General features: G+C 41.6%; 1 protein-coding gene, 2 long non-coding RNA genes and 1 pseudogene across 5 annotated transcripts; 2 read left to right on the top strand and 2 right to left on the bottom strand.

Moving 5' to 3' along the window:
• Positions 1-5,141: 5,141 nt before the first annotated feature.
• LOC121041931 (uncharacterized) lies at positions 5,142-9,357 on the bottom strand. The gene is made up of 2 exons (XR_005795930.1): positions 8,052-9,357; positions 5,142-7,616 (listed from the first exon to the last, which is right to left on the bottom strand). It is a non-coding gene; the product is annotated as an uncharacterized LOC121041931 (long non-coding RNA).
• A 12,469-nt stretch (positions 9,358-21,826) lies between these two features.
• Positions 21,827-28,751, bottom strand: LOC121041932 (uncharacterized). The gene is made up of 2 exons (XR_005795931.1): positions 28,715-28,751; positions 21,827-22,035 (listed from the first exon to the last, which is right to left on the bottom strand). It is a non-coding gene; the product is annotated as an uncharacterized LOC121041932 (long non-coding RNA).
• Positions 28,752-38,609: 9,858 nt separating this feature from the next.
• Positions 38,610-137,219, top strand: UACA (uveal autoantigen with coiled-coil domains and ankyrin repeats). Of its 3 annotated transcripts, none has more exons than XM_040493125.1 (19): positions 38,610-38,810; positions 90,869-91,002; positions 95,826-95,914; positions 98,843-98,907; positions 99,677-99,734; positions 103,925-103,995; positions 104,095-104,201; positions 107,445-107,626; positions 109,258-109,295; positions 112,099-112,167; positions 115,795-115,902; positions 116,433-116,465; positions 116,970-117,068; positions 122,690-122,726; positions 123,605-123,657; positions 125,445-128,183; positions 130,174-130,326; positions 132,444-132,509; positions 135,397-137,219. In XM_040493125.1, exons 1-19 carry the CDS (start codon positions 38,727-38,729, stop codon positions 135,466-135,468), a joined length of 4,257 nt encoding a protein of 1,418 aa, XP_040349059.1. In that variant the 5' UTR covers positions 38,610-38,726; the 3' UTR covers positions 135,469-137,219. The 3 variants fall into 3 exon arrangements, with proteins under 3 accessions (XP_040349059.1, XP_040349060.1, XP_040349061.1); XM_040493126.1 differs by lacking the exon at positions 38,610-38,810 and adding an exon at positions 88,211-88,693; XM_040493127.1 differs by lacking the exon at positions 38,610-38,810 and adding an exon at positions 89,386-89,471.
• LOC121041930 (cytochrome c oxidase subunit 1-like) lies at positions 72,552-73,826 on the top strand (annotated as a pseudogene).
• Positions 137,220-144,179: the final 6,960 nt, after the last annotated feature.

Genomic DNA, 144,179 nt, shown 5'->3' with positions numbered 1-144,179 from the left:
GCCTGGGTGGCTCAGTGGGTTAAGCCTCCGACTTCAGCTCAGGTCACGATCTCACGTTCCGCGAGTTCGAGCCCTGCGTCGGGCTCTGGGCTGATGGCTCAGAGCCTGGAGCCTGCTTCCGGTTCTGTGTCTCCCTCTCTCTCTGCCCCTCCCCCGTTCATGCTCTGTCTCTCTCTGTCTCAAAAATAAATAAACGTTTAAAAAAAAAAAAAACAATATTGTAAAAGCCTGTCGGTGGTTCTAATGGGCAGTCAGGGCGAGAACCACCGGCGTGTAGGGATGAGAGATTACCACAGCGGGAAGAGGTCACGTTTTGTGGCACCTGCAATGGATTCTGCAGCCTCAGGCAGCCTTGTTCCATCAGGCTCCTTCCAGCCTCCAAGATTTTGGGTAAAATCTCAAACAGTGGGGAGGGAGGGGGTTGGAGTCCTTTGATGCAGCTGCTATGGAAGGCGTGGAAGGGCAGTAAGCACCAATCCCGGGGGCAGGTTCCTACCGCTTAGTTTTAATGTCAAGGGATGACCGCAGGTACCACCCAGTGCCTGATACAGAGTGGACGCTCAACACATAGGGCGCTTGTGGAAACGAGGACCATGACCCCAGTGCGCAGATAGGCCGTTACCCTCTGCCGCCACCAGATGGCGACATAACAAACATCACCGTAGAACAGAGTCTGTGGGGCGCCGAAGAGAGAGGGAGGTATCCCCGAACTTGGAGATACAGACGTAGCACAGGAGGGGGTTTTGTTTCTTTGGTTTTGGACCTTTATCCTTTTATATAAGCAAACTGGCAGAATTTGAAGTGGTGTTAAAAAAAAAAAAAAAGTGAGGGGTGCCTGGGTGCCCGCGTCAGTTAAGCATCGGACTCTTGGTTTCCGCTCGGGTCATGATCGCAGGGTTTGTGAGTTTGAGCCCCGCACCGGGCTCTGCGCTGACCGTGCAAAGCTTGCTTGGGATTCTCTCTCCCTCTCTCTCTGCCTCTCCCCTGCTCGTACGTGCGCATGCACTCTCTGTCTCTCTCTCTCTGTGAAAATAAATTAATTTAAAGAGACAGAGAGAGAGAGAGAGAGATACATGGCTAATCTCTCTCCTAAAAGGCCAGGCCGCTTGGTTGACATCTGTGTGCTTGGGGCATCTAGGAAAGAGAGGCCAGGGCTGAGCACTCCACTAACTTTCATTGCTCTTTCTGGCTTTTTCCATGTGCAGGCTCCCTCATCATCGACAAGTGAAACAGGACAAAACAAAACACTCCCGTAAGACTGTGGGCACATCCTCAAGCCTGCCTCAGTTCCCTCGAAGCTAAGGTGCTCAGCTTCAGATGTGGGTCAGGTGTAGAGACACAGGGGGATGAGGAGGGGGTGGAAGCCCCCTCTCTGCCCCACCTGCAGTCTGTTACCACTCAGAAGCGGGACGGGAATTGTGAACACAGGGCCCCGGGCAATAGCGCTGCTGTGTGAATGTGGCAATGTCCCTGAGGTCCAGCGGCTGACACTGGAGCTGGCATCAGAGGCTTCCGCAGACTGCTGAGGCCGTTGGCAGTGAGAGCCTCTGTCCTAGGTTGCCGCGGACCTCACCTCCCGCCAAATCATGCCTCTGGTCTCCAAGACCAAGGCCAGAGTGGAAATGTGCCCGGCAAGAAGCCTGTCCTTTCTGAGGGTCAGATGGGGACAGGAATAGCAGCGGATAAGGCGCTCAAGGGTGAGAGGTAGACACGCTCCAGGCCAAGGTCAGAGTAGGCGGCTGATGGGCATGTGCAGCCTGTAGATGAAATGGGTGACCAGGAAGAACATTAGGGGTCAAACAAGAGTCCCCATGCTCAGAATCTAGTCTGGGAAATCTTCCAGGCTGGCCTCGGCCACCAAGGCCACACCCCTCCTGCAGGCCTCGTCTGTCCCTGTCTGAGTTGCTGTGGCAGGGCGCTGACTCAAAGGCCTCCTGGATGCCTACTCTTCAATTTTCCTAATCGTTACAACAGAAACAGCATTGTCTGCGCTCATCCCATGCGTCCAGCAGTCGGCTGACTATTCAACAAACATCATGTCACCATTGAATCATCACCAAGTCCGTGAAGTAAGTTTTATTGTCTCCATCTTCCTCACAGAAGAGGAAACCAAGACTAGGCAAGGTGAGGTCTTCGGTCGTCCAAGTTCATGCATGTAAACTAGCACGGGAGACAGAGCCAGGACTCGAGCCCCGGGCCTGACTGACCCCATGCCCTCTGGACTCTGCGGCCCAAACGTGTGTGACAAGTAAAACTTCGTTCCAACGCACCCAAGTGAGAAAAGTCACGTGGCTAACGTGGCCAGCCCTCACTTGCCACGGTCAGCAAGATGGCCAGTAACGAGCCATCGAGCCCTCTGCCTTCGCCCATTTTCCCTAAAAAGCAAGAGGCAAAGCTTATGTGCCAAGGCTCTACGGGGAGGGGTGGGTAATCCCAGGGCAGAGACACTGAAAGAAAGGGGACGTGAGGTGGAGAGAAAGCAAAAGCGAACACAAAATGGTCTCTTCTGTGGGGTTGCGGCCGCACGAGTAAGGAAGGATCGTGTGGCCATGCTGGGTGTTTCTGGGAACACCACATAAACGCCCTGCGCCTGGGAACCATCTTGGGGTGGAGACTCAGGGGTCTCTCTGTTGCTCCCTCTCTGTCTCAGGTCTCTCTCTGGTCAAAACCCACCCCGTGGGCACTAACTCCCTCACACGTCTGGGCTGTGAACCCGGGCCCTCTGGGCAGCTCTGGGGCCAGCCCCGGCGCATCCAGGTCAGGTTGGACGTGGGTGCTGGGGCTGTTTTAGCTCCTCCCATCAGAGTGGGGCACAGTAATGGTCACGCCCAAACTCAGTGCTCACCCCTGAGGTGGCCCAGGCAGCCTGCTGTGTTGGGAGATAGGTGACATTGAGCAGGGCCAGGAGAAGTACGAGGGGGAGGCGGGTGGGCTCCAGCAAATCTGGCTTTCTGTTTCTTTCACACTGAAGTCCAAGTTCCTAAGCACGGCATGGGACACCCTCCCCGGTGAGCAGGGGGAGTCGGGGCTCAGCAGATTTTCCCAGCCTAGCACACTGCACCCAGGGCCCCCATTAGGTCCTGAAGTCCCCGGAGAAGAGAAAAAAGGTGACCTAAGCGGTTCCAGTCCTGTGGCCTCTGGTTTGGCCGGCGGAACAATCCTTTGGCGTAAATTTAGAGAAATAAAACGCTCTGTCTTCGCGTTCACCGCTCACGCCAGAGTGCACAGCTGGATTTCAATGTGTCCCTTGGCCACCCATGCACAGAGGCCTGGCCAACCACACGACATCCCGGAAGTGGAAACAGGCCCAGGAAGGTAGAGGCCCTTTGCCCAAAGTCACATAGGCCCGCACCCAGGACTCGGTTTCTGACTTGAATTTAGCGGCTGCCTCCTATTTCGCCCCCGGGGCCCCCTTGGGCAGCCTGGAAGCTACTCCTCCCCCATCCCATCCAGAAACGGTTTTTGAACTTTTCCAGGTGTGTCTGGCATTGACCCCATGCACGTCCTGGACGGTTCTAGTGCCCAAGGCTACGGGGAAAGGCCTGCACGCCAGGCCAGCGTTCTCTTCCCCAGCCCCACGCCCTGCAGAGAATCTGCCCCTGGGGCCTTCCTGTTTTTATACTCCTTCCTCCCCTGCTGGTTTTTTCTGCTTTGTTGTGCTTCGGTCATTTTTGGTTCTCCTCCCCTAGCCCACCCTGCAAAACCAAACTTCATTTTTGGTGATTATTTTCCACCCATGTGTAGACAGGAAGGGCGTCACCCTTCCTTTTTTCCACTTGAGGAATTGGAGTTGAGTGTTATTTCTCCCTCCTCTTTCTCTCCCTCCGCGTTCCCTGCGGTTTATTTCCTAGATGAGAGGCTTCGGGGAGAAGAAACAGACTCAAAAGCTGTGGCTGCAAGTACCCTGTGGATCCACGAGCCTGGCTGTGCTGGAGATTTCTCTTCCACTGGATGCCTGTGGCGGGTGGAAGGGAAGGAGTCGGCCCGCCTCCCCGGCGTGGGATCCCCAGCTCCCTAAAGCAAAAGATGCGGCTCCCACTTAGAAACCGCAGGGACTCTCCGTTTCCGCTGAGATTGGCTCTAAAATCCTTAGCATGCGAGGAAGAACCTCCAAGACCCTAGCTTTTCAAGCTACTTCACTCTTATTCTATCTGCCTCTCCCTCCCTCCAGCCCTACTTCCTCTCTTCCAGCCAAGCTTCCTAGGCTTCCTGGAAACACCCTGCTCCTTTGTGCCTCCCCCCACCCACCCCCTGCTCTTATACTCGCTTTTCCTCTGCCTTCAGATCCCTTTCCCTTTCTCTGCCTTGGGAGTTCTTACTGGGGAAGGACTCCGTGCTACCTCCTTGGGGATGCCTTCACCAGCTTCTTCTCCGAGTAGAATTTGTTAGTCCTTCGTCTGTGTTCCTTTTGCACTTGGGGGCATTTGAAGGAAAAGGAGCCCGGTAGGGAGTATGGAAATGAATGATTAAAAAGTTAGGCTGTACTCCCTTAGAGTAAATATCATGCACTTGACCGTTAAGAACCTCTTTTACAGGCTCTCTTTGGTGGTATTTGACTCACTTGAGCAAATCTGCCTCCTTTTTTTTTTTTTTTTTAATATATGAAATTTATTGTCAAATTGGTTTCCATACAACACCCAGTGCTAATCTGCCTCCTTTTGCATTATTCTAGGCTCCTCCTCTGTCTCGATTGGATCAGTCACTTGTATTTATATCTATCTGCTTCTAAGTGTTCATCTCTGGGATAAATGCTTTCTCTCCTATTTTGCATATGCACAGAATGTGCACGTGTGTCTGTGGTACGATGAACGCTTTGCTAACTGTAGTCCTGAGACGTAATCCCACCACTAGGGCCCGGGAAGCAAGGCCTCCGTGGGAAGGCATGAACCGGGAAGGCTGGCCACTCACAGCGTTGACCTCCCGCAGGGAGCCTGTGGATCATTTAACAGGAAACCGGAACCTGGGGCAGGTGGGGAAAGGATGCTTATGTCTTCAGGGCAGTGCTTATCAAAGTATAGTTTTGGAAACAACCGCATCAGAATCACCTTGCAGGGACCGGGGTGGGGGTGGGGGTTGGTGTTTAAAAATTTAGGCTCCTGGACCCTGACCCAAGCCTTATGAATCCAAATCTCCGGAGCTAGTCCCAGGAATCTGAATTTTAATAAACTGCCACCAGGAATCTGAATTTTAATAAACTGCCAGGAAAGTCTTCTGCACCAGAATCTGAGAACCACTGATCCAGACGTGTTGGGAGATGGTGTGTATGCCTCTAAAACTGTGATTCTCGACGTCACTAGCTGTCAAACTGCCTGAATGTCTAACTCAGTGGCTGCTTCTCATACACGTTTGTGTGCTCTCTCTCGGGTGGGATTGAAGTCGCTGGAACATTGCCTCCTTTTTGAAACCTTTGGCTCGCTCTGCTGCTTTGACACCTCCTGTTCTGGTGCGTATCCTAACTTTTAAAAAAAAGTTTTGGGGGTGTTGTGGTTTTATTAACACAAATGCAGTGGGTGCATGAGCTGTCTCTCTATTCGTCTCCTTTGCTGCGCAGCCTGGCATTGGGACTGGTGACTCCAGCGGCCGGCTGGGCTGCTCATGGCTCCTTGGAGGAGACATCGTGAACAACCTGTGCACGGTGAGATTTGTAGCACACCTGCAGCACTTCGAGCTCCTTGACGTTGTGGACTAGAAACTTCCAGAAGCCACCGGCCAGCCCGTGCTTGGTTTTCTTACTGCTCCCGTAACCAGTGTTGGACATCAAGATCAGGCTGGGCCCTCTGATTTGTGCCGTTTGCCCTCAACTTGGACATATTGGTCTGACCGGTGCTGGGTGAGCTTCCCGGTTCTGTTTTTACTGATCTTGTGATTCACCAGAGATCTGAGGGCAGACATGATGCCCAGTAAGACATGGCTGCCACCTCCACGGGCAGCACCAAGGTAGAGAGATAGCCTAACTGTTTAATCATTCATTTCCATACTCAAGGCCCCCTAGTGAGGAGCCTTGGGTCTTCTCCTGGGTCCTGACCTTGTCCCTGTCCTCAACCTGCCATACCAGACCTGTGGCTCCTACCACCACGTGTAGGCGCAGATGGTGTCTCAGTTGATGTTTCTAGCACAGATGCTCTCATTGGCCTCCCGCCATTACACTCCCTGCTGGAGCTCTCCATTGGGACGGTCCCAGGCATGCCAAATGACACATTTCTAGAACTGTTCTGTGGATCTTCCTCCTATAGTTCCTCATCTGAAATCTGGACATAATGATGGTAACTACCTTACTTGGTGTTGAGGATTACGTGAATTTGTCCATATAAAGGGCTCAGAATAGTCCCTGGCATGGTGAAAGTTCTCAATAAATGCCAGCTATTAATGGTCATAATGATGATACTAATGAATACTTAGTGGTTTACAACCATTTTTATTGCTCTGGTCTCTTCCCTCTTTCTCACTGCCTGCCCACTGGGCAATCACTGTTCATTTTCTCTCCGTAACACTGGTATCTGCCCCTTCTTCCCTATCACCGCTGCTCAGTCTTAGTTACAGTATCCTCCTGTCTTTCCTGGGCTTATCTAGGACGAGTCTTCACCTCAACTCCCATCTCCTTTCTCACCTTTGAGGCTCCTCAAAGGCAGGGTCCATGTTTATTCCTCTTTGTGGCCCCCCAGACCAACTGAGTGCATGTGATTTATAGAATAAGTAGATGAAATGATGCATGGACGGATGGATGGGTAGATGGGACAAAATCCATGCGTTATGTAGAAATCTTGGAAGGGGAAAGATGCCTTATAAATCAAGTTGATAATGGATAGTCAGGAGCTTGGGCAGGCAAACTCTAAAGAAGGTGGGATCTTCAGATGGTGCTGCTGAACCAAAAAAATGGCAATGGCTTAATCAATTATGTTAATGTGTCCGAGGAAAGCATATCTTCCAGAAGGAATGGGGTCTGCAGAGATGTCAGAAGATAAGTCAATGTCTACAACTGGTCAGTGTGCTTCCAATTATTCTCAAGGGAGAGAGACACTGGACCTGAGGTTCATGGTTTCCCACTGCTACAGAGAGGGTACTCTCGTCAGACAGAGATATTTTATCCGCCTTTACTGACTCGTGTGAAATATTCCCTCCGAACCTTCCCACTTCCTTTCTTCTCATTCCATCTTCTTTGTGGGACGGAGCTTTTCTGATGACTAACTGAGTCTGGGGAGCCAATAAGAGTTGTTGTATCTTTGGAAAGTCCTTGCATTTTATTTTGCTGACGGAATCGCATGAACATGATTCTTGTAGGGCTGTTCCCAAGAGCCGGACCACCTCTGGATGTACCGAAAACACTGAGTTTCTGTACCTATGAAGCTGATGATCAGATCTGTGGGCAGAGTAAAGCCACTTGGACACTGCCCGCTAGCAAACCTGGGAAATCAACCAGAGCTCCAAATTGTGGGTTTCTGCAGTCACGGAATTGTGTTCTCCAGTGACATAAATAACGTCTGCTTGAGTTCACTCAAGGAGTTCTACCTTCATAATCACTGTCCCTGGGAGCTGTGCCCTAACTCAGTGGAAAATCTCCTTACCAAATGGCCCACTTAGCATTTCACTTTGATAATTCTTTCCTTGTTCGCTGGTCCCTGATTGATAAAAAGGAACAAAGATGGCAAAAATAAGGCACGCATATTGCCACTATTCCCATCCGCGTTCTTTGCACCCATTACTAATGAATCATGGCTTTCTCTTCTAGTAACTGGGACTTCAAGTTCCCCTCCACATGGCCCTCCAGGAAGACAGTACCAATCCATTAAATGTGTTAGATGAGATGTTACATATTTGTCATTTCTGGTCCAAAGGTATCTATCTATGCACTTTTTAAAAAAAGTACCGTCTCAATTGTCTTTGTATGACACGCCAACCCAAAATTCACAGGCTTAAAACTACAATATATTTTCTCATGATTTTATGGGTCAGCACTTGAACTGAGCTCAACTGGGCCGTTCTGCTGATTTTGTCTGGTTGCAGTCATCTGGCAGCTTGATGGGGACTGGAGGGTCTAAAACAGCCTTACTCACATGGCTAGCAGTAGTGAAGCTGGCTGTTGACTTGGCCACGTGTCCCCTGCAGGCTGGCCCAGGCTTCTTCACAAGTGTGATGTTCCAATGTGCCGTTCACGTGCCTGTTTGTATCGCATTTACTAAAATCTCTCCAGGCAAGCAAATTAAGCCCAGAGTCAGTGTGGAGAGGGCTCCACATGGATTCAGAGACGTGTGGTTCACCGGAGGCCATGTTGGTAAGAGTATACTCCAGATCACGCGGTATGTCATTGATCAGAAACTTACTGAGTGCCTACTATGAGCCAGGAACTGTGCTGGGCACTGAGTATAAAATGACAAAGGATTGAGAAGAACTTTGAAGACTGGAAAGGTTCTAACCCGATTGAAAGGGGCAAGAATTAAAACCACACTCTGAATCAATGTGGGTGAAATAATCCATGTGTATGTGTGTGTGTGTGTGTGTGTGTGCGCGTGTGTGTGTGTGCACCTGCATGCTAGATTGAAGACGGGACTGAATTATTTAGCTAATTTCTTCCATTCTCCATTTCACGTGGATTTGTTCCCGCGAAGTTGAATGAGTAACTCTACTGTTGTCCATTGCGATGGGTTCCTTAAAGCTTTTTTTCAGAGTCTAAAATACTTAAAAACAATCACATAAGTGTATTCTTCATGACCACAAAGAGCTACTTGAGATATTTTTTCCCCTGTAGAAGCCTGGCCAACTCTGAGACTGAGGCCCATGCTGGCTAACTCTGATATTTCCTCCCTCCCTGCATTCCTGCCACCCACAGCTGCTCCAGTCTGAGCAAAGCTCAGAGGTCAAATACTTACAGCCCGAACAGCCTCTCCAGTGGCAATGGCAAAGAGACAACTCCACTTGTGAAAACAAACAGTCACTCCTTCCATTTACACAGCTCTTGAGCCTTCTTTTCAAAGCCCGTTCACATCCTTTCTCTCATCACCTCTTCCCCCAAACCCTTTGAGGTGGGCAGGGTGGGTAACGGATCAGGAAACTGAGGCCCAGAGAGGGGGAAGTGACTTTCCCCGTGAGGGACAAGGCTGGAGGCGGAGCTCCGGTTTCCCATTCCAGATCTCGGCTTGTCCAGAAGGTCACACCGTCATGAATAGAGCTGTATGCTCTCCTCAGCTCTAGGAAGCCTGTTTTAAAAACCCTTCTGGGGTTTTCCACTTGATACCTTACTTACTCATCGCCACTGTAAACTCGCTGTACTTTGCGTCCACGAAGAAAGAATGAGGGGAAAACATCAAACATGTCCTCCAGGTCCTGGCTCCTACATCTTCTGTTGCCGGGAGAAGATGGTGAATTCTTTTTGAAGTTCCAACTCCCAGCCCACAGAGAATCCAGCCAGCGTCCTCCTGCTGGAAAACAGAGGCCCAGAGCCAATTTCACTGTGACTGCCCCCCCCTCACCTCCTCAAAACAAAATGTGATTCAAGAGAAATTCAAAATGAACGTCGAAGAAGGCTTGGAGGAGGAGCCATTGGAAGCCATTGGAGGAATGGTAGAGGTAGGAGACGACATGCTGCTAGAAGGCTTGGGATGAGATATTGCTTGGACAACACGTGTCACCTCCTCTCCAAGCTCATCTTCCTTGAGAGAGCGGCTTTTCTTTACCACGAACCCTGGAGCATAGGAACCTTTTGGAAAGCTGGGACACCTCATGGTGTATGTAGGTCAGGGAGAGTGAGAAATGGTGACGTCACGGCCTGCCCCCATTCCTCTGTGTGGCAGACATGGCAGTCTTTCTGGTTGACGATGGAAGGTTAGAGTCCTGTGTAGTAAAACCCTCGAGGAAGGCACTACCGCTTGATCAGGCTGGCGTGACAGACTCTACCAACTCTGGTGACCCAAAAGCTTTGTAGGAAGGAGGCAGAAAGAAAGCATTGAGGTACATGTGAGGTGGACATTCTAGCTCCCGGAGCCCTTGTGCTAGGCTTCGAATACAAAGGGTGTGGTCAATTATTTTTTTTTTTAATTTTTTTTTAACGTTTATTTATTTTTGAGACAGAGAGAGACAGAGCATGAACGGGGGAGGGTCAGAGAGAGGGAGACACAGAATCTGAAACAGGCTCCAGGCTCTGAGCGGTCAGCACAGAGCCCGACGCGGGGCTCGAACTCACGGACCGCGAGATCATGACCTGAGCCGAAGTCAGCCGCTTAACCAACTGAGCCACCCAGGCGCCCTGGGTGTGGTCAATTATTAAAAAAGATCTTGTTGCTATGGGAAGGATACCTCCAGGGCTTTGACACTGGCGTTAGAACACCACTGGCATTAGACTTTTTTCCACGGCATCAGCATAGGATCAATGACTGGTGATTCATCTATAAGATTCAGAAAACACAAAAAGACTGTCAAAAGTCGCAAAAAGGAATGCTCTGAAGTATGCTGCTGAACCAATGTCCCAAAGGAGTGAGGAAAACGGCAGAGCAGCTAAAGCAGAAAGGAACAGTAAGGCTGAACTGGTCTGGTGCCCTGGTTAACTGATGAATAAACGAGACCAGGGTAGAAAGCAACTTCCTTGAAGCCACACAGCACATGGGAAGCACTGGATCCCAGTAGCCTCACTCAAAGGCCAACGTTCTTTTGACTTCACTGCATAACCTCTCCTTTCCTCTACACCCCCATTTGCAGTCCTCTAGAGAGCTGTTGCCTGCCCCAGGACCTCTTCTCCACCCAGCCATCTTCTTCCTTGGAGGAAGATTGCTACTTTACAGATTCAGCCGCTGGGTGGTTCAGTTTATGTTGTATTACTAACGTGTGGTGGGGGAGCCATGGGTGGCAGGAACTTTGCCCTACTTTCTAATAAACAGGACGATCTGTGTTTCTGTTCTGAGGCCTTAGGATTGTTCTCCAAATACTGTCAGGCCAGAGATGTTAAGTGAGAAGTTGGTATTGCATAATAATGGGCCAGGAAATTCCTGTAGAATTGAAAGACACATGTCCCAATTCACCTGTGGCCAGCTGGAAAGAAAGAAGGTAGAGAGTGGAGTGTCAAAGCTGAAGGTAGGTAAATACTGCCAAGGTCTGATGCACACCACACACATGTCAAGAGTAGCCGGACCTGAGGCTCTAGAAAGTGAGTGACTCCCATAAGTGACTTTGAATTAAGAGCCCCTGGTTTTACAAGACATCGTATCACCATTGTGGCCTCCATTCTCCCAGCTGATGTTGCCAACTGTCCGAGGAATCTGGAGAGTTCCTTCCTCATCTTGTATAGCGCGAAGAGTGCTGCATCTGGAACCAGCAGGCCTGGGCTCTGGTTCGTGGGCCGTCCATTCCCCTGTCCTACCGCCTTTTATTATTCTTCTAGTTCCTTAGGCCAATCTCTGGGTTTCATTTTCCTAGCCTATGAAAATCGAGAAGCTGTGAGCAATTTGATGTCTGGGAATGTATTCCCCCCCCCCAAAAAAAAAGCATTGAGAATTAATGCAAATATTTAGCGGCATGAATGTTCATTACAGCACTGCTATTAATAGAGAAAAAGTTGGAATAACCTAAGTGTCCAGCAGCAGGGGACTGGTTAAATAAGGTTAGTAGTTTAGGTAGTAGGATTATACAAAGGCATTAAAATGATGTTAAGAAACATATCTACAGAGCAGAAAATATTAGGTAAAAGGGGAAAATATCACCAAAAATTGGTTTATATAGGATGAATTCATTTCTATTTAAAAAAGGTACATCTGTATGTGTATATGAAATATATATTACATATAACTTATTATACATAGTATAACATTTATTATACATCTTATATGAAGCATATATTCTATTCTGCATTATACTATATATAATAACACCAATATATATTTTTACCTAGGAGGGTCTTCTAATGATCTAATATGGTGCTAATAGTGTAAAGTATTATCCAGATTGTAGAATCCAAATTTGACTTCTGGGAATGTATCCAGAAAAAGCCTTAAGAATTTATGCGCTTTACCTAGAGGGCTATTTTAATGATCTATCATGCTTTTGCCAGTGGTTGTTTGAAGTAAGTGAGATTACGGGTATTTGACCATACTGTTTTCCTCTTGCTTGTCTGTATTGTCTAATTTTCTATAATGAGCAAAGGTGCTTTTTAGAAAGACAAAGCAATGAAAGAAACTTTTTTTTTTTTTTTTGGCAAAGAGAGGGGCTTGACTGTGATTATTGAGGTTCAGCCCCACCCCCAGAATTCTGTAGGACCAGGAACAGCAGTGGGATGGGGAGGGAGCAGAGGCCACGCCCTGGGTCCAGAGCTGGAGAGCATCTCGAAGCCGCTCTGGACTGTGTGCTCCTCGTAAATATCCTCTCCACCCAGCTCAGGCTCCGGCCTGGAGTTACTCATCCCTAGCTTTCGGCCTTGTTTTGACTCACTCTTCAGACATCATTTCAAAGGAATTTCTGTTTAACCACAGAGCCCACAGGAAGAATCCTACTAAAACTTCATTTTAACTAAGTTTCAGCAGACAGATGACTTAAATTAGCTGCACTGGCCTCGCAGGAAGCCCCCTAATCCCCAACTGCCGGGGCAGTTGCTGCTGGTGGGCCTGATCTGCTGGCGGGCAAGCTCCCTTTTACACACGCATGCACACACGCACACACACGCACACACACGCACACACACGGGCACGCCAGCCCCTGCATCCACAAAGCCCAGCCAGGCATTAAGCCAACTACATGTGCCCTCCTCTGCTTGAATTCCCAGTGTGGCCCAGTGTGGCCCAGTCACTGCAGCTGGCTCTTCATGTGGCCCGACCTCTACTTTAGTGGTTGAAAGGGAACCACTATGTTACCACAGACTGTGTGGGTTTGGAGGACATGGAGAGATTCAGTATGACTGAGAGGTCTCAGTGAACGGTCCCATCCTGCAGGCCACTCAGACGTTCTTGCCACATTTGGGGGTGGCGTCTCCTCTCTCCTCCTCTCCTCTGAATGCTGCTTTTCCTTTCTGTTTATCTTTCCCCTCAGGCCCCCTCAGGGGAAGCTCTCCCACCCCACTCTACCCTTGGAGAAGTCTGCGTGGGCTTCGGCATCTCTTGGCTGGCCCCTTGGGAACGCCTTGATCAGTCTGTTATTTTTCCTTTAATGGTTAAGGTCCCCTGGGGCCCCCTGCATCTTTGTGGGCCGGTTATACTTGGCTTAAGCCTCGACCCCGCAGTGTGTGACCAGAGGCAGTAAAGTAGGGTAGGGGTGGTGGGAAACGGGGGTGGGGGGCTTTTCCACATTTTTACGGATAATATAATAACCTCATGGTTGAGACTAAGATGGAACAATGCTAAAGGAAATGGAGATTGTGAGACCAATGGAGAAAAGCAGTTCCCACCGCCCCACCAACCCAAACCCGCCACCGCGCATGCTCCCCGCCAGTCAAGCTCTTGACCACCTCTTTGCCTGAGCCAACAAAACTCTCCCTGCGAATTCTTGAGTCCTGGGCTTCTTCCCCAGAGATGCCCTCTGCTCCCTGCACCTAAGATCTCTCTCGCGGCATGTCTCTGTTTAATCCTGTGACAGCTCCGAGGCCAACCTCAGCCCTGTCTTGATTTACAAGCAACATCTGTGCACCGTGAGCTCCGAAACTCCCATACTGGCCTCCTGGGCAGGTGCTCCAGCCCCTCTTCCCCCTGTCGCACACACTCTCCTGCCCGCATTTAGTGACTCCTGTCTGTCTCTGCCCCTGCGTCTCTTTACTCTGTCCCCAGAGCAGACAGATCCTCCCTTTCTCAGAAGGAGCAGCTCCCCCAGTCCTCTGCAGAGGGACCCCCATTCCTCTCCCTTTAGCTCTCATGCGATCATCAGGCTAGCTGTTACTCCTGTAGCATCAGTGCATAGGTGAAGACTTGCCTCATCCATCCCGACAGCCTCCCCAACCCCAGACCTGGGGCCCCCAGGGAGCCCTGGATTCAGGCTTCCCCTTTACACGTAGCATGTTGAGCCACAGTTAGCCCCCTCGCCCCTGGTTGAACCAGGAGCTTTGGTGAGGATGAGGACTGGGTCTTTTCTATGTTTCCAGCTCCACTTCGTCCCTATTTCTTTAACAAGCGTTTGAACAGATCCTGGATGAAACTGAGCTGGCGACACTGGAGACGAGACTGAGTGATCCCTAACTGTGGACCGGATTGTCAATTTGGGCCTGCCCACCAAGAGGAAAGCCAGAAAACTGCCTACACGGGCAGAAGGGAATTTACCTGTCATAAGTGGGGTATGAGTGTAGTAAGGCAGGCCATACTATATGTCTCTTTCCAAAGGGGAGAAGCCCCGGGGCCCCTGGGTGGCTCAGTTGGTTGGGCATCCGACTTCAACTCAGGTCATGATCTCTCAGTTCATGAGTTCGAGCCTCGTGTCGGGCTCTGTGCTGATGGCTCAGAGGCTGCTTCGGATTGTGTGTCTCCTTCTGTCTCTGTCCCTCCACTGCTCTCTCTCTCTCTCTCTCTCTCTCTCTCTCAGAAATAAAAATTAAAAATACAAACAAAGGGGAGAAGACCCTGTGACCCTTCCCCGGGCCTGCTTGGTGAGGCCGACCCTATCTTACTCCTTGTCATTCAGTCAATACCTTTTACCAAGCATTGACTATATACCAGGTCCTATGCTCAAAGCTAATGGGGAAACTGAGGCACAGATCAAGCAAGCTTGTCCACGGTCCCCCAGCCAGTTGGTGGAAGAGCTGGAAGACAAATGGAGCTCAATCCACAGCCCTCACTCTTCACCTCAATGCCAGATGTTTGAACTGGAGGGAAGAACTCATAGGTGTTTCCCGGGGTTTTGTCCAGCCTGGAATCTACTGGAATCTGACCTCCCAGTAGGTAGAGTCAGCCAGCTTTTGGAGCAGCCCAGGGAAGTGTCAGAGACGTTCCTAAGTCTCTAGTGGGGTCACCTGTCCAGTTGTCTCCTTCTCTCGACTGATTTTTGCTGGTGATGCTTGTGGGGACAAGTGAGCCCGCCTGCACACCTCAGGAGGAAGTGTGGCAGTGACTGGCTGTGATGTTTGAATGTGGTGTTTCCACTCACCAGCGCAACCCGGATTTAGGTTCCTGAGAATTGCTAACCAGCCACCCCCTTGGATCTTTATCCTTCCTCCTGTGTCCTTCCTGCCACCTGTAGTCTAAATTTAGTGACGAGCAGGGGACAGCTCTTTCCACCCCCGGGGCTCAGGCCACTGAGCTGCTGAGCGTGGGGCTACCGTGGGGGTGGTGAATTGGTGTGGGAGCTCCACCGTAGTCTTCCTGCTGGGGTCTCCTGCACTGTGGGCTTTCTTAAGTTTCTTTTTTCCTTAGCTTATAGAAGTAATACGTAATTTAGAAAATACAGAAAAATATGAAAAAGAAAATAAATAACATTTCTATTTCCATCACTAAGCGGTTTCCTTGTTAATATTTTGTCCAGTCTTGTTTCTTGATGTTTGAGTCATTTTTTTAATTCTGATAAGCACACAAGTTTTTCAGTATTTTTCAATTCTTTTTTTTTTTTTTTTTTTTTTTTTTTGGTCTACAGAGTTGAAATCCTACGACGCCATCGGTTTCGTGCCTCATTTCTTCACCTTCCATTCTGCAAAATAAGCAGTCTTCAGGTTTTTGCTTCAAACTTTTAAAGACCATTTGCTAACACAGGATTTTATGGTTTCAATGAACTATGGCTTACTTTACTATTCCCCTATTTGGAGGTTGCTTCTGATTTTTTGCAATTGTGAATTATACTACTTGATGATGAACATCGCTATGCCTGAATCTTTAATGACATTTAGAATTGCTTCCTTAAGATCAATTTCTAGAAGTGGGATGATAAGATAAAAAGCTACGAATATTTTTAAGCCTTGTGATCTTTCATGCCAAAATACTTTCCAAAAGAGCTGGGTCATCTTACATGATCTCCCAGCAGTGCGGAGGGGTGAAGAGGCAGCACTTCGAAGTGAGTGAACCAAGTTCAAAGAAAGAAATCAGATTCACTGGCAAATTTTAGCCTAAAGGGAAAGGTCAGGAAGGGAAAGAATGAAGTGTCACCTCTTGCAGAGAAACAACTTTTACAAAACGACTATAGGAATGAGAACCAATGGGGACTTTTTCCAGATTAACTTGGGAACCCACCATCTGCTTTTCCTCTGCTCATCTCCCTGGGAGACTCCCTTGTCCATCTCTCCTAGAACGGAGGGCTGAGTAGTGGCAGCAGCCAGCTTCCCTGGAGACAGGTGGCTGTGCCCTGCCCACCATAACCTCTATCTAAAAGGCTGAAACATGCCCGAAAGGAAGAGATCTTAAAGATTCTCTGGTCTTTCGCTGTATTTCTCCGATTCACTCTACTTCAGCACAATCCTTGTTTACATGATTCCTTGTATACGTATGCTTTCCTCCTAAGTTTTGGGGGTGGCTGATGTTGCACAGTTGTCTACAGTGCTTAGAAGGTGCACTTTAAAAAATTCTAATAACGTAAGTTTCAGGCTTTTTTGACTGGTATTCATTACGAGGGTGAATGGTTTCTCAGGTCTTTGCTAATTTTCTGGATGCTCTTAAAGTAAGTTAACTAATGGGAGGTGTGGATCTACCTGTGTTCCAGTTCATCTGTGCACCTGCTCTTGAAGAATAATGCCCTATCGCAGGGAGAATTAAAGCATGTAGGTAGGAGTCTTGTGGCCTTTCCCTTTCCACATACATTGGGACATTGATATCTAAGACTTAACCTTAGATATGATCTTGCTGTTATTAACTTAATCATCATTGGGGCCCCTGGGTGGCTCCATTGGTTAAGCGTCGAACTTCGGTTCAGGTCATGATCTCGCAGTCTGTTCTGTGAGTTTGAGCCCTGCGACGGGTTCTGTGCTGACAGCTCAGAGCCTGGAGCCTGCTTCAGATTCTGTGTCTCCTTCTCTCTCTGCCACCCCTCCCTCATGCTCTGTCTCTCTCAAAAATAAATAAACATTAAAAAATTAAAAAAAAAACCACCCTTAATCATTATTCAAGGCTAGATTCAAATCCCATCTCTTTCAGGGAAAAAAAAAAAATCTTTTGACACCCCCTCTCCCTGCCTCCAACCACCACGCTAAAGAATTCAGGTTGTCTTCTAAATTTTGGCTGTCTATGCCAGTGGTTTAAACAATCCTATTTGGGTATGACAATCTCCTTTTAATTTCAAAAAATGTTTACACACTCACATGACAATAAGTGTTCTTTGAACACCTATTTTAAAAATTCATGAAGACCAAAGGACAGACAGCATGAAATTGTTTTTAAGTGGCTATGCATTTGGTAGTCACAATATATATTTATAAAATAAGTATATGTACCTTCTGAGTTGTGTCTGAGTCATCTTACAGATATAAGGATTTGTGATGCTTAATATAACCCATAGATTACAAGGAAACCAAGATCCACAGTTTGGGAGCCGTTGGCCTATTTCATTTATATACAAAGAATCACACGCCAAGGGACACTGCTTGCCTGGTCACTCAACTCTTTAGGCTGGACTATATCCCACAGTTAGACTGAATCCTTCCCGAGGACAAGAACTTCCCCTTACATGCTTTTGTACATCCACAGTGCTAATAGACCCTTCAATTAAAGATCATCAACTGAGCACTAACCACACGCAGGACACTGAACTTGACTCTGGGAGATACAAAGTATAAGATCCACTTCTTAGTCTTGAGATCTGACAGTACAGTTATAAAGACATGGCAAATGTCTCCACGAATGCATTAATGAATTAGTGAATTAAGGCTGTGAGAGCAAGTGACTCTTTAATGGCTGAACTCCACAGGTTATAGGATTAATCATGCAGTGAGTTTCAGTGCGAACTGAAAGATGATTAGGACCTGGCTGCCTCCTTCAGCCCTGGAAGGTGCTCAGAGAAGAACTGAATGAATTAATGCATACAAAAAGTACTTTGGGTTATTTCTTCCTAGACAGGTACAAAGTGAAACTCATTTTTCAAAAGAATAACTCTTCCTCGGAAACACACAGGAGTCAATTTCTTGCAAGGAGCAGTGGATGAAGAGGAGAGGCATTTTCCTATTTCCTTCCAGGAACCCCTGAATCCTATAATCTCTTAGAATGTTATTGCTGGGATCCAGAAATCATGTAGGTCAACCTTCCATGGGTGAGACTATTAAGGCTCCAATGGAAAAGTGACTTGCCCAGGTTCATAAAACCAATTCCTAGCATAGCTGGGACTTGACCTCTAGGAGCTGGACTTCAAAGCTAGTGTTCTTTCCACTTTATCTTCCTACCTTGAAAATCCCTTTCCTTTCACTGAACTTATCAGAACTACTTGTCTAAAACAAGTCTGCCTGAGGCTAACCCACCCACCTTCTTATTCTAATCACAATGCTAGACTGGCCTTTCTTCTCTTGCTATCTAAACATGCCCTAATTAGAAATCAGAAGCAACTCCTGGGCCCAGGCCAATGCTTCAAAGAGTCTGTGTATTGGCACCCACAATGCCAAAACCATCCTTGGAAAAGACAGACTGTTAATTACAGAACCCAAACCATTGCTTTGTGGATTGTGGGGATTTCGTGAGCACGGGTGGGAGATGGGGGAAGTTCTGGAGGGGCTTTCTTCACTGTCATTAGTTTTCACCCACAACAGAGAGCTGTCTTCCCTAGGATACCAGAAAGCAATTAGGTTGGGACCCGGCCAGGGAAGCTCCCACCATCTGGTGAATATTTAGGCGTCCTGGGTGATCTGGAAAGTCAGTGGGTGGGCACTGAGATACACAGATAGGCCTTCTGGCCAAGGATGTTTGAGGCTCAGGAATCTGGAGGGGCAAATGCCCTCAAGAAATCACCCCAAATTCCCTGACCATCTGTGGACTGAAGTCAAGCTATTGGTCAAGTTTCCCTAACAAAGCATTGCTCTGGGAACCTTAATCCATTAATCCATTCACTCAACGCCCATCTATTGTGCCAGGTTAGTATGGTGAAGTCACTTGACTTACATTGACCATCATGTGACCTCCACCTCTGATGCTACTGCTCCTTAGCTGTGTGACTTGGGCGAGGCGTTTATTTTTCTGGTCCACCTCCTTGTACTTCTGGCTCAATCTCATCACCTATAAAGTGAAGGGATTGTACAAAATGATTCCCTTTCCTTCTACCTGTGTGAGTTGGGATCCAGTTAGGAGACAGAAACCACACAGTACTTGGAACAGGGGAAGTTCAATACACGGAATCATTCACTAATAACAGAGAACTAGTTACTGGGGGGTGAAGTGAACTCTGCAGAGTATTAGAATAGCACCTAGAGGGCGCGGCCTCAGGCTTGCCCTCCGGCTGAGACAGAGTATCCAAGGAAGGAACGAGTTGGAGAGTCCCTATCCCCAAGGCTGATGTGAGGACCATGTAGCTGTAATCCAGTGAATGGCACAGAAATTCTTTGAGGTGTTACCGGGCTGGGCATGCAGGCAAGGAGTCATCCACTGAGGCACTGGAGAAATTTGTTGAGAAACTGCCCTTGGGAGTGCTGTGGGTCTTGCTGGGAAGCCCACTAAGGAGCTTGTGGAAGCCCACAGAAGCTGCCATTGAGGGTTGCACGGAAACTTGCTTGAGGTGCGTGTGCCCCATCCCCTGGTCCCCTGCCGCAGGAAAGGCACACGAGAAAGAAGAAAGCATGTCAGAACCAGGAAGAGAAGTCCCTTTCTACCACTCTCCTGCGGTGTCCTTCCAGAACCCTCTACTGACAAAGCGTAACATCATGCCATCATCGGGTAAAGAGAAATATTTTCAGGCTCCCACCCCAGTACCACATGCTGGGCAATGAAGGGTAGATTTGCAGATGAGATGTGACAAATCGATGACTGGCACATTATCATTCTATAATACATGATTCTTTGATTCAGTCCTTTTTTTTAACGTTCAAATGTATGAAAGAAGTAAATCATTTGTATGGTACCTAGCCTAGACATGGTCTTAGCCTATTCTATGATCTCCTCACCTCTATTCCTCAATAATTAATGAATTGCTTCAGAAACAACACAACACAACACAACACAACACAACACAACACAACACAAAACAAAACAAAACAGTCCTGGGTAGGAAGACCTTTGACTTTAAAACTCTGAGCATGCCATAATTATGCTTATATATGATTATAAATATCTCTGTTTTAATTACAATTATGTAAGTAGTGACAAGTTATTAGTAACAACTATGCCAAGGATGTAGGTACATCTGAGCTTCCAGGGGAATGAATAAAAGTTGTCAAGGCCTTTGCTAGCCTTCCAAATGACAACAAATAACTCAGAGAAGTAAGATCAAGAATAAAGGGAATCTCAAATCAAATGCTATGAAGAACCAGGTGAATGACAAAATGTGATAGAAGGTTGTAGGAAGGAGAAACATCCACAGGCTGAAATGGTCAAGGAAAGATGTGTGTTGGAATCCCAATTTGAGAAAAATGTTGAACAATGGGCAAATATTGAGGGAATAGGCCAAGATGTGGCCACAAGTCCTGTGACCCCAAATTTGCTAGCCTAATGTCCGAACTCAGTCAGTTGCCAATACATGTGCAATGCACACAGACTGTTGATAGGGAGATCAGCACACAGGACCTCTGAGTCACTGGATCCTGGGCAGCCTCATTTGGAGGAAATGTCATTATATAGACCTTCCGCCATCATTTAGGCAAACCCGTGGTTCTCGTATCAATGGGTTGACCATTTGCTAGTGTGGAGGATTCACTGTTGTAATCATCACTTTTGCTCTGCACATTAACTGAAACTTTGAAATACCAAAAAAGAAGAACAAATAAATGTCCCAAATAATTGCGATCAACGGTGCAAACACAGCCTTGCTGTGTCGGGTGCGTCGGGTTTATTTGCTCTCTCATGAGTGAAAATTGGGCAGAGGTGTGGCTCAGAAGTGTTCTGAGTGTTTTGACAAGCTGTGCCCTGTGTGGGGATGACAGAAGGCAAGTGGCTATTGACCTTGGTCAATATTGCTTGTATTTAATATTTACTGATATTTGGCCTCTGTGACCCGAGAGTTTGCTGACTTTCCTTCTACCTCTCTTGGTTGGCCTCTGTTTCTCCATGCATCCTCTAAAAGCTGTACTTCCTGGCCCTTCCTATCCATTCCTGTGGCTCAGATTACCATTTATATCTGCTGACAACATCTGTCTGAGTTTTTATCTTCAGCTCCAAGCCGGAATAGGCAATTCTAGCTCAACGTGTCCTGAGCTGAACGAACTTTCTTACCCCACAAAGCTGCTTCCACTCCTGCTTGCCCTCTTAGCATAAGACAACATTCTTTCACCCAGGGGTGCAAGTTAAAAACCAGGAAGTCATTCTTATGCTTTCATTCTCACCGCCGCCCCCCCCCCCCCAAACATTCGTATCAGTCCTCAAAGGCTACTGAGATCCTCTAAAATCCTTCAATCCACCTCCTAGTTTCCACCCCACTTCCACCCATGTGCCAGAACCTCTAACCTGGACTCCCACAACTCAACTAGTTTTTAACCAGGCAACTACTTTACTCATGAAAAAAAACTGTATTGAAAAGAATCATATCCAACCTAGGTTGAGGTTGTGTCCCTCCGAGTTGGTTTTACTTTGCTTTAGTTTGCTTCTGCCATGAGTGTAGAGTAGATTACAAATATTTTTTTAAAAATATTCTTTTAATGTTTGTTTTTGAGAGAGAGACACAGAGGGCAAGCAGGGGAGGCGCAGAGAGAGAGGGAGACGCAGAATCCGCAGCAGGCTGCAGGCTCCGAGCTGTCAGCACAGAGCCCGACGCGGGTGCCAACCCAAGAACCGTGAGATCATGACCCGAGCCGAAGTCAGACGCCCAACCGACTGAACCACGCAAGCACCCTTAAAAACAATTTTAATGCCAGTTTCTTGGCTTCAAGGTGCCTGGTCATGCAATTAATATAGTTTGAAAACCCCAGATGGTGTGGGGCCAAGCATGAAGTTAAAGATCCTTTTTGGAGACTACCTGTTTCCCACTTGACGCCTGTGCCCATGCATCTCTTTGCCAGCGGGTGGATATTTTCCAGTGCATGCTTCCACAGAAGACCTAGGAATAGAATTCGGTGATTCATCACTTCTGTATAACACCCAGTGCTCATCCCAACAAGCGCCCTCCTTAACACCCATCGCCCATTTAGTCCATCCCCTCCATGCAACACCTAGCTTTACGATGGTTTTCTAGTTGCGGCTCCCAGACGTTCATTTTCTTCCCCAACGATATTTGCTAGGCAGCATGCTACTTACTAGTCATCACAGGACAGAAAAGGTGAGCAGAATTGGAAAATCTTTAATTTTGTACAATAAAGTAGAACCTCGTCTTTCGATTGCATTTTAGAGTAATTCCCTGGTCGTGCTTTATCTCAGTACCAAGCATTGTAAAGATTCTGCCGTATAAACGTGTTGTTTTTATAAAAGTGGTCACCTGGATGTTATCCTGACTCACGTAAATTGCAACATGCAAGGATACGCTGAACTCACACAAGACGCAGGGGTCCTTCCATCAACCCCTTCTTTACTTGGGAGTGTCTGCTATTCCCTCTGCTATGCCCCCAGGACTCATAGGGCAGGACATGGGACGCTGACAAATAGAACATGGGGGAAATCACCAGTATCGGTAACCCAGTAAACATTAAGAAGGCCTATTGCCTTTTAAAAAAATAAATTAAATAGAATTTTAATATTTTCTTCTCTTTCCTCAAAGGATTATCTTGTGCATTCTGAGGGGGTCTCTGTAGACCGTGGTTTTCGAGGAGGATGTTCTAAGTTGAACTGCATCCCCACTGTAGGATGCAGTAGATCCTACTCCTGAACCAGGGGGTGCACATGCTTGTGAACGTGACCGTGTTTGGAAATAAGGTCACTGCAAATATAGTTAGTTTAATTAAGATGCGGTCAAGCTGGAGCAGGTGGGCCCTTTATCTGATATGACTGGTCTCCTGACAAGAGGAGGAGACGCTCAGAAAAAAAGACAAGGTAGAGGCCCACAGGGAGATAGCCGTGTGATAAGGAAAGCAGAGATCCGAGTGACGTAGCCATGAGCCAAGGACTGCCAACAAACACCAGAAGCTGGAAGAGACAAGGAAGGAGTCCCCCTTACAGGTTTCAGAAGGAGCATGGCTCTGCGGACCCCTTGCTTTTGAACTTCTAGCCTCCAGAACCGTGAGACCGTACATCTCGGTTGTGTTCAGCCACAAAGCTTGTGGTACTTGTTACAGCAATCCTGGGAAACTAATACGAACGTGGATCCAGAGAATGACTGAAGGAAGTTCAGAGACGTGGCAGGAATACCAGTCGGGCGAGGGGAACCCGGAAACCTGGGTAGGTGACAGCCCAGGCAGGAGGGTGTGCTCCATGGTTTCCGATGCATCCCGGGAAGCAGGAGGATGTGAGCAGAGGAATGTGCTCGCTCGCCCAGGGGTGGGGGTGCGGAGAGGACCCGCATCTGCTCCAAGGGGTGGAGACACTTAGGGGGCAGAGGAAGATGCACCTGGTTGAGGGTGGCGATGGGTTGTGAAGAGCCCTCAGTGCCCATTCTTTCGGCTCCCTTGGCCTTCCCTCTCCTTGCATCCAGGTTTCTTTGGCTGCCTTCTGGTTGTTGCAGCCTTCTCTATGTTAACATTCTTTAAGATCTGCCTGCGACCCACATCTGGGCTTCCGGCTGCACCCTGTCCCCACCCCCCACTCCGGTTCTTTCTGTGTCCTTTCCACACAGGACGGGTCACATTCTCTCTGCCTCCGATGCCTGAAATCCTACCACATTCGAGCTACCACCTTAGCGCCCTATTTATAAAGGTGTCCTAAGTTCTTGCATTTCTGTTTAATAATGGCATCCTAAGCAGCTGTCGGAAAGATTGCCCTCATCAAAATGAAAAAGCAAGGTGTAGAAAAGTCTGTCTTGGGACACTTCCATCTTATGTAGAGAAGTTGTCTATGCCGAGCTAGACCACGCATAGCCTGTTAGATCAGACGTAAGAGAGGACAAGGAAGGTAAAAACCTGTTCCTAAAGAAGGAGCCCTATTTCTCTTGAAAGGTTCAGACATTATCTGCTAAACTCAGAGAAGAGATTTCCCCTCTAGCAGCTGACGGGAAAGAATAGGTTTGCTCACTTACTCATTCATTCGACAAATATTAATTAAGCACCTATTTCTTGACCTGTGTTAAGTGTTGGGAATACAGTAAAGAACGAAGGTGTAATATATCCGCTCTTGGAGGGAGTGCAGTCTTTTGAGGAATTTAGGCCTTTGATGCAGTGTGATAAATGTCAAAAGGAAAACTGTAGAAGCTTTGTATTCCAAATGCCTGCTTATCTATGTGTCAGTCACTTGGTATGATAGGCAGAGTAATGACCTCCAGGGATGGCCCTGTCTTAATCCTCAGAAGCCTGTGAATATTTTATCTTACGAAGCAAAAGGGTCTTTGCAGACGTGATTCAATTCAGAACCTTGAGATGGAGATGTTACCCTAGATAATTGGGGGGTGGAGAAATGTAATTATATGCCTCCTTAAAATCAGAGAGTGTCTCCTAGTTGATTTCAGAGTGAGAGGGAGATGTGGCTTTGAAGATGGAGGAAGGGGCCACCAACCATGGAATAAGGGCAGCTTCTAGAAGCTAGAAAAAACAGAAATGAACACTCCATGGACACCTTGATTTTAGCCCAGTGAGACCTGTGTCTGGCCTCTAATTTACAGAACTGTGACTTTTTTTTTTAAGTTTATTTATTTATTTTGGAAGAGAGAGACAGACAGACAGACAGAGACAGAAAGCATGTGATTGGGGTAGGGAGATAGAGAGAGGGAGAGAGAGAGAGAGAGAACCCCAAGCAGGCCCCGTACTGACAGTGTGGAGCCTGATGAGGGACTCAAACCCACGAACCGTGGGTTGAGAACCCATGACCTGAGCTGAGATCAAGAGTTGGACACTTAATCAACTGAGGTGCCCCAGAGCTGCGTTGTTTTAAGCCATTAAATTTGTGGTCAGCAACAGTAAACTGATACATTGGATTAGGCTAAGGCATACAAAGTTGAATAAGACAAAGTCCCTATCTTCAAGAAACTCACAAAATTGTTTCTTGAACAAGAAACATGTGGAGAGAAACATGTGAACAGCATAATAAAAGTGCCAAGTTTGGAGTGTGTGCATGGAGCTGTGTACATCAAAATTTATTTGGAAACTTCCTGTTAGTCTCTCCAGTTTTCAGATTACCCAGTGGTAATTTTCAGTCTCTAATGGTGCAACTGGTTAACGACATTGACACAGCTGATCATGCCCTCCTCCTAGACACACTTCCTTCTTTTGGTTTGCAGGACCCCACACTCTTTTGGTTTTTCTCCTTCTTCACCGGATGTCACTTTTCCATATCTATCTCCTTTGTTCCTTATCTTCTCCCAACCCGTTCATATTGGAATGTCCTAGAGTGTCCTTGGCCCTCTTTTCTGTAGCTGTATTTCTTCCTTTGGTGACCTCATATAGCCTCATGCCAACTATATGCTGACCACAGCCAAGTTTATCTCTCCATCCCAGACCTCTGTCCTGGGCTCCAGATTTATGCATCCAGCCTCCCACTTGCCATTTCCACTTGGATATGTAATGGACATCTCATAGGGAACATGTCTAACACCGAACCCCTGGTCTGCCCTATCCCACCCTGCCTCCGACAACCTACTCCGTCCACAGCTTTCCCCATCTCAGTAGATAACTTCCAAGTGCTCAGATTCATAACTGACTGCGTTTCATATCAATCTATCAGGAATTTTAAGTGGCTCAACCTTCAAATATATCCAGAATCTGACCACTTCTCTACTGCTACTACCCTGGTCTGCTCACCATTGCCTCTTGCCTGGATTACTGCAAAACCATGATATGGTTTCCCATGTCCCTCCCAGAAAAGCCTTAAGCCCTCACAATATCCTACCAGGCACTACAGGATCTGGATCCCCGGCCCACCTTCCGTCCCTCAGGCTATCTCTATCTGTTGCCTTTTTTTCCATTCTGTTGCAGCCACCCTAGTGCTTTTCACATCTGGATCTTTGTTCTTTAGGAAGAACGATCAGTCTCAGGGAGTCTGAACTATGCCTGGCACTTAAGAAGCACCCAGTAAATATTCAATGAGTGAACAAATGAATGTTCTTAATCACTAGCTCTCCTGTTGCTTGATTCTCCTTGTTGTTTTTTTTTTAATTTTTTTTTTAACGTTTATTTATTTTTGAGACAGAGAGAGACAGAACATGAACGGGGGAGGGTCAGAGAGAGGGAGACACAGAATCTGAAACAGGCTCCAGGCTCTGAGCTGTCAGCACAGAGCCCAACGCGGGGCTTGAACTCACGGACCTCGAGATCATGACCTGAGCTGAAGTCGGACGCTTAACCGACTGAGCCACCCAGGCGCCCCTGATTCTCCTTGTTTTTAATGATGCTGTTTACACCACTAGTTGCTTGAGATATTTATCTAGAATCTCAGTTTTGGACAGCATTGACTGGGCTCTTGAATGTTTTGATTTTTTATTTAGAATGCAGTGCTTTTATGATGTCAGGGGCATTAATATTAAAAACAAAGAGCAAACAATTGAAAAAACAACCCTTAGGGAACATGTCTGAAAGCTTGAGTCTACCTCAGAGTGGTTTTTCAACCTGGCACTCTCCACCAAACTTGTTCCGACTTGACTCAGAGATGAAACTGCAAATACGTAATTCTGAAAGTTCACACGACAATCACCCATGACTTTATAAACGCACTGATTTTGTGAGTATTCATATTCTTTTTTAAAAATTTTTTTTAACGTTTATTCATTTTTGAGAGACAGAGAGAGACAGCATGAATGGGGAAGGGGCAGAGAGAGAGGGAGACACAGAATCTGAAGCAGGCTCTGAGCTGTCAGCACAGAGCCCGATGCGGGGCGTGAGCCCATGAACTGTGAGATCGTGACCTGAGCAGAAGTCGGAAGCTCAACCGATTGAGCCACCCAGGTGCCCCATGAGTATTCATATTCTTAAACCTGAAACCAGAAGGTCAACGAATCCTTTGTTTAAAATGGCATTAAGCTAAATCTGTGTCTGAATTGTTTTCATTCAGAAAACTCAGTCACTTACATTATCCAATAAATCAACACTGACTTCCTGGGCACTTGCTGGAAGAAGCCATGACTCCTGCTTGAGGACATAGACCCGGAGTTACCCAGGAAATGACTACTCTGAATCTCTAGATGTGATTATATCTTCTTCACTTCATCTTTTCCATATTTTGGAAAAAAGAGGAAGTACCAGCAAAATGCAAAGACTAAAGCAAGCTGGTCTGTTATACTTTTCCTAACCCTAGTATCAAAAATACATTAGACTCAGCATAATTCGGGGCTGGAGTTCTCTTTTTATTTCATTGACTTGGCTCCTGGGGTGGGGGGGCTATAATCTCGGACAGCTGACAGTCTGAGATCTTGCTAGACCTGCCTGAGGGAACATGAGTTCTGGTGGTTCCAGAAGGATTCATTCTAACTGCCTCCCGTGGTGTGCTGGGGTGACTTCACAAGAGCCGACTGGTAAATTTCAAAGGAGTTGTGTTTTTTTTTGAGCCGGTCGATGTCACATTGCTGTCTCTCCATGGTGAGAGTTGGAAGTTGACAGTTACTACAAACCTCCCCCCACCCCCACCAGCTGACCACCACCAAAAAAGTCAGCTATCAGACATTTTACCAGTATAGCAGGGGTTGAATTTCTTTTTCAACAGACCTAGTTTTGTCAACAGGGGTTTCTAAATTCCCATTTTCCAGTTTTGGTCTTTTTCTCTGAAGTATTTTAATTTTCTATAGCAAATCACTTACAGGTCATTTTATTTAAGTTTTGACTTTATCATTTGTTGTGTGTTTTTTGTCTTGTTGTTTTTGTTTTTTCTCTATGAGCAAATTCTTTACAAGTGGGAATCCCTGATTAGGCTTCGGTTTTACGTTTGTTTACACAACTCCATTTGTAACTACATAGCATGATTAATAATTGCTGACTCTCTGTCCCGCCCCTTCTCTAATATTGATGTAATTTAGCCTATGTCAGCTTCCGCATCATCATTCTTAAAACTGGAGTAATGGTACATACTGCTCATTTACTTGCGGGGAGTATTAAAAAAATAACATGTAGACTCGGCACGGTGCTGGGCACATGGCAATATCTCACAAACTTTTACTTACTGTGTAGTAATAGTGGCAGGTATTGAGCTGTAAGAAGCGCACACACAAAAGGGTGAGATGGAATGCGTTGGTGAACAAATACTTTGACCTTTATACCTTTATAGCTTAGGAACACGAATAAACCAAGGTTTGCCGCCTGGTAGTTGAGATATTGGGTGTCCCTATCTAAGCGGATTGCTTTGCAGGTAGAAAGAGATCAGTGGAGAAATTATCTTTAGACACTCAGAGTAACAAGGCGGATTTCGTAGATCAGTCAGATCAGGTTGATATTTCAGAGTTGTAGGACTGAGAAATGTTGGCTACTTCGTACCTTCTTGTTCTCCTGAAACATCCAAACGCCCTGTGTCCTCATTGCCCATCTTCCTTTTAACTGATGGTCATGATTCACAGGAAAACAGAAGCAATGACAACAGTAAAGACCTTCTTTTCCTTCCACAAATATAGCGACCTTTGTGCGTCTATACCTGTATTTTTTGTCTTCACTCGTGTTATTGCAGATGGCATGTCCAAGCTCCTATCTAAAGGATCACACCCCCCCCCTTTTTTGTTTTACCTTCTCTAGAGCTTAACTCCCATCTGTGTCCCCCTTCAGTCTTTCTCCTTGACTGGTTCATTCTCCCAGCCTACAAAAAAGTGTTAGTAGTGCTTAAAAAAACAAAGCCTTCTGTGGTTCCCTTGCCACTTTCCAGCTACTATCCCCTTCTCTGCTCTCCTTCACACCGCACTGGTCATAGCCTCTACCTCATTACCTTCCATTCTCTCTTGAACCCAGTTTACTCAGGCTTCTCTTTCCCGCCGGGAGCTGTTTTGTCATTAGCGGCATCCATAATGCCAAACCCAATGGTCACTCAACTGTCTTCATGCTCGTCCATCTCTCTGCAGTATTCTGCCTTTGAAAAACCACCCTCCCTTGATTGCTGGAGCACCACACTCTGGTTTTTTGCCTGCCCTCTGGCCATCCCTGTCTGTCTCCTATGCGGGACCTTCTCCTCTTGGCCCTTGGCCTTTTTCTCCCATGATAGATCTCATCTGGTCCCATGGCCTTAAGCTCTATGCATTTGCCCAGGTTTCCCAAGGCTGTGTCTCTAGCCCCCTCCCCAAGGAGTTTCGCTCTAGCTATTTAAGCCGCCTACTTAATATCTCCACCCTTGGCTCCCCAGTGGGCAGCTCCGACCAGCATGACCAAAATAGAACCCCTGGCTTTCCCTTCAAAACATAGTTCCCAATGTCATCCCCACTCAGTAAGTGGTATCTCCATCCACCTCGTTGCCTCAGGTTTCCCTCTCCAGATCCAGTCTACTAGGAAGTCACTTCTATTTCTAGACTGTATCCCAATCCTGTTCATGCCCTCCTGCTTTCCCTCCTAGTCACTTATGATCACTTCTTTCCCTAGAAGCAGGAAGACTTTTTTCAGGATATAAATAAGACCCCATCATCCCCTGCGTAATTAGCTTCCTATCAGGAAATCTTCATTCTCTTTCCATTAGAAAACCATCCCAAATCCTCACTTTGGCCTACAATCCCTACTTGTGTTGGCCCCAGGCTGCCTCTCCAAACTCATCTGGCTCATATTTTTCTCCCATTGTGCTTCGGCCACACTGGCCTTCCATATGCTCCTGCAACATTGCCAAGCTGGACCGCCCCTTTGTACTTTGGCATTTGCTCTTTCCTCTGCCTGGAGTGTTCTACTTTCACATCTAAACGTGGCAGCCTCCTTTCCGTCATTCAGACCTTAGTTCAGGCACTTCTCCCCAAAGCACTTCCCTGAGCACCCAATCTACGGGAGCTTACTCTCCAGCATGTTACTTTTTGTATTTTCCTCATATCTACCGTCTGCGTTTATCTTGTCCACTCATCTGTTTTGTCTCCTTCCCACCAGCCTTGCTAGAATCCAGCTCATGACAACCAGTGGATCCTTTGACTATTTTGGCCCCTGCTGTTTCCCTAGTGTTGCCTCACACATCACCTGTGACTAACCAACAACTGCTGTGTGAATGAATAAACGTTCTGGACGCCCAACAAAGGTATTTCTAAATACAATAGTTAGTATCGTTGAGGAGACCGGAGACCGGCTGCCATACTGTTCCCTGCCCCACATAGAAAGCCACACCCACACGAGAAATTTCTTTTGGAAGGCAGCATCAGGAAAACTTTACCTCCATTGAGAACTTGCTTCACCTTTTCCTTTTCCACTGTTAAAGCTGTCACTGACTGTTCCCAGTTTTGTTTTGCCCTGGCTCTTAGGAAGCTGAAAACCACATTTCAGACTCAAGGACAGCAGTAATCTTTGTTCCAACAGCGAACACAAATTCTCCCTTCCTCAGGCTCATTTCCTACTTTTGTTATGGGAAGCATGGCAATGACATTTGTTGTCAGTCACTTCAACTCCTTTCTGGAGAGAAGTGTCGTTTAGACAAAAGCATGCAGACGTGTTGACATTCTGCCATAGGCTGGATAGTGTTTGTTGCCTTGGATAGTGTGCTCGTGAACGGGGGCTTTCTGGCTATATGTGTTCATGTCGGAGTGGGAGCAACCTTTATCGTTGCTGGGTGATTTGCTGTGATTCATATTTGGGAATTCCCCAAGGTTGCTCAGTTAGGGTTTACTTGCTTAGTGGGAGCCCAGCCCTCTGGGTGGTAAGGTTTTCAGGCTTATTGGTATTTGTTGACTTGATGAGTGTCACTGCAGAGTTATGACCTAAGACGTTGGATCGTGAGAGTTTATTATTCTTTCAGAGGTCTGCGTCTCAGTAGTGGAAGAAACATGCCTTTTAGCTTAGCTTTACAATGCTGTGCCTTGATCTTCGGGAGATTCACGGGCCACACCCCTCGAAGGTTCAAAGGAGCTGTTCTTAATTGTTGTTTGGGTTAGGGACGGTTTTGAAGTTTACAGAGCATAATACATACATGCTTCTACTTAGCATGGCAAAATTAAAACGTAACTCTTTTGAAGTCCAGGATGTATTGGTATTTTAATTTATTAGTTATTTTGAATATTTGCTTGTGGCAACAGCATTCATAAAATAGCCATAGGAAAAGCATACACTGATCAATTATTATTGAATATCTCTTGATGCTTGTACTAAACTGATACAGATGATATAAAGAATATATATGTGGCTTATCTATGAGGGTGGAATAATGGAGAAATGTCTCTGAATAATGTATGCTTTTAAAACAGCCCTAATGGCTTATATGCAAAGTGGAATAAAGTTGCAGTATTTAAGAATCATATTTTAATTAAAAAATTTCTCTCAAGTCAGCATTGTAATTAAATATCACCAATTTGGTATAAATTATATTTTAATTTTTATGCTAATTTAAACATTGATGCAAGTCGTTTTGAAGAAGGGGCATGCAGGAAAAATTTTTAATCAACTATTCTTTTCCAAAAAGCAGAAGTCTGAGACTTTTGGTAACCAAATTCATCCATCCATTCATCCATCCATCCATCTATAAATCCTGTATAATATTGTGCAAGGAACTCATTTTTAAAAGTTCTATTTATTTATTTAAGAGAGAGAGAGAGCCAGCAGGAACAGGGGAGGGGCAGAAAGAGAGGGAGAGAGAGAATCCCAAGCAGGCTCTTTGCTGTCAGCCCAGAGCCTGACTAGGGGCTCAATCTCAGCAACTGTGAGATCATGACCTCAGCCTAAACCAGGAGTCAGATGCTAAACTGCCTGGGCCACCCAGGTGCCCTAGGAACTCATTTTTAAGATTAACTTTTTAAAAATACATGTTTTATCTACACTTATATCGATATAATTTTTATATAAAAATCAGGACTTACATAAAGATATATGAAATTGTAAAGATATTTTATGAAAATTCCAAATAGTACATTAAAAATATATAAAATAGGGGCACCTGGGTGGCTCAGTTGGTTAAGCCTCCGACTTCAGCTCAGGTCATGATCTCACGGTTTGTGGGTTCGAGCCCCACATCAGGCTTTGTGCTGACCGCTTGCTCAGAGCCTGGAGCCTGCTTCGGATTCTGTGTCTCCTTCTCTCTCTGCCCCTCCCCCGCTCAGGCTTTGTCTCACTCTGTTCCTCAAAAATAAATAAATGTAAAAAAAAAAAACTAAAAAAAAAATAATATGCAATCTTATGTAATATGAAATATAATATATGTAATAAGCTGTGTTTACATACAACTTTGTTAGAACATCTACCTATCCAGTATGGTGCCTATAGCCTTTCTTTTGGGATAATTTAAATCACTATAGTCCTTTTTTTTTTTCTTTTTTTTTTTTTGAGAGAGAGAACGAGAGGGCACATAGGACACAAGTGGGGGAGGGGCAGAGGGAGAGATAGACTCTTAAGCAGGCTCCCCACAACCCTGGGATCATGACCTAAGCCGAAGTCAAGGGTTCAATGCTCAACCAACTAACCACCCAGGTGCCTCAGGTCAATAGTAATTTTAATTTAAGTAATTGTAAGATCATTGTTAAACGTGCATCATAAAGCTTGGGCCACTTACCAAGTGCATTTGAATATGAGATTTACCTTGAGTTATTTTATCTGCAATGTTTTTTCATTAGCAAAGATTGGCATGGAGTGTACCAGTCACATAATTTATCAGTAATTTAGTTATTCAATCCAGAGTATTTACTGATACCTTGCCAGAATTTAAAAATTCCCCTGAAGATCCGGAAGGCAAAAATTATAAGCAGAAAAAGTAAAAATTTCATTTAAATTCTAGGGAGATAGTCTTTATCGGCCATATTTTCAACTCAAAAGCAAGAAGCTTTCTTTATCTACTTATTCAGGAGTGCTGGAATCTTGGGAGTCTTTGGCTCACTGTTTGTGCATATCCTGGTATCCTAGCCAAGATAAGAAAACCCCAAGGTCCAGGAAAGTTTACTGTGGAGTCAGACAGTTACTGATCCCTGAACCAAATGCTTTATGTTTATCTGGGCTCCAGGACAAGGAAGACTGTTTTTAAAAGAGACAATCAAGAGCTTCTGCCTTTGAACCATGTGTACCTAGGGCCATTGATCTCATTAAAGTGAAGCCATTGGTATTTCTAGAGCTTTGTATAATCAAGACTTGATAACAGAAGTTATTTTTCACCAAATGAAACGTGTTGTTCTTTCTTTCTTTTCTTTCTTTCTTTCTTTCTTTCTTTCTTTCTTTCTTTCTTTCTTTCTTTCTTTCTTTCTTTTTCTTTCTTTCTTTTTTTCTTTCTTTCTACATTAAACCTGGATTCAAAGAAATAACTGAGTATCTCAACTGCTTTTTTTAGGTGTAAGCTCAATTATGCCAAGGAAGTTGCTGACCATGCCCCTCCCTGCTCTTTTGCTCCCTTTTTCAATATTGAAACCCATGGCACATTTGGTGTGTTGTAGGTGAAAGGCAGTCTATAAATGCCACGGAGGACAGAGAGACAGACGGAAAGCAGGCCTCTTTGGGAGATAGCTAGCAGACTTAACGATCGCTATAGCAGAGTGATAATTTCGCCATGGGAGAAATTAGAGAAGGTTCTGTAAGAGGGAACTGACATCCCTACGAGTTTTTGAGCTGAGTAACTAAGAAAACTCACACAAGTGCCTATGGTTCTAGGGAGCAGAAGCCACCCTTTCTTCCCACTTTTCTTCTTCTTGCTCTAGATTTTCCAGAATGGGGTCATCGGAGAGCTTACTAGAGATGCAGATGGTTTTTGAATCAGTGCCAAAGATGACCTATTATTTATTTTTTAAAAGCTCTCTCATGCAACGTGTTTTAGTTTTGAATGTGGCAAGAGAAGAGGGTGTGAGAACTGCCTCAGGTCTCACATTCCTGGGGCTGCTGTAGGAGTCGTGGCTGGGGGTGCCCTTCTTCGTGACCCCGTGGCCACACGTGGCTCTGGCAGCTATGCCCTGGCATCTGAGCCGGGAGACCATGGTTCCCTCCAAGGAATTTTGACGGGGCTTTGTTGGCTGGGTTCCCTGGGCTACCCGGAGTGGCAGGAAGCTCTAAAAGTGAGGAGGGAAGTCATTGGACACGAAGTTCATAACCGGAGTTTGTCTGGAAGATTTTCCTGTTTCAAAAGGGATCTTTTTATGTGTACACTTGATTTTGTGTGTCAGTTCTTTATGTTCCTAAGGAATGGTCTTCGTCGGCTTGTTGCCACTGTCATCAGATTGTTATCAGTAGGCATCTCCCAACTGTGCTCTCTGTACCTGCTCTGGCTGGTCCCCTCGGCATCCTCTTCCTCCCTGGTGTTCCTTGTCACCTGTGGGCACTCACTGAAGCTCCGTCCACTCTTGGATACCATCCCTTCATCCACACTTATCTCCTGCTTTTTGCCTTCCCTGAATACCACCCACATCCACGATCCTACTCTGCAGTTCAGTGAGTAGTCGTTTGCCAGCTGAGCTATACATGTTAGCTTTGTTCCCCGGTCTAGAACACAAGCTCCTTGACAACAGGGGTCAAGCGATAGAGGTGGTAAGGAGACTAACTTTGCCCGTTGGTATTATTTGAGAGCCTTTACATTAAAATGCTTTTCTAAACATCATTTCCCTTCCTGGCTTCATAAATTGTAACACATAAGCAAAACAAAAGCTTTCATACAGGTTCGGTATGGTAACAAATAAAAATCCATCCACGTTTGACAAGTGCCTTTTGCTCTGAAGGGAAGATAAAAATAAACCATAGTGATGATAGTGAACAAAACCAAACCTGTCTGGCCGAGTGCTAATAATAGTGACTTTACTTCATGTAGGGGGCCTCCAGATCAATATAAAAAGCCTCACTCCATATTCAAGCCACTGCTATTTACTTAGCTGTTCTCAAATGGGAATAAGCAGACATCAGCTATCAAGTTTCTAGCCTGGAAAAATCCATAAAGGCCACTGGACACAGACACTGTGGGGACATCATACAGACAGTTCATAAAAATAACTTGCCCAACATTTTTGGAAACTGATGCAGGCTGGGCTTGTGGCTCTGTCTGTTTCCTTTGCTTTATCCAGTAACAACAGAGAAGAAGCCAGTTACCAGGGCTATGAGAACTTGGATGCTACAGGAGATAGCCACTACTCCTACTCATAAACAGGGGGTTGCCAATCCTGTCCATGAATACTTGGAACAAACAACCGTTATGCACTCTAAAAGAATGCATCAATCCATTCAGAGATATTTATTGAGCACTTACCACTATGTGCTAAGTGTCAAAAGAGATTGAAACATATATCAGTTATCCCCTAGTTTTAAGGAATTTGGAGTCTAGTAGCGAAATGCTTGTTCAGAACATATCTGTTAGTATCCTAGGAGACCCAATTTAACCCGTTGGAGGATGGAGATCACTTTCAGTGGAGTGATCAGAGAAGGCTCTATGATAGAGGAGGGCACTTAGAACAGATGTATGATTTAAAAAACCTTTTTATTAAAGTATAGCACACACACTTAAAAGCGTACATCTCGTAAAGACTACAGGCTAACTGAATTTTCACAAATGGAACACACTAGTTACATACCCAGCGCTCTGGTTAGGTAACCAGATGGAATAGTACAGTACTCCAGAAGCCACCTCGTGCCTTTTTCCAATCATTCCTGGAGGGAGTAGGATTTTGTTAGCTGAATGTAGATAGCAAATGACTGGAGGAGGGAATAGCCTCATAAAGACGTGGAAATGGAAAGGCATGACCCATGTTTGAGGAATGAACTGAAAGAGTAATTTGCTTGGAGCGTCAGATGGAGAACGGGGTTGAGCTCATGTTGTAGAGCTTTAAATGCCAAGTAAAGGAGTTAGATTTCCTTCATTAGCTGCTGAAGGTTTTCGAGCAAGGGAGGAATATTTTGTTAAGACTTTTGAGGATGGCTGGTAATTTACTAATGCTGGGAAAGGTGAGACTGGAGGTTGGATGACTGGTTGGGAAACTTCTAGAATCCCGATATGGGAGAATTTTGGCTTTGTAGTGGCAGGTGAAGACAGAGACACAACTGTCCACAGGCACCCTTATTAAGAGCCACCAAAAGGGGCGCCTGGGTGGCTCAGTCGGTTGAGCGTCCGACTTCGGCTCAGGTCATGATCTCGCGGTCCGTGAGTTCGAGCCCCGCGTCAGGCTCTGTGCTGACCGCTCAGAGCCTGGAGCCTGTTTCAGATTCTGTGTCTCCCTCTCTCTCTGACCCTCCCCCGTTCATGCTCTGCCTCTCTCTGTCTCAAAAATAAATAAACGTTAACAAAAATTAAAAAAAAAAAAAAAAGAGCCACCAAAAATTGTATGGTTGTGGATCTGAGGAAAGAGGAAGAGTCAAAGAAATTTCCTTTCATAGAACTAATCAAGACAAAATTCACTGTTAATTACTTTTTTTGTTAAGGGCTAATGCGATCTTTGAACGCTGCCTCTCCAAGAGAGCTCTAAAAAAAATTTTTTTTAACAGTATTTAAATAAAACCTTGAGTTACTTCTAAGGAAATTCTAAAGGAAGCCACTGACCTTTCAGACAAAAAGAATCCATTGTTAGTCAGAAACATGGACTGTTTGTCTTTTCAAATGGGTGCCTGCTAGAATAAATATTTTGCTGGGAAAAATGGACCCTAATGATGATTGAAGATGTCGTATTAAAAGCAAATTACTGGGTGTTGCTCACCTGTCTGTTTCTTCACCTTTCCTTTAAGAAAATTTTTTCCTTTAAAAAAATGTTTATTTATTTGAGAGAGAGAGAGAGAGAGAGAGAGCGAGCAGGGGAGGGGCAAAGAGAGAGGGAGACACAGAACCCAAAGCAGGCTCCAGGCTTTGAGTGGTCAGCACAGAGCCTCATATGGGGGGCTTCAACTCACGAACCGTGAGATCATGACCTGAGCTGAAGTCAGATGCTCAACCGACTGAGCCACCCAGGCGCCCCTCTTCGTCCTTCCTTTAAATGATTCTCATTAATCCGAATTTCTGGACAGGACGAATTAATTCATTAGCTTTAGTGTATTTTTGCAGAAAATGAAAAATATTTTGAAGAAAAGGCCATGATATGTTCTCCTTTGGCAACTTCTTGTATCACTTTGGCTATGTGGGTCATTTTTTTTTTTTTTTTTTTAAATAAGTTAAAGTATCAAATCAGGCTTTGCTTCTTCCATCAGATCTTCCTTGAACTTAGACTGTAGAACTGGGCTATCTATGTTGTCTCCTAGCAGCTGAGGCAAACTCTACATACTTTAGTGAGATTACCTGTTTTATTGTCTTACTCACTAGATTGTAAACTTCCTGGATGCAAAGCAACATATCATGTTTATTATTTTCCCTCTGGTAACTAGCTGCGTATAGTACTCCTTAAACATACGTGTGGGTTGAATGAATAAATGAATGGATTGGATTCAGAGAATTGTGATGTCTTAACAAAATCTGTGCAGACTGATCTAATAGATATTAGTTAAATACTTTTTGTTGGGGGGGGGGGGGAGGAAGGAGGACAATTACAGCTGAGAACCAAGAAATGTATTACTATCCATATTAATTTATGAGTTTTTACCTGAAATAGTATTACTGAAAGCCTGGATTCTCATTGGAAGATCCAGGCTTTTTTTCGTTTTCTTTTTTGGAGGAGTACCAACTAATTCAGTAGGCTAAGTAGGGAATACTAGAGCAGAGAGGAAAGATGAAGTGAGAAAGCAAAAAGTGTAGCAAAATGCGACTATATGGAAAGCACTAGACCTTGTTTCCTCTTTTTTTCCTTGGCACAGCACAAAGGGTTAGAGGTATGCTTATTTCTTTTTCTCAAAAATTTCGTCTCTCCTTTTTTCACCACCGTCTTTACCACTATATTGTATTGACGCTCTCCCACTCTCTCTCCCCCGCCATTCCATCTTTCTCTCTAAAGCAGCAGCTTCTTCCCCAACAAATAATCACTGACCGTCTAACATGTACTGTAACGTCTTTCAAAGTCTGCTCTTAACTGTATGTTTTTCTGTAGCGCCCGCACCTTATTCCTTAGAGGCTGTGGTATGTTTCCGGAGTTTAGATGCGTGTGGTTGTTTCCAGGCACTGGGATTTGTGTAGTAAAACACCGGCCGACGGCAGGGAAGTTGAAAGCTGTGTGTTCTTCCTGGGACCAGACGAAAGAAAGGGAACTTAACTTGGGAAAAAGCACATGGGTAGGAGATTGGGGGGGGGGGGGGGGGATCCGGCCAATACGCGAGCTGGCTTAGGTTGGACCCTCTGCTCTCTTTAGACCTGAGACCACTAAAGTAGGCAGGCACCGGTGGCCTGGAGACTGGTTCCCACGTCCTTCCAAGTAGCCACCGCTCACCTCCGCCAGTCCCGCGGCTGAAGTTCTAAACTTTTCTTCCAGCAGGGAGAGGAAGGGTGTTAAGAAGTTTGAAAGGGAAGTCCCGCCCCCTTCCCGGATTCCGATTGGCCGGATCCGGCCCCACCCCCGCCAGGGCCGCGGGAGGATTGGCTGCGGAAGGGGAGCCCCACCGCAGGCCCGGAGCCGGGGGCAGCCGGGGGGCCCCCCAGGTGGCAGGTGGGGCCGGGACCGCCGGCGCCGCCTCCGTCGCCTCGCCGCGCGCTCGCAGCCCGCACACTTGAAGGTTCGCGCGCGGCTCGGGCGCGCCGCGCCGCCAGGAGCCGGACTGCCAAGACTTGGCCATGAAGAGTCTCAAGTCCCGCCTGAGGAGGCAGGAGGCGTCCGGCCCCGCGTCGTCCGGCGCCGCCGTCGCCACCGCCAGCGCGGTGAGTCCCATGGCCCGTGCGTGTCCTGGGCTGCCAGGGCTGCCGGCGCTGCCCTCCCGCGAGCCGCGGGGTCCTTTGCTCGGAAGCGCGCGCCGCCCTGCTCAGCCTCCTCTCAGCTCGTCCCTCTCCGTCGTCCCGGGGACTCCTCCTCCCTTGGGCCGGGGCTCGGCGTCGGCGCGGAGACCCTGGAGACCCTCCCCGTCGCCGCCACGGCACAGCGCCCGCCGCTCACCCCCAGGTCCCCGAAACTCCTGGATGAAACCCCGGCGCTCCGGGATTCAATTGGCCCTACTCCTCCCTCCATCCCGGGTTTCTGGCTCCCCTCTTCCCCGGCGACCCCGGCCCCTCCCCTCGCCCGGGGCTGGCCCGGTTCCCCACGCGCGTCCTGTCGGGCCGGGCCCGCGGGGGGCCGGGACGGGGCGGGGGACTAGCGCCCCACGATCCGGGCGGGCAGAGCAGCGGCCCGGGTGCCGGCCCGTCGCACTCCGCACCCTCCTCGGGTCCGAGACTCCGAGGCCCAGGGGACGTCGGGTGCTGGCCGCCGTCGCTGTATCACTGGGGAAGCTGGATTTCTGAGTGAGGCGGACGGACTAGGGCGCAGATGCAGACAAAGCATCGTAGGGAGCGGTCCTGGAAGTGGTGGTGACGCTGGGAAGGTGGTGGTCCTGCGGGGCCGAGCTTCACCTGTGGGACAGACGTGCGGGGGGACAGGAGGGCGACGCTCGGCAGCCCGGCCTCAGCGTGCACGCTCACGAGTACTCAGGGCCTCTCTCTAGTTGGCAGCAGATCAGAAATCTTGAGAAACAGCCTGACTGCAGATGTTGGGATTTGGATAATTTGGCAAGTCAGAAGAATGGCAGTGTCATCAAAATTCTGCGTTATTAAATGAAAGGTTGCTTTAAAAAGTCGCGAAGAGTCAGAAACGTACACGAGATGGGATGCCCAAACTGCCCTGTTTGCCCACTTGGAGTTACTAAAAGGGGCCTTTATAATGTGGCACAAATTGTACTAAATGATTCTATGTGCTTTTTGTGAGAATACTATTTAATCTGCTTCTGGTTAGGAGTTAATTCAGAATTGTGGCTTTCTCTTCGCCTACTTCTGCGATGATTTTACTCGGTCTTAACAGGACATGGTGGCAAAACTAGGCTCTTTAATTTCCAGTTAAAAAAAAAAAAGGAAAGTTATAGATGGCACGATACTTGATGATTTGAAGTTTAATAAAGCATGGACTTGTTTTATAAGCACATAAGAGATTTCTTTGCTTCACGTTGTTTTTTAAAATAATAGTTGACAAATATTTAGTGATATCAGAGGTCACCGTAGTTAAAGATTAAACTTTTTTGTAGTGCAGGTTGCCTTTCAGCTTTGTAAAAGATAAGCTTTTCTATATTTATTTGCTATATTTTCCCATTTTGTTTGGCTACAGATCCACATCCCACTGGGAGGTTTCTATACCTTAATTTTATCCTGTTTTCTCCTCTAGAAATGCAGAGTATTTAATTGTTATTGCTGTTAGCCTGCCAGTTTGCATTTTATACATTTGGAACATGAAGTGCATCTCTCCAACCTTAAATCTTTAGTATTTACTAAACTGAGCATTCTTTTTCTTAAAATAGCATAAAAATAAAGAGAAATACATAGTATAAAAAAGACAGAATCTGGCTGCTTAGAAAACGTGAACATTTTGGGGCGCCTAGGTGGCTCAGTCGGTTAAGCATGCAGCTCTTGGTTTCAACTCAGGTCCCGATATCATGGTTCGCAAGTTTGAGCCCTGCTTCATGCTCCATGCTGACAGCGCAGAGCCTGCTTGGGATTCTCTCCCTTTCTTTGCCCCTTCCCTGCTTATGCGCGCGTGCTCTCTCTCTCTCTCTCACTCTCTCTCAAAATAAATAAATAATAAAAAAGAAGAAGTGAGCATTTCTGTTTAAGTTAGACATTAGAATAAATTTTGTAAAATATTTCATTTTGTAAAATGAAAATAAATGAGTGTGATGATGAATAACACCAAACCAAGATAGAATGAAATGAATGTACAGGAGAAATAGATTCCTTTTGCTTTCAATCTATACCATAATCCCAAATGTCAGTCAGATTTGGTCACACGTGTATATATTGTTGGTGTTACCAGTTAATTGCATATTCCTTCAGAGTGTAGCACATACAAACAAATATGAATATAAATATTCACCCTTTATGGGAATGATAGCATACTGTACTATTCTATATCATTTTTTTAATTGTAAATAATTAGGCCCAATCAGAGCTTCTCCATTCAGATCCTTGCTGTAATATGCAATGATGAATAAACCTGTGTATATTTCAAGTTTGTGTGTGTATGTGCGTGTGTGTGTGCGTGTACACTTGTAGGATCAGTTTCTAAAAGAATTGCTGGGTTAAAGGATATGCGCATTTGTAATGGTGAAGAATGTTAAATTTCCTTCCTTACATCATGTACCCAATGTGTGAGAAATTATTTTTTCCATGCTTTTAAGAGCCTGCTGCATGTTTTCTTTGTTTCTTTCTTTCTTTCTTTCTTTCTTTCTTTCTTTCTTTCCTTCTTTCATCACAAAATTTTATTGAAAATCACTAAAGACCTAAATAAGGAGATAAATAACCATGTTTTGGATTGGAACACTCATTATCTTAAGAACATCAACTTTCAATTGGCCCATACATTCAATGCTATTCCAATCCAACTCCCAATAGATCTTTTCTCTTTTTCATGAACAGTTTATCCTTTGCATTTTTCTATTGGGTTCTGATTTTTTAAATTCATTTGTACATACTTTATGTCACGGAAATTAGCCATTTTAGTAGGAGTAATATTTTTTCTTAGTTGGTTATTCATCTTAGGACTTTGTTTATGGTGGCTTTTGCTATGCAGAAAGTGGTTATTTTTATGCAATTCAGTTTATCAACCTTTTGTGACTTTTAGGTTTACATTATATTTTCATCTTTTTACTCTGTAATATTAAGCAAAAAAAAATCTACCTAATTTCTTTTAGTTTTTAAATATATATATATCTTGCTTCCCCCCCTCCCTTTTACCCCCATGATTACCTAATTTGAATCTTAAAGCAGTCATTTAATTATCATGGTAATCATCATAATGTTCTCTGCACAACTTTGATTTGAGGAAGAAAAATCTTAACATGTGTATTTCATAAATCTTTTTCTTCTTGTATTTATTTAAGATTATTTATTTGAAAGAGATGCATTAACAATAGACTGAGGTATGTAAATATTTTATAGTATGTGAAATACAGATTATTAGCTTAACATGCTAAGTTATATGTAGAAAAAGTCATTTAAAATATTTTGAATAGTACCATGGTTATAAATATGCCAATGAGTTTAGAGTTCACTCAACAGTGGTTATGTTTATATATATATAAATGTAGTTCATAATTATAAATTGTGGGTAAAATACATTTGAGAGTTTGTCCTATACTAGATGAATCTGGAGATAGCTGCATCTTTTAATCATAAAATAAAACTATTTTTGTTGTTGACATTTATCTTAATCACTAAATTGGAGCTTCAGATTTCTGAAAGGGATAATTGAATGACTGTAAATGCTATTTCAAATCTAGTCAATTACATATGCAATTATATGTACAATTATGTATACAATTATGTGTACAGTGAGAATAGACTATTCCGTTTTCACCTAGTTCAGACTAGGAAAATTGAGTAATTAAAATTAAGAGACTGTATTTCCAGAACAGTCACAGTAACAAATACTGTTAACAGACATTTTGGAAGGGGGTTCCACTTAAACTGTACTTATGCTTATCATTTGTAGTGGAGTAAATGCAGATTGTTAGTTATCTCTGAGATGGGAGGTTCTGCAGTTAGTTTTCTGCTGTTTCTCTAGGCTACTCTGATTTGGGGGCAATGAATTTTATGAATGAGCAACCAAATACGTTCTAAAGCATCTTGTTAATATCTCAGTAACCTGAAAAAATATTGGTGTTTCCAAACACATTTAGAGTTACAGATACAGCAACTGAAAAATATCTTCAAAAAAATTCCTTTGATTCCCACTAAGAACACAAGTATGAGATGTTTAGAAAGTATAAAAGATTAAATTTTGTCTCAGTTATGATTTTGAGAAGCGTTTTCTGTTTTGGAGTACATTTGAAAAGATGTTAACATTATTATTATAACAATGATTTTTGGGTAATGTGAATAGTAAGAATTAAGATCACAAATTGTTACATTTAAACTCATGATACTTAATTGAGCATTGTTTACTCACTTTCATTTAGGATACCAACCTTTATTTTTGTTGTTTTCTTTTAAAGATTTTATTTTATTTTTTAAAGTAATCTCCACACCCAACTGGAGATCAAACTCACGACCCTGAGATCAAGAGTTGCATGCTTCATGACTGAGCCAGTCAGGCGCCCCCAGGATGCCAACCTTTAATTAAAAACGCTTAACTTAATTAAAATTTTGTTCAGACAATTTCCTAGAGTTATCCCTGCATTGCATTTCTTGTGGTTCTTGAAGGAAGATCACAATAAAGAAGCCCTGTTTTTATACTTTTGATTTTAACTGCAGGTGATCATGCTTATTTGAATTGCTGAATTTTATTATAATACTAGAGCAGGCAGTTGAGTTGGTACACAGGGAATTCAAGAACTTAAATGATGAGTAGTTAAGGATTTCTTTTTTAAGTTTATTTATTTATTTTGAGACAGAGAGAGGACAAGTGGGGGAGGATAAGAGAGGGAGAGAGAGAATCCCAAGCAGGCTCTGCACTGTCCTTGCTGAGCCCAATGTGGGGCTCGAACTCACAAACTGTGAGCTCATGACCTGAGCCAGAATCAAGAGTCAGATGCCTAACTGATTGAGCCACTCAGGGACCTGAGTAGTTAAGGATTTTAATTACTTCTTTTTTTTAAAAGTTTATTTATTTGTTTTGCGAGAGGGTGGGGAGGGGCAGACAGCAAGGGAGAGAGAGAGAATCCCAAGTAGGCTCTGCACTGTCAGCTCAGAGCCTGATGGGGTGGGGGTCGGGGGGGCAGGGGTTGATCCCATGAACTGTGAGATCATGACTTGAGCGGAAACTAAGAGGCGCTTGCTTAACTGAGCCACCCAGGCGCCCCTTAATTGCTTATTAATAAGAGTGAAATAATGATTGTAAATCTTTGTTTATTGTGCACGATCCACATTTTTCAAATTTAAAATTATTAGTTCAGGAATTGGACCCTATTTAGTTTGGAAAACGTTGATGGAACACATAAGTTAGGCTCAAGAGTGAATTATAATTAAGTCCTCTGTGAAGAAATAGGTAATTCCAAGTTGGAAGCAGAAAATGCGTAAGTGGAGCCTGGAATCCTCTGTCACACTAGAAAGCAAGGGGGCTATCAAAGGTTCGGACTCAGGAGCCAACTTGAAGAGGTTCCCACGTGGCCAGTGCTGGGACAGTTCCATCATCAATAAGGATAATGTGGCAGTGTACTAGTCTTTAAATCTGTGCATTCATAATAATGATTACAAAACAAAGAGAAACTTGTCACTTTTGGAGGATGTTAGGGAGCCGATGTATTCTTTTAAGAACCAGAAAATAAAGACAAAGAATGAAGTATGATACTTTTCCTTAAGCCAACCAAGTATTTGATGAGGGAGGTTTCTTTTTTATACAAGGTGTTTTCATCCCAGCTGATAGATGAAGTTGGGATGATGGAATTGGTATATGTCACAGTTTCCCAGCTCCTATTGAATTGATGGATCTAGAGCACAGACAGTGATTATCAGTGGCTACTAAGGTCTCAAAGGGAAAGACAACCAGATGGGTTGTTGTCTATTTCTCCCGATAGAAATATTCATTACTACCTATGGATAGTCTTGCCCAAAGAGCCTCCATTTAACAGAAAATACAGGTATAGAGCAACATGGGGATGCAGTGAATGTAATTGTGATCATGGGAAACTCTTAGAACAAATGGCTTAGTTTCTTCAAAAGTAAATTATAATAAGAAAAAAAAATGGAGAGATCTGGAGATTAAAAGAGATTTAAGAGACATATTAACCAATTGCAATGATAGACTTCATTTGGACCCTGATTAATCATAAAAATAAAATGAGGCAATGTAAACACTACCGGGATAAGTGATGGCATTGTGGAACCATTACCTAAAAAGATTTAAATGTGATAATGGTAGCGATGTGGTTATGTTTGCAAAGAGTTTTTATCTTTCAGAGAAACATTTAGAAGTATATTGTTTACAGATGAAACGATGTGAAGTCTGGGATTTGTTTCCAAATAATCTGTGAGTGGGCAGATGGGGGAAGTGAGTAGTAGGGGGTAGAGTTGAAACAGGGTTGGTCATGAATTCATTGTTGTAGTTGGCTGGTTCATGATACTGTTGTATTTACTTTTGTGATACTGTTGTATTTTGTGTATGTCCTAAAAATTCCGTAATGAGAAAGATCTAGCCACAGCCTTCAAAAGTTTTAAGAACCAGACATATAATGCAGTATGTTAAAAGCCAGGGAGTGATAGAGGTGTATATAAATTGCTGTGGGTGCACAGATGTGTAGGGTGGAGGAGGAGGAGGTGAAAAGGTGAAGCTTGAGCCTGGGCCACATAGACAGTTTGAAGGTTGTCCAGGCCAAAGAACAGCAAACGCAGTGGTGTAGAGCTGTGAAATTCCTTAGTGCATTGAGGGAGCATCAGATGTGGAAAGGAACCTTGGTGTTACCATAGAGGGTGGCACAGATGAGGTGCGGATGAAAATTTCAGAGTGAGGAGCTGGAGGGTGGCAGCTAGAGGGGAATAAAGGAAAGCTTTTCTTTTTTGTTAACTTGAACTAAGAATTTGAATTCCTGGGCGCCTGGGTGGCTCAATCCTTTGAGAGTCTGACATCGGCTCCGGCCCTGGTCTCACAGCTTGTGAGTTCGAGCCCCGCGTCGGGCTCTGTGTTGACAGCTCAGAGCCTGGAGCTTGCTTCGGATTTTGTGTCCCTCTCTTGCTCTGCTCCTCCCCTGTTCATGCTGTCTCTCTCTCTCTCTCTCTCTCTCTCTCTCTCTCTCTCTCTCTCAAGAATAAAGAATAAAGAATAAAGTTTAAGTCCTTGTTCAGACAGATTTCTCAATTGGTAAAATTTCATGTGAAGAAATTATTGTATGGGTAGGAGTTAACAAGTTTATCCTTCTTTTCTTTCCTGCTTAGAATGAGCTAATAGCCAGCAACATACTTGGTAAAGAAATCTACATCCAAGAATATTAAACTTAAACATTACAACTCCTGTGTTTCATCTCTATCCTATTAGAAGACTTAAGCATCCTGTTAGCAATCATGCAAACATTTGCCTTGACACCTAAGGCATATAATAAATTGTCGAACATTTCCACCTGCTTGAGCATAGTTATGTAAGAGCGATCAAATTGATTTCTGTAGGAAATTTGCCAAAAAATGATGGTTGAAATGCATTTCCTGAAATTATAAACAGAATGGCAGGATAATATACACTTGATGCCTCCTTATTCTGAATCGTAAAATAATTAAAAGCTTTATATAGCTTTTCTCTTCTAGGCTTAACTATATAACACAAAAAGACAAGAAAAGAATTACCCTTTTGTGGTCACAAAAACGGTTTTGTCTGTTGGATTTTTGTTAGCCTCGGAAGTCTTGACTATTAACGAACATTGATGAATTTATTTCAGAATGGTATAGTCTCCAAAGTGATGTGCAAAAGATGAGCCATGACAGTTACTAAAGCTGTGGTGAAGGATGAGATGGGATGAACTGTATAATCGAATCAGACCTGGCAAGTGCCCTGGAGGGAGAACAAGTGTATGACTGAAGCAGTCAAGATAAGTGACTGCCTATTGTTTTAAAAACCTTCCCCTCCCCGTGCCCTAAGAGTCATACATGTTCAGTATAGAAAACAAAATACAGTTGAAGATAAAGAATAAAATAAGTCACCCGCAATGCTTTTTACTATGCCATAAGCCACTGGTCATGCTCTTTTTAAAGATTGCATATTGCCTCTTTATTATTCAATCAGAATTTAATTATCTTGATAACAGTGATGATACATGTATCATTTTTTGGATCATCTTTGATTCTGATAAGCTTTGTACTTAAAATTATAAGTAATTTGAAATGATTTGAGCAGATACAAATGTCCCACCAGGAATACTTAGCAAATACTAGTCAATTACGTAAAAAGAAATTATTGATAAGAAATCCAAGTGCCAATAGGCAGTATGTACTGAGCGTGTATGTCCCGGCATCGTTTAAAGTGTTTTGCATTGGCTTACTTAATCCTGACAGCAACCCTAAGGAGTGGGTACTATTGCTGTCATTTTACAGACAAAATTAAGTAATTTGCGTGCCTAAGGTGTCATAGCTAATAAGTGGACATCAGGTAACCTGACTCTGGAACTCACGTTTTTAACCATGTGAACTGATAGGATTTCCAAGAGATGGCATTTGAATCTTAAACCATGTATGTACCGACGAAAATGAGAGAGAGGAAGGTTTAGAGGGAAGGAAGGCCTTTTATGCTAAGTCTCAAAACCAATTTGTGTTCCTTCCAGCAGTGTAGAAATTGTTGCATTCACTACACCCTTCCAAAATGGGCAGTATCATTTAAACCCATTTGTCGACCTGATCGGAAAAAAATTACAGCTTTAATCTGGGTTTTTGATTGCTAGGGAGTGTGAACATATTTCTAGGCTTATTGCCACTTTTAGTTTTTGTACTTAATTTTGTGATAATTGATACATTAAGAATCTTGGATTTTTTACATTCACTGTGGAGTGTAACTAGTGGTATAAAAGTCTTTAATTTGTCCTATTCAACTTTTGTCTTGAATTCTGCTTTGTCATATTTTGTGATACTATCCCTTTTTGCTTTTGCGTGTATGTGTGTGTGTGTGTGTGTGTGTGTGTGTGTGTGTCTTTGCCCAACATATTATCCTAGCATTCTTGGTTTTAAATATTTTGGAGGACAAATTGGTGAAGCAAGATCTGAGAATCCAGTAGAACTAAAAATTGTGGGTTTACTAGCTGGAGGTGTGTGCACACAAGTGTGTACCATAGGGTATATAGTTTCTTGGCGGGGGAGGATGATACATTTTTAATACTGACCTTATTGATATGTTGTCAAGGTTTGACAAATTAACATTTTATATTTAAAAAAGCACTTTATGAAATATCGACATTCATGGCAATGGCTAAGTAGATACATGTGGAAAAGGGAGTGTTTTCTTAGCTTCAGAAAAGCCAAATTGTGGGCCAAAGAATGTCCACTCATACCTCTTGAAACCTTGTCTGAGGCAATATGGAGGCAGGGCAGTGTGTCCGCCCACTTGGGTTTGAATCTTGCTGCCCCTTTGTGACCTTGGACAAGTTACTTAAATATATTTGTTTCCTCATTTGGAAAGTGGAATTATTAATTAAAGTTAAGAACTGAATAAATGTTAGTTCTTATTATTATGAACTGAAAAATCTCACCAAAGGTCTTTCCATTTTTCCCCTTATAACCAGCTGAAAGGCAGTCTTTCCTGATCTTTTCCTTTCCAATTAATACATGCCCTTGTGGCCTTTTAGATCTGGATCTTCAAAGGACCATCTGCTCCAGTCTCTTGCCCCTAAGGATATAAGTGGTGTCTCTATGTTTTACTTATTAAAAAACCAAACAAACAATGTTTCTGAGGGATGAGAAGATGAGGAAGATAGGAGGCTGGAAGTCGGGTGGGGGAATTCTTTAAACACATGCTACAAAGTACTAACTGCTGTGACAGGGGAATGGGTCTCTGCCGTCTCCGTGCGGATCCCGTCTGGGGCTGAGGAGTCGGTGCAGGTGTTTTCCAGCAGGATGAGCCTGCTGCTGCTGCTTTTTGAAACTTGGAGGTGAGAGTCACACAACACAAAGTTAATCAGTCACAAAGTGAACAACTCGGTGTCATATAGGGTGTTCCCAGTGTTGTGTAACTGCCATCTCTGTCTAGTTCCAGAACGTTTTCGTCACCCCAGAAGGAAACCCTGTACCCATTAAGCAGTTGCTTATGCGATCCAGGAAAGGAAGAAACTGCTGTCCGAGGCAACAGCAAGAGAGCAAAGGCACGGGGCAGAAAAGTGTCAAGAGTGGGGGAAGAGGGCAGTTGGTTTGTCAGTTTAGCTTTGGTGGCTCCTAGAATGAGTAATAAATAGGTGGGGGATTGAGTAGGAGATAGGCAGGAGGGGAAGTTGGGACTAAATCTCAGAATGGCTTAAAATACGCCATATTTTAAGAGTGTTGGACTTTGTCCCGTGTATTCAGAATTTGGGAATCACACGATCAACTGTGCTTCGGATGGATTACTTGATAGGCCTGTTTAAGAGGGATTGTAGGGGCTCAAGCTTGGCGGGCCGGTGGATGGTTCATGAGGCTGCCGGTGGATAGTGTAGGCAGGAATCCCCGAGGGCCCAAATCCTTACAGTGCTGTAAGGGAGAGAGATCCTTACAGTGCTGTAAGGGAGAGAGAGGAGGGCACTGTTAGAGACATGCTATCTGAGACCCAGAGAAGTTGTGACTTGTTAAAGTCACAGTCAACAGACAAGAGCCCTTGCTTGCTGGCCCTCAGCGAGCCCCAGTGAGTCCCCCAGGGCATGATGCGGTGTGCGGGAGGCATAGTCCCTGACCAGAGGTAATTGTGTGCTAGAACACCGCCTGTGTCTTCTTGAAGGCCGGCAAGTTGGCATTGTTTTAAAGTGAGCTTGATTTATAACCAGTTTGGATGAATAGCTCAATATTCTGATGATGCTGTTTGCAAAATACTTTTGAAAGTTTAATTTGCTATTCTAATAATCTTTATAAGCACAGATTTTGAGCACATATCTAATTTGTGCTAATAAAAGTTTTCTCCAACTTTTATTATGAAAATTTGAAATATAAAATAGTACAGTGGATTAGGACCTACTTGCTCACTACTTAGATTCAAGAGTCAAAATTCTGCTGTATTTGCTCTATCTATCTATATGTAATATATACACACATTTTTCATTAAGTCTCTTGAGAGTTGCAGACATTATATTTTACCTTTAAATACTGTAGCATCCATCACTTAAGGATAAGATATCTTCTTATCTATGATATAATACTGATATTTTATTTATTTATTAAAAAAATTTTTTTTCAACGTTTTATTTATTTTTTTTGGGACAGAGAGAGACAGAGCATGAACGGGGGAGGGGCAGAGAGAGAGGGAGACACAGAATCGGAAGCAGGCTCCAGGCCCTGAGCCATCAGCCCAGAGCCCGACGCGGGGCTCGAACTCACGGACCGCGAGATCGTGACCTGGCTGAAGTCGGACGCTTAACTGACTGCCCCACCCAGGCGCCCCTAATACTGATATTTTAAAGGAGTTTGTGACCACTAAACCAGCCCTGCAAGAAATATTAAGGGAGACTCTCTGAGGGGGCAAAAGATGAAAAAAAAAAAAAATATATATATATATATATAAATAAATACCAAAAGCAACAAAAGATTAGAAAGGATCAGAGAACACCACCAGAAACTCCAACTCTACAAGCATCATAATGGCGATAAGTTCATCTTTCAGTACTCACTCTAAACGTCAATGGACTCAATGCTCCAGTGAAAAGACGTAGGGTAACAGAATGGATAAGAAAACAAGACCCATCTCTATGCTGTTTACAAGAGACCCACTTTAGACCTAAAGACACCTACAGATTAAAAATAAGGGGATGGAGAACCACCTATCATGCTAATGTTCAACAAAAGAAAGCCGGAATAGCCATACTTATATCAGACAATCTAGACTTTAAAGACTGTATCAAGAGACGCAGAAGGGCGTTATATCTTTTTTTTTTTTTTATTTCTTGTATTGTTGCTTTTGGTTTCTTATATTGGTCTATTTCATAAGAATTTTTATCAAAATCAATGCTTTTGTTTGACAAATTATTCTATGATTTTCCTTTTCCTTGTGTAAATAGAAGGAAAATGTGATGCAGTTTTAGAAGCATCTTTCATTTTAGTGTCATACCATATAAGTAGAGATATTCTATAGGCAAAAGATCAGGATTAAGAAGATGCCCGAAAATCTTGGTTTGAGTCCAGGCGCTGCGATTGAAAAGCTCTGTGACCTTGGGCAAGTTACTTCGGAAGTTCCAATTCTTTCTCTTGTAAGGTGGGGATGATTTTACTTGCCTTTCTACCCTATCAGAGATTATAGGTAACTAAAAAGAATGCCAACATTTTGGAAGCTGTACAACAATGTAAATAGAAATTTCAGCAGTGGTTGTTATCTGTCAGTTAAAACAATTACATTAGTTTTTGTTAGGTGTACCTAAAATTGTATTGATCCTATTCTGAAAATATAGAAAGCGTTGCTCACATCGTGATGGGGTGAAGAGTAAAGTTTATTGTTTATATGTGGAATGAAAAGACCTTCTGAATTCTAATTTGAATTGCTTTTTTCTAATGTTTGCATGAATAGAGAATAAGACTAAGAAAAGTACAACTTTTGTTTTTGTACAAGGGGATTTTGAGTTGGTTAGCTGAATTTAAAAATACACTTGCAAGGGAGAAGTCTTTGTCAGGTTATTACAAAATGCATATTTTTCCCCACTGAACTTTGCTGGGGTAACACAATGAATGACTACTTTGGAGGCTGTGGAGAAAAGGGCAGAGTTGAAACTATGGCTAGTATTTTGTATTTCTGACCGTCACAGGCTTCTCATTCCAGGGGTATCTCTCACAGCTATCAACATGTTCTTTCTGCTGTTAGTACCAATAGGCAGGATCCTGGCTCTTTTTTTTTTTTTTTTTTTTTTTTTGCTGGAGACAAGACTTTGGAATTCTATTGAGGGACACGCTACTTATATATTTGCCACTGTATAGGTTATAATTACTTTGAGACTAAAAATTTCAGCACAGTTCAGTTCCTCCACTATTTAACAGATTTGGTCTTCACAGTTTTATTGCCTGCCCTCAATTTTTTTGTGTCACTTCTAGGAGCTGTTATCCAGCTCCCTTGCAGACTGCCCCAGAATTTTTAGCTCAAGGGTAGCTGAGATTTAGAAAGACTTTCTTCTCTGCCTAGGGGGAAGAATTTCCTGAAGGCCACAAACGTATTTATGATCTGTTACATTGTATTTTCATTCAAAAATGTTTATTTAGCACTGACTATACGTCAGGTTCTTTTCCTCCCTCCCTTCCTCCCTTCCTTCCTCCCCTCTTCTTTTCTCCTTTCTTTTTCTCCTCTCTTTCCCCTTGCCCGCCTTCTTTTTCCTCCTCTTCCTTCCCTTCCTCCTTTCTCTTTCCTGCTCCCTCTTCCTCCTTTCTCTTTCTTCCTCCTCTTTTCTCTTTTCTCTTTCCTCCTCCTCCTCCTCCTCCTCCTCCTCCTCCACCACCACCACCACCACCACCACCACCACCACCACCTGATTTGTGTGGTGCCGATGGGAACTATCTTAAACCAAAGTCAGTCAGCTGAATCCTTCCTGAGAGGCCCTGCCAGCCTGATCCCAGGGTCATATCCTTAGTCCTAGTTTTTCTTAAATGAACTTTGGATGGAATAATCTATATATGAGCTAGTTTTTTATTTGGCCTATTTACCTCTCCTCCAATCTGCGTATTTGGAATCAAACTGGAGTTTTGTGTTATGGAAATCGTCACTGGTTTCAGAGTTCTTTGCTTCTGTTTTCCCCAGGCATTATGATTTAGCACTAAAGTGGCACTAACCTTTATTTCCACTTTAATGGTTCATTATTTCCTAAAGGTTCAACCTTTTGTTGTGACTAGAACACTGGCCCCCAAAGAGGTGACAGTTTTGCAAAAACATGTTTCTTTTTTTGAACTTCAGCTCACTTTTTTATTTAACTAATTTTAGAATTCATGTAATTTTCCCCCGAGTTGTAAAATAACTTTACACTTTATTTCTTTAATACATTTAAATATTTGATTTTTAGAGTTAGAAAGGACCTTTCAGGTTTTCTGATCCAGTGGCAAGATAACCTTCAAGCTTTTCAGCCACGACCCACAGTTAAGTGTACATTTTCTCTTGTGACGCAGAGGTGTGGTAGACAGAATTCTGAAAACGATCCTCCACGATCTCCCCCATCCCCAGGACTTTGAATATGATGAGAAAATATGCCCACCATTATGTTGCTATGTGGCAGATGAGATTTTGCAGATGTCATTTAAGGTTGTAATCACTTGACTTTGGGTCGGCCAAAAAGGAGATTATCCAGGTGGACCTGTTCTAATCACTTGAACTTTTGAAAACCAGATTTTTCTCTGGCTCACAGCAGAACTGGAAGTCAGAGAGTTTTGAAGGACAAGAGAGACTGGTCATGTTGTTGCTGGCCTTGAGGGGGTACGGGGTTGTGGGAGAAGGAATGCCAGTGGCCTTCAAGAGCTGTGGGAGAGAGGCTCCGACGGCCAGCAGGGAGACAGGTGCCACAGAACTACAGCTGGAGGGAACTGAGTTCTGCCAACAACCTGAACGAGCCTGGAAGCATTTGTCCCCAGGTAAGAGCCAAGCCTGGCTGGTGACTTTGGCTTTGGGAGACCCTAAGCAAAGAAGCCAGTTGGTCCCACCTGGGCTTCTAACCTACACAACTGTGAAGTAATAAGTAAGTGTGTTTTCAAGCCTCTAAGCTTGTAGGGATTTTTTTACACAGCAGTAGAAAACTAATACGCAAGACTATTTTGCAACCATATGAAGAAGTTCTGTGGAAGAGATAGAGTTCTTACAAGTGAAAAAGTCAGAATAAAAAACAGAGGTGCAACCTGATAGTAGTCATATAAAACATTCACTCGGGAAGAGATCAGCAGGGAATATACAAAGATGATCATCATTACGAATTATGAGATTTTTATTTTCTGGTTTTTTTTTTTGTCATGATGTGACTTGTTGTAACTAAAATAGACTTATATTTTTTTAACGTTTGTTTATTTTTGAGAGAACAGAGCATGAGCGGAGTAGGGGCAGAGACGGACGGAGACACAGAATCTGAAGCAGGTCCAGGCTCTGAGCTGTCAGCACAGACCCACGAACCGTGAGATCATGACCTGAGCCGAAGTCGGACGCTTAGCCAACTGAGCCACCCAGGCGCCCCTAAAACAGACTTATATTAATAGCATTTATAATGAACTGATTTATATAAAACTAGGAACCTAATTTGGGAATTTATTACTGGGAACATACAAATCATTGGCCTTGAAAGATTCTTGCTGGCAAGTGTCACATGTGAAAAACTTCTGAACGTTCCTCCTAATATTGTTTAACGACTGAATATATCATGAAGCTCATGGGTAGCAAGAACCTGTGGGTAATTAGGTAAAAGCCCTGTATTTCCTAACATTTGCCACCTCATTCATTTGCTGGGGAAACAGCTCTTGCTGGCCCATGTTATATTGACAGGGAGAACGCACAGGCCTGCATGTTGTTTTTGAAAAAGAGAGTCCACAGAGAGGTCTAAGAGTGGCTTGGAAAGATAGACTTAAAGTCGCTTGTGTGTGGCCTTTAAAATAAAGATGTGCAAGGACTTCTTATTGCTTGCCTTCAAGCCACTTTGAGTCCTTCATCCCTCTTAGAGTGAAGGCTTTATTTACTGTAAGGGCCCTGTAAGTTCAGCTTTTATTAGAGCGTTTTCTGTACACACAACTGAGGAAGTAGAATAGCAGTTTTCCTAATTGCTTAGATCTAATTACATTCCTGCTGCTAAACTGATGGCGTGGGAAAGGATGCGTCACAGAGGAGGAAGGCACTACACTTAGGGTCCATTAGAGAGGCTTTTGGGTGTGGTGGGTTGGGCTGTACCCCTAAGACAAAGGAAGTGTCTCATTTAACGCAATGAGCCTGTCTTGTTGGGTTTTTGTTGTTATTATTGGTTCTGACCTGTAAGATCAACTTTCCTGTGTCTGCTCCTGACTGCACAGCGTGGTAGATACTCCTCAAAGAGGGCTAGAGAAGGAATGTTGTTGTCGTGGAGATGAGACCGTATCCTCCGAGTTATCCTGGAGTTGGACTGATTTATTAAAACCAACATTGCCAGCCACCTAGGGTACTATTGCTTTTCATCGTCCCTGGGCGATAACACTGATTCAGTTAAATAGCAGTAATTGGAAATAAATGCCTAAAATGGCAACATTTCCATTTCAAGTGTGAACGCACGTGCTTGAAAATTACAAACCACTTTTATTTTTATTATTTTATTTTATTTTATTTTTTTAACGTTTTATTTATTTTTGAGACAGAGAGAGACAGAGCATGAACGGGGGAGGGGTAGAGAGAGAGGGAGACACAGAATTGGAAGCAGGCTCCAGGCCCTGAGCCATCAGCCCAGAGCCCGACGCGGGGCTCGAACTCATGGACCGCGAGATCGTGACCTGAGCCGAAGTCGGCCGCCCAACCGACTGAGCCACCCAGGCGCCCCTACAAACCACTTTTAAACACCAGGCCAACTTTATAAAGGACAGTTTCGGGAGCTTTCTGGAATGCCTGACTTCTCCTCCTTCACAATTTCAAAACTTTTAAGTGTTCTGAGTGTGTGCTTATCGGTGACTCTTTCTGCTGAGTTCCCCTGTCCCTGTTTGGTACCATCCCTCCTAACGGGCTAAGCAGACCCTGTTGGTTCTTTGAGGGGACGCAGATGATGAGTGGGGTGGCAAGTGCCATCATGGCTTAGAACAGGACAGACCTTGGGCATGTGGAAATCAGTGTGCTGTTTTCTGCTTGGTGCAATTCCTGCTGAATGGGAGGTGAGATTAAAACAACAGGCTCTTGCCTCCTATTTTGGCTCATTTCCTGATCCTGAATGAGTCCCTCCTTAAATTTGGTACCCTAAGCAAATCTCTCCCTTAATCCTGGTCCTGGCTTTGCTCATTGGTGCCTCATTTGATTCGCAAGTTACCCCATCTTCTTTTCTCTGAAGGAGAAACTATTCTTTTTTGCCCAGAGAATCTACAGCGAGGGTCTTTAAATTGGTTCTTGTGTATATGACTTGACTTGGCCACTGCGATCACAGATTTATACATGAATGTAAGAATATTCAGTTTATAAAGATTCATAAAGTTTCTTAGGCAGTTGAAGTAGTTTGATTTGTGTATAGCATCTTAGTAATGTAAGTATTGTGAAAATAGTTTAGATCAGCAAATATCACATGACTGTGATTGCTACCTTTTCTAAAGTGTTATCTGTTGTTTTTTTTTTTTTTTTAATTGTCCAGGGAATATTCTGATTCTGATTGGTTGTGCTTACTTTTTTTTTTTTTTTAACATCACCCTTATCTATTTTTTAAAAATGTTTATTGGTTTATTTTGAGAAAGAGAAAGAGAGTTTATGAAAGGGCGAGGCAGAGGGAGGGAGAGAATCCCTGGGGCTTAGATACATATCTCAAACCGAATTCTAGAGCCAATAGTATCAATTTAGTTGAACTTCTAACACAGTTATCTTTCCTATTGATTTCAAAAATATGGCAGAATTTTTGGTTAAATTATATAAATTAGCAGGACTCTATCATCAGTGGAATTTTGAAGTTTTTTGTTTTATTGTTTTTTGAATTTTGAGTTTTAAAAAAAAATTTTTTTTTCCCAACGTTTATTTATTTTTGGGACAGAGAGAGACAGAGCATGAACGGGGGAGGGGCCGAGAGAGAGGGAGACACAGAATCGGAAACAGGCTCTAGGCTCTGAGCCATCAGCCCGAGATCGTGACCTGGCTGAAGTCGGACGCTTAACCGACTGCGCCACCCAGGCGCCCCTGAATTTTGAGTTTTTAATATGTAGCCACTTGAGAATTTGGTATATATCTTACACATCTATAAAGTTTGCATTTTAGAATCATTTGAACAAACTTTTAAAGCAACATTAGTTTATATTGCAAATGATAAGACCAAATTATTTTTGCTTTAATTCATCTCTTTATGGCAGCGGTTCTCAACTTGCAGGCACCTTTGTTCCCATGGGGACATTTGGCAATGTCTGGAGACATTTTTGGTTGTCACAACTTGGGGGGTACTATGATGTCTAGTGGGAAGACGCCAGGCATGCTGCTAACCCTCTTATAATGCGTAGGACAGTCCCTCTGCAACAAAAACTTAACATGGTTCAAAATGTCAATAATGCCAAGGTTGAGAAACCCTGCCTTATATGTCATCATAGCAAAGTATAGTTTCTGTAGTCCTTTGCATTTTCCATTTTTCCACCACTTAGGTGAACCAGAATTTTTAAAAAAGTGCTTTTGTCACGATAGTTAGTAGATTGATTACAAAAATGGCCCTATTCTGTACCTTTCCTTGTATCCACAGGCTGCAATGTGACTATCTGTTTCCCTGCTTCTTGAGTCTAGGTTGTGCTTTGGACACTAGAAGGTGTTGGAAATGACGTTGAGTCTGGGTATCAAAGATTTTTCATGCTTCTGTTCTCTCTTATGAGCGAGCCCATGCCACACTGCTAGTTAGCAGTTGCTGCTTTTGCCCTGTCGGCAAGCCACTCACCAGACATGGGAAAGAGACCATCCTAGACCAGCCAGGCCCCAACCCCCTTGGGCAGGTGGTAGTAGAGGCCTGTGTGGGCCTGAGATTACTCAGTCTGGCCCGGCACAGCAGAACTGCCCAGTTGACCTGCAGACTTGTGAGCAATAGTAAATGGTCGCTGTTTTAAATCACTGTTTGGTTTTGCAGCAATAGAAAACTGATACGTGATGAAATAATAACACTTTTGTGGGAGAATGGACATTTTTGCCTTTTCCTCTGATTATTAATAATGCCAGGCAGAGGGCTTGTTAAAAAAGCCTTGATATGGGATTGCATTTGTTGTCTTCATGTTTTACAGACAGGAAAGCCATAAAGAATTTTTTTTAATATGAGATTTATTGTCAAACTGGTTTCCATACAACACCCAGTGCTCATCCCAACAGGTGCCCTCCTCAATGCCCATCACCCACCCTCCCCTCCCTCCCACCTCCCATCAGCCCTCAGTGTATTCTCACTTGTTAAGAATCTCTTATGGTTTGGCTCCCTCCCTAACTTTTTTTTTTCTTTCCCCTCCCCCACGGTCTTCTGTTAAGTTTCTCAGGATCCACGTAAGAGTGAAAACATATGCTCTCTGTCTTTCTCTGTATGACTTATTTCACTTAGCATAACACTCTCCAGTTCCATCCACGTTGCTACAAAAGGCCATATTTCAATCTTTCTCATTGCCAAGTAGTATTCCATTGTGTACATAAACCACAATTTCTTTATCCATTCATTAGTTGATGGACATTTAGGCTCTTTCCATAATTTGGTTATTGTTGAAATAAAGATTGAAGTCAAGTGAACAAAGGGGAGAAGGTGGAAGGAGATTAAATCCGTGATGTCTTGGGGTCTGGATCATGTTTGGGTAATGGTTTTGGATTATATTTGGATCCCAGGCTAAAGAGTTTAGCAGATCAGTTTTTTGTTTTGTTTTGTTTTGTTTTGTTTTTGTTTATAGAACATCCCATGTATTGGGTTTGTTTGATTGCTTCCTGATTATTACTTCTAGGTTCAATATTTGTGGCAAGAATACAACTACTAGAGGGTTTTAAGGAAAGGAGTGACATAATCTGACTTGTTTTAAAACATATTCTGACTGCTGTGTGGAGAATAACTGTAGGGAGTGGGGGACAAGGGTGGAAGCAAGGAGACCATTAGTAGGTTATCATAATCCAGACGAGGATGCTGAAACCAGAAAAAAATGTAAAGTATAATAAATCTTATTGCTTTGGAGTAAATTCGTTTATGCTAGGCTATTTTTAAAACTTTCTTTTGTATTTTCCATATGCTCTCACTTGAGAAGTAATGAGACTTTAAAAATTGGCTTATAGAATCCTAGGTCTATTTTTTAAAATTTATTTGGATTTTATTTTATTTATTTTTTATTTTAGAGAGAGAGAGCATGAGTAAGGGTGAGGGGCAGAGGGAGAGAGAGAGAAAATCTTAAGCAGGTTCCACGCTCAGTGTGGAGCTCGATCCCATGACCCTGGGATCATGACCCAAGCTGAAATCAAGAGTTGGACGTTCAACAGACTAAGCCACCCAGGTACACCCAAATTTTATTTTTAAGTAATCTCTGCACCTAGCGTGGGGCTCGAATTCACAACCTCGAGATCAAGAGTTGCATGTTCCACTGACTGAACCAGCCAGGCACTCTTGTACTCCTAAGCCTATTTAAAAACTCATCTTGGGGCATCTGGGTGGCTCAGTCAGTTAAGTGTCTGACCCTTGATTTTGGCTCAGGTCGTGATCTCATGTTTTGTGAGACTGAGCCCCAGGTGGAGCAGCGTGGAGCCTGCTTGGGCTTCTCTCTCTCTGCCTCTCTCTCTCTCTCTCTCTCTCTCAAAATAAAGAAACAAACATTAAAAACACAAACAAACTCATCTTTCCCTAACACATTAATGATAAGTTCAGGAAGAGTTGCGAGAAGAGAAAAACACATTACATGTGTGAGGCTGTGGTATATCGGTGTTATTGGAAAAGCCCAAGCAAATTACATATTTGTAGGAATTGGCCTCTGGGTGTGGCTTGGTTCTGTTTATGGACTGTGGCCAATTTTTTTTTTTTTAAGTACACGGCTGTGATTGATGTATAAAAGATATTCCTTTAAAAAACCCAAATATCCTGTATATAACAAAGTATATTTTATAAACACATCTAAGCAAATAGACTAACAAATGTTTTTAAATATGGGAAAAATACTGTGCAAATTAAAAACTGAATTAGACGGAGTCTAATATAAAATTTGAGATTTTGACCTCAAGAAAAATGCCATTTTTTTCCTTTAAAGGTAGATGTTTATAAGACTCCGTATGAAAACCTCACTCTTCTTAATCTGTTCACAATATAGGCGTGGTTCTCAAGTAGGGTCCTGCCACACTCAAAAGAGACAATCTTCAAGACAATCTGCCTCAGACACTTAGCCCTGAGAGCCACCCATTCAAATTCGTCTCCCAGCTCCGACCGGGAATGATTTCAAAGCACCGCAACTCTTCTGGATCTCAGAGCTGCCCACTGTAAAACATTTTCCGCATCCTTGAAAGCCAGAGAAACAGTATAATGTCTATGGGTCACCCCTATACCCCTCACAATACTTAAGGGGTCACTCATCAGTGACGGGGGGAGAGCCAGGGAGCTGAGACTCATGTGATGCACAGCTCCCAGCCCTGCCTTTAGCAAAGGTCGTGCCTCGTGTCACCGTCAGCCAAAAAGTTACCAGCGTCAGCGTTTATTAAGTAGGATTAGAATAATCACCTCAATATAAATAAAAAGTACAGTCCTTCGTTCAGATGATAATAAAGATACTGGACTTGAAGCTCCATTTCTCAAGTAGAGAAAGTATTATTCAAAAAGCCTGTTGACTATGTCAGCATTCCATTAAAATCAGTACAAAATGTTTTAATTCCATTTGCATAATAAAATACAACATTTAGAATAGTTTATGATAAATAAGAATTTGACTGTAAAAGCAAAATACTTAAAGCATCCTAATTAATATGGAGACTACTTATTATTCCATGCCAAATTTAAATTAGTCTTTGTCTGCAGCTATTTGACTGATGTAAAATAGAATGTGAAACATTCAAAATTGCTTTTAATAGTTATTAAATATTTCTAAAACATGAAAACATTTAGAAATTTGGCAATTTCTTCCAAACCCCAAACCAGAGGTGTTTCCCATTAAGGTATCTGCCGGTACAAATTTAATGTCATAATCTGGCCAACATTAAATTCTAAAATCAATGTAGGGTACCTGAAATAATAAAAACAGAAAAACTAAAGCATTTGTTTTTTACTCCTTTTAAGAAGTCTTCGTTTTCTCTGATCATAGACAATTGTAAATCTTTAGAAATTATCATTTAGAATGTGAAAATTCTCCATACTTACGTATATGTGACTTGTCAAGATGTTCAAGACGTGTTTATTATGTGAAACAAGCAAGTTGTAGGACAGTCCATTAGTATAATCCTTTTTTGATTAGTGGAGACTTTTTTAATTGGAGAAATACACACCAAATTCTTCACCAAACTCTTAAAAATAGATTCCTGTGTTTAAGGAATTCAGGAATATGACATGAGGTTCTCAACCATTCCTGGATCACACTTTAAGAGATGAACTTGGGGGCGCCTGGGTGGCTCAGTCGGTTAAGCGTCCGACTTCGGCTCAGGTCATGATCTCACAGTTCGTGGGTTCGAGCCCCGCGTCGGGCTCTGTGCTGACAGCTCAGAGCCTGGAGCCTGCTTCGGATTCTGTGTCTCCCTCTCTCTCTGCCCCTCTCCTACTTGTGCTCTGTCTCTCTCTCTCTCAAAAATAAGTAAATATTAAAAGAAAAAAAAGGAGGTGAATTTGGAAGGTTTAGTTAAGAGTGGTGACTATCGACGTTTTGAATAAACACACACATTTGACGTAGACCGTTTGCCTGCTATACTCGGAGCTGCCCTATGAAGGATCTTAGGTGGTGCAGGGACAAAGGAAGAAATACAGGCTGTAAAGGGACCCTATCTTCAAACAGAGCAATTCCGTTTTGTTCATTTCAGAGCTTCCTTGAAGAACATTTCTGAAATGAAAAAGGCTTGAAAACTACATCTGAGATAACTGCCCGTATCGAGTAGAAGTTCTAGGACAATTTGAGGATATTCAATAATTTTAAAATCTTAAAATCTTAAACATCACTACCTAATGTTTATTTGATGTTTTTAGTTTTTGAGGAGACTTTGAACAATTATTTTTATTTTAGCCAATTAAACCTGAGTGGAACAGATGGAAAGTACAATGGGACTTGAAATATTCCTACAGTGATGAAGTATCTCAAATAATTTATAAATAGGTTGTCAATGGAAGTTTATCTGCTCTGTGGACAGTAGAGTTCAGAAAAGTATTTGAAATAGAAGCAATCAGTTTTAGAGTGCTTTATATTATTTCTATGTGATATGTTATAAAATAATTTTGAAGTAACCTATTTGTTTTGCTTATGTGCTCTTTCTAGTTGTTCTACCATACCTGTTTCTATAGTAAAATGAGAACACACTTTATACTGTGCTTTGTTAAATAATATTTTTGTGATATTTAGAAACATAAATGTAAAATTTCTTTTATAGATTACAGTGCCCCCCACCCCCCAAAATGCCAGGGACCAGGAAGGAGACTTTAACTGGGTAAAGACTTTACATGGGTAAAGACTGGGTCTAAAAATATACCCAGTTCTGTCTCTTCTATTGGATCTTCCTAAAAGACATGTGTATGTATAATTCTTCCTCTAAAATCCACTTGCTTAATCCTTAAGCAAAAGCTGCCTGTTTCCCTAACCTTCTTGTACGTCAACCACAGCCTACACATACAGTGAAAGAAATTTGGAGTTTCGGAGCTTAAGATGGAAGCAAAGAAAGAATGTCCCTGGCTGAGGGCGAGCTTGTTAAGATCACCCAGATCCGCGCTGGGCCGTGTCAGCCGCAGAGCTTTGGAGGTGGCTCTGGGTACTCTCTTCAAGGAGGTTCCTAGGACTCAGGTGACCCCGGGGGCCTCCCTCTAGCTCCAGACCTGGGGACCCGTTCAATTGTTGTTCCCATCATTTGTTTTCTGTGCGATTTTCCCCTGTGGCTCTTTATGTGTGTCTTTATGGTAAATCTTGTTATTGCTTAAGGCAACTGAATGGGTCTTTCTTATATAAAGGCTGAACGGAATAATACTCATTATAGAATTTAGAAAATACAGGAAATATTAAAAAAAAATCTTCTCTAATTCCACTTTCCATCGCTGTTAACTCTGGTTATTTCCTTTTTTTTTTTTTTTTGAGTGTTTATTTCTTAAAATTGTGATTTTACAAACTTAATTCACGTTTGTATGCCTTTTCAATATTCTGAGCTCTGTGATCTTATTTGTAGTTCACAAGAAAATTAAAGCAAAGCTGAATGAAATGAGAATAGTTGGAAGAAACTATGTAGGGAATATGTATTTTTGAAACCTGGAGTTTAGGGGCACCTGGGAGGCTCAGGCAGTTAGGCATCCGACTTCAGCTCTGGTCACGATCTTGCCGTTTGTGAATTCAAGCCCTGCATCGGGCTGTCTGCTGTCAGGACGGAGCCCGCTTAAGATCCTCTGTCCCCCCCTTCTCTACCTCTGCCCCCACTCGCAAAAATAGATAGACATTAAAAAAACCCCTAAATTTTAGAGACATTTAGTTTCGTTACCGAAAGAACAGCAAAGAAGCTTCTAAACTAATGAGAAAGTAAATATCGTTTATAGTTTTTACAATTTCCTCTGTGCTGCTAATATATTCCGTGTCTTGTAAAAGTTTGAATTGGAAGTTTTGTCAGGGGAGACTCAGTTTCCCATTGCAAGGTGAAGGCCTTTTGTCACCCTGATAAATTCACCTTAGCCTTGTTTAAGCAGAAGCTCAATCTTGATTGGATTAGAAGCTGCAGAGTTAAACCAAAAGTTCACTGTGGTGTTAAGTAATGTATAAGGAGAATGAGATCGCTGGCCAGTGGGCTGGTTCCTTCCATCCAGTCTCTCCATAAACGGGAAGCAAGTTTAGCAGAAGCTTGCTTGTTGAAAGTAGAAGAACAATGGAATAAATGAAGGGATGCGAATGTTGAAAGCCATGGTGCTTTGATGACTAGATGTCTCCATCCTTTTGTATCGTTCGTGCACGGTCAGTGCCAGGATTCCTGGAAACCTTCGGTATCAGCGTACCTCTGCTCTCATTCAGGCACGTTCGTAGCTACTTCTGCTGTGTCCCTGCTCGCTGTTCCTGTTTCTTGGTTAAATGATAACGAAGGAAATATATTGTTGAGTCCGTTCACAGTCTGTCCACCTCCATCGGGACTGTGGAGGATTAAGAGCTGTATCTTTTTTTTTTTTTTTAATTTTTTTTTTCAACGTTTATTTATTTTTGCAGCAGAGAGAGACAGAGCATGAATGGGGGAGGGGCAGAGAGAGAGAGACAGGGAGACACAGCATCGGAAACAGGCTCCAGGCTCCGAGCCGTCAGCCCAGAGCCCGACACGGGGGCTCGAACTCCCGGACCGCGAGATCGTGACCTGGCTGAAGTCGGCCGCTCAACCGACTGCGCCACCCAGGCGCCCCAAAGATTTCCTTTTCAAACAGGAAGGAGGGTTTACCTGAAGCAGCGGTCTGCCTCCTCTCACAACCATTAGCAGCAAATGTTCCCCGTGACAATTAAAATTAAAATGACTCTGCTTTTCTTACGTTACCGACCACTGCTTTGTCCTCAGGGACCAGGGAGGCCTGTGGACATTCTGGTCAAAAGGAAGGAGCGCTAAGATGGAGTTATCCATATTCGCCATGGGAGTGAGTGGTCACATATACGCCAGATTTTTACCATTCCTGGACTTGATGATTCTTCGAAGTCTTGATTCTTTTATAAATCTGAGATCTGTTTTAAAATGTAACTTCCTTCAACATAACAAGGAAAGACATTGAGTTTTAGATTTTCCATACATACTGCAGCTTGTGGGAAAGAAAATAACTATTGCTATTTTGGAGTTACAGGATGTGCGAACAATCTATCATAATGTTAACCTTAAAAATAAAACTGCCGGTTATTTTACCAGCAAAAATGAGTTTGAGAATAACAGAGAATTGCAATTCAGCACAAGCAAACTACTGCAAAACCATAGGCAAGTCCTGAGAACAAAGAAGAGGACTGCTCTTTTATAGAGGAAAGGGGTGGGGGCAGCTGGAAGGGCTGTTAATAAACAAAAAGTCTGGGGCGCCTGGGTGGCTCAGTCGGTTGAGCGTCTGACTTCGGCTCAGGTCACGATCTCGCGGTCTGTGAGTTCAAGCCCCGTGTTGGGCTCTGTGCTGACAGCTCAGAGCCTGGAGCCTGTTTCAGATTCCGTGTCTCCCTCTCTCTCTGACCCACCCCCATTCATGCTCTGTCTCTCTCTGTCTCAGAAATAAATAAATGTTAAAAAAAAATTAAAAAAAAAAAAAAGTCCATCGGAGGTTAAAGTGGAGTTTGAAGTATAGTGGCTTGTCATTGGCTAGGTTGTGACAGTCTCTCATTGGCTGGGCTGTTGCTGGGGCCAGAGGAAAGCCTTTCTTCCTCCTGTTGGGGTAATAAAGTAGTAGCTAATAGTACCAAGTGCACGACGTGTCTTTTCCTGTTGGGTCTGCAACTGAGGACCCCTTGAGCCCGACAGCTCCCCTTCTGGCTGGCTTCCTGACTGCATTTTAGTGAGGTTTCCCTTTACTAATTGTCACTAAATAAATCTATCAAATATTCTATCAAATAGAGATTTTAATCTAAAAGATGTATTGCAAACCTTGCTGCTTTCTTTGGTTGGGCTTTCCAGATCTTATTTTCTGGCTTGGTGTAAATGAATAGAGGAAAAAGCCATTCTGGGCCAAAATTTAGCATATATACTTGGGAATGCTTACCATATAATGAAAGAATTTAATCTATAAAAAGGTCACACTCTCTAAGGCAATTGTAGGGACGCCTTGGCTTAAAATAGCTCAGTATACACACTTCCCAAAGAAACCATGAAGCACCTTTCAGCTGGTTATTATTAGCTTCACTAATTCATTTACCACAGGTTTCCTTCAAAAGTGAAACTCCCTAGTACAGTCAGTTTCAGAAAACTTTTCAGTAGAGTATTTGTTATAAAAGCAAACCAGCCACATTCAAATTTTTAAAAATTTTAAATCAGAAGTGTTGGGGCGCCTGGGTGGCGCAGTCGGTTGAGCCTCCGACTTCAGCCAGGTCACGATCTCGCGGTCCGTGAGTTCGAGCCCCGCGTCAGGCTCTGGGCTGATGGCTCAGAGCCTGGAGCCTGTTTCCGATTCTGTGTCTCCCTCTCTCTCTGCCCCTCCCCCGTTCATGCTCTGTCTCTCTCTGTCGCAAAAATAAATAAACGTTGAAAAAAAAAAAAAAAAGAAGTGTTAAAGGATTGTTGGGCGCTTGCACAGAGTCAGTTGTGCATCTGATTTCATCTCGGTCACGAACTCATGGTTCGTTAGTTGGAGTCCCACATCCGGTGAGCTCGAGCACCGCTTTGGGTGAACATGAGCCCTGCTTCGGGTAAAACGTGAGTCCTGCCTTGGGTGAGACCTGCTTCTCTGTCTCTCCCCACCTTTCCCCCCCACTCTCTCTGCCCCACACTCACTTGTGCTTACTCTCTCTCTCTCTAAAGAAAAAAAAGTGTCAAAGGATTGTCATGTAGGTTTCTGTGTTCTTAAAGATTCTTCTCTTTGAAGGGCACAACTTTTTCTGAGTGTTAAAAACATTTCTATGTATTATTTTCTATCAGACTTTATGAATACCAGCTAGCCTGAGATGCAATACAAAGCCAAATATTTGTAAATGTTACTTGTGTGATCACTTTCTATCTGAAGTGATCAGGTTTAGAATGAATTCTTTAATTTCGATATTTGTTAATTTCAGTTTCTTTAGTCCCTGTGCAGATACTTAATTCCCTATTCCATGTAGTCAAGTGGCTAGGTTGGTAAGGATGCAGCTTACTCCTTGCTCTTGAGGAACTTGTAGACAGACGAATGGGGGAGACCTTATTACAGCGCTAACACATTTAAATAGAAAGCTACAGCTCTATGTATAAGCTCTGTGAAGGAGAGGTATTCCAGAATATATGACAGGGAAGGCTTGACTTGGCCTGGGAAGTCAGAGGAAGTTTCTCTGAAAAAGCTGAGCTGCTGCGATAAAAAAACCCAGGTCACGTAGCATAGAGGAAAGGAAGGGTGTTCTCAGGTACCCTGTGAGGGCACTCGGTGCTTCTTAAGAACTTTCCTATGAAAAGAGATTGGAGGGCAGGAGAGAGAATATCCAACTATAGAGACCAGTAGGGGCCAGACCACGAAGAATCTTTGAGATCATGTTAAGGATTTTGATCTTGAGGGCAATAGGAAGTTTTTTAAAAAGTGTAAGTATGCTAAGTTTCTATTGTAAAAATAGATCTATTTGAATAACTTAGTAGCGATGCTCTCTAATCACATTTTAGCACCTTGGCGGTAGCAGTAGTTAGTAGTAGCAGTAATAATACTTAACTGCCATTTATTTTGCACTTACTCTGTGTCAGTCCTTTGGAGCATACCCAAGGCATAAATATATTAACTCTCATTCTTATTACTAGTGAGGCGGTTGATATTTTACAGATAAGCAAACTGACGTGCAGAAGGTGTTAAGTAATTTGACCAAGCTCATTAGCAAATGAGTGATTGAGCTGGAAACTCAGCCCAGGGTTTTCTGATGCTAAATCCCTGTGGGATAATAGGACTTCACCCAAAAATTGTCCAGTGTGCACTTTCTGACCAAACTGTACCTTCAGACAGGCTATTAAGGATGTTTTTAATAATGATAAATTAATGCTTTTTTGAGTTTGATTTTTCAAACTTCATTGAATAAAAAAAAGAGCTTCTCTTTGTTGCCAGCAGAGGGAGCCAGAAAGATTGATATTGTAATAAGTTTTGGAATTCTCCAAGTTAGGAGTATTCATGAGCAATTCTATTGAACTCATATTAAGAATAATTGTTTAGATTAAATATGTATACGGTGTGGTCTCATTTTGATTTAAAGGTAAATGTGTATCTAGGTATTGAGAAGAAGTCCGGAAAGACATAAAATATAACATTATTGTTATCTCTCAGCAGTGGTTTTGCTAGGTTTTTTTCTTTTCCACCTTTTTTTTGAGAACATATTAGTCTTATAGAAATTTTCTGCCATGAACATGTATTATGCAGTGAAACGTAACTCTTATTTGTAGTTTATGTGAGCAGCAGAAGGGCTATCAATGGTTTATAAAGCGTTTAAAATGTTTTTTGAGACTAAAATGCATCACCCATCATTTTAATGCATTATTAGTTTACTTGGGGTATCTTTTTTGTATTGACAAGGTAAATTTAGGCCATCACCTATCTGAGTCTTCAAAATTCTGAACTACTACAGCCTAAATTTAAGAAAGTGTATCAAGTAGAAATAAAAAATGTTTTAGATTCTTGGTTGTCCCATTAATAAGAATATTGTAGAATATAAAAGAAAAAATTCATTATGAATAATATATTTAATAGGATTCAGACTCAGAACTGAGTTCATGGTATTCATGGTATCAGCTTTCTCCTCCATCTATCTTATAGAATTGGTAAATAGTATAAAATCAAGTTATCACTTCAGTGAAATGATTTTTAATAACCTGTACCTTTAACTGAAGTTTAGAATTAGATAGTCTAGGAATTTGACTTTAATTTTTAATATTTTAAAAGGTTTATTTATTGTGTGTGTGTGGGGAGGTCGTTAGTACATGCACACATGTGAGCAGGGGAGGGTAGGGAGAGAGAGAGAGAATCCCAAGCAGGCTCTATGCTACCATCACGGAACCCAGTGCAGGGCCTGATCCCGTGAACCGTGAGATGATGATCTGAGCCAAAGCCAAGAGTCAGACACTTAACCGACTGAGCCACCCAGGGTCCCCTGGAATTTGACTTTTAACTCTGCCACTTAGTAGTTATCACATGTTGGCAAGTTACTGAACCTCTCTAAGTTTCTTTTGCTTTATATGGGGAACGAAGATGGTAATAAGTCTTCTTTGGTCATAGTTGAGGACTATCAGAAGCATTTGCAAAGTGTTTATTATTACAGTAAACGTTAATTTATCAGGTTTGCAACCTTAGTTTTGTTTTTGCCACAAGCTCGCTTCCAACAACTGAACTGATTTGTCCTTTATCGAATCCGTATTTGCCCATACGAATAGCCGCTGTAGGCACACAGATCCATCATGAACTACACTTACCTACAATCATAGGCATCTCACATTATATTTAGCTACCAAAATATAGCTATGCATCACACAATTCTTTCCCCTTTAACCCTTTGTTTCGTTCATGTTCTGTATTAAGCAACTTTGCGGCAGAAACAACCCACAAGTCTTGGTGGTTTCTAACAACATTACATTACATGTAGCCTTTGAGCTGCCTGTGGAGAATGGTTCTGCTCCACATGCTTTCATTCTAAGACCCAGACTGAAGGAGCAGCCTCTCTCTGGACCTGCCATTTGCTGCGTGGTAGCCAGAACTCAGAGGGCTGGCTGAAACTTGTGATACCCCTTAAAGCTTCTGCTCAGCTGTGCCGTGTGTCATGACCGCCACAGCGTGCCGCATGGCTGCGCTCCGAGTAGTGAGGCACAAGGACAGATACTCTTCATGATGTAGGTATAGGCGAGTTATAAACCGGGCAGGGATGTATAAGCCTCTTCCAAGGATGGGGATGATAAATGGTGAACAGTGATGTAATCTACCACAATGTGTCCTCTTCATCACAAATGCCAACTGTGTTCCCTTCTGCTTACAAAATACATTTATCCCTTCATCAAGGAAAATACCTCAAGAACTTCTTTCAATTGCATTAGGTTTATAGTTTAGAACCTCTTAGAATTTGTACGTCTTTTATGTGTGTAGATTTTCTTGATCCGGAGACCAGTTCTCTTCAACCCTCCACCCCCTCCCCACCGCCCACCCCCCACCATACAGTGATGGAACAGGGATAGGATATCCACAGTGAACATTCCTGTTAAGACGTAGGAATAATGGAGGCACCCAGCAGTCTCTGGTCCCTGGCAGTTAATTGTATTGTATTGTATCAATTGGATTTTTGGGTGAATGTAACGAGGGCTCCTTTTCTTGGCACTGGAGGATGTTCCTTGATTTGGCCCTGGTTATGTTCCTGTGGGTAGCTCCCTAGTCCATTGTTTTCCATGGCTCTGGGTTGTGCCCTTTGTGAGGTGTTTCTTTTAATATATCATCTGTGTCCATATTTGAACAGAGTATTGGAGGGGATGCCCTTGTTGGCGAGGGAATGAGGTAAGGGTTAAACAGCTTTACTGGTCTGCCTGTAGAAACCTGGGGCCCATTAAATATGATCTAGGAGTCACAGACCCTAAACCCAGGCTGGGGGCTGTTTTGGAAGTTGTTTTTTTGTCTTTTTATCTATTTGAGTCAGATCCAGGTGCCGACAATCATATCCTCGATCCTTTGGCAGACGCATTTTTCTCTAAACTTCAGTTCAGTTACCTTGAGCTTATTGGGCTTCAATGGGACCACATCCTCAGGCTCTTCCTGTGGGGAGTCCCCCTCCGAGCCATTTTGTTTCATTGAAAGGATTTGCTGGGTGAAAGGAAAACACTTGTTTCCTTTACTCACTGTCCGCTGAATGCTTCTTTTGTACTCCCAAGTGCGTGTGTGTGTGTGTGTGCGCGCGCGCGCGTGTGTGTGTGTGTGTTTCCATACCAGGCTGTTCCCTGATTCTCTGTGAGAACCAACTGGGTGTCCTACAGTTTAACTTAATCCTGACGCTGACTACCTAGACTTAGCTCAGACCCCACAGGTTAAGGGCTCAGTCCCACTAGACTGTCCCCCCTCTCACTTTGGACATCAGTAGCAAGTCCAGTCCTTTCAACCAAGTTATCTCATTTTTCACATGTCAACAATTTTATTTACTGCTACATTATGTGGTTGGCTGTCTTTCCAACCTCCACTAACCATTTCCTGGCTCTCCATCACCCAGCTTTAAAGCCTACATCACATACTTTTATTATTGTTTGTGACAGTGGTTGTTAAGGTGTAGCACCTGCCTCTGGTACCAGTTTCTGCAGTGTTCAGCTTTATGGTAGTAATTACCTTCAAATTGCAGTGGCTTCTCAAAATAACAAACTTATATTTCCTAACCTATGTTATAGACTATGGGTCAGCTCTGTCGAAACAGCCTGTGGCTCCCCTCCAGACCCAAGGCTAAAGGAAAAGCCCTTATATGAGATGTGATAGTCTCTTGACTGAAGCCAAGACTGGCGCAAACTTGGACGGCTGCTTCAAGGTTTTACTTAGATGCGATGTATATCCCGTCTGTTCATGTTCTGTTGGCCAAATCATATCTCATGGGTGATCCCCAAATCAGTGACCTAGGGATGGCTATTCTTTCCCTATGAGATGATATACAGGTCACACATCTACATACAGAGAGATACCTAAACATACGTGTGTGTGTATAATAATCTTGCAAGGAAGCAGGGGAATGGATAGTCTCAAATAATACAGTCTACCATAACTTTCCCATGTAGTTTTGGATGATGCATGAAAAATCAGAATTGTGTGTGTGTGTGTGTGTGTGTGTGTGTGTGTGTATTTTAAACTTAATGGCATATTACCTTACTGTAGTATACTGTATGGACTCTCCAGAGAACTAGAGCTAATAGGAAATATATAGATATCTATAACTATGAGAGAGATAAATTAATTTACTTTAAGGAATTGGCTTATATAATTGTGGGGGCTAGAAAATCTGAAATTTATAAGGCAGGCTCACAGGCTAGGAGCTCAGGCAGGATTTCTGTGTTATAGTCATGAGACAGAATTGTTTCTTGTCAGGGAATCTTCAGTTTTTGCTCTTAGGGTCTTAAAATGATTAGATGAGGCCTATCCACAATATTAAGGGCAATCTTTTTACCTCAAGTCAACATATTTTAGATGTCAGTCACATCTACAGAGTCCTTCCTGGTAACATCTGGATTCATGTTTGTCAAAACGACTGGGCACCATAGCTGAGCCAAGGTGATAAAGAATTGCCCTTCATATACACATAGTGCTATTTTGCAGATAGGAGAATATGAACACAGAGAGTATTCTCTCATAGGTCTCATGGTAGAGCACCAACAAATTACCTTGATCATAGCTAATAAACACCGTATATTTTGGCCGAAGATAACTGAGCACCTAAAACGTGGTTTGGCAAACTGTGGCCTACTGCCTGTTTTTATAAATAAAGTTTTATTGGAACATGGCTATGGTTATTCTTTATATATTGTCTATGGCTATTTTCATTCCATAAGGGCAAAGTTGAATAGTTACAACAGAGAATGCATGGCCTGCAAACCCTAAAGTGTTTACCGTCTGGTTTACACAGAAAATGTTTGCCAACCAACCCTTAAAGAATACATGGAAAAGAAGCTTGTGATTTTTGCTTTGTCATGGTTTACTCCTACTGCAGCGTCTTCATCTGAGGATGAATGCATGCTCATTAAACACTACAGTAGCAATATTATTAAAATATTATTTAAATTTTATTAGATTTATAAAAATTAACGCCTTACTGATTTTTATTGCATAGCCATTCAGATTTTCTTTTAGATCGCTTAATAGAGTTCAGGTTTTGCTGATAAAATGCATATGAATGCTGGTTGTTTAAAATGAATACTTGTGCATCTTTGGGAATAGAAAGTACTTCTTCCACAAAATTTTATCATTTTCATACTATTATAATTACAGATTTCAGTGTACCTATTTTCTTTTAAGATGGTAAAAAGGTAATATTAGTGTGCCTAACTCATCCCCTTTTTTATTTTCAACTAATCATAAAGCTATTGGCACTCTTTACCTTCTATTCGGTGCCTGAGCCGGTATGGTAGGGACTGCCCTCTGTCCCCTAATCCGAGCCGAGCTTGGCCAACCTGGTACATTATTAGGAGATGACCAGATTTATAATGTGGTTGTCACTGCCCATGCCTTTGTAAATAATTCTCTTTATGGTGATACCCATTATGATTGGAGGATACGGAAACTGATTGGTACCATTAATAATTGGGGCACCCGACATGGCATTCCCTCGGATAAATAATATAAATTTCTGACTTCTGCCTCCATCCTTCCTACTTTTACTCACTTCCTCTATGGTAGAAGCTGGGGCGGGGACTGGATGGACCATATACCCCCCTCTAGCTGGTAATTTAGCCCACGCGGGAGCATCCGTAGATCTAACTATCTTTTCCCTACATCTTGTAGGTGTCTCTTCAATCTTGGGCGCCGTTAATTTCATCACCAGTATAATTAATATAAAACCTCCTGCCCTATCTCAATATCAAACACCCCTATTTGTCTGATCAGTTCTAATTACTGCTGTCCTACTGCTCCTATCACTACCAGTTCTAGCAGCAGGGATTACTATGCTACTGACAGATCAAAATCTAAATACTACATTTTTCGATCCTGCCGGAGGAGGAGATCCTCTTTTATATCAACACTTACTCTGATTCTTTGGCCACCCAGAAGTTTATATTCTAATTTTACCGGGATTCGGAATAATCTCACATATCGTCACTTACTATTCGGGTAAAAAGGAGCCCTTTGGCTATATGGGAATAGTCTGGGCAATAATATCTATTGGCTTTCTGGGCTTTATTGTATGAGCCCACCATATGTTTACTGTGGGAAGGGACGTCGACACACGAGCATATTTTACATCAGCCACTATAATTCTCGCCATTCCTACTGGGGTAAAAGTATTTAGTTGACTTGCTACCCTTCATGGAGGAAATATTAAGTGATCCCCTGCCATACTATGAGCCTTGGGCTTTATTTTCTTATTTACCGTAGGGGGTCTAATGGGCATTGTACTAGCAAACTCTTCATTAGACATTGTCCTTCACGATACGTACTACGTGGTAGCCCACTTCCACTATGTCTTGTCAATAGGGGCAGTATTCACTATTATAGGAGGCTTCGTCCATTGATTCCCCCTATTCTCAGGGCATACTCTCGATAATACTTGGGCAACAATTCACTTCACAATTATGTTCGTGGGCGTCAACATAACATTTGTCCCTCAGCACTTCCTAGGTTTATCTGGAATGAATGCCTCGACGTTATTCTGATTACCCAGATGCACATACAACTTGAAACACAATTTCCTCAATAGGCTGTTTCATCTCATTAACAGCAGTTATGTTAATGGGCTTCATAGTCTGAGAAGCCTTTGCATCCAAACGAGAAGTAGCTATAGTCGAGTGAACTACAACTGATCTCGAGTGACTACATGAATGCCCTCCTCCATACCATACATTTGAGGAGCCAACTTACGTATCCCTAAAATAAGAAAGGAAGGAATCGAACCCTCTTAACAACTCGTTTCAAGCCAATACCATAACCACTATGTCTTTCTCAATAAAGAAGTATTAGTAAAAAATTACATAACTTTGTCAAAGTTAAATTATAGGTTTAAACGCTTTATACTTGTATGGCATATCCTTTCCAGCTAGGTTTTCAAGATGCTACGTCTCCTATTATAGAGCAGCTCCTACACTTCCGTGACCGCACACTAATAATTGTATTTCTGATCAGTTCCCTAGTTCTTTACATTATTTCACTAATATTAACAACTAAACTCACACATACAAGCACAATAGATGCCCAAGAGGTAGAGGCCATTTGAACCCATTCTGCCAGCTATTATTTTAATTCTCATTTGATTGCTCTTGTAGAATATCCATAAAATTGAATTCGACTATAAGGTGTATTTTTTTTACAAACCAAAGAGTAGATGGCAGCTTTAGTTAGTGAAGAGAGTCTAGGCCCTGGGTCCAGACAGTCCTGGGTTTAAATTTAGTGGCTTAAAACAACAGCTATTTTATTTGCTGCTGACTTCATGGGTCAACAGTTTGAGCTGGGCTCTGTTGCATGGTTGTTCCGCTGGTCTTAGTCATGTGGCTGCTGTCATCTAGAAGCTCCTCTAGGGATTGGTTGGTTGGAGATGGCCACACTGATAATGTCTGGCATATTATGCTAGCCAGCACGGCTACCTGGCATGATTGGGCAATCGGGATCTTTCTGTCCCGAGATCTCTGGGGCGCCAGGAGGCTAGCTTGTTCATTCTGCCCGCAGTATGGCAGGACCAGGTCTCTTGAGACCTAGATTCAGAAGTCTCACAAGCCACATTCTGTTTGTCAAAATAAGTTACAAGTCCAGCTCAGATTCAAGGGATGAAGAAATAAATGCCATCTCTTGATGGGAAGCGTGGCAAAGTCACATGGCAAACGGATGGGCTTATAGGAATGAAAGAAATTAATAGTGACTGCACAATCTACCACGACTATAAATTGCTTAGTTTCTGTATGCCCCATTTGGAAAGTAGAAATAGCAATATTGACCTGAAGAGTTCCTTAAAGTTTAACAATTACCTATATAGAGAGCACTTGGAAGATTTTCTGAAACCGTTTTGAAATTGAATCTTTAGGGGCGCCTGGGTGGCTCAGTCGGTTAAGCGGCCGACTTCGGCTCAGGTCATGATCTCGCGGTCTGTGAGTTTGAGCCCCACGTCGGGCTCTGTGCTGACAACTCAGAGCCTGGAGCCTGTTTCCGATTCTGTGTCTCCCTCTCTCTGACCCTCCCCCGTTCATGCTCTGTCTCTCTCTGTCTTAAAAATAAATAAACGTTAAAAATTTTTTTTAAAATTAAAAAAAAAAAAAGAAATTGAATCTTTATGTTAAATATTGTGCTTTTTATTATAGACCTAAATATCATGAGAGTATTTATTCTTTCTCATTATTACTTTGGCTATGTATTTTTTTTTTTTAATATGGGAGACATATATTAAGACTCGAAGGATATCCTATGTAAAATACCAGCACAGGAAGAGTTATACTTTTGTGTAGAACTATGGGATTCATTCAATAAATAAAAAGAAAAGCAATTATCTTCTGATGTGTTTACAAAAACATACATATTCCTGTAACCCTCTGTGTGTTTATATTTCCCATTTAAAATTTAAACAATACTGGCCAGTAGTATAAGGTTTGTATCAGTTTAATTCTAGAAAAGTCTTTTGTGCTCTAGCAAACATATTTTTGTTTGGCTGATGTTTCCTTGCAAAGCCAAGAAAAAATAGAAAACCAAAGGAACAAAAATATCTTATTTTTCATTGTGGTCAAACCACATCAGAGGCTTTTCTGTAAGTATATCTGTTTTGCTCTTTACTTTGTTAGGAATAAACATAGAATGCTTCCTAAATCTGTCCCATTTTGAGATATAAATATATATCAGACTGGCAAAAATGTTTGTTAAAACTTATCAGAAGTACTTCTGTGGTCATTGGTGTGTGTAGGGTGGGGTAGGAGGCATATAGACCTTCCTCAGTTTTTAACCTTCATATATAAACAATTTCACTCGTGGCTTGTAGGCATTCAAAGAACTCATTTGAATACATTTTTCTTTTCTTTTTTTTCAACGTTTATTTATTTTTGGGACAGAGAGAGACAGAGCATGAACGGGCGAGGGGCAGAGAGAGAGGGAGACACAGAATCGGAAACAGGCTCCAGGCTCCGAGCCATCAGCCCAGAGCCCGACGCGGGGCTCGAACTCCCGGACCGCGAGATCGTGACCTGGCTGAAGTCGGACGCTCAACCGACTGCGCCACCCAGGCGCCCCTGAATACATTTTTCTATAAAATTTTCTAGGGACAAAGTTTATTCTTCCCGAATAACCAGTTGCTTACTATCTTAAATCTTCCTTCTATAGCCTGGGAGCTCTATTCTTGTATGATAAACATTGTAATATCATAATGTAATGTTTATAGTTACATTTAACTATAAATGTGTTAAAGATCCATTTATGTAGTTACTTTGGAATTTAAAGCTTCTTCTAGTGAGGAAAGGTGAAATAAGTGATACTACAAAACAAATAATGCCTATTAAAATTGGAGAGGTGAGGGGCACCTGGGTGGCTCAGTCGGTTAAGCGTCCGACTTCAGCCAGGTCACGATCTCGCGGTCCGTGAGTTCGAGCCCTGCGTCCGGCTCTGGGCTGATGGCTCGGAGCCTGGAGCCTGTTTCTGATTCTGTGTCTCCCTCTCTCTCTGCCCCTCCCCCGTTCATGCTCTGTCTCTGTCCCAAAAATAAATAAACGTTGAAAAAAAAAATTAAAAAAAAAATTGGAGAGGTGATTTCCTATCTGCATTTTTCATAAACTCTTTTGGGTGCCTAGCCAGTTTTAATAAAGGAACATTTGTTACAGGAACTAGTTACAGGAATTTGTTAAGGAACACCTGTGATAGGGAGGGGTATTTATACAACTGACTACAATAGACTCAAAGCAGGTAGTTAGGAAATCTTATCTGTAAAGCAGTGCTTTCAGAGTCTTTCTGACTCCACTTCTTTTATTCTTTTTCTTTTTCTTTCTTTTTTTTTTCAGATTTCATAGCCACTGTCAGTCCTGAAGATGCTAGATTTATTATTGAAATAGTAATAATAATAATTATTCTTGTTATCTTTTTTGTCCATGTTATTTTTATGGAGTGAAATTCCATTAAAGAAGGATTTAGCTTGTTATTGTCTTGGTCAGGAAAATAATCGATGGCATATAACTTTCCCTTTCCTCTATTTGTTTCATTGAGCCATAACTACATACTTTCAGATCGTACAGTGGAAGGGTCGAGAGGTAAAGGGAAGTGGACGGGGCATAATTAAATAAGGGTAAGGCAAAATGAAAAAGGGAAGAGAGTCGGGGGTCAGGGAGAAAGAAACAGGATGTACAGCTCTTGTTTTTCTGGTTTATTTTAGCATTCTTCTTTGCCTTTTCGATTATGTAAGCTCTAATTTGCTGTTATGTAAGAGGGGGGAATAAATAACCTTTTGACTACATGGAACGGGGGAAATATTTCTAATTATCATCAATCCAATGAACTGTAGAACAGTTCTTAATTGTGCAGCCTAATCTGCAAGGAATGTTTATGCTCCATGAGCCTTGCTTTCTGCCACTCGCTCAGTTTTCAGTTGTGTCGGAGCTTGTCTTGGATTTAGTTATTGGGGAATGTGGGCAACTGTAGAGTCTTATCAGTACCTGTGCTTTGTTTCAGTCAGACATTCAGGGCGTTTTGCCCAAATGTACATGTTGTTTAGTTTTTATTTAGGATTTTCACCCCCTTGGAGAAGGCTTTATTTAGTTGCCTCTGTGTTCTTTTTATTTGAAGAGTCTTATCTTATGAATATGATTATGAAATCCTATTTTGGGGGGTGCTGTCTTTCTTCTTTGGTGGATTTTTTTTTTAGTGTAGTTCATTGTAAAGGTTGTTCAGGTTTCTAGGTCTGATGTGGGTGAGGTAGATTATAATATCTATTATATTAATATAATTGGCAAATCTTACATTTCAAGGCAAGTTGTGATTCAGCTGGTTATTTAAAAAAAATTTTTTTCAACGTTTATTTATTTTTGGGACAGAGAGAGACAGAGCATGAACGGGGGAGGGGCAGAGAGAGAGGGAGACACAGAATCGGAAACAGGCTCCAGGCTCTGAGCCATCAGCCCAGAGCCTGACGCGGGGCTCGAACTCACGGACCGTGAGATCGTGACCTGGCTGAAGTCGGACACTTAACCGACTGCGCCACCCAGGCGCCCCATAGCTGGTTATTTTAAAGATAAATTCTTGAAGTGAAAAAAACAGTACGTTAGGATGATTTATTTAATTTATGTTTTTAGACTTGATCCTAAAGTGGCCAAAAGAACCCTATGAAAAAGAGTTGCTGTAGTCTTTGAAGAAATCACTTTTGAAAGATGTTTATGACACAGCTGGGGAATCCCACGTTTGACAACTGGTGGTACCTGTCTTCCCCTGTACTCTCATCTCATTCTGTGATCCTTCTTACTCATCGTATGTCAACTATACTTCTTTCAAACATTCTAAGCTCCTTTCAGTAGTTGCCCCCTCCATCTGAAACAGAAATTCTCACAGGCTGGCTGTTCCTTTTCATCCAGATCCCATCATCAGTATCACCTCCCCAGAACTTTGAGGTTACCCAGTCTATCTCCTTGAATCTATCCCCAGCATTCTGTCAACATCTCCTTTCCCATTCTTACCTGACACTTTCTTGTTTTCCTTCATTGTTTATCTTATCCCATTAGAACATTAAATTCCATTAGAAGCACTCTGATAGTTTATGGCCTTGATGGTGGTGATGGTTTAATGGGTGTATACTTTCCTCAAACTCATTGAGTTTATGCATTAAATATATACAGCTTTTTATATGTCAGTCATACTTCAATAAAGTGGTTTTTTTAAAAAAGAGAGACTTCAAGTAGTTTATTCACTGCTGTGTCCCCGGTGCCATGCATGACCTGTGGTTGGTGCTTTGTAAAAGCTAGGTATCCAAATGTGGAAGCTTTCATCCTTTTTTACTGTAAAGGATATCTAAGCTTATATTTAAATTTTAAAAGCACACTTACATATTTTTACATCAAAGATTTATTTTCAGATGATTAGAGAAATGGAAATAGCTTAATTAGTGGAAAGCTCCGGACAAGAAGTCATAATAATAGGATTCTCTGATCATTCTGCAACTAATTATAGTGGACAAAGTTCCGTAATCTCCTAGTGACTCAATATCTGCATATATAACATGAGAAACAGTGTTAGTGTTTCATGTGATGAAGCTGAGTAGGTTGTAGGGGTAACACCGTTCAGGGATTTGTCAATTCCATTAAGGAATTTTCTCTTTATCCTACGAGAATAGAAAGGTACCGAAGGATTTTAAGTGGGCAGGACAGGGTATACGGAAGGGAGCGATAGTGGTGGTGGTATGACGAGGTTTACATTTTGGAAAAAACCACTTCGGCTACAGTGTGGAGAACACAGGGAAGGGTTGGAATGAATATGGCCGGACTGTTCATTTCTCAATGCGGTCATCCTGGTGAGGGATGCTGCTAACTTAAAGTAGGGTAACGTTGATGGACACGGAGATGAGCAGTGGGATTTGAGCAATAATGGGGGGAGAGAAATCCACCAGGACTTGGTGATGGAGGACCAAAGAGAGGAAGGTGTCAAGACTGATTTCTAGGTTTCTCTTTTGTACAGCTAGATAGATCAACTAGACACATCATTTGCTGTGTACGTATAACTTGGAATGGGGTCAGGTTTCAGGAGGAAGAACATGTTTTTAGTTTGGGACATGGAGGTGCTTTTAAGAAACTGAAGAAGAGCTGTTAGGAAGATATTTAAATACGTGGGCCTGGAGCTTAGGGAAACTTGGGTCACAGGTGTGTATGTAAGTCATGGTGGATGGATTCCAATTGACAATCATGACTATGAAGTACCATACTTTGTAAACTATGAGGCTCCAAGTTGTGTTGATATTTTCCTAATTTGTGGTGCTGTTTTGTTTAATAAACATGTTTTTTTTTTAATAAACATGTTTTATTATTTTTGAGAGGGAGAGAGAATGAGCATGAGCAGGGGAGGGGCAGAGAGAGAGAGAGACAGACAGAGAGAGAGAGAGAGAATCCTAGCAGGTCTTGTGCTGTTGGTGCAGAGCCTGACAGGGGGCCCGAACCCACAAACTGCGAGATCATGACCTGAGTGGAAGTAAAAGTTGGCCGCTTAGCTGACTGAGCCACCCAGGTGCCCCTATGGTGCTGTTTTCATCCTAGTGACTTTCGACTCATCCTTCAGTAGATGGTTTCGTTATTATTTTCTATAAAACTTTTCTGATTTTTCTCTTTTGAACTACCGCTGTACCTCACACACAACTATTATGGTATTAGCACAGTGTATTATGATTACATGCATGTTTACATACAAATCTGTCTTTTTATAGTGTGAGATCAAGAAGAAAGCGACTACTGGATTTTATTCTCTGAATTGCCTGAGACCAGGCCTCCTGTCTGTTTTTCTCCCCATGGTCTACCTGACACCTAGCGTGTAGCATGATACATAAATGATCATACATATTTGAGAGTTGCGTGAAGTATTTGTATCCCTTTATACATAGACGCTCAGTAAATTTTTATTGAACAACTACATTATCCAGTCGTCTGGCAGTTTTTCAGTACTTGTTTTATAAACCTTGCATAAAAAACAAAATTCTCCGGCTGCTTCTCTTTATCCATGTTAAGCATTTTTTTTTTTGGGGGGGGGGTTCATGGACTCCATATTTGTAGGGAGATCGGTGAAGTCTCTGAAAACAAATGTAAATTTTTCTGAATATGTGCTGGTGTATAATTTTTAAAGCAGGATCCATTGCTTTCACCAGATTCTTAAAGGGGTCCATGGCACCAAAATTATTAAGATCTGTTAGATATTTTTATTAAATAGTTAAATGTTTTAACTCCTTTGTTTTAAGCAGTTTCCCATGAACGTTTTGCTGTCATCTTGTATATTTCTCTTTAGAATAATAAACAAAAAATTGCCTGTAGGTTAAAACTTGTCATCAGTCATTTTAGCTGTATTCTGTTGAGTCTACCTCTTAAATGTAAGTATTTTATGTGGATTTGCATATATTTTAAAGTCTCCTTATTTATTTGCATCTATACATTTCTTCTCAGGAGACCTTCTATCCTAAATATTGAGTAAATGAAGAAACCGTTGGACTCATGTAGGTTTAAAAACAATCTTGATTTGGGGTGTCTGGGTGGCTCAGTCGGTTAAGCGTCTGACTTGGGCTCAAGTCACGATCACACGATTGGTGGGTTCGAGCCCCGTGTTGGGCTCTGTGCTGACAGCTCAGAGCCTGGAGCCTGCTTCAGATTCTGTGCCTCCCTCTCTCTCTGCCCCTCCTCTGCTCGCACTCTGTCTCTCTCTGTCTCTCAAAAATAAATGTTAAAAATTAAAAAAAAAAGAAAACAATCTTGATTAGATCTTTTAACAGAAAAGAGATTAGAGGTTTGTATACAACATTTTTGATAATGGTCTTTCTTCATGGTAGAATTATACCTTTTTTTTTTTTTCAACGTTTTTTTTATTTATTTTTGGGACAGAGACAGAGCATGAATGGGGGAGGGGCAGAGAGAGAGGGAGACACAGAATCGGAAACAGGCTCCAGGCTCCGAGCCATCAGCCCAGAGCCTGACGCGGGGCTTGAACTCACGGACCGCGAGATCGTGACCTGGCTGAAGTCGGACGCTTAACCGACTGTGCCACCCAGGCGCCCCTATACCTTTTATTTTAACATACAAACTGAAACGTATTATAACTTTGCTACACTGCATATGCATTACTTTCATAAAATTTTTAAACATTTCATAATTTCCAAAAAAGATATGAATTTGCAATTGATGTTAATATGAGGGAGTCACTGTCAAAAAACTTTCAAGTGACTTCCTTTATGCTGATTTAGAGTTTAACATTATCATCCTGTTAGGTCTAGAAAGCGAAATAACTACTTGTATTAGAATGATCTATTTGTTCTCTAGAAACAGTTGTATTTTAACATTTACCATACAAAGTTGGGCTTGCTGCATTCTGAGTTTGATGAATATCTTTATTTCAAATGAATGCAGTCCCTGACTTTAGAAGGGTGTTTGTTTTGATATACAATAAACATTAGTGCTCCTTAAGAAACTTAACGGTTTCTTTTGAGAATGCTTTTGTTTGAGCATTGGGACACCTGGGTGGCTCAGTCTGTTAAGCCTCTGACTTTGGCTCAGGTCATGATCTCATGGTTTGTGAGTTTGAGCCCTCCATTGAGTTCTGTGTTGCAGCTCAGAGCCTGGAGCCTCCTTTGGATACTGTGTCCCCCTCTGTCTTTGCCCCTCCCCCACTCATGCTGCCTCTGTCTCATAATTAAATAAAATTTGGAAAATTAAAAAATGTTTTAGAGTGCTTCTGTTTGATATCACAGGGCTTATCTTGATAGCATAGGACTATGGACTCACCAAAATATGTTGAAATGTTAACAGCTTGATTTTAATCTGGGGAGGATTGAGTAGAAAGGATATGCTTCGTTTCCTGCCATGTTAGTGAGCCTGTGAAGGGCCTTGGTGATAAGCATGTAAAATAGTTTACAAATTTATACGCAACCAGACTTCTTGGACCAAGTATCAAAAGTGTGTGAAATACACAGAAGCTGAGAGGATAGTTTAGTATGGTGAATCCTCATGAACCTATAACTTGGCTTGAACAATTATTAGCCTATAGTTAATCTTGTCTCATCTGTATCCTCACCGTCTTGTTTTTTTTTTAATTAATCACAATGAAACTGTGAGAGATTGCATTTATTCCATTTATTTTATTTTTAATTGTGGTAAAAAACACATACAATTTACTGTCTTAACCACTTTTAAGCGTATAGTTCACTCGTTAAGTATAGTCGCGTTGTTGTGCAGCTGGTCACCAGCATGTTTTCATCTTGCAAATCTGAAAAGCTATACCCGTTAAACAATAACTCCCCACTTCCCTCTTCCTCCAGCCCTGGTAACCACCATTTTACTTTCTGTTTCTGTGATCCGACTGTTCCAGATACCTCGTGTAAGTGGAAGCATACAGCGTTTGTCTTTTGGGGACCGGTCTACGTCACGGAGCAGAATGTCCTCCAGATTCATCCATGTTGTAGTATGTGACAGAATTTCCTTCTGTTTTATGGTTGAATAATATTCTGTTGCACGTATACACCACATTTTGTTCATTCATCCATCCACGGACATTTGTGTTACTTCCACAAATGTGGCCATTTCACAAATGGCTGTTGTGAATACTTGCTGTGAACAGGGTGTACAGATACCTCTTTGAGACCCTGCTTTCAATTCTTTCTCATAGATGCCCTGAATAGGGACTGTTGAGTCATATAGTGGCTGTGTTTTTAATTTTTTGAGGAAACGCTATCCTGTTTTCCATGGCGGCTATACCATTTTTCATTCCCACCAACAGCACATAAAGGTTCCATTTTCTCCACATCCTTGCTAACACTTACTATTTCCTGTTTTTTTTTTTTTTTTATTCTAGTCATTCTAATGAATGTGAAGTGATACCTTATGATGATTTTTTTTTAAATTTTTTTTCAACATTTATTTATTTTTGGGACAGAGAGAGACAGAGCATGAACGGGGGAGGGGCAGAGAGAGAGGGAGGCACAGAATCGGAAGCAGGCTCCAGGCTCTGAGCCATCAGCCCAGAGCCCGACGCGGGGCTCGAACTCCCGGACCGCGAGATCATGACCTGGCTGAAGTCGGACGCTTAACCGACTGCGCCACCCAGGCGCCCCACCTTATGATGATTTTGATTTGCATTTCTCTAATGATTAATCATGTTGAGCATCATTTTAATGTGCTTGTTGGTCATGTGTGTATTATCCTTGGAGAAAGGTCTGTTCAAGTCATTTGCCCATTTTTAGTTGGGTTATTTGTTTGTTACTGAGTTGTAGGAGTTCTTCATATATTGTGCATATTAGCCCTGTATCTAATATGTAAATATAAAAATCTAATATGTAATTGGCAAAAATCTTCTCCCATTCCATAGGTTGCCCTTGCACTCTATTGATTGCGTCCCTTGATGTACAGAAGTTTTTAAGTTTAATGTAATTGCATTTGTCTGTTTTTGCTTTTGTTGCCTGTGCTGTTGGTTTCATATCTAAGAAATCATTGTCAAATCCAGTGTCCTGAATCTCCCTCCCTGTGGTTTCTTTTTTCTTTTCTTTTTTTCTTTTCTTTTTTTTTTAAGTTTATCTGTTTTGAGAGAGAGAGAGAAAGTGCACGTGTGTGTGTGTGTGTGTGGGGGGGTGCTGGGACAGAGAGAGAGGGAGAAAGAATCCCAAGGAAGCTCTGTGCTGTCAGTGTGGAACCTGACATGGGGCTTGATCTCACAACCTTGAGATCACGACCTGAGTTGAAATCAAGAGTCAGACACTCAACCGACTGAGCCACTCAGGTGCCCTCTTATAATTTCTTTTAAGAGCTTTGTAGTCAGGGGTCACCTGGGTGGCTCAGTCAGTTGAGCATCCAACTTCGACTCAGGTTATGATCTTGCTGTTCATGGGTTTGAGCCCCATGTCGGGCTCTGTGCTGACAGCTTAGAGCCTGAAGCCAGCTTCAGATTCTGTGGCTCCCTCTCTCTCTCTGCCCCTCCCCTGCTTGTGCTCTGTTTCTCTCTCAAAAATAAGTAAATAAATAAATAAGTAAATAATAAATTTTGTTTTAAAAAAAACTTTTTTTTAAAAAAAATGTTTATTTTTGAGACAGAGCACGAGTGGGGGAGGGGCAGAAAGAGAGGGAGACACAGAATCCAAAGCAGGCTCCAGACTCTGAGCTGTCAGCTCAGAGCCTGACGCGGGGCTGGAACTCACAAGCGGTAAGATCATGACTTGAGCTGAAGATGGATGCTTAACCGCTTAACTGACTGAGCCACCCAGGTGCCCCTAAAAAAAGAGCTTTGTGGTCAGATCTTAAATGTAAGGTCTTAGTCATTTAAAATTCATTTTTGTATATGGTGTGATACAAGGATCCAACTTCAGTCTTTTGCATGTGTATATCCAGTTTCCCTAGCACCATTTGTTGAAGAAACTCTCCTTTCCCCTTTGAGTAGCCTTAGAACCCTTGTTGAAAATCATTTGACCACATATGTGAGTGTTCATTTCAGTAGTTTGCTGTCTTATTTCATTGGTCTGTATGTCTGTCTTTATGCCAGTGCCATGCTGTTTTGATTACTGTAGTTTCATAAAATGTTTTCAAATCATTAAGTGTGAGACCTCCAACTCTGGTTTTCTTTTTCAAGATTATTTGGCTGTTTGATCTTTTTTGAGGTCGTTTGGCTGTTGGGGTGCCTTTGAGATCCAATACGAATTTTAGGGTGGAGTTTTCTATTTCTGCCAAGAAAAAAAAAATGCCATTGGAATTTTGATAGGGATTGTCTGAATCTGTAGATCACTCTGGGAAGTATTGCTGTCTTAACAGTATTAAGTCTTTCAAGCCACAAACACTGCCTTTTCCATTTATATGTGTTTCTCCTCTAGTTTCTTTCAGCAATGTTTTATAGTTTTCAGGGTACAGGTTTTACACTTCCTTGATTAGGCTTATTCTTAATTATTGTATTCTTTTGGATGCTATTGTAAGTGGAAATATTTTCTTTCTTTTTTAATTTTTTTAATGTTTATTTTTGAGAGAGAATGCACACGCATGCAAAGTGGGAGAGGGGCAGAGAGAGAGGAGGACAGAAAATCCAAAGCAGGCTCTGGGCTGTCAGCACAGAGCCCGATATGGGGCTCAAACTCACTGACCGAGAGATCATGACCTGAGCTGAAGTCGGACACTTAACCGACTGAGCCAGCCAGGCGCCCCAGCTGTGTGCTTTTCATATATGACCCTTCTTAGGTAGTTTCCTTCTGTTTCCAGTTTGTTGAAGTTTTTATCATGAAAGATGTTTGAATCTTGCCTGATGTTTTTTCTGTATCTGTTGAGATGCTCATGTGATTTTCATCCTTAATTCTGTTGATGTGGTATATTACACTGATCAGTTTTCATATGTTGAACCATCCTTGCATTTCAGCAATAGACACCATATGGTCATGATCCTTATAATGTGCTGTTGAATTCAGCCTGCCCCCGGATTATTTTGATTCTTTTTAAAGCAAAAACAGACGTAGGCAGTAAGCTAACAAATAAACATATGATACAGTGGCAGATACTGATGGGTATTTATTATGAAGAAAAGTAAAACAGGGCAGGTCAAGAATGGTAGGAGTAAGGGCGCATGGCTGGCTCCGTCGGTAGAGCATGCGGCTCTTGATCTCAAGGTCGTGAGTTCAAGCGCCATGTTGGGTGTAGAACTTACTTAAAAAAAAAGTAGTGGCGGGAGTAGAGTGAAGCTGGGGTTGTTTAGATTGGAGATTTGAAAAGCCCTCTGAGGAAGTGCCATTGGAGAAAGTGAGGGAAGAACCTGCAGGCACGGGGGACAAGCAGTGGTGGGACTTAGAGTTTCTGAGAAATAGCTGGGAAAGAGGGTGTGAGAGTGGGAACAGGAGATTGTGACAGAGGGTGGAGAGGCTCAGGATGTCCACAGTGGAGGAGAGCACATAAATCCCATCTCCTGAGCCTTAGTGTGAACAGCTCCTTATATGGCTTTTATTACTCATTACAGATTTCCTCCTTTTTATTTCCTTTCCCTTGGCTGTCTATTTCTAGAAAGAATGTGCTTGCTTTGTTAACCAAAGAACAGGGCCTGAATTTTATCCCAGATTTCCTCTGAAGAAGGGTGAAATAGAGTGGGTGGAGTCTCAGTGTCAAGCCAAGAATCCATTGTGATGTCTGATGCGATTTGGGGAAAAAAATAATTGTTTCAAAAATAATATATTATGGAGTGTGACCTTATGTATTTTATAATTAGAATATGCACCTAATATTTTAAATTTAGTAGGAAATGGATTGCTTAAGTTCGGAACAATTTTTTTTAATGTTTTTCAATTTATTTATTTATTTATTAAAAAAAAATTTTTTTTCAACGTTTATTTATTTTATTTTTGGGACAGAGAGAGACAGAGCATGAACGGGGGAGGGGCAGAGAGAGAGGGAGACACAGAATCGGAAACAGGCTCCAGGCTCTGAGCCATCAGCCCAGAGCCCGACGTGGGGCTTGAACTCCCGGACCGCGAGATTGTGACCTGGCTGAAGTCGGCCGCTTAACCGACTGTGCCACCCAGGCGCCCCTCAATTTATTTTTGAGAGAGAGAGAGCACAAGCAGGGGAAGGGCAGAGAGAGAGAGAGAGAGAGAGAGAGAGAGAGAGAGAGAGGTAGACATAGAATCTGAAGCAGGCTCCAGGCTCTGAACTGTCAGCACAACCTGATGTGGGGCTCGAACCCATGAACTGCGAGATCATGACCTGCACCAAAGTCGGATGCTCAACCGACTGAGCCACCCAGACACCCCAAAGTTCGTAACAGCTTTTAACTGGCAGCATGATCTATAATGTAGCACTTACCTCCTTCTTGTAAACACTTGTGTTGGAATGTTTTACATTCCCATGAAACAGTTTTCCCAAATTGGTCTTTTTGGAGGAAGCGTAAACTGTCACGCTCGTGTGGTAATACACGGTAAACAACACCCTGGAACTTGTGGATGTTTGTTATTTTCCTTGACAAAGTAAGGAACATTGGTACAAGTATGTTAAACGTCATAAAGAATGTAGAGGAGTAGTCTGCTTTGTCTCCAAATAGAGTGTTATTTACTGTCTAGCCCAGTGTTCAATATCTATTTGCCTCGCTAGGTTTTTAATCTATTTTTTAAAAATTCCTGAATCCAGACAATTTGACTTTCCACTGGTAAAATATTTACTTGTTGTATCAGGCAGGGTGCTAAACTTAGACATGAAGAGTACGGAGTTAAATTTAAAATTTGTCGAAAGTATTCATCATGATGCAGTCTATTTAATGTCTTGGCAACGCCTCTTGCTCTTCTCATTTAACATGTTAGGAGACAGACTGGCAGCAGTTGTAAATTGAAACCTGGTTGTATGCAGAGTAAGCCCGGCAGGGGTATGAAGGAAAATGGAGAAAATTTGAAAGCGTCGCTCTGTGTTTGTGTATTAAATTAAAGTGTGACACATTTGCTTAAAATAGAATTTTATATCCTGTTTATCAAGGCTGTTATACCTTCACGGTAGATCTGAAGACTGAAACTGGTTTCAAATGTTGTCTTGTGGAATAACCAAATTCGTCTCTTAACAGTGTTGTCATGATGTCACGCGATGTATAATAAGCACGTTTTACAATGTGTTTGAGTCATTTGTCCCCAGTAGACCTGAAATTTATTACTCAGAGGAGAAGCATGCATTTACAGTATATTCTTAGCTGCTCTTTTCTATCACTCAGCTGTCAAGGCCTATGGAATCTAAAATAGAACCTGACCAATGGGAGACCGTCTACCCCTTGTTTACAGGAGGATTCGGAGGTGGACAGTTTTATCATGCACTGCAGCGTCTGGGTTGCAGTGTTGAGGCAGGATGTAGAGTGCTGTGCAGGTTTTCCAGCAGAGTCCCTGAAAGGGACAGCTTTGAAAGACAGCGTCTAAACGATAAGAAACAGGAGGAGTTACGGTACCTGACTCCGGCCGCTCGCAATCAAGTGCTGTTCAGCAAGGAAGATAATTTTCAAGCGGTATGAAGGCGGAGAAGGATCCCGAAGACGAAGAAAATATCGTTAGAGATCCAAGCTAAGTGTAGCACAGCATGAAGATTGTAGAGCAGGAAGACTTGTAAAGCGAGGGACGGATTCACTGGTTAGGAGTTTGTCTGAGGGCGTGCTTTGTGAGCTGCAGAGATTCGTAACCTAAGGCGAAGCCGTTTGCTGCTGGCAACAAGAAACTAAATCCTGTCTATGATGAACTGTTGGTTTTCTTGTGCTCCTAAGAACAGAGTAGGTATCCCTGTAGCGCAGTGTAACAAAAGATTCTTGGTTAGGCTTTCCAAACCGTATTCTTTTAAAGTGGACTACTGTTTTATTAATTTTGGTCTCCTTGTTTACTATCTTTCTGTTTGATTAGTAGGGTGGGGTTAATGACAGAAAACAAAAGTTCTTGTTTCTTTTTCTGGATTTAAGAAGCTCATAATAGAATCTTCATAATTGAGCAGTGTTTCTGCTAACTGACAGTGGACCGAATGGAAATGGCACTTCGTGAAGTGGAACTGAAAAATCACATGAGAATATGAGACTTTGGTCATGTTTAACTGTCTCCTAAAAAGCCTTACTTTAGGATTTTACAATTTTTTTCAGTGTTTTCAATAACTCTTTTCCCCAGCAGCAAGTTTAATTGGAAATAAAACAGATTGTTTTAGCTGCAAGCATAAACTGATCAATTTAGAGCCAGTATTTGTGTGTTAAACGTGACTTAATCCCTTAGGCATTTGAAAACACAAAGTCTCTTAAGCCTGCATCTACTACCACTCCCCAGTTGAGAGTCTGTAAACTGTTTTGTTTTAAAGCTAAAGAAGGGGGTGCCTAAAATGTAGTTTAGACCTTGAGCCAATAAACAGAGCGAGTCTCAGAGTTGACAATTTGTGCTTTTGAAGTTAGGAGGAAGTGGGCTCATCTCCAAATTTAACTGATTTAGAGGCAGCAATTCTGAAGTCTGTGTAGATACTTGAACCGGATTCCATTGAAACATTTCACTTCAGGAGTGGGCTAAAAATTTAATGTATTTATCTTTTTCTCCTATTCAAATTTCATATACAGTTTCACTTTCTTTAAGTATGTAAGGAAGACATTGCTTATTTAGCTAGAAGACTGGTGATTTTGTGTGGCCGTTTGAAGGAGATAGGTGATATTAAGTAATCATAATGATGAAACATTTAGAGGATATGCTTCATATAAGAGATTCATTTTTTCTCCCTCAGGGATTTGTTATGGTATTTGTGGACACAGGAATCGTTTTGTAAGTTTAAGTGAAAAATAGGTACATCTTTCTTTGTTCTGGAAATAATACTGGGCTTAGTACAGAATTTAGCAGTAAGTTTACTGTATAATATTTTAAAAGGCTAAAACCTTACTTGTTTAAATAACGTATGTTTTAGTTCTGGGTTCTACATTTCTGCCTACTAAGAAAAAAATCCAAGTTATTGGCCTTGGAATGTCTTGAATATATTTTCTCCAAAGCTGAAAATAACCTTGATACAATTAAGGTGTATATCATGTGATACACACTCCTATTTAAAAAATTTCCTTTAATCTTCCTCTTAAATATATGTACTGAGTTTTGTTAATATAAAAAAATCTTTTTTGTATGTTGAATGTAAAAAAGAAGGGAGAAAATGAAAGTCACCTGTAATCCTATTATTTTAGGATTTTAAAGTAGTTAATACTTTAGAGGCTTTTTAAGTTTGTTCTACGTAGAAGTTTCTTTCTATTCTAATATGTAAGCTTAATGAATTGCTTTCTGTGTTGAGACAGAGACAGTGTACGTGTGTGTGTCTGTGTGTGTGTGTCTAATTTGCATTTATAAATATATTCCCAACAGTATCTTTTAAATAAGGTGGGGGGAGGGAGGTGTTTTAAAATGTGTACAGAATTCCACTGCATCTAAGGTCTTGGGAGATAGGTAACCAGAGCCAAATCTGAGAGTATGAGTTAGAGAGTAGGAGAAGGACACATGATTCTGGAAGTCATGAGAAGTCTTGGTTGGGTTTGGCCCCTTATGTTTTTCAATGTCCCTGGAGCCTTGACTTCTCTCATTTGTGAAATGGGAATGATGATTTTAGTTTATGGGGGTTGTTTGCGTAATTCATGCCTGGCACGGGGTACGTCTTGGGCAATTATTAATTTCCTTTCTTGGCTCTGAAGGCGAAGAAAACAGAACGTGAGAAACATGCCCTTTCTCAAAAGCGTCGTTTGAAATGCTTCTTGAATATCAGGTGTTTGGAGAAGCTCTTCTCGTGAAGTCGGCATAGCAGGGAGAAGGAAATGTGGGATGCGACTCGACATTGAGTGATACATTATGCAGTATTGTCTTCCCTCTTCTTCCTTCCTGCTTTAGAAAGTCTTGCTAATATAGTATATAGAGTAGGCCATGTTTACTTTTTTTTTTTCTTTTTGTAGCATGCAGCAGATTGGAATAAATATGATGACCGACTGATGAAAGCTGCAGAAAGGGGAGATGTAGAAAAAGTTTCCTCCATCCTTGCTAAAAAGGGCATCAATCCAGGCAAACTAGACGTGGAGGGCAGATCTGCGTAAGTATTACTGATGCTAACTCCCCAAAGGGGATTTGGGTATGCTCTTGGGACACAAGTGAAATTTGTGAATTGTGGCTATCAACTTATTAATTTAAAAAGCCTTGATCAAAAACCATGCTCTACAATCTTTCACACGTTGCTTTTCAGACATCATAGACTAATAACTGTCCTCAATTTGAAAGATTTTCAAGCTAGACAGAGAATGCTAAAATACTACCCAGTGGTCTAGTTGTTTAGGCTCTATGGCAAACCGTAGCCTGGGTTGTTTGGTGCATTTCTGTGTATCACCTTTTTCATATTCCTTATCCCGTTTGATCCTTGCAGCGGCCCTCTGAAAGCAGTAGGAGAAAGTCTACAGAGGTTAAATAACTTGGTCTAAACTCATGAAAAGTCACAGAGCTGGGATGTGAACCCAAGTTTTCTGTGTTGGAAGAGTTTTCTGTAATTACACGGACTTTTCCTCTCAACTCCCGATCTGTTTTTATATTCGGTAATCATTTTAAACAAGAATGTGTAGAACCGAAGAGGCAGAATAACTAGTGTGTCTTAGGGAGGCCCAGGGAGTGATCCCACCCTTTGGCCTTGGGGTCCCCGAGAACAACTACTGGCTTGTTGACCTTCTTATCTTTCCTCCCGCCCCTCCCGAATCTTCTTCACTTGCCTTCCTGTTGAGGGTGGGAGCAGTTGGGTTAAAGGGCAGGTGTATGGTCCAGCACCATGCTCTATAATTATAGCAGTTAAAACCTCTGGGAAACCTTCCAAAGTTAGAGGTGAAAAGTCTCATTTCCTAAAATTCCTCCCAGTCTTTCATGAGTTTATTTACAATATTATAACTGGAAACCAGATACTAAATATAGAAATGAATATTAGGAAGTGGATAGTGAAAGTTTGATATAGATCAATATTTTAGGATGCTTGTATTTTTAAGTACAGGAAACATAGCAAAGCACGACTTAAAAATCAAGTTGGTTTTTAATACCAGTAAGGTTTGAAAAGTTCCAAGTTTTTAAATGCTGTCTCAGTTTTATCAAGTAGGCAGTCTGATAGCTATGACAACATTAGTTATTTTGAGTCCTGCTCCTATTTTCGCTAAATTTTAAGCTATTTTTAGGGCTCACAGTATAAACAGTAAAAATTTAACATCTAGAAGCGACTTGGTTTTTCGTGTTTCTTTTTTCCCAAATGCCAACATGTTAGAAGATACAGGAAATCTTTGGGATGAACATCTTCAGTGAAACCTGATTTCTTCAGTTCTGCCTATCCATGCTTTGGATGTTTTGAATGAATGATTGCTTCAGTTTCTGTTAATGTCTTTTAAATCTGAGGTTCAGTTTGGAGTGAAATTATTTGTATTGATGGTCAGAGTTATAAAAATCTGGTGTAATTTGATGGACTATGAACTTTAGTTTGTGAAATATGTGAGTAGTTCTAGTCTCTAAGGTTTTCACTGCAGGAAATAGAAGTCTTTTAGGATTCATGGGATAAAATATTTTCCTTTTGCTCCTTGCACACAAACTGTATTCTTCCTAAATTGCATATAAACTGTATGCTTCCAAAAGCATTTTGTGTATAGGACATGTTACAAATATGCTTTCTGTATATTATGTAATTACAAAAGTGAGTTCGTTTTGAATGACTTGGTTTTTTTTGTTTTTAATTTTGAAATTTAAGACCAAAGTAACCTGTGCTTCTTGACCTCAGTCCAGTTTCAGAAATGAAATATTTGAAGCCTAGCCATAGTCACTGCAAGGACTTGTTTTCTTCCTGTTCACCTCTCTCCTAGGGTTCAGCCCATTGCCAAAGCAAAATGGGACAGAGTCACCGGAAATCCCCACTGCCACTTGGAAAGTCACATACCAATTCCTGTCCCTCTGTCCCCTGAGGCTGTCAGAAGTGACGTTTGTTTGGCTCCCAGCTGTTTTCTCTGGAATCAGTAAATGCTCCTTGGCAAAAAATGGCTTCAGATACCACCCTCACCTCTCTGGGCCTCTCTCCTTCCCTGCATCCTGGTCTAGATATTTTTCACTATCTTGTTAGCTTACTGATGCCCTCACACAGATGTCGTACGGTTTATGTGGTTTTTCCCATTGTCCCGTATTACCTGGGTTTCCTGTTGTGGAAACACAAATACAGGTCTTGTTTTTAAAAAGACAGCTTCTGGGACACCTGGGTGGCTCAGTTGGTTAAGCCTCCAACTTGGGCTCAGGTCAAGATCTCACGATTTGTGAGTTCGAGCCCCATATCGGGCTCTGTACTGACAGCTCAGAGCCTGGAGCCTGCTTTGGATTCTGTGTCTTTGGATTCTGTGTCTTTCTGCCCCTACCCTGCTCTGTCTCTCTGTCTCTCTCAAAAAATAAACACTGAAAAAATAAATAAATAAAAAAAGACAGCTTAAAGTTGATTTTTTTATATTGAAAAAGAGTATTTCTACAAACTAATTTTTCAGATTTCCTTTATGACTCTTTGTATACAAGTTAGTGATCGATATGTCTTCTTTCTGAAGTGTGCTATTTATAGCACATCTGCATTAATAATGCATTGTAGATTTGTTGTGAATTCTGCCCTTTGGTACATCATCAGTGTAATGTTGATCTGTTTTGCCTTTTTTTTTTTTTAAGTTTATTTATTTATTTTGAGAGAGAGAGAGAAAGAGAGAGAGCGAGTGAGCAGGGGAGAGAGAGAGAGGGAGAGAGAGAATCCCAAACAGGCAGAGCCCAACACAGGCCTCGGAAACTCATGAACCATGAGATCATGACCTGAGCCGAGATGAAGAGTTGGACGCTTAACCGACTGAGCCACCCAGGCGCCCCAGTTGATTTATTTTGAAGAAAGAAGTCTTCCAAATTTTTGAGCTAAGAAAGGAAAACAAACAAAAAAAATGTTCCCTCCAAGATTGTTGGGAGACTAAAAATGTTTGCTTGAAGGAAATTACCGTTCCTCAAAAGGTTCTAATGGTGCATTGCACGGTATAATTCCCTACTTTGGTATTGAAAAGAGATTTATAATCTTACAGATTTATAGTGGAATTTAATTCCACTGTAAGGAGAACTTATCTGATTCCTGTGAACACCATATTCCTTTAATCAGAAATATCTCTGTCTCTCGAATTCAAATTGTACACAAACCTCCTTTATTTTACTTACTAGTGCTTGGTGTCTGGTTTGCATTTACATCCATCATAATAATACTAGTCGAGACACATGACAGAGTGTTGTAATATCTGGAAGTGAATTTGCAACCTATCTCCAGATTTTGTCTCTGAGCATTTATTTTTTTTTTAAGTTTGTTTATTTAAGAGAGAGACAGCATGAGTGGGGAAGGGGCAGAGAGCGAGAGTGAGAGCGAGTGAGAGAGAGAGACAGAGAGAGAGAGTCCCCAAAGTGCAGAGCCTAATACAGGGCTCGAACTCGTGAACTGTGAGATCATGACCTGAGCTGAAATCAAGAGTTGGTTGCTTAACCAACCGAGCCACCCAAGCGCAACTCCAGGCATTTAATTATTCAAGTATTTGAGGGCCTGTCATCTGTCTGGTACTTAAATTGGTCTGGGGAATGTAATAGGAAGCAAAACAGACAAAAATCCCTGCTTTTGTTGAGTTTATACTTGAGCAGGAGGAGAGTGACAGATTATAAAGAAAGACTGTAAAGAAAATAAATCTTGAATTTGTGTATTCGATAATACGTAGTTCTCCATAGAATAAAGGCAGGGATTGGGGAAGTAGGCATACTAAGGCTTCAGGGAATGGGGAATCATAGCCATTTTAGATGACGTGGTTATGGAAGACGCCTTTTGAGAGCATGTTCAGAGTTTGTCTGTATCCAGGCACCTGGCAGAGAGCTTGCACAGCCTTATCTCCTGGCATCTTCACGGTGGTTATTGTCCTTATTTAGGGTTCAGTTCTATGTTGACCCGATTTCAACATCCTTTGCTAGCAAGCCCTATTGTGTTTACCTACCAGTTTGGATTAGGTGGAGTATAGTCAATCAGTCGCTGTCTGTTCTTACTGCGGCCCAAAGATTTTTGTACAGGTTGGTTGGTTAATAAAGTGTTAGATGATCAAAGAAACAATGGGATATTTCCCACTGTATCTGGAATACTTGATGATCTAAAGTAAGTTTTTAAAGCAGCCTTTACTTGCCTTATTAGGAAGCTTGTGCCGTTATGCCTGTTTGTGTGAAACTTTGCCCAGTCATACAGGTCTGTGAACAAAAGGAAGGATGGGTGGTAGTTGTTGGTACTTTTGGGGAAGATGACTTTTATGGCTTTCCAAGCGTTGCTTAGTTTGTTGTCCTGCAGGCTTTTCTCTGCAAGGTTTAATTTGATAATTGTAAAGAGAAGGATTAAGTGTTTTGATTGTCTTTGGCCTTAGCATTCTGCGATAACTTGAGTTGTCTTGGCAGTTTCAGTATATTTGAAACTAAGCAAAATAATCTGATAGAAAAATTTCCGTGCATGTATCAGACTTCTAGCACCAGTGCCTTCGCTACTGAATAAAAAACTGTAGAGTTAGCGGTATTATTGTATACATTTTCTATTATTAAGACTGTTGAACATTGGAATATTCCATTGGTTCCAAGGAGCTATTTCTAGGACGTTTTGGCTCCTTATGTAAATTTGGGTTAAAATTAGTTTTTCAGTAATAAGTGATAGGTTTCTTTTTCTGACGTAAAATATATAGGTGTTTTAATGTAGCCTTTAAAACGTGTGTGTGTGTGTGTGTGTGTGTGTGTGTGTGTGTTGAATAAAAGGTGACGTTGATGTAACATTTAAGTTGACATTTAGTAGTTTCTGTGCATAACAAATATTTTCTTTTTGTTTAGCTTCCATGTTGTGGCCTCAAAAGGGAATCTTGAATGTTTGAATGCCATCCTTATCCATGGAGTTGATATTACAGCCACTGACACTGCAGGTGGGTTTGCCTCCATAGTCAGTTGTGCAACAAAAAGAGAGGACAAGCCTTGTCCACTGCTGATGTTCTGAATCAGACCCGAACGTGACTTAAAAAGAGAAGTCCTTCATTTTCTCTTTTTAAATAGTTAAGAAAAAGTTTACTTCTGAGGTATCGTCGATGGGAAGAGGTGAAGTACAGGGAAGTGCGGAGACAGGGTTGCTGAACTGAAGTCAAGTGCTGGTCTTGGTAGTGTTCCCGAATCCTAAAATTTCAGGTTTTGAAGGACCTTTAGGGGCCATTTAGATTCTGTTCCTGTCGCCTCGAGTATATGAATTCTTGCTGTCATACGGTGGTTCAGCATTGGGTTGAACATTTCTCGTGACGGGGAACTAACGGCCTCGTGACAACAACAGCATTACCACTAATGATCATAACAAGGGGAGCTGCCACTCACATCACCTGCTACTCTGCTGAGCACACGAACACGTGCCAGCTCATTCTGTCCTCACACCATCCCAGGGAGGCTGTGAGGCACTGAGCCATTCACTGACTTGCCCAGGGTCCTTCAATGGATGAGCTGTGACCGGAGTCTGCTTTTCACCATTATGCCGTGCAAGGAAGCCTGTGCTGTATTTGGTTAGCTACATTTAGAAAAAAAATTTTTTTGTAGACAGTTTGAAGTCTGGTTCTTTCTGTGCCTTCTGCTTACATGTAGTCGTACCCATGTCTGTCTTTCAAACTCGTACAGCCTAAGTTTGTCTGCACATCACAGGATAGACCTTTAAGCATGTGAAGATAGCCATTGTCTTTCTTCGATGCGCACGCTGGTTTTCTCAGGATGATCGCTCTCCGTTCTCTCGACAGCTTATTTCTCTGCAGTTCTACTTTGTTATTCAATAAATATAGGAGGTGACCTAGAACAGAGAATATCCTTAACAACTTTCATATTTTATCCTGTGGTTCCGTAGATAGACAAATAAATACGTTACAGTTAAACCAGCATCGTGTTTAGAAATGGAAGGGAGGCAGAGGGATAGAGAGATCTCAGTGAGTTAGCGAGGAAGATCTTCACCTAAAGATGTGTCAGCTTCCAAATCGAAGAACAAACTATTTATCTGCCACCTCTGAACGAACAGAAGAATACGTTAATTATTTCCAAAAGCATTCCATTGGTGTCGAGGAATATTTAGCTTTAGAAATTTCGGACTAACCGTGTATCTCTTTAGAACTCTTTAGACTTTATTTAGATATTGTGCTGATTCTCATTCAAACAAGCATCTTATGTATTGTCTGTGTTCTTTCCGCTCTGGGTATTTTTGCCTAGTGGCCGATCTAGTGACTTTTGCCCTCCCGCCTTCAGAGAAGATAGGTTCAGATGCTTTCCCAGGCTCAGCAGACATCATCTCATGTGCAGCATTCCAGCCTACTCAGCTTCAACTCTTTGTCTTTTGTTTTTGCTGTTGTCCAGTTATACTTTTATTTACTTTGGTTTAGTATTTTTCTCCATCGAGTTGTCCTGTCCTCAGGGCAAGGACCTTGTCTCATTTGCTGTCACATTGTCAGTTGTAGTCCAGATGTGGATATTGGATAACAATTCAATTAAAAAATGGTATGTATTTTATCTTAACTCCTTGATTTGTTACCAGTACAAACGTAGGTGAAAGAGAACCAGATTTCAAGTTAGTGTGGTTTGGGTTTTGAGGTATTTGTGACCCAGGTCTTACCAGGTAGGCATTCATAGTGTCATTCATAGTGTTGGGTGTAATTCATAGTGTTGTGCTTTAGATTTTGATGTTTCCTTAATTTCTTTACTCTGTCCTCTCAAGTGGCTGGATTTGGATTTGGCTAAGGAAATACCTACCTGACATTTTTATCTGGTCAAGTTTCTTTGGCAGTTTGTTGAGTACCAGGGACTGTCACCACTGTGCCTTCCCCCACCGTCCCACTCCATACTCTCTCTTACTTTCCATGTAAATGTGACAGTTTTTCTTGTCAATTTTCACAGTGTAAAAGCTCTGGGAAACTTGTCCATGAACAGTAACAAATTGAAATTTGAAATCATCACATCTGTCTTATTTGTAATTCGAGGATATTTAGGTATAGATGAGTATGTTGTACCTGTACCCGTTTAAAGACCCGGACTCACTGCTAATTTGTTCTGGATCAGTATTCAGAGTTAATCTTTCAGATGATAATTTCCTTTAAAATTGCACATTTAAAAAAAAATTTGTGTATCTGAGAGAGAGAAGGAGAGAGAGCAGGAAGGGCAGAGAGAGTGAGAGAGAGAGAATCCCAAGCAGGCTCCACGCTGTTAGCGCAGAGCCCGATGTGGGGCTTGATCTCCCAAACCGCGAGATCATGACCTGAGATCACGAGTCGGACACTTAACCAACTGAGCCACTAGGCACCCCTAAATTTTCACATTTAATACACATTATATTTGAACAAGTTGTCTTATTTTCAGAGACACAGTCCTAATGAACTTTGAATTTTAGTTGAAAATTAGTTTCTTTCATTTAGGTCTCTTAACGTCTTGCACTTTAGTGTCCACACTGCCTGTTTGGAATTATTATGAGAAATCTAGGTATGTTTCTCACTCTCCTGTCCCCATTCTCTTTTTCTCTTTCTCTTCCTCTCCCTCCCTCCCTTCTTTCCTGTGCCGACTGAACTTACTCTGTCTCAGGCACTACTGTGGATATTGGAGATACAGTGATGACTATGGCAAAGTTCTTGCTCTTTATGGATTTATATGTTTAATTTTTCTTACCCCCTTCATTGTGTTGGTGTGTATAGTATCTCTTATTAAAATATCAACCTGAGTGAAAGCGTGCTGATAAGTTAAGTGTCCTGTCAACTAATGTTGGAAAAATGAGTCCCATTTCTTTGGAAAATTCACGCGTGAAGGAAATAACCCTTCGTGGATGTCTTTAATTATTTCTTTTCTAGGAAGAAATGCTCTTCACCTGGCTGCAAAGTATGGGCATGCATTGTGTCTACAAAAACTTCTACAGGTAGTAAAAGTGGTTAATACTTCAGCTTTATTATTTTGACTACAAATAATAGACGTGTTTTCAATGTGTTTTTGGAATTTGAGATCAAAGAAAATAGTGGGCTAATTTTGACTTACGTAATATCTTTCCCATCGTTTGTGAAAGAATGTGAACAATAAAGAGCAGAAACTCTGAGGGAAGTGAATCGCATAACTCGGTGTATTAAAAATAAATAACAAAGGCTTGACCTTCCTGTTGACATTAGCTGGAGACTGGAGTTTTCTGTTGTCTGGGCTGTGACATAAAGTGATACAACATAGGCTCTATATATTTCTATATAAACATCAGGCACTTAGACTATATGATATGAATGCCATTAGTTAAACTTGTAGTCAAGCAGTCACAGAATTCCTTGAACTAGTGGGAAAGGGTCCCACCATACATTTCCATAAATGTTGTTGCCACGAAGTTTCACAGCAGACCTCCTTTGTTTTTCCTGATTCAGTTCAAATTTTAACTCTTGGTGAGAAAAACACCCAAACAATAACAGTCTCTGCATCCCATGCTATTATAATGTACCATATGTTTTCCTGTTTGGTGAAAAACTCAACTTTACAGTATAATGTTATTTGTTTCATGTCAAAATATTTAGTGGCTTGTCTAGTAGACGTTTAGTTTTTTTTTGATAAATGGAATATTTTAAGATTAAATAACAGCTGTTCATTTGATTCTAGATATTTAACTGTAAAGTAAAACTCTCCCAGATGACTGAGTTTCTGTGTTTTAACAGTACAATTGTCCCACTGAGCATGTAGACCTGCAGGGGAGAACCGCACTTCATGACGCAGGTGAGCGAAGGTTGCGCTTGGACAGAAGCAATTATTTGTTGAAACGGCTAGGCATTTAAATTAATTTCAAAGTTTTAACGTATATATTTGTATAATTCGCGGAGAAACAACATTACGAAGTTTTTGTTTATGCAGATTTGAAATTTATTTGATTGTACAGCTTAAAAAGATTCAGTCAACGTTTCCAGGCTAGTTTGCTAGATATCCAAAGTCCAAAGATAAATAAACCATGATCCTGCTCTCAAGGAGCTCCAGGCACGTGTGTGTGTGTGTGTGTGTGTGTGTGTGTGTGTGTGTGTGTGTTATGAGAGGAGCAGGGGAACTGGTAGGAGAAATGGGAAGATGACTTTTCTTTTTCTTAAAAACTACTTTTACCTAATTAGCATGTCTGAACATCATTTTTCTCATCTGCAAAATGAAGTTAATACTACTGCAGTAAGTGGTTTTAATTAAATCATAAATAGTGCCTGGCATGTAGTAATTTCTTAATTAATGGTGGTGATATCTGTTGGTTTAGGTCTCAGTGCTGATTTTCATGTTTCTATAATGTGCTGTTTTTTTTAAAAAGATTTGTACTAGTAATTTCACAGAGTTTATTATGCATACTTATGGATATAAGTTTATCTGCATTATTCTTTAGGTGTCTTCAGGGCCAAGGTTAAGTATGAAAGTATTTTTGGAATGTTCAACAGTCTGACCGCTGGCCTGACTCTTAAGTCTGACATTCGTAAATTTTGTTGGAAGGCCAAAGGAAAGAAAAATAGCTACCTTCTCTCTTCATGTTTCTGGAATCTCTGCAGTAGAGGAAAGTGGTCTGAATGAAAAATGCAATAAACTGCAAATTTCCTTCAAACTTTGGTATCTTTATTTTAGTTTTTTAAATAATTTTTTAAACGTTTATTTATTTTGGGAGACAGAGTGTGAGCGGGGGAGGGGAAGGGAGAGAGGGAGACACAGAATCCGAAGCAGGCTCTGGGGCTCCGAGCCTGTCAGTACGGAGCCCTACGTGGGGCCAGAACCCACGAAGCGTGGGATTATGACCTGGGCCCAAGTCAGACGTTCAACCGACTGAGCCACCCAGGTGCCCCTTTTTTATAGTTTTTAAAAACATTTTATGTGCTTTAGGATAGTCTAATTTTTTACGCGATGATTTTTTTCTTCTTTTCTTTTTGTATAAGATGGTGGTTACTTGCAGAGCATTTTCACATAGATTGTCAGTTGAGCCTCTCAATGATGCCTATGTGGTTTTTGGTCTTGAGGACAAATGTCTTATCCATTGTTCTCTACAGGCCCTAGCTCCGCCTTCTGGGAGGTTCTTCCTTGTCCATTATTCTCTAGGGTCACAGATAAATTGCACGGCAGAGAGCATGTCCTCTGTAGAGGCAGCTTAAGGGCTAGAACAATCATGAGTGTTAGCAGACTGGGCTTCTGGGACCTTGCGTAGTACGGTTCCTATAAAGCCTTGGTGGACTTTCTGGTTTATTCATCACCAGCTACTTCCATACGTCTGTCTTCGAAGTTGTTTTCTGGACACAAAGTTCTTAAGCCTCCTTTATTTCTTGTCCTTATTTGTAGGCTCACGATTCCCTGCCTCATTTAATGGCTGCCACCTTTAAGCCATCTGAAATCATACTCTTGAATGGGATTATAGTATCCTTAAGATGTTGTTTATTCCAAGACTAGATTTTTTTTTTTCTTTTCTCCTTATTGGGAAGTCCTTGAGAAAATCTGTGACCAACAATAGTTTCTATCTTGCTGTTTGATATAGAGAAACAGTTGGCTTCCCCACATCTCTGAGGTCCCAGCTATCTAGATGCTCTCTATTCCCTTTTATCTCTGTTCATAAACTGGCTGAGTCTTGCTTGACCTCATCTCTTTCTTGTAATACCTCACCAAAAGTAGTAAGCAGCTGCCAACATGCACCAAAATTTTGGCCCTTTTCTATTGCTTCACTTAGAAGGGCTCCATAGACACACGGTACCCCTTCTGTAGTCACCTGGAAAGGCTCCGTAGCCACATGATACGCTTCTATCATGGATGATAGCTCTTTCAAATGTTTTGCCACAGCATGAGAAAAATCACAAGACCTCTAGCCCGAAATATGTTTATTCGCCACCTGGTATCCAGCCACTAAGCCAGTGCCATGTCGTTTAGGTATTTGTTGTAATAGCACCTAACTCCTGATAGCAGTTTTTGTCTTAGTTAGGGCTAAGACTAGGCTGCTGTGACAAAGGCACCATAACATAACAGTGGCTTAAAAAAACCAACAACCTAGCAATTGCTTTCTCTCGTGTCATAGTCCTGGTGTTCAGATTGGCTTGTGCCTCTGTACCATATGGTCATTCAGGGACCCAGATGTCTTCCACTTTGCAGTTCTGCTGTTGCCTAGGGTGTCGTCCTCATCTATAAGGCTGAAGCTGATAGCAGGCACTTGTGTTTTCCTGCTAACAGGAAGGGGAAAGATCGCGGAGGAATGTACAAACCACACTTTTAAGCCCTAGAGCCAGAAAGTAGCACACGTCACTCCTGTCACATTCCGCTGGTGAGATCTAATGCACGTGGCCATGCCCGCATGCAAAGAAGTCTGGGAACTGTGGTCTCCAGGTGAGCTGCCATGCTCCCAGCACAACTTTATCACCATGGGAGAAAGGGTGACCACAGTTTGATGAACAGCTGCCACTCTCCACCATAGCACCTTTAGTACTGACTTTCCTGGTTCACCATATTGTAATTCTGGCCTTTGCTATGCTTTACACTTTTTCATTCTTACTTTTATTTATTTTATTTTATTTTATTTTATTTTATTTTTTTAATTTTTTTTTTAACGTTTATTTTTGGGACAGAGAGAGACAGAGCATGAACGGGGGAGGGGCAGAGAGAGAGGGAGACACAGAATCGGAAGCAGGCTCCAGGCTCTGAGCCATCAGCCCAGAGCCTGACGCGGGGCTCGAACTCATGGACCGCAAGATCGTGACCTGAGCTGCAGTCGGACACTTAACCGACTGCGCCACCCAGGCGCCCCTCATTCTTACTTTTAATTGGGCCCGAATGGTTGTTAATTTTATAATTCCTGAATTAATGTATTCAGCTTCAATTTATCTCTTTTTTTTTAAGACTGATTTTGTATTTTATATAAAAGGCTTGCTGGATTAAAGACAGCAGAAATGAAATTTACTTGATTTTCTTATATTTGGTTTTATTCTGTTTAATTTAACACACACACACACACACACACACACACACACACAAGAATGCTGACTTTGTACTTTTTGTGGGTAATAGTCTAGTCTTGACTCCTAATAAATACTCATGGGGAGTATTTGTTAATAATAATATAAAAACTTTTAATAAAAACTCATGGGGAGTTGAAACACAATCCTATTTAAAAAAATTTTTTTTTTCAACGTTTATTTATTTTTGGGACAGAGAGAGACAGAGCATGAATGGGGGCGGGGCAGAGAGAGAGGGAGACACAGAATCGGAAACAGGCTCCAGGCTCCGAGCCATCAGCCCAGAGCCTGACGCGGGGCTCGAACTCACGGACCGCGAGATCGTGACCTGGCTGAAGTCGGACGCTTAACCGACTGCGCCACCCAGGCGCCCCCACAATCCTATTTTTATGAAGTTAACAATAATTTTTTTTCTAATACAGATAATGAACTCCAGTGTTGGTCAGAGGAGAAGCAGTGTGTGGTGTTGTAATAGAATTTTTAGGAAGGTGACTCTGCTTTGCATCATTAAGGGCAGACATTGCAGTCTCTGCTTTTAAAAGGAAATATGAATTATATGAGTCAAACCTTATTTACTGTGACTCTTCTATAAACAACTGAATATGATTCATTGAAAAAATAATTGAGCTAACCCTTCAAGGATTAAGCCACATTTAAGAATACATTCTAAGTAGAAAATTTATTTTTATTTTCCATGTTTACCTGTAGGGTAGCAGCATGTTGTCTTCTGCAAGGGTGGCAATATTCCTTAGTCCCAATACATTATACAACATTTATGAAATGATCTTGTCTAATCCATTTTCAGAGAGAAAATGGGTACTTGTACTAAACTGAGAGCAGCTGACGTGAAGCTCGGTAGTTTAGCAATGGAAGAACTTACGCCTTTTATGGACGTAGCAAAGCACCATGTGTCTTACCACCAGATGTTCACCATTTATCATTTTCCTCTGTTCCTCAAAGCCATGGCCGACTGTCCCTCTAGCATCCAGCTGCTTTGTGACCACGGGGCCTCAGTGAATGCCAAAGATGTAGTAAGTCAGTTTATATTCTCATTTCAATCCAAGTATTCTGCCTTTTATGCTTTGGGAGATTTGTTGTCTTGATGCTGTTTTATTTTTCTTGTTGCTTAGGATGGGCGGACACCACTGGTTCTGGCCACTCAGATGTGTAGGCCAACAATTTGTCAAATGCTGATAGATAAAGGGGCGGATATTAATTCCAGAGACAAACAAAACAGGTAACCCTTTTATCACAGCTCTGCAGACTCCAGCTGGATTTGCAGCGACTCTGAAACTCTGCCGCTGTGCCTTGGCCTTTCCGTTCCCCTTTAGATCTCCCCTTCCTTGGAATTAGCACCCACTTCTTTTTTTTTTCCCCCCCCTTTTTTCCCCAGAGTCTAATGAAGGAAGGAGAGGGAAATAGGAGAAGATGACAGGGTAAATGTGGAATACAAGCAGTGATTGGAGCCTGTGTTCAGGTCAGAAAACTGAAGGAAGAGGAATCATGTCCCACTTATTTATTTTATTTTTACTTTATTTTTTTTAAGAATTTTTATTTATTTATTATTTATTTATTTATTTTGAGAGAGAGAGAGAGAGAGAGAGAGAGAGCGAGCGAGCGAGGGGGTGGGGTAGAGAGAGAGAGGGAGAGAAAGAGAATCCCAAGCAGGCTCTGCACTGTCAGCACGGAGCCTGATGAGGGGCTCGATACCACAAACTGCAAGATCGTGACCTGAGCCGAAATCAAGAGTCAGTTGCTTAACTGACTGAGCCACCAAGCACCGCCCCTATTTTAAAGTCTTCTTAAGTTTCTCAAGTTCTATATATGAGTGAAAACAGATCTTTCTCTGACTTATTTCACTTAGCATCATACCCTCCGGTTCCATCCACGTTGCTGCAAATGGCAGGACTTCATTCTTTCTCATTGCCAAGTAGTATCCCACTGTATATGTAAACCACATCTTCTGTATCCATCTGTCGGTGGATGGACATTTAGGCTCTTTCTGTAATCTGACTATTGTTGAAAGCGCTGCTGTAAACATTGGGGTACATGTGCCCCTCTGCGTCAGCACTCCTGTATCCTTTGGATAAATTCCCAGTAGTGCTATTGCTGGGTTGTGGGGTAGTTCTGTTTTTAATTTTTTGAGGAACCACCACACTGTTTTCCAGAGGGGCTGCTGTTAGCCAACTTGACAATAAATTATGTTTAAAATAAATAAACAAACAAACATTAAAAAAAAAATTAATGATGCACCATCAAAAAAATAAATAAATAAAGGATTAATATGTAAGACCGAACCAAAAAAAAAAAAAAAAAAGTTTTAAAACAATTTTCAATGAGAAATGTGCTCAAATAAGATATGGGGGACAGGAATAAAAAATTACATCTACAGTCTGCTTCTTCGTTAGTGAATCTTTTGAGAGTAAAGGTTCTTGGGTGTCCTGGAGCTTGCCGTTTTTCTCTATAGACTTCCCCAACGTGCTCCCTCTCCTTACCCCGCCTGGGCATAGTGCTGTCTCCTTCTCTGAAACCGAGTTCCTTTCTGCACCCCGAGGTTCCCTGCATTTATTTTTGCTTCTGTGTCCGATGTCATTTTATTTGGTGTGCACTAGCCCTTTCTGTCCATAATTCTCCGTTTCCCCTCCTGTGGGTCTAGTGTATTGTGGCGCTGCACTAATTCTCATGTTCATGGTCACGCTTCTGACAACGAAGTATCTGAAATGCATCCCATCCCCTAGTTGAAGCATTACAATAATTTATAACACATTTTTGGCGTTTTGTAAATGATGACTGGTAAAATTTTTGCTTTCGTTTGACTTAGTTTTATTCCTCTAAACATGTATCCTGTTTTTTGTATTTCACTAGAGGCAGATAAGTATAATAAAATAGTCTTTAGATGTCAGATATTATAGTTCTACTTGTTTGTATTGTTCAGACCTCTCAAAGGAGGAAATTCTTAAGCAATTAAATCATTAATGTGATTATTAAGGAAGTGGCTTTTTTGCATTACTTTGTTTTTGCAGATACTATAATCTGGTTCTACGCATGACTAAGAACATTTGGTTTAAAAATAAAGTTTAGGATCAGAGAGGGATGATCTGGTTGATCCATGTTATTATTATTTTTTAATCTTATATTTTCCCATGCACTTGAATGTCTCTCTCTCTCTCTCTCTCTCTGTCTCTCTCTCTGTCTCTCTGTCTCTCTCTCTCTCTCTCTCTCTCACACACACACACACACACACACACACACACACACACACACAGAGTAAGGTAGGGCAATGTGTATTAAATAGGCTAGGTAGCAGATGGCTTTAAAAATAAATTAAAATCTTAGTTTCTGACACTCTCTATTTCTTTATTTTCCTGTCTTATCTATAACATTTTTTCCCTAATTAAAAAAAAAAACTTTGTTGGTACCTGGTGGATATAAAATTGTATTCCAACAACTACTGGGGAGTGAGAAGAGAAACAGAGTATACACAGAATAAGGCAAGAGTCCATTTCCTTACAAAATCCAACGTTCACAGTCAAAGACAGTGTTAGACATAGGATAAGTCACTCCATTTCGTTATGTTTTAGTTTCCTCAGCAGTAAAACTAGGAATGGGACAAAATAATTTCCAGCGTCCTTCCACATCTCCATGATGATTCAGTTGTGTAATTACATTATTACTATTTGCAAAGGGTTTCAGTGCTAATGATCCTATTACGGTGGTCCATGATAATGGGGATAGTTGAGGAAAGTTTATAGAGGAGGCAGGTTTTGAAATTAAGTGTGAGGATGCGAAGGTCCCCGGTTAGGAGAAGGCAAGCCCTTCCAAGGAGAGAAATCAGAACGGGAATCTGATTCTTGTTTTGGAGTAGAAGGGACTCTGTGAAGAGGTTTGCATGATACAAGGTTCAGTTCATGAAGGGACTCGCATAGTGTGGGTTTATAGCTATGGGTTTTGAATGGATGGGTGACAGTATCCGTTTTGGAAGATTTTGCGGTGAGTTTGGCAGCGGCAGCAACAAATGTATGTAAGGTGATGTGAGGTTTTCAGTTCTGCAAACTAAGACACACAGCAAATGTTTTTGTAAATGTGATGAAGTTAAAATAGAAGCTAAATCTATGAAGTAAAATCGGTATGTATAACAAGTATGACTTTTTAAAGTAATACCTATTCTTTTTTTTTTTTTTTTAAGTTCCTTTATTTTTTTGAGAGGTGGGGTGGGGGGAGTGGGAGAGAGAGAGAGGGAGAGAGAGAATCCCAAGCAGGCTCTGCACTGTCATTGCAGAGCCTGATGCGGGACTCAAACTCATGAACCGTGAGCTATAACCTGAGCCGAAACCAAGAGTCGGACGCTTAACCGACTGAACCACCCAAACTCCCCTAATAAGTAATACTTCTTCTTTAAGAAGGGAGCCCCTGGAAGGTTTCTGAAATATCTTCTTGGATCTTTCTCAAGGTCTTTTGTGCCTCTTGTCTTCTCTTTTAGAACTGCTCTCATGCTAGGTTGTGAGTATGGTTGTAAAGATGCTGTAGAAGTCTTAATCAAAAATGGTGCTGATGTAAGCTTGCTGGATGCCCTGGGCCATGACAGCTCTTACTATGCAAGAATTGGTGACAATCTGGACATCCTAAGTTTACTGAAGACTGCATCGGAAAATACCAACAAAGGTAGGTAGCAAAGTAACTAGAAATGTCTAGCTTAATAAAGAGCAGCCTTGAAAGATTTAGATGGTGGAACCACGGTTTGTAAGAAGCAAAACCTTACTTCATGATGCACGTCATTGGTCTGTCTCCCTCTGGTCCGCAGCTTTGCGTATTTGATTTTAGCAGTCACTTGTTTGGAGCAGTGTGTTTGGTGCATATATTGGCCAGTTGATTGAGTAAACCCCGTTCTGTGGAGTAAGTTCAATGAGGACAAAGAGCCAAATCAAGTGTGTTTTACTAGTATATACGTATTTTTTTGATGAGGAGGGCTGTAGCGCTGACCTTTTCTACTTAAAAAGTTTTAAAGAGGGGCGCCTGGGTGGCACAGTCGGTTAAGCGTCCGACTTCAGCCAGGTCACGATCTCGCGGTCCGGGAGTTCGAGCCCCGCGTCGGGCTCTGGGCTGATGGCTCGGAGCCTGGAGCCTGTTTCCGATTCTGTGTCTCCCTCTCTCTCTGCCCCTCCCCCGTTCATGCTCTGTCTCTCTCTGTCCCAGAAATAAATAAACGTTGAAAAAAAAAATTAAAAAAAAAAGTTTTAAAGAAAGAATCCTTGTTTAAACATGTATATAAAATATTCAACCAATATTTATCAGATACCTGTACCAAGTATTTCTCTATCTTTATGAAAGAGAAATTGGGAAATACAGAAAAGCACAACAAGTAGAATTAGTTACTCATCCTACCATTGAAGACTCCTTATTACTATTTTGAGGAATAGCCTTTCAGTCTTTTGCCTATGTGTAAAATTAAGGTCACTTACAGTGAGCTGCAGGTTATTTTTTGTGTAATAAATGTTGAAGAGTTTTCCCTCCTAGATAAACATTTTGTCTATATTGTGATTTTTATTAATGCATAAAATTCCACATATGTTCTTTAATATTTATTTTTTTTTGAGAGAGACAGACAGAGCATGAGTGAGGAAGGGGCAAAGAGGGAGAGGGAGACACAGAATCCAAAGCAGGCTCCAGGCTCTGAGCTGTCAGCACAGAGCCCGACACAGGGCTTGAACTCATGAACCATGAGATCATGACCTGAGCCCAAGTCGGATGCCTAACCGACTGAGCCACCCAGGTGCCCCTAAAATTCCATATATTTAGGTTTAATTTAATTAAGCAATTTTCTGTATGTGTCATTTAAGTTTATAGTTTTTACTAATATGCGTAACAATTCAGTGACTGTCATTATGCATAAATGTTTTAGCATATTTTTATAAGTCGTAGGATCAGTTCCTAGAAATTGAATCATGGGTCTCAGGATATACACATTTCTCTAAGCTTGTGATATATATTGACAAATTACCTTCCAATTTAAAAGTGTTTAAAATTTCGCATTTTGCAATTGCCTCCACTTCCTAGCATTGAATATTATCTACCTGGACATAGTCCTAGCAAAAAAAAAAAAAGAAAAGAAGAAAATGCAGGTAAAAAATAGGTCCCTGTCACTTTACCTGTGAAGTAGCAAGCTTTAGAGGAAACTTAAAACTGATTTCTTTAATGACTCAGTTGTGTGTTAGGGAATCCATAGTCTGTAATCTATCCAAGTTAACCTGCCATTTTACTATTCCTCTTTCTCCTCTCTCTCTTTAAATCTTCAGGAAGAGAACTTTGGAAGAAAGGACCATCTTTACAACAGGTAGGTCTTCATTTTATTTTTTAAAAATTATATATATTGTTCAATTTCAGTAAAGTGTTTACAGGTTAGTGATTATACATAACTGTTTTGAGTTTAAGTGCACGCTATTCTCTCTCCTCAGTTAATCATGCCCCTGTAGAACCCAGATATTTAGATCCCGAGGCTTTGATACAATCACTCAGCTTGAGACAGTGAATCTCAATTACAGCGATACAGTCATACAGTGAATATATCCAGTGGGAAATAAATCACCTCCTGATTGCCAGCCTCGAGCCTCCAGCCCTTTCAAATATGAGATATTGTACCTTGTGGAGATTCTTAAATGATGAGTTTTAGCCTGGTAGGGCATTAACAGTTTCCTCTACTCTCCCTTAATAAGAGAGCGAAATGTTTACTGTTACGGGAAATTCTTCTAATGCAGTAAGAAATGAAGAAAACAGAATTCAAAACTAATTATATATTGTGATTTCAATACCACTGTTACTATTCTGCTTTTTTGCGCTTTTTGTTTTCGCCTTATCGGTATTTAACGAGGACTTTGAAATACAATGCATGAGATAATTCATACTTTGTACTAACTTGTTATCAAAACACCGTGTCACCCTGGTTTTGTGTCCCCGTCTCAGTAGATGTCTTCCTGTTTTCCCCTGATCTCTTTAGGTTCGAGTAAGCGGGCTGGCGTATTGCGCGGTCACCGACTTGCTCAAAGCTAGCGTAGGCAGCTGTCCTTTTCTGTTGGCTGTTCCCTTCCAGGCTTTCAGCTTTTCTCTAGTGAGAGGAGCCTGAGCACTTGCGAACCCCGGAGAGAGGCCTCAGGTACCCTCTGAGAAGTCCTGATCATCATTCTCTCTGAACATCCTTTCTCTTCCTCTTACCAGAATCCGAAAGCTACATTAACGCACGTTCTCCTTTTCCACCCATCAGAATTAAGTCATACTTCATGCATGGGTCACGTCTGCCGTCACTTCACCTTTCCATCTGGAACAGCCATTTCACCCTTCTCTTCCATTCCTCACGCAACCTAAGTGGGAGTGGAGTGAAAAAACAAACTGTACCCTGTTATGTCTGTGTCAGCCATCTTACATGGGATCAGACCAAAGTGATTTCTGAATTACAGAGATAGTTAAGATAAAGAATTGTCAAATATTAATGTGGGAATGGTATTCTGTTTAGTGCTCTAGGAGTTATCTAAGTGAATACATGGAGTTAATATTCTGCTAGGAACAGTAAAACTCACTTATTCCCATTATTTATTGAATACATTTAAAAATATCTGCTGTAAACAGGATTTGTTCCTGAACTAAGGGACAGTTAATCCCTATTATCAAGAAGACCACAGTATAGTTTTCAAAATAAGACTTCTTCGGTTGTTTGCTTAACAGACATCTGTGAGGCACCTACTATATGCCAATTACTGTCCTAAGTGCCATGGAATCATAGTGCTGTGCGAAGTCCCTGCCTCGCGTTGCTCCCCGCCTAGGGAGAGAAATGAAAACTAAGCAAATACTAGTAGTTAGCATCCTGGCATACACTTTGAAGGAAAGTGGAACGGGATTAGGGGATGAAGAAGGAGAGGACAGGAAGCTATTTTAGATGGCGTGGCCAGCAAAGGCCTCTCTCAGGAAGTGACATTTGAGCAGAGGTCTGAAGGAAGCGGGAAGGGAGCCACAAGGGCTCTGTAGGAGAAGCCTCACGGGCAGAGGGAAGGGCAGGTGCCAGCCCCCTGATACAGGAACATGTTGAACATGTCCACGGGGCAGTAGCAGGTCAGAGTGGAGGAGCGATAATGCACTTGACCGAGGAGGAGAAGAGGCGGGCGAGGTAAGCAGATGTCAGATGATGAAGGGCCCTCTGAAGGGAAGGCGGGGGTGAAGGTAGAGTGAGGAAGCAGGTCAGATCTCACATGAGGAACAGTCCTTTGCTGGAAGGAATGAGGCTAGAAATATAGTTTGGACCAAATCGTGGGTATGAAATATCTGTCTAATGGGACCTTGCCCCTCTCATTAGAATGGTAGTTAAAACATCTGGTGAAACAAAACTCGACAAATAATACAAAATATAAAAAAAAAAACCTTGGAGAATTAAAGTATTAGTTGTTTTTTTTTTTAAAGCTCTCAAAAAGGAAGACCATAGCATTCTAAACTATTATGTAGATTAAAAGGTCAGTTGGGGCCAAAAAAAAGGTTTTACGCTGTCTTATTAATGTTTTTATGAAAGCACCATCTGTAGGCTGGAATAAGGTTTCGAAGCGGTAAGTGTACAAAACGACATGTCCTGAACCAAGTCATTTTAGAGATCTTCTGTATAGCTCTGATCAGAGGATTGTCTCTCTCTTTCTTCCCACACCCTTTGTTTTGTAGTGTATCAGTGCTTAGAAAAGTAAATAATTTCCGTATTTCATTTTAACATTAATGTAAGTCCCCCTCCTTCTTCATTTTCAATACTAGATTTTTTTCCTTTGGGAATAGTTGATGATGCCTTCTAACGCAATGTTAGTTTTGGGTCTAGCGTGAATCCTACCTTTTAAATCTTGGTGACTTTAGTTAAAATAAACCCTTCACAATTCATATTTTAAATTTTGTTATGTCTTCATATTTCAAAATACATCATACTTGATTTATTTAAAACTTAAAGAGTTGCCGTCCATTTGGAGTTTTAAGTGGAAACACTGCCACCTTGTGTTTTGTACAGCAAAATTTAGCGTTGGATAAGCTTCAGAGCGCTGATCATTGCCTACTGAGGAAAATGTCCTTCTCTGTATTTTCCTACTTGCTAACCTGTGTTTTCTTATGTTTCACCAAAGCGAAATTTGCCATACATGCTAGATGAAGTAAATACGAAGTCGGGTCAGAGGGAGCATCCAAACATTCAGGTAAAAAGAAAAAAGTGGTGTCTTCCTTTGCAGCGAATGGCAGTGTTGTTTGTAGTGGGGTCGGGTGAGGAGAAGGAACAAGAAACGAGAGAAAATGAGTGGGAGAAGGGAGGGTAGCCTGTTATGTTTTGTGATTCTGTCTTCTTGCCATATCTTCTAAGAGAATTGACGTTTGAAACAAATGGTTGGGTTGTATTACCTTACAGAAAGTATCGTTTTCATATGTATTAGGAGCAAATCATTTAACAACTTTATGTAACTTTTTGTTGATTTAAATACATCTGTTTTGGGCCATAAATTTTAAATGTGTATTTATTTTTAAAAATGAATACAAGTTTAAATATTGTGGTTAAAAATGATGGTTATTAATGTAAATAAATATTTACTTTTGTCTAATGCAAGTATTTTTTATTTTGATCAAAAAATCATTTGTTAAGCACACAATATTTTATGTTCATCAGTGTTCAAAAAATAATTATTATGTGGATTAATGTCAGAGGAAGATTCCATAATTAAACGGCTTATTTTATGACTGAAACACCGTTAAAATATACATTGTATAGCTGTTTTCCATATGATAAAGCAAAAGCATTTTATTTGGGCTTTTTTAGTTTACTGTGTGGTATTAAGAAAGTGAACTATAGCCCTAAATTGGAGCCTTAAACATGTCATCAGAGCACTGAAATAATAATTAGTTTAGCAAAAGCGGTAGAACACTCTCATGAACTTGAGAGATGTTAAACAGAAGTTAAAGTGGCATATTCTTCTATTTTCTATTTCCAGGTGATTCTTTTATTTTGTACTTACTAGAATCATGGTGGTTTGCTGTGTGGTATACGCTTGTATTAACTAGACAGCATAGGACCGTCGTCTGTAGGCATACCTCGGAGAGACTGCAGTTCAGTTCCAGATCATCGCAATAAAGTGAATATTGCAGCAAAGCAAATATTGCAATAAAGCGAGTCAAATGAACTTTTTAGTTTCCCAGTAGATATAAAAGTTATTTTTGCATTTTACTGTAGCCTGTTAAGTGTGACGCAGCGTTGTATCTAAAAAAAACCCCCAATGTATATATCATAATTTAAAAATAGTTTATTGCTGGGGCACCCGGCTGGCTTGGTCGGTTAAGTGTCTGGCTCTTGATATCAGCTCAGGTCATGATCTCACAGTTGGTGAGCTCGAGCCTCTCATCAGGCTCTGTGCTGACAATGTGGAGCCTGCTTGGGATTCTCTGTCTCCTTTTCTCACTGCCTCTCTGTCTCTCAAAAATAAGTATAAATAAACATTAAAAAAATACTTTATTGCTGAACCTGGCTGGCTCAGTCAGAAGGGCGTGCGACTCTTGATCTTGGGGTCATGAGTTCGAGCCCCATGATGGGTGTACAGATTGCTTAAATAAATATTTTTTTTAAAGAAAATAGAGAAAAAAATAAAAGTACTTTATTGCTGAAAAATGCTAGACACCATTGGAGTTTTCAGTGAGCTGTCATCTTTTTATTGGTGAGAGTCTTGCCTTGGTGTTGATGGCTGCTGACTGATAAGGGTGGTGAGTTGTTGAAGGTGGAAGTGAGTGTGGCAGTTTCTTAAAATAAGATCACAATGAAGTTTGCCACATCGATGAACTCTTCCTTTAGCAAAGGTTTTCTTGGTAATATGCTGTTTGGTAGCATTTTCCCCACAGTAGAACTCCTTTCAGAATTGAAGCTGATCCAAGACGCCTGGGTGGCTTAGTCATTTAAGCGTCCTACTCTTGATTTCGGCTCAGGTCACAGTCTCAAGGTTCATGGGTTCCAGGCCCATGTCTGGCTCCATGCTGACAGCGTGGAGCCTGCTTGAGATTCTCTTTCTGCTCCTCCCCTGCTTTCTCTCTCTCTTTCTCTTTCTCCCTCTCTCTCAAAAATAAAGAGATAAACATTTAAAAAAAATTGGAGCTGATCCTTTCAAACCCTGCTGCTGCTCTATCAACTAAGTTTATGTCATATTCTAAGTCCTTTGTTGTCATTTCAGTAATCTTTCCAGGATCTTCACCAGAAGTAGATTCCATCTCAAGAAACCACTTTCTTTGCTCATCCATAAAAAGCAACTCCTCAAGTCATCAGTTTTATCACAGAATTCAATCCCGTCTTCGGGCTCCACTTCTAACTCAAATTTTCTTGCTATTTGCTGCACATCTGCAGGTACTTCCTGCAATGAAGCCTTGAACCCTTCAGAGTCCTCCATGAGGGTTGGAATCCATTTCTTCCAAACTCCTGTTAATGTTGATATGTTCTTAATGGCATCTAGAAAGTGAATCCTTTCCAGAAGGTTTTCAATTTACTTTGCCCAGATCCATCAGAAGAATCTCTATCTAAGGCAGCCATACAATACATACAAAATGTACTTATTTTTTTTTATTTAAAATTTTTTAAAATTTATTTTTGAGAGAACAAGAGAAAGCCAGGAAGCAGAGGAGGGGCAGAGAGAGGGAGAGAGACAGGAGATCTGAAGTGGTCTCTATGTGGACAACAGAGAGCCCCACATAGGGCTCGAACTCACAAACCGTGAGATCACGACCTTAGCCGAAGGCAGATGCTTAACCGACTGAACCACCCAGGCACCCCCAAAATGTATTTTTTTAACTAATGAGCCTTGAAAGTTGAAATTACTCCTTGATCCATGAACTGTAGCATGGATGATATGTTAGCAGCCTTCATAGAATTGAAGAGAGTTAGGGCCTTGCTCTGGATTTGGCTTATGGGAATGTTGTGGAGGGTTCTGGTTTGATCTTCTATCCAGACCACTAAAACTTTCTCCATATCAGCAGTCAGTCTGTTTTGCTTTCTTATCATTCATTCGTTCACTGGAGTAGCCCTTTTTCCTTCGAGAACTTTTCCTTTGCATTCACAACTTGGCTAACTGGTACAGGAGAGCCAACTTTGGGCCTTTCTCAGCTTCTGACATGCCTTCCTCAAGCATAATCATTTTTCGCTTTTGATTTAAGGTGAGAGACGTGTGATTCTTCCTTTCACTTGAACAGTTAGAGGCTACTGTAGGGTTGTTAATTGGCCTAATTTCAGTATTGTTGTGTCTCAGAGACTAGGGAGGCCTGAGGAGAGGGAGAGGGGTAGAGGAAGGATCAGTGGGTAGAGCAGTCAGAACATACACACTATTCGTTGGTTAAGTTTATAATCTGAGATCGGCACAGGTCATGGTGCCCCGAGACAGTTACAGTAGTATCCTCAAGGATCACTGAGCACAGGTCACCATAACAAATACAATTAAAAAGTTTCAAACATCGAGAGAGTTACCAAAATGTGACACAGAGACAAAGTAAGCAAATGCTGTTAGAAAAATGACACCCATAGACTTGCTCAGTGCAGGGTTGCCACAAACTTCCAATCTGTAAAAAACACGGTGTCTGCAAAGCACAGTAAAGCGAAGCACGATAAAATGAGTATGCCTGTGTGTGATTTCTGATCTACAAATTTTAGGTCATTGAAATGTCATCGAAACTATTGTGTATTTGGGCTTAAAGCCATGTTAGAGATGTATACATCCATACATGATAGCAAACTACTTCTAAAATTTTCTTCCATAAGAATTGCTCTTTTAAGGCCAGTCTAGCACCTGTTATCTTTACTATTTAAGGATCTGGAGATTGAAAATGAAGATTTGAAAGAGAGGTTGAGAAAAATTCAGCAAGAACAGAGAATATTACTGGATAAAGTCAACGGTTTACAACTACAGTTGAATGAGGTAAAGAATCTACCTCATCTAAAAAGTTTTTTAAATGTTTTACTACCGGTAATCGTCCTTGACAACAAATCGTTAATGATCGCCTGTCACATTAAGTCACCGTGCTAGATGCTAAAGGAGGTACAGCCAGGTCCTTGCCCTTGAGGAAAGTTATATCTTACTGGGATCTTTACAGGAAACTTTCAGTGTCACGTGTAAGAACAGAGAAATACTGTTGGTCGATGGTGATAGCAAAGCTCTGAACTCTAGTGGGGGCCCCGGGACTGGAGAGGAAGGAGCGGACAAAAGACGTGAGGAAGAGGAGTAAGTAGGAGTTGATAAGTGATGGGTTCTCAGGAGAATCAGTGCATCTGAGCCTGGTTAGTGGGAAAAACCAATGAAAGCTCAGACCACAGAATTGGTCACCTAGAGACGTGTGCTTCTTATGTCCTTGTTCCCAATCCTAAAGACACACGCTAGTCTTTTAAAATGATACTCGCCAAGTTCATGCCTTTTAATAACGAAAGTACATTTCTTCTTTTTAAATTTAGGAAGTAATGGTTGCTGATGATCTGGAAAGTGAGGTAGGATGATAGGTTTTCCTTTAAAGATATAAAATCTTACGTAAATGGAAAATGGTACTGCTGGAGAGGTTTGAATCTTGAACTGAGTTGGGGATGAGGATTCTGTTTCTGGGTATTGCTTAAAGGGGAAAACAAAACGTACACGTGACTGAAAATACACGTTAAGTACAGTAGCATGGGTTATCATAAACATTTTGCTGTCACTGCCTCTGAATGCCTGATTTTCTGTGAAACTTCTTATGAAAAGATGTAAAGTTCTAAACACTACAAACAAAATGTCTGAAAATAATAAGATCTAAAACAAACAACGGACCTTTGAATTTTTCATAGTATTGTTGGTATGTGTTCTATATTAGTATACTTGTAGAAATTTTCAGCTCTACTAATAGTTAAAAATACTAAAAAAAATTAAAGTAATTTGAATTCACATTTTCTGAAACCCATTTTTAACCCAGTTGCAAGCACAGAATGATTTTGCTCTGTATTTATTCCTTTCCATTTCAGAAAGAAAAGCTGAAGTCCCTTTTGGCAGCTAAAGAAAAGCAACATGAAGAAAGCCTGAGAACTATCGAGGCTCTGAAAAATAGATTTAAATATTTTGAGGTATAGAAAGCTTAAATAAATTATTTCATATAGCACAAAATGGGCAGTGATAAGGAGCTTGGAGTCAGACTTAAATTTGAATGACCACGTTTTTCTTTATTGTGCAACCTCGGGCAATTCATTTAAAGTCTCTGAGCTTGCTACCGCTTTCGCAAAATCGGGGGGATTGTCCCCCTCTCCACAGAGTTGTTGTCAAGGTTAAACGAGACGCCTGAAATTGACCAACGTGTGCCTGGCGTTCTCTTCCGTCCCAGTATCTCTTCTCTAGCTTGCCTCTTTGTCCATCTTTACCTTTACAAAACTTCATACTTTTACCTGCAAATCTGCAATGATTATGATAGTGATAATAACAAAGTGTCATAAATGAATAGTATCTTTCCAGGCTTATCTCAGGAGTCTGTGTATATATGCCTTAAGTAGACCACTTTGGTGAGAGTAGTGTCTTAATAAGTCTTAGATTGTATACTCAACTTTGGTTGGATCAGTTAGCTCTTATGTTTTCCAAAGTCATGGTTTTTAAAAATTTTTTTTTGTTGAAATACACTATACATTATAGAGTACACTTGTTAAAGTGTATATATGTTGAAGAACTTTCATAAGTCAAACACACTGAGATCGAGAAGCAGAACATCTCCAATACCTAAAAGCCTCCTCATTCTTACTTCCTGTCACTACCCACACTTCTTGCACGAACAGTGACCACTCTCCTGATTTTTAACTGCACAGGTTTGTTCTGAAAGGCCGTAATATATATTTTATAAATGTTCATCACTGGGGTCACTGAAGAAGGTGGCTGATTCAGTGTGAATCTTTTATCTTCATTGGGGAATAGAACTCCAAAGGACATAACAAAAGTAATTTTTTTCTTTGTAAATGAAAAAAAATGCATGTAGCTATGAAAAAAGTAAAGACATGGATGAATCTCACAGACATAATGTTGTGTGAAAGAAATCAGACACAAAGAGTGCATACTTCATGATTCCATTTTTATGAAATTCGGAATCAGACAAAACAAATCTGTAGTGAACGAGGTCAGAGTAGAGGCCACCTTTTGGTGACGGGTTACTGACTAGAGGTATGAAGAAGCTTCTGAGGGTGCAGGGAATGTTCTAGATCCGGGTTGTGATTACACAGGGTGCGCATATGCAGAGAATGTATTGCACTGTGCACTTAATATTCATGTATTTTATGCCTCGATACATTGAAAAAAATAAAAGCATGTTTGCATTTATATGACTGAATCCTGAAGATTATTCAGAGATACGGGTTTATAGGCTAATTTAGAACTAGTATAGTGGCTTCTGTCTTTCACATTTGAACATGTTTGTTTTTAAGGTTAATAGTGAAACTTGTAACAGTTAACAGCTCATAGCACCAACCATGTGCCAGGAACTGCTCTGTGCGCTTTGCATGCATTTCATAAACACATCGACTCTGTGTGGTAGATTTTACTTTAACTCTGCTTTGTAAGTGAGGAGACTGAGGCATGGAGGGGCACTATAAATAGTAAGTGGCAGGGCCAGAACTTGAACCCAGGCAGTCTGACTAGTTTTAACCTCAGTATGGCTTGAATGAGAAAATACAGTTGTGAATATAGGATTTTTGAAGTATTGATCAAAGTTGGATACCTATAATTGAGTACTATTTTTGTATTTTCTTCTACGAGCGGACACTCACATCTTAAGACTAACATGTTTTTCTGGAGCTGTAGACAAACTTGGAGTCAAGTCTATAATTTTCAGTAAGATTATAATATATTATAGAAAAATAACACATTTTTTCTCACAAAAACAATACATAATTTATTTTAGAAAATTTAGAAAATATTATTAGACTAAAAACAGAAGATAAACACACCTATGATCCCAGCAATCTTCGTACCTGACTGATCTCCTTTCAGAACTTGCTTTGTGCATAACTTGTGTTACATGCACATTCAGCCAGAGGTGGGAATATCGTTTTGTAACTTTTGCACATATTATAGTGGGGACATTTTCTCCAGTCAATAAATAATTCATTTTGATGAATTTTTACATTAGAAATAAGTTTTTACTTTCAAAAAGAAAATTAGAGGGTCCACTTTACATGTGATCCAGTATTTGTGACAGCAGCCATTAAAAACTAAGAATGCTTTATTTATAAATATTGAATATTTACAACTGTGTCCTCTCACATGCTAAAAGTTCCTCCTAAACTGCCAACAGAAATGCTACATTATTTGTATATACAGTATGTAGGCAGTTCCCTTATGTTTGTAGAAAAACGTGGAAAAATACGGGTATTTTAGAATGAGACTAATTTTAGGAGACAACTCATCAATCCATTTTTATGTGAGTAGTCAAGTAAAGGTAATAAACCCAAACTAAGTTTTTTGAACTCCTTATATGCGGATAGGCCTCTCCCAACCCATACATGTATAAGCCCATTTAGCAACTATTGCAAACTCTAATATTTATTATTACATCTAACAAAGAGCTTAACTAAGCCTGCAGACATCTTTCCATACCCTGGAGGCACTAAGGATTAGTGGAAGTGGCATTAATTTATAGAACTATGGAGACCATTTTTATTGTGGTCACCTATATCACCTTGACACATAGCTATTAGTACTAATGCAGATACACAAACACAAACTATGTCTGCACATCCTTTATTAAATTGAAAATAGTTGACCCACAGTTAGTTTCAGGTGTACAACTTAGTGATTCGACAACTCTGTGTGTTATGCTGTGGTCACCACAAGCGTAGTTCCCATCTGTCACCATACAACACTGTTACGATGCTGTTCCCTGTACTGTACCTTTTATCCCCATGACTTATTCCTTCCATAACTAGAAACCTATATCTTCCACTCTTCTTCATCTGTTTTGCCCATTCCCCTAGCTTCTCCCTTCTGGCAACCATAACACTGTTCTCTATATTTATGTGTCTGTTTCTGCTTTGTGTTTGTTCATCTGTTTTGTTTTGGGGATTTCACATATAAGTGCATTTGTCTTTCTCTGTCTCATTTATTTCACTTAGCATAATACCCTCGAAGCCCATCCATGGTTTGCAAGTGCCAAATAGTTCTTCGTGTCTGTGTGTGTGTGTGTGTGTGTGTGTGTGTGTGTGCGTGTGTGTGCGTGTGTGTGTGTACATATGCCATATCTTTTTTATCCATTCATCTATGGGTGGACACATGGGTTGCTCCCACACCTTGGCTATTGTACATAGTGCATATATCTTTTCAAATTAGTGTTTTTGTTTTCTTTGGGTGAATTATCCGGTAGTGGAGTTACTGGATCATATGGTGTATTTCTATTTGTAATTTTTTGAGGAAACTCCATACTGTTTTTCATAGTGGATGTACCAATTTACATTCCTACCAACAGTATACAGGGTTCTTTTTTTCTCCACATCCTTGCCAACACTTCTTATTTCTTGTCTTTCTGATACTAGCCATTATGATAGGTGTGAGGTGATATCTCATTGTGATTTCAATTGCATTTCCATGATGGTTAGTGGTACTGAGCATCTTTTCATGTATCTGTTGGCCATCTGCATATCTTCTTTGGAAAACTGTCTTTTGAGGCCCTCTGCCCATTTTTTAAATTGGATTATTTGGGGGAGGGTTGGCTTGTATAAGTTCTTCCTGTATTTTGGATATTAGTTCCTTATCAGATATATGATATATCATTTACAAATATCTTCTCCCATTCACTAGGCGGCTTTTTTATCTTTTTGATAGTTTCCTTCACTGTGCAAAGCCTTTTTATTTTTATGTGGCCCCAGTAATTTATTTTTGCTTTGTTTCCTTTGCCAGAGGAGGCATCTAGAAAAATGTTGTTGTGGCTGACGTCAGCGAGATTGTCGTCTGTGTTTTCTTCCATGAGCTTTGTGATTTCACATCTCACATTTAGGTCTTTAATCCATTCTGAGTTTATTTTTTGTGTATGGTATGAGAAAGTGGTGCAGTTTCATTCTTTTGCGTGTAGCTGTCCAGTCTTTCCAGCACCATTTGTTGAAGACACTGTCTTTTCTCCATTGTATATACTTGCCTTCTTTGTCATAGATTAATTGACTGTATGAGCGTTGGTTTATTTCAGGGCTCTCTGTCCTGTTATGTTGATCTAGGTGTCTGTTTTTGTGCCATTACCAGACTGTTTTTTTATTTTTTTATTTTTTTTTAACGTTTATTTATTTTTGAGACAGAGAGAGACAGAGCATGAACAGGGGAGGGGCAGAGAGAGAGGGAGACACAGAATCTGAAACAGGCTCCAGGCTCTGAGCTGTCAGCACAGAGCCTGACGCGGGGCTCGAACTCACGGACCGTGAGATCATGACCTGAGCCGAAGTCGGACGCTTAACCGACCAAGCCACCCAGGCGCCCCACAGACTGTTTTGATTAGTACAGCTTTGTAATTTATCTTGAAATGTGGGATTGTGATACTTCCAGCTTTGTCCTTCTTTCTCAAGATTGCTTGGGCCATTTGGGGTCTTTGTGGTTCCATTCAAATTTTACTATTATTTGTTCTAGTTCTGTGAAAAATGCTGTTGATATTTTAATAGAGATTGCATTGAATCTCTAGACTGCATTGGGTAGTATGGACACTTTTTTAAAATTAGTTTATTCATTTATTTTGAGAGAGAGTGCGTGTGCACACAGGCTGGGGAGGGGACAGAGAGAGAGGGAGAGAGAGAATCCCAAGCAGGCTCTGCGCTGATAGTAAGGCTCGATCCTATGAACCATGGGATCGTGACTGAGCCGAAATCAAGAGTTGACGCTTAACTGGCTAAGCTGCCGAGGAGCCCCAAGGTAGTATGGACATTTTAACAGTATTAATTCTTCAAGTCTATGAGTGCGGAATATCTTTCCATTTGTTTGTGTCATCTTCAATTTCTTTCACCAAGGTTCTTAGTTTTCAGAGTATAGGCCTTTCACTTCCTTGGTTAAATTTCACCTCTGTGTATCTTTACTCTTGAAGGTATATGTTTCAGTTTGTTTGTTAGATTCTGACTTGAAAAAAAAAGGAGCAATTCAAACACACTTCAATTCAGAGTACCTAAAATTTCTCTCTTATTCTCCTTTTCCTAACCGACACATTGACGGATTTATTACTGTGTGTAGTGTGCCTCAGTTTCCTTTTCTGCTCTCTGTCTCCCTTTGCCTTCCAAAGTTTTCTGTATTTTATAAATTCTGAAAAAAGAGGTTACACTAATATTTCACAGGCAGTGAGGTAGGGTTTCCGCTCCCAACAGGGGTAAAGTCAGTATTGGAGGCACAGGTGGCAGCTTCTTCCTTTTGAGGTAAAACAGCAACAAAGAGCATGCGCTGAAAGTTGTTGTAGTTCATTTGGGGTTCGGTTGTTTTTTTTTTTTCTTTTGAGCAATAAAATTTTTCCTTGGAACACTTGGCTGCCTTTATTAAAATGCCTAGTGAAGTAGTTTATTCCCAACTGATCTAATTGTTGCTAGTGCTGTGACTTTTTTGTGGTTTTAAAGTAGAGTAATACTCGGGAGAAACAAGGAATGTTGAAAATGTGGTTTTAATGGTTGGATCATTTAGAACTGAAATAGATACAGAATGTAACAAAATGAAGCAATATTCACCCAAATGTTTTAATTTATGCTTCTGATTTCAGAGTGATCATTTAGGATCAGGAAGTCATTTCAGTAACCGTAAGTATGGAAGCATAGATTATCATTACTGTTCACCCAGTTCGGACAAGGGAGAATGTTTACGTCTGTTTGTTTTGTCTAACTGTATATGGCCTTCTTGCTGCTAAATGTCAACTACTTGTGTGTTAAACCTCAACACATCGAAGCAGGAAGAGGTTAAGATGACTGCTGTAGTCTCGAACAGAAAATCTGGTAATCCTGAGGCTCCGATTTTCCCTAGCCACTTGTATTTTTAAGTTGGATATTGTATGCATGGCCAAACTTACCTTGTTGATTAGTAGATATTTGTCTTGTGATATTTGGAGCTTGTTTTTTATGAAAAGAAACATGACATAGTTTTCTCATTTGGAGAAATCTTTGGATATAGTCTCAATGCAGGGAAGCATTTTAAAATGAGAAGTTACATAAATAATTATTTCTTACTTAAGAGTATATGTAATTAGTATTAACTTCGGTTTTTTGTTTGCTAGTTCTAAAGAATTTCTCTACAAAATCCATTTTTTGCTTCCAAGTAAATATTAAATTATCCTTTAAGTACAATAGTAATGTTTATCCCGTAAGTTGTAAAGAACACCATTTTTATTTTGACTGATTATAAGATACGTATTTTATAATAATCATGTAGCTTATTTAGTCTAACAGTCTTATATATTTCTAAAAACCAACTTAGTTTCTACTCAGAACAATATAGATACTTCCCTTATGTGTCTAGAAAAAATAAAGAAAACCAGGGGTATTTTAGAATAAGGATAACTTTATGTTTTAACTCATGCTTTTCTTTAGTTTGAGTAAGAGGAGAGATAATAACGCCAAATTAAATCTTAGCCTATTTGGTATGAGTATTTCAGTTAAGATCTCATTTATTTGGATTTATGTAGGAAAAGAAGATATGCTTCTCAAACAGGGTCAAATGTACATGACAGATTCACAGGTAATTGTTTTTTAATTAAAAATATTTGTACCTTTTTAAAAAGAGGAAAACAGTTTTGTGTATTAATTGAATACGAAAATGAAATACAGAAATTCAATATACATTGAATAAGGCCTTCATTTTCAAAGAAAAGTTGTTCTTGGTGTTCTGAGTTTAATAAAAGCCGATAGTACTGTTTCTGGTGCCCTCTAGAGTGTTTTGATGACAGTAGCTTAAATAAGAGATTTGAATTACAAGTTCATTGTCTTTGATAGTAAGCCTCGTTAACCTTGTTCGGTTAACTCTTCATATTTACCCATATAAAGGGGAGGCCAACTACGAGTAATTCAGAAGTCATTTTTTTGGACTTTGAAATGTATTTTTGCTTGCATTCCAATATATATCCTGTGTGTTGGAAATTCACCTCAGAATAAGGAAAGCTTCCAAGAGGTAGTGTTGTCTGATTTTCTAACCTGTTTATACTGCTTCCGGTAGATACAGGTTTGCATTGCATGGGAAGGTCAGCACTTCCCATGGCCTGAACTGATAAATATTTGGGCTTTGAAAGGCCCTTTTACATACCATCATTTATAGGCAGAGTGAGTTAGCCTTTGTGATGTCTAAGATCACTTGAAGCTGGAAAATTCTAAGATTCTAAGTTGAGAAAATGAATGTCACCTGAGAAGTATTTAAGATTAGATAAATATTGGATTGTAATAAAGCAGGTATGGAAATTGTAAAGCTGTGTAAGTAATTGCTAAATTATAGTAGTCTTAGTCTAAAGATCATTGGTAAATTGAAAGGTAATTTAAAAGCAGACTAAAGGCTGCGAAATTATTCCATGTTGTTAATTTTCTTCTTGATCCAGGGCAAGACAGTGTAGATTTAACTGAACAACAGTAAAACCTGCCTGTTAAAATGGTGGAATGTATTCACAGCACATAGCTTTTATCCATGAGTTAGTACTTGTAAGGAGCCCTTGCTGTAATAGGCTGTGTGGGAAAAAGTAAGATAATTGAATTTAGTCTTTCATGGTTACATGTTCTATTTAGGCACTATTTCATGAGAAGTTTAATTATACTTCTTTTTGTGTCAACTCTTAGTGGAGGAATAAGATGTCAATAAAATGTTGTACTAAGATCACATGTTAAGTTTTAGTTTATCCTACTCGAGAGGAGAAAACTGCTTCCTTTTTTTGTGAGTTAACTAATATCCTCTCAACAACTCATGCTAGCTGTGTTTATTTTGGTGCTGTTTCTATAATTTAAAGAACATTACATTGGAGTTAACAAGGATATTCAGAAATTATATAGCTTCTTAGAAGTTAAATAATATATCATTCTGTGAAATTATTTGCAGATATAAAATTGCCATACTTGTTTTTATTCAACGGTTTTGATGACTTTCTTCAGAATTGGAAGTTCTAAGCACACTACGTGCCATAAAGCATAGAAATAATAAATGTGTTTTGATAAAGTTGATATCACTTGTGGGTAGTTATTGTGAATGGAGAAGGGAAGAGGAAATGGTCCCCAGAGGCCACAACTCTTTTCCTTCTTTGTTCTGCCAGAAATACACTTACGGTGAGCAGACTTTCAAAGTATCCCTGCTTGAGAGCATTTTAAGGGAATCATACCCAGAATTGCTTTTCTTAACCTCAAAAATCAGTACTGTATTTTTCCAATACGCTAGTCTGAAAACCCCTTGACTACTGATGATGTGGGAATCTAGAAGTTTGGCAAATAAGTAAATGTCTTCTTTAGGCTTTTGTGATTAGCATCTCTTTTTTTGTTTGTTTCCCCTTTCAGTGTACGTCCCCAGGGGTGCCGGCCCACATGCAAAGCAGGTCTCTGTTAAGACCGCTGGAGCTGTCCTTACCCCATCAAACCTCATATTCTGAAAATGACATTTTAAAGAAAGAGTTAGAAGCAATGAGAACGTTCTGCGAGTCAGCAAAACAAGACCGACTCAAGCTCCAGAGCGAGCTGGCTCACAAGGTGGCCGAATGTAAAGCTTTAGCATTAGAATGTGAACGGATCAAGGAGGACTCAGATGAGCAGGTAAAGCAGTTAGAAGACGCATTGAAAGATGTGCAGAAGAGAATGTACGAGTCGGAAGGTAAAGTAAAACAAATGCAGACACATTTTCTTGCCCTTAAAGAGCACCTAACGAGTGAAGCAGCTGCGGGGAATCACAGACTAACCGAGGAACTGAAGGACCAGTTGAAAGACATGAAAGCAAAGTACGAGGGCGCGTCAGCAGAAGTGGGGAAGTTACGAAACCAGATCGGACAGAGCGAGATGCTAGTAGAAGAGTTGAAGCGGGATGCAGGCAAGCTGGTGGAAGAGAACAAGCGACTGCAGAGGGACTTCAGTATGTGTGAGACGGAGCGAGACAAGAAAGGCAGGAGGGTCACAGAGGCGGAAGGCCAGGTCAAAGAACTGTTGGCCAAGCTGGCCCTTTCCGTTCCGACGGAAAAATTCGAGAGCATGAAGAGCTTGTTGTCAAGTGAAGTCACTGAGAAGGCCAAGAGAATAGGAGAGATGGAAAGGGAGCATGAAAAGTCACTTAGCGAAATCAGACAGTTGACGAGAGAAGTTGAGAATTGTAAGGCCAAGCTTGCTCAGCACGTCGGACCGGAGGAGCACGAGCAGCTCAAGAGCAGGCTGGAGCAGAGGGCGGGAGAACTTACGAAGAAGATCACCGAACTCACGTCGAAAAATCAGACGTTACAAAAGGACGTCGAAAAGGTGTATCTGGATAACAAGCTCCTCAGCCAGCAAGTCCGTAACTTAACAAGTGAAATGAAGAGTCATTACGTTCCTTTACAAGTGAGCGAAGAAATGAAAAAGTCGCATGACGTCATGGTCGGTGAGCTGAATCAACAGCTTGTAGATGTCACGCAGAAGTACACGGAGCAGAAGATGGCCATGGAGAAGCTGCTGGTGGAGAATGGCCGTTTGAGTGAGAACGTCAGCCGCCTCGAGACCGCGTTCGTGCCTCCTGAGAAACACGAGAAGGAGGTCACGGCTTTGAACTCCAGCCTTGCTGACCTCAGACAACAGCTCTCTGAGCTTCACAAAAAACGTGCCGGAGACCAAGAGAAAATACATGCACTCCTGTCCGAAAACACCGCGTTGAAAAAGAGCCTGAGTACTCAGTACGTGCCAGCTCCAGCCCACGAGGAGATTAAAGCCGCACTGAGTGGCACCCTAGATAAGACGAACAGAGAATTACTAGATGCGAAGAAAAACATCGAGGATCTCAGTCGGGAACTTGTAAAAACAAAAGAGGAGAATGAGCTACTCAAAAGAAACCTGGAGAACACTCAGAACCAAATGAAGGCCGAGTACATCAGCCTCCGAGAGCACGAGGAGAAGATGGGTGCCGCGAGTCAGAGCATGAAGAGGGTACAGGATGACAGTGCGGAAATCCTGGCCAACTACAAGAAGGGCCAAGAGGAGATCGTGACGCTGCACGCAGAGATCGAAGCCCAGAAGAAGGAGCTCGACACGATTCAAGAATGCATCAAGCTCAAATATGCTCCAATCATCAGCTTCGAAGAGTGTGAAAGAAAATTTAAAGCGACAGAGAAAGAACTAAAAGAACAGTTATCCGAGCAGACACAAAAATATCACGTCAGGGAAGAAGAGGCCAAGAAGTGCAAGCAAGAGAATGACAAGTTGAAGAAGGAGATTTTCACTCTTCAGAAGGATTTGCAAGATAAGAATGTTCTCCTTGAGAGTGCTCATGAAATGGAAAGAGCGCTAAGCAGAAAAGCAGAAGAGCTAAACAAACAATTCAAAGACCTGCTGCAGAAATACACGGAGGTAAAGACCGAGAAAGAGAAGCTGGTCGACGAAAATGCCAGACAGACTTCGGAGATTCTCGCAGCCCAGACCCTTCTGCAGAAGCAGCATGTTCCGTTGGAACAGGTTGAGGCCCTCAAAAAGTCTCTGAACGGCACAATCGAGAGTCTCAAGGAAGAACTGAAGAATAAGCAAAGATGTTACGAGAAAGAGCAGCAGACAGTGGCCACCCTGCATCAGATGTTGGAGAACCAGAAGAACTCGTCGGTGCCCCTGGCAGAGCATTTGCAGGTTAAGGAGGCATTTGAGAAGGAAGTGGGGATCATCAAGGCTAGCTTGAGGGAGAAGGAAGAAGAAAACCAAACCAAAACCCAAGAGGTCTCCAAACTCCAATCCGAGGTGCAGAACACTAAACGAGCATTAAAAAAATTAGAGACGAGAGAGGTGGTTGATTTGTCTAAATATAAAGCAACAAAAAGTGATTTGGAGACCCAGATTTCCAACTTGAATGAAAAATTGGCCAATCTGAATAGAAAGTACGAAGAAGCCTGTGAGGAGGTTTTGCACGCCCAAAGGAAGCAGCTGTCTGCAAAGGATGAGAAGGAATTGCTCCATTTCAGCATTGAGCAAGAAATCAAGGACCAGCAGGAACGGTGTGATAAGTCCTTAACAACAATCACAGAGTTACAGAAAAGAATACAGGAATCTGCCAAACAAATTGAAGCGAAAGATAATAAGGTAGGCACCGAGCAGGCGGCACAGCTTTGTGTCAGGAGCCCCCGAGCGGAACTGCCCGAGTGGAATAGGGCCCCTTTACCGCAGCATCCCACAAGACAGGTTTCCAGAAGCATTAGCTGCGGGACCACTAAATGCCACCTCTCCGGTTAGTCTACTGGTGTGCAAAAAAATTCAGAATTGAGAAAATAGTTAAAGTCACACAAGCAAAAGCATTTCTCCTCTGGTTTCCTCAACTGGCATAGCCAAGAATTGAGGAAAGATGAGGAGACTCCAGGTTCACTTGCCTCAAAAGTGGTCAGAGTCCAGTGGGTTTTAGGGTTACCTGAAGGGTGATTGAGGGAGAGGAGGAAGAAAGCTGTGTTTCCAGGCTGCAAGAAACAAAGGACACTGGGAAGCACCCCAGACTTGATCTTGGCATTCACCCACACCAGTGACTGAGCCCTCCAGTTCCGTGTACATTTTGTCCTCATAACTTCCCGCAGACTGGTCTCCGCACCCAGAATGTCCTGCCTCTCCTTTCTACCGAGTTAAGTCCTACGCGTTCCTTAACGCCCACTTCAACACTTACCCTCCTTCCTGAAGCCTTCGCTATGCACTCTAGCCTCCCGTGAACTGTTCCTCTTCTGAAATGTTAGCGTTGCCACTATTCAAAACGTAAATATTACTGTGTCAGAGTTAGGTGCTCGATCTTCTCAACCAGCTATTAAGATCAGACTGTTTGCAACTTAACCTTTTCTTCTCATTCATTCCCATGGTACAGTTTACACAGTAGATGCTTTCAATATTTTCGAAACTGGTGGTTGACATAATAAAGTGTGTACTGTGAGGATGAGAAATCAGGGAGATTGGGTGCATTTTTATCAGTTCAGTGAGCGATGATTAAATGTCTTCTCTATGCCAAGTTCTGGGGATACAGTGGCAAATACACATCCCTGGCCCTCCTCAGTGGAGAAGTACAAGTACTAGCCTTCTGATCCATCTGTTCGTGTGACCCAGAACTTAAATGCTCGCACCTTGTTCAGAAGGTAGTTAGGGATAGAACAGTGTATAATTATAATAGCAAGTTATTAATAACTACTTACAATTATTGTCATTTATTGAGGATATACTACGTACCAGGCAGATATTTATGATCGCGTTTGAGTTTTTGAAGTGTTTGTTTATTTATTTTGAGAGAGAGAGCATGAGTGTGAGCAGGGGAGGGGCAGAGAGAGCGGGAGAGGATCCAAAGCAGGATCCACACTGTTGGCACAGAGCCTGACACGGGGCTCGAACTCACGAACTGTGAGATCATGATTCAAGCCGAAATGAAGAGTCGGTCGCTCAACCGACTGGGCCCCCTAGCCACACTGCATTTGATTTTCTTAACTGTTAAAGAACTTCTTTCTTTCACTGATAAGGGAACTAAAGCTCATAAAAATAAAGGAAATTAGCCAAGCTCACACAGCTAATAAATACCAGATCAGTCTGACTTGAAATAAAAAGGTTTTGCTCTCTCTGCTAAACGGCCTCCTGATTTTTTTTCCCTCTTTAAGATAAAGTAGTCTAAAATCCTACCTTCTTGAAATGAACAAGGCACATAAGTTCATGCTAGGCTTGTATGAGCCGCACTTTCTTTTCAAACTTTGTTGGAGGGAATGCCCCACAAGTTCCTGTGTTTCAGAGAGCCTAGAAGGTGATCTGTAGACTTTCATAGGTACTTAAATATTAAGAATAAGAAGACTGAGGTCACACTCAGACCTTAGGATATATATTTATTCTCAACTTGGTAATGCTTTTGCAAGGAATTTACTGAGAGGAATTTAACGCAATTAAATTATGTATTGTATTTACTGTTGATAACAATCTCGACAGTATTCATTCCTCAATTTTCTGGTGTACGAAGATAAATTTGGTTCCTCGCGGAGTGATTTTGGTGTAAAGATGTTCATTAGAATCGCATAAGTGAATAATATATGTTTCTCCCATACCTTTTCTCTTTGTTTACAAGATAACCGAACTGCTTAATGACGTGGAAAGACTGAAGCAGGCGCTCAGTGGCCTTTCACAGCTCACCTACCCGAGTGGGAGCCCCGGCAGGAGACAGAGCCAGCTGATTGACAGCCTACAGAGCCAAGTAAAGGCCCTGCAGCAGCAGCTGGCTGTGAGTACCCTGGCCTGGGAGGGCTTCATCCTGTACGCGCGGGGTCGTGTTCGTTTGCTTGTGAAAGTTTATGTAGAGCCGGGATTGATTCGTGGCTGTGCTGAGATCCAGGAACTGAATCATTTTTGCCAGAAGTTACTTACGCCAGTGGCAGCGGTATATTTGGTGCCTACTATATGCCAGGCACTACACTAAACGTTTTACGTCCTTTAGCCTTTATCTTCATCACGGCCCTGTAAGGTTTTATTCCCCCCACGCCCCCCCCCCCCCATTTGATTCTTAAGGAAACAAAGAAGAAAATACTTGATGCTTGGGGACATACAGCTAGGATTCGATCCTGAGACTGGCTAACTCCAGCTCTGGTGGTGTCTTCCCAGCTGCAGCACACTCTTTAAAATATCGGTCCGCTAAACTAAGGGAAGTTTTTAAAATATTTTCTACTTATGAATAAAGGTAGGCATCCCTCTGGTTTTATACCTTATATCCTTATATAGTAAAAGAAAACACCTGGAAATATATATATCCACATACGTATCCTATATGCATATATGTATTTCCTTTCTATATTAAAGAAAGCAACTGGGGCGCCTGGGTGGCTCAGTGGGTTGAGCGTCCTACTTCAGCCCAGCTCATGATCTTGCAGTTTGTGAGTTCAAGCCCCACCTTGGGCTCTCTGCTGTCAGCCTGTCAGAACAGAGCCCGCTTCAGATCCTCTGTCCCCTTCTCTCTGTCCCTCCCCCGCTTGTGCTTTCCCCCAAATATATAAATATTAAAAAAAAAAAAAAAAAAAAAAGGAAAGCAACTGGATTGAGAAACTGAACACGGGAGCTCAGTTCTAAACACTACTGCTTAAAAACCAGGTGACGTGGAACATTCCCCCTAATCCTTGGCTACCTTATCCATATAGTGCAATAGTAAGAACTGATTACTTCTTTGTTTGCTTTTTTAATCAAACGAGGTAATATGACATACACGGAGATGCTAAGTAAAACAGCCCAGTCAAATGTAAATTGTTACTAAAAATTTCCTATTTTATAGGAATTGGTTATGAGTTGTTTTTGAATAGAAGAAAGCTCTTTTTGTAAGTGTTTGTTTATTAATACTACTGGCCTACAGATTAATGATGACAGATTATTGATTTGGATCCTATCAAAAGGATCTGGTAGTCCCTTCAATAATTGGAAATATTTGTTTCTTATTTATTATATTCATGACACTGTGCTAAAACACTGTCAGGGATAAAGAGAGTACACAGGTTTTGTCCCAAGGAGTTCTAGGTAATTAGAGAAGCAAAATTTAGATCCATGAAAAGTGAATTAACAAGACAAAAAATGTCATATACAGAGTTGAGAATAAGGTCCCCGGCTATAAGTGATATGAATTCATAGGAGGGAAAGATCACTGGTGCGATAGGAGCTAGGCCGAGAGGAAGGGAATAGCTGGCTGGAACTTGTAAGATAGTTGGCGTTTTGGTAGGTGAATGGAAAATAGAGAATCTTCCAGGCAAGGGAAGTAGTTTGAAGAAGGGCGTGGGGGTCGAATGTGAACGGTGTACCCCAGGGGCGGTAAAAGCTGATCAGCCTGGCTGGGAGTGGAAACTGTATTTGTGGCTAGATTGTCCAGGCTGTGGAGAAGTTTGAGGAGTTTAGATTCTCTTTTATATGTAATGAGGTTTCTCCCAAGGTCTTTGAACCAGAAGTGATTCCAGAAAAGAGCTGCCTTCATCTTGGAAGCATGATCGGGAATAAAATCTAGAGACAGGGAGACAAGATTGGAAGCTTTTGCAATAATCCCAAGGATAAACTGTTAAGTATCTGGATAATTTCGTGGCATTAGATGTGAACTAAGGCAGTCATTTCATGTTACCTAGGACAAGCGGCATTGTTTTCGCTATGAATGTTTCCACACATTGATTAGGAAAGTTTAAACGATTGTTAATGCTGTGAAGTTTTGCATCCGGTGGGTCCCAGGTGGTTTGTTAGAAGACGTGGCAGGAGCACTTTAATAATATTGCCGTTTTGTAGTGTCAGGCCTGAAGGTGGCATTGTCACAAGCCTCCGTGTATTTGAAAACGTGAATGCTGATACTCTGATCTGTCCATCTTTCCACATTTCTAGGATGCCGACAGACAGCACCAAGAGGTAATTGCAATTTATCGGACACATCTCCTTAGTGCTGCGCAGGTAAAAAACGATTTCTCCTCTGGCAGAGATACCATTTTATTTTTTAATTTTCTTTATAAAAATGCTTCTATTTTTTTGATTCCAATATCGTCAACATACAGTGTTATGTTAGTTTCAGCTGTACAATACAGCGATTCACCAATTTCATATATCACCCAGTGCTCAACACAACACGTGCACTCCTTCATCCCCGTTTTAGAGAAGATCATTTTTTTATTTTCAAGTAAATTTATGTGAAAGTCATTGCTGTGTAAAGTAGTTGTATCCCATATGCTTATTTTAAAATCATTGTGTTTTTTTAAATCATGGCTTGTGTATCTCCCAGAGAAATTTACAAAGCTATATGGTAACACAACATCTTAAATGTAGTGTTCTCTCCATCTGCTTGTCACTCATTTTATAGACAGTTTGGCAACATATGATGGCAGCACATGTTAATGGTATTGCTAGCTGGAGATAATGCCTTGACATCCATACCTGGCTGTCAGCTAAAGAGAGTGCAAAGGACTTCACTGTTTCTTGGTAGCTCAGGAGTATTTCTTTGAAACGTAGAGAATGCTATAAAAGCGCAAAGATGACAAGGTGTGCGCAAAATTGTAATAAGGTAAGAAAATAAACTGGTTCTGTTTGGAGATTATCAATAGTATTTATTTAATGTGGCTTAAATTCAGTGAAACATCAGATTAAGAATTCCCTTTTTGGGGGGTGTAATGAAAAGGCTCCTCTTTTAGAAGAATATATCGCACTGAGAAACTGTTCAGCATGTGAAGAATACCATACTTAATGCCCTGTAGAAACCCTGTGATCAGCGATCTCTAAAATTCTCAGAGTAGATTTTTCAGGAAGATGTCCTAAAAGAGGCAACGTTAGAATGGCAGGTGAGATACATCAGGAATTGTTCAGGATTTGAAGTATCAGGCGACACTGTTTACCAAAAAAGGCGGGGTGGGGGGGGCGGGGAGTTGTTGCGAGAAAGCTTCCAAGAAGGTCGTTTTTTAATAAGAAGAACTAGGTAAAATAATAAAAAGAAGAAACATCAAATTCGCAAAACCAAAAAGCCTTCCTTTTCTATAGGAGATGAGGGGAAACAAATGTAAAAGCATGAATGGTATGATAAGAGGAAGTTTGGCTACTTTCTTTTGAGGAGCTAGAAGATAAGCTGGGATTTGAAAGTACAGCTGACCCTTGAACAGTGGGACGTAGGGGCGCTGACCCTGCAGTCAAAAATCTGTGTGTAACTTTCGATTCCCCCAAAACTTGACTACTCATGTAGGCTATCTATTGTGAGGAAGCCTCACCAGTAATATAAAGAGTCAATTCACATGTATTTGGGATGTTATGTTTACTAAATACTGTAGTGTTACAATAAGAAGCTCGAGGAAAGACAGTGTTACTAAGAAAATCAAGGAAAGAGAAAATACATTTATAGTACTGTACGGTATTAATCCAAATAAAAGATCTTTGTGTAAGTGGACCCCCACGGTTCAAACTCGTGTTGTTCAAGGGTAGCTGTATATTGAAATTGTTCGAGAAGACCATTGAGGGACAGCAGAGTGGGACCTTTAGGAGGGAAATGGTAGACAAGTGTGGAAGATGTGGATAAAGAACTCATTCAGATCTGATCTCAGCCAGGAGAGAAAGAGCAGGAAAGACACCACAAACTGTCAAGCCTTTCAACTCTGTATAATGTATGCTTCCAAAAGTTGAAATCCTACTGACTCCTAATGAAACATAACAAAAACAACTGACATCAGAAATTGTCTTGCCTTCCGGCATCATGAAGTTAACCAAGAAATTCAGTGTAGTCAGCCATGGCTAATGTTTGAAATTTCAACATCCCATTCTTACAGAAACAGGTTTTGGAAGCACAACTTTTTATATGAATGGGAAGTGTTAAGCTGAATTCTATTCAAATGTCCAAGCAAAGAGAAGGGGGCCGAGGGTGTCGTAAGCCCACCATACTGACTCGCATTTAATCTGCCCCTTGCCATCTTTTTAAGTTCAAAATGTTTCTTCCTAAATATAGATGACTAACATTCACGGAAAAGGATCTTCACCTCATTGGTAATGGGGGAAATCCAAATAAACAGGGAGGGACCATTTTTTCACCTATGGGATTGGCAAATATTAAACAAGATGAGCACCTGCAGCATTGGCCAAGGTGTTGTGGGAAATTGGCATTTATACCCTGTTGGTGGGAGTGTAACTTGTTACAATGCCCGTAGAGGGAAGTTTTGTAGTGCTTTGCAAAATTAGCAATGGAGCCTTGCTTTTTGACCCAGCAGTTTCTTCTCTAGGAATCTGCCCATGAAGATGGGAAACACCTTAAACGCCCGTCGTTTGGGGGAACGAGTAAAGAAAGTACGATTCATCTGTACGGTGCGATGGTATCCAGTAACTTAAAACAATTAGGGAAATAGCTTAGGAAAGACATCCGTGACATTAGGTGAAATGGCAAGTTGCAAAATGATGTGATCTTCCCTAGGATAAAAATATAAGTTTGGGGGCTTTTCCATTAATTTTTCTAATTACAAAAATGTTTCTCAGCAGGAGCAGAAGGAAAACTTAACGTGTAGCTGACTTCGCTCACTTATGACTTACGCCGCCCCTATTATCTGAGCCATTATTAAAAAAGAGAGAAGGAGAAAAGTTTGTCCATCTGTCTTCTGATAATAAGTGTTAAGAGCAGCTGGTTTGCACTGCTTTTAGATTGACTTTTTAAATTTCCGTCGCAGAGCTCTGCTGTCTTTTCCAATAAATCCTTTAGAATATCTCTGCAATGATGAGGCTTTAGCATTTGGTGAATCACAGCCATTTAGGCCTAAATAGAATTCTTGTGTCATTGAAGAGGACGTAAAATATTTCTCCCTTTCTTCTTTCTCTCAAGGGTCACATGGACGAAGATGTGCAGGCGGCCTTACTCCAAATCATACAAATGCGGCAGGGGCTTGTGTGCTAACTAAGCAGCCTGTGCTTCAGCTGCTGGTGCCGAGCCTTCCGTGTGCAAACCCACAGCCTTTCTGGGCCCTTTTGTGCTAGTATCATTGAAATAAAATATATTTTGTTTCATCAGCAAGTTTTTTTTTTTTTTTAATTAGATGGGGATGTTACTGAGTTTTTCAATAGCAATTCAGATCTTATAATCTATATATGTTAATTTTATGGTGAGGCAAACAATGTAACACTTTGCCTCGGGTTGGCTATGTATTTTTAAGCCGTTGAGTCCCTAATAATAAAACATAAGCCATCTGTGTAGGTCCATACGAAGAGGCGTTAGGCTGAAATAATTGTTTAAAGGTTTCTTTCAGAGAAATTAATTTGGTTAAGTGGATCAAAAGATCTTTCAGGCCTTCAGCTGAGCCACGAGAGCCTGACGTGATTTTAAGGAATATGCACCATAACTTGGCTGGCCGAGTTGCATTTTTTATTGAAGTAACCTAATGAGTGCCTTTGACTTCTTTTGGAGGCACAGATTTTTTTCTTCTAACTTTTATGCCTCTTTCAATACATTTCTTTTCATAAATGGTGTACTGTACTAAATTACGTTTAGATTAAAAGCAGACCAGCATAGAACATATCAGGAATTTCTAATACGATGGCCTCATAATATCCACAACAGTATCTTAATTTTTTACTTGTGGTGATTTTTTTTCTTGCCACAGTATCTAGAGAGCTATGATAGCTGGTATCCTAGATTTTTCAAAGTATCAAAATTCTTAGGCTTTTTTTTTTTTTTTAGCAATTACTTTGACATTTGCTACTATAGTAACCAAACACTCATTATACATGCATCCTCCAAATGTTTTGCACTTATTTATAGGAAAATTGCACTAATGAAATTAATAATGTGAAATGCAGTTTTCTTGCAAAATTAGAGAACTAATTTTAGAAAACAGATTTTTAAGGTTTCAGATGAAAGTGCAATAATATAGTAAACTGTGAGAATATAGATCACAAGGAAAAAATAAAATTGGCCACGTTTTAGTGAACACTTTATTGTAACCAACCATTTTTATTAACCACATCTCATTAAGGAAAGTTTATATGTTTTGTTGTTTTTATTAATATTTTGTTTTCCATCCAGATTGAAGATTACTAACTTGACTGTTAGCAAATAAACTGAACAAATGAATCCTTTCAGCCAGATTTTCTTTCAATCGCAAAGTGTGCCTTAGCAGTAATCTTTGAGCATCCTGAAAGATTTGAAAGATTTCTTATTTTTTGGAATTTTTTTTTTAAGTAATCTCTGTGCCCAACGTGGGGCTTGAACTCATGACCCCAAGGTCAAGAGTTGTGTACTCCACCGACTGAACCAGTAAGGTGCTCCCTGAGCCAGACTTTTTAGCCCAATTCTGTAAATAATAACAAGGACAAAGAGCCATCCGAATAGCTTCTCCCACCAGAAGCCATCAGATTTCTTCAGTGTAGAAACCACAGTGAAAAGTCAGAATTGGATTTCTTTTTAATTCTTTAGTTATACACAGTTTACACGAGCAGTACTCAAATTCCTTGGTTTTATGCTTAATGTTGTCCTTCTGCATGAAGTCTGTTCCATGAGTTTTATGTAGGTCTCCTTTGAAGCTGTAGAGGAGAGAAAGTCCTTACTGAATACTCACATTTTCGTCTTGTATTTTCCTTATTAGAAGTGGGAGGGGAAACTTGTGTGTACTTTATTTTGTCTTCAATCACAAATAAAATGTTTTCTGTGGACTACTGTTTTTGAACATCCTCGTAAAAGATCTACGAGGCCAATTACTCCATGTGCCGCTTTGGGGAATTTGGTGTAGAGAACGATGGGGTCCAAGTACAGACAGGTGTTACCCATTTTCAGTCCTCCGTGGAGGGCGGAGTAGTAGGTCGCCTCCCTGAATTAATCCCGTTGTCTCCTTCACCCACTTTTTGATATCAAAGGCAGAGACTGCATTTACAACACTGAAGGTTAAAGCTTTTTAGAGAGTAAACAAATGGAATATATATAGTGGGCAATGCCGGCCTCTCTGCCGGTCTGTGTTCAGAAAAACGATAACATCTGAACTTAAGAAGCGAGAGGGAGAAAGATCGGTTGTGTCCAAGATGGGCGTGCTTTCTGGGAGACTCACCAAATCCCTGTCGGGGTATGTTCCTTTGTTGAAAGCTTTATTACTCTTCCCCTGTTCAGTTTTATTCTTATCATTCCTGCTTCCTCAGGAAAGCTCATTCTTTTGGCTAGAAGGTCAGTGTTATAAACAACTACTAAAATTGAATATTCATTCAACGAGCCTCTTAAAATTTAATATTGCAGTGACTGTATTCACTAGCCATATCTGCGCTGTTCTAAAACCCCAGATGAATGTAGCTTAATCTTTCTGAAGGCTTACTGATTTAGACTGCTCTCGACCCTAACCGAACGTTACATGGTGTAAAAGTCTCTCTTATGCATTGGATCATTGCTGCTTTGAAAATGTTGCAGCTTCGGAACCCACCGGAATGGTTCATGTTCTTGGTTTGCTTGTTTCGGAGTAGAAAAGGGAAGAGTTTCAAGTAAATTTCTGGTGTCTGTGATGACTAGGTGTATCGGTGCCTGCTCGCACGGGCAACCTTAGCATTGGTTACAAGCGTCCCGACACCTGCTTCCCCACAGGGGAAGAAAACTTCTTACTACCTCTTGACCTGCCTCATCACCGGACTCTGCAACCTCGTGTGATCTTTTCTCACAAGTTCTGTGCATCAGAGCAATGGCTGTACCTCTGGCACCAAGATGAGGATTGAAAGAGAATTGCCTGTGATGAACATGCAGAAATATGGTCGCACATGCCTGCCAGAGAAACAAGAGCCTGGGCCTGCCTCCTGACTGCTCAATGCTCTGTGAGAGAGGTGCGGCAATGACTACGTTTCAGAAGGGGGGAAGAAAAGGCCCCATAAAATGTATCACGTACGAAACACGGAATGGAAAATGGGCATCTCAGCGCCCATCGCCTTCAGTGATACCCCCAGCTAAACTGCATCTGACACTTTGTTGTTGGAAATTCTCTTTCACGTCCGGGGCTTGGCTACTTGAACCAAGACTGCCTGGGCCGGACCTCTCTTGGGAAATCCTAACCTGCTTCTTAGCACGGCCTGATTCTTACCTCCACGTAGGGGCCTTTGCCTCATAAGAGTCTTGACTTAGAGATTAAAAACAAAAAATGCAACAGAGGTGGCGTTCCCGGGAAGATCCCCGGGCACTGAGAGCACTCGTGGTTAGCATAGTTGGCCATGTGGCATCACTTATGCATCAGAGGGCATTTTCATTATTTATGCCTGTGTGAACAAACATCGATGATGAATGAATTCAACCAAAAAGGGAAGGTTACAAAAATGTCATATGTAAATGAAAAAGAGCCAAGGCTTGTGAGGGTCGCTCCCCCAGGGGTGTGTGTGTGTGTGTGTGTGTGTGTGTGTGTGTGTGTATGTATGTACTCTCTGTGAAATACTAGAAGAGACAGCCATAAAAATAATGCCCATTATAATTGGTATTTGGCATCAAATTGTTACACTGAATGGGCCTGATTTTTATATTTTAAACAGCTTTGCAATTTATTTCTCAAGATAGCAGTCCTGGGAATATTCTGAATTCAGGAAAGAGTTTAGAGAGGTTATTGCCTTCTTAATAATTTAGAGCTTCTATTGCTCTGCCAAGTCAGAAGATTAACATTTAATAGAAAAAAAATTATATATCTATAATTCAGTCACGGCTATTAGATCAGATGGATTTTACATTAAGTGAAAAAGATGTTGAGCATTTAAGGACCATTAAACTACAGGACTCGTCTATTGGGTTTTGAGGCCTCTGAGTCCAGATCCTGCTGCGAAGAGTATTTATTTTGTATATACAGAACGCATCAAGGATGGGAAAAGGGCCTACGTTTTAAAAGAAAAGAAGCCATGAAAAAAGTGTGATTTTCCACCTTGCGAACAGCTACTATACGGATACGGTCTGGTGTTAGAATAATTAGCTCTGTTCATCACTAAGTAGCTTACAGGCTACAAGAATATAGTGAAGGCCACTCTAAAGGTGGTCCCTGCAGGAAATCCAAGTGGCCAGGGACCCTCTGTTGATATGCCACTTCCAGAAACTACATTTCTAATGGTTTCCCGGTCATTCAGTATCATAAAGAATTTAAGTTTGAAGATGCCTTTTCCAGGGGTCCTTATTAAGGACCAGGAAAGAAAAAAAAAAAAAAAGACCTAGAGAGGAGAAGTTAGTTCTAATAAGTATTTACTTTTTTTTTTTTTTTTTTTTTTTTTTTTTAGTGATGCCCAAATTATCAAAGAAGGAATCAATTCTTAAGAAGACTCACTCACCTATGGGGGGAACGTCTGTGCCACCCTTTTTCTCAAAGCTCGTCACACACTTCACATCATTGCAGTTAAAACGTGACAAGCAATATCTTAAATATTAAAAACTTTTCTTACTATTCGCACCATGCCTCCTGTCCCATCCCCACCTCTGAAAACCAGGAAGGGTCTTCTGTCGGGTCACAAAAGCAAACAGGTGGGCGGGGGGATGAAGGAATGGAGTTAATAGAATTTGTAACTTTCTCCCCCTGCAATGTCCAAACAAACTGTGTGATTTTCTTTCTTGCTATTCTAGGCTTTTTTTAATTGCCTCAAGACTAAAGTGGCACCTTCTGGGCTGCTTCAGAAATTGTCTTCAGGATTTAAAAATGAAGCCGATTCATATTCAGCGTCTTCCTGCTCAAATCTGTTAAGCCAAAATAAAAATGACTGCTACTTAAATTTTGTTTTCCTCGTCGCCGCTACAAACATTGTCTCACAGGATTTGCAAGTTCCCGTGGATGCACAATTAAAAACTCTTCTTTAGACAAACGGAGAGAGCTGAACCGACACGGTAGGGGCTGGGCTGCCAACACCAGTCTTAAGGACTGAAGTCTGTGCGCCTCAATTGAATAAAGGGGAAGCTGCTCTCTTGAGCTTGGAGGCTTTTTTTTTTTTTTTAAGTGAATTGTTCCAGTTGGCCTTAATCCCCAAGCAATATGGCTCCTCGAAAACCATCTTTATTCATTCACACCAACTGACACTTGAAGAAATTCCTCCAGCTACTGTTCATCTAAGTCTAAATATATCTGTTAGAGTTGAATGCGTTTAAGAGGATTTGCAATCTGTGATTATCCAAAATACTATTCATTGTCAATATTTTTGGTGTGCCATAGCCAATCTTGTTATTATAATGTACATAACTACTTAACGGCAGCAAAGCCCAAATACATCCCGGCAATTGCGATAACCTGAAGGAGGGCCTCTCTCCAACTCCACGCTACCCTGCTGGCGCAGCTTGTTGTGTGGTTCTCGACATCAGAATTCCTTAATAAGCTCTTGCTACACCCTTCCAGACCCTTTTGGGTAATTTCGCCCTCATGTTCTAAGTAGAGAGCAGTTACCAGGACGACAGAGAATTTGAGGAAGATTTAATTGTGATCTGATGTCTAACCAGAATAAAGAGCTGGTGCCTTGAATTTACATTCTGGGTTCCCAAGCAAATGTCAGTATGCATATTTATTATTTCTGCCCTGCTGCGTTACAAAAAGGAAATTAAGGTGGCTTGCAATGTTTTCCTTAATGTGGGAGAGGACAAGGGGGATGGTAAATACTGAAAGGGTAGGAAAAAGAAGCAGCAGCTTGGGATCCAGAAAACATTTCATAAACACCATAATCCACGGCTTGCTTTTCTGGAGCTGGCCTCGACAGGACTCAGCTTCCTAGCAGCCGGTGCAAGGACCGAGCATCCCATCCGTGAGGCACGGCACCCGTCACAGACAGCACAGGTATTCCTGGTTCTGAAGCCAGCCAGCCTTCCCCCCGTGGGTCCAGCACATCTGGTGGTGCACAACTCAAACCGGGGTGTGCACGCCCCTGGGGGCGTGCACGGTGGGATGAATGGTGCATCTTCCGAAACGCTTCTGTCGGACTTGACGGTAAGAAACTGAAGCTGGTTTGGGATAACCTATTTTGCAATGACCTGTAGCCCACGAGATGGCTGGATCGGTAATGATTGCCCACGTGTGGGGGCCATTTGAGCCCATGAGGACGAAGAATTTTTTCACCCCACTCCTCTTGATCCACAGATGTTTCAAGCCAAATTATTCTCGAATAGAGGTTTGTCTCTGGGATTTTGCACCTTCCTTTCTGCTCTCCTGCATTCGTTACCTGTGTCCCTTCAGGCGCCTATGCTCTCACCAGACCCTAAACTGCCCTTTGGCACCCCCTTATCCGGGCCAGCCACGTGCTTCTGTTTCCCTTGATCTTCCTCCCCTCCATTCCAAAGTAGGAAATGGGGCCGTGCTTTGGGGCAGGTATCAAAAGCCAGTACGACCAAATTAGCTCACACCCGTTGTACCTTGTTGATAATGTGGTAACTATTATAAATGAATTTTTACTTAAAAAGACATGCTGAACTCCCAATAATGTATTAATCCGAGAACTTTTTTTGGGGGGGTGGATAGTAAACTTAAGGGGAAATCACATTTTAAAGGGAGAGGAAAATAATTTGCGGCAAGCGGAGAAGACGTCAGCCTTGCTTGAATTATGTTAGCCCTGTCATCACAACTCCCTCTAAACTATTACTGCTTTTCACAGATTCCTCCCTCCCTCGAGATTTTTGATGAAAATCTCTTCTGTAAAGTGTATTATGCGGTGGACAGCCACTGTCCTCCTGATCACCCATCACATGAACCATCTTTCTGTGTTTAGGTGATTGTCTGTCTTTTGCGCCTTAATGAGATAAAGAGACTAAAAATGTCAGATATTTGCTTTTACCTGCCATCTTGGGATGGAGGTACATGACCCGGGCCAGGTCATTTTGCCAACTGTGTCCTCGAATTTGACTGGGGCACTAGGAGACCATTAGAGGCAGAGGTGATACTGATCACTTTCTAGTCGCAGGGACAGATTGGTTTGCACCAAGATCAAGTTCCTGGTGCAGAGATGGAGGTGGCCCAGAGATTAGCATCCATTGGTGGGACAGCTACTGTTTTCTCCCAGACAGACTTTGGAGCATGATTTGGAAGCTTTTTCTGTCTGCTTGGGCCCAAGCCTGGTCTCCCGCCTTCTCTATAATTCAGTGAGCTACCTAGTACATTCGTAATAAATAATAAATCCCCTATTTGCTGAAAACAGCCGAGATTGCTTTCTGTTTCTTGCCATTAAGAACCTAGGCTGATACAAAAATTTCCCCCTATTTCCAAAGCAAACTGTATTCAAGTTAGAAACTTAGAAAAAGGAAAACATAATTTACCCCAAGCCCAGATAACCCAAATATTGTTAATGATTTGGTAAAGCATTTTTTCTCCCTAATACTATTGTATGCATCCATTTCAAGGAAGACTGTGCTTTAGAAAAATAATGGTTCAGGATTTGGGGGGCTACTGTCTTCTTTGTCCAGGGAATCCAATAAATGGGCTTCCTACCCCTGTTTTAAGAGCCTGGGGTTAAGAGGGCTTAATTGCACTGGACTGTGTGGGCAGGAGTTACTTCTAACCCCTGGAGCTATTGAAAGCATCACCTACAAAAGGCTGTTGACTTCTTTGCTGTGTAGGTTGCAATTTTTTCCTTGTAATTTTGTCAACGGTGCTTCAACTTTGTTTTTTGTTTTTTTTTTTTTCTCTCATTTAGAAGTTGAAATTTCGTATACAGTCAAATTTGGCTGTCTTTTGTGGTTTGTAGCATTAGTGTCATACCTTAAACATCCTTGTCCAACATGCGGGCCTACATTTTATCTAGTACTTTTATCGTATTACGGTTTACATTAAACAAATAATCCACTTGGAGTTTGTTTTCTGGTGTCGCGTGAGGTACAGATTCTGTTTAGTTATTGCTTCTATTGCTCTCCAGTTTGATTAATTCAATTATCGTTTATCTTCAATTCAGTAATTTGTGTTTTCTCTGGTTGATTTCTAATGGCACCGTGGGAAGGTGCCAAATTCCTATCTGGGGCTGGTTTTTGACTCTTCGTTCCATTTCGTTCGTCTACCTATCTCTTCCCTCCACTTCAAGATCTATAGGTTCTGTCAAGTTCCAAATCTCTCTGCAGTTGCTCTTGGGTAAACAAAAGCAACCAACCAACCAACCAACCAACCAAACAAACAAACTAAAACCATCCTGGGTAAATAGGCAAGGATTTGGGGGTACCTATCAATTGGGGATTGCCATTATGGAAAACACTGTTCTTTCATGTGGACGGGGAATGGGATGTTCTGGTTAATGCAGGATTCTTGTCAATAAGCAATTGGATTGAAGTCATTTGATTTTGACTTTGAGAACTCACAAGGCTTGTCAAGACCTTATAGTATCTCAGGATCATCACCAACACCACAAACACTAATTATCATTATGCTATAGATACACTAATGTGCTCATTAACAGAGTCTGAGCAGAATACTGGATAAACTAGAATTGACTATATTTTCTTTTCAGATGCTGGCAGTGAAGTGAGTATAGGTCCTTGGAGACAGATGACAAGTTTACCAATTTGCTATGTGAATTACCACATCCACACTAAGCTGATGAATGGACTCTGTGAGTTAGCGCTATTACAGAATGCTAAGTAAACAATCCCAAACAGTTGGTCAGTAATTTACATAGCCATTTCCCAGGGGAGGGAAAAGTTTCTTTCTATCCTACTAGGTTCTAAAT

The sequence above is a fragment of the Herpailurus yagouaroundi genome, unplaced genomic scaffold, assembly GCF_014898765.1.
Source record: "Herpailurus yagouaroundi ecotype Mexico unplaced genomic scaffold, PumYag 184, whole genome shotgun sequence".
Lineage (NCBI taxonomy): Eukaryota > Metazoa > Chordata > Mammalia > Carnivora > Felidae > Herpailurus > Herpailurus yagouaroundi.
Note: the sequence above shows the minus strand (reverse complement) of the source record. Positions and strands in the feature narration are given on the sequence as shown.

Excerpts from the sequence above, each read along its gene's own strand:
- UACA (XM_040493125.1), top strand. The coding sequence starts at position 38,727 with ATGAAGAGTCTCAAGTCCCGCCTGAGGAGGCAGGAGGCGTCCGGCCCC. Across the intron at positions 91,003-95,825 it reads GACGTGGAGGGCAGATCTGC|CTTCCATGTTGTGGCCTCAA; the intron begins GTAAGTATTACT and ends CTTTTTGTTTAG. Across the intron at positions 116,466-116,969 it reads CTGATGATCTGGAAAGTGAG|AAAGAAAAGCTGAAGTCCCT; the intron begins GTAGGATGATAG and ends TTTCCATTTCAG.